We start from the raw sequence: 144,179 nt of genomic DNA on the forward strand, positions 1-144,179 counted from the left end.
GATGACTGCAGAAGGACGGGAAAGGAGAGGTCATCGGGGCTGGCATGGGGTGCAAGGACGTGCGTCTCGCGTGAGTAATGTGGTTAATGTAATGGAGCAGGGCAGTGTCAACTTTGCGGGCCTCGGGACGAGCGATAGTGGCCTAGCGCGCCACCATCGTTCAAGTATCTACAAACAAATAAAACAAAACAAGTATATTCACATTTACTTGTTTTCAATTCTTGGGTGGGGGCCTAAAACATAAGCATTAAAATGTCTTATTTAGGCAACACATTTAACTTCTTCCCAAAAACCTAGCCATTTCCGAGTGTATGCTCTTAAAAAGACAAATCAAATATTTTCAATTCAACGTCTATCAACATATGAAAGGGCGCTTGGATCATCCAATCACCTCAAGATTTGCGCGAGATCATTGTTAGGGCCCGAAAAGCAGCTTCTGCAATGGAACGTAACACTTGAGTTTCGACCTTTAGGCTCCCTACCATCTGTTTACCCTATTTGTCTATACTCTAACATCTTCTTCCACAACCAACCTCTTAACTTTTACCAAACAAAAAGAAATCTCTGTCGTTTAGTCCAGCCGAGAGAATATACCATAAAATTTTAAAACACTGGCAGTGTCGTGGTGTCGCTGAAATTGACCACCAACCAGTTTTTTCTTTAATGATGACCACCACCCGTAGACACAACCTTTCACTCACATCTTATGTCACAAAAGCGCAGAAGGCCTCTGCTTCTCCTCATTAAAGGAGTTTAAAAACCTTGCTGATATTTTTTCTGTCTTTGCTGACTTTCAATGCTCGTGAAGCGTAAGTGGTTATTGCAGTACCTCCACTCCAAAACTCTTCCGTGACCTCAAAGTAACGCTATAGCATGGGTGATCTGAACAAGGTCCTATGCAACACTTTGTTCATATAGCAGCGTACTCATGCCTTCGCAGCATTAGCGGCTGTTGTGGGGCTAGTTCGCACAAAAGTGGCACATTTTGCTACAATAATGCGGCCACAGATTGCCAAAACGGCGCAATTACGTTTTTTTGGCGACACTGGTCAAGGTATTGTGATAATGAATCATTGGCCTCATACACCACGTCAGATTTAAGCATTTAGGCCACTATACGCACTACTCACTCCTACGTTTTAATAGGGGAACTGCTGGCGCCTTCTTCTGTCCCTGCAGATCTGGTGAGAAGGCAACGAGCCCACCTGCTGGTGTTGCGAGTGCGCGCCTCAAGAAAAAAGTACGGTGCGGAAGATCCGGGGAATGGAACCCGGGACCTTCACGCCGTCACACCCACAACCTATTCACTGTACCATTCTTGGGTCCCTAGGGGTACGGGAATAGTACCTGGAGAGAGTAATAACGTGTGCAGCCAATTAGAAATAAAAAAACAGATCTCGTGGTCGTAATCGAACCCGGGTTCCTCGTGTTATAAAAGTTGCGTCGTTAACATTGCGCTACTATGCCATACGGGTCGCGCCGCATTTCCTTTGCGTCCATAGCACGGGCGTTGGCTTTCAACCTTGACTAATTTTAAGTGGACATTGGCTTCAGAATTTTGATATTTGTTCTTTACACTTCAGAATGTTACAACATGGACGGATTTAAAATGAGTTTGCATGAAGACACCATAGATTATTAACTATATTTCGGTTAAGAAAGGGGCGAAACAGAGAAAAGGCAAGTTAAAGCTGGTGCAGACCATAAGCTCTGCTAATTTCTCAATCTTTGCACTTCAATTACGAAAGTGTCATACTTTTTTAAAAGCCATCGTAAATTTCGGAGCATTTTGTTTTGCGGCCTTTCCTATAATCGAATATCACTCCATCACAGGTTAGCTTGAATTGCAACTCCTCTATGCAAGGTTTCAATATGCGAAAACACAGCGTAAGAACCTCTTACATAACGCAGCAGCCTTTGAGCAAAGCAATTTGGGTACTTAACAAATATAGAACGTTGGGTAACCTAATGCTTCGGAGTGGCGTTTTCCCATTTCTGAGAAATTGAACCTCTCCGTGGATTGTATACTTCCAAAACAAGTGACGTTGTGGTCACGGTTGTTCTCGCGAGTTTGGAATGTTGTCTCATTTTCGCTACAGTCGAGTAACCTAAACTGCGTAAACGAGTTATGGCAGTCATGCACGTCACCGTTTGTTTCAGTGGTGCAGCCGAAGGCACCAAAACTGCGCCGTTAGATTGTCTTTTGGTATCGACGATTGCTGGAAGAGCTCACGACTTCGCCATCACGCACCAGCAGGGGAGGCGCAGAAACATACGAAAAAGTGCAGGTCTGGTGCAGTCGATTATGCAGGATCGTCGAACCGGCTTTTCAGTTCTGTACACGGATCCAGGAGGAGCAGAGTGAATTGAACAGACAAGAATATTAAGCTGTTGTGTAAACATTTTGATTAGAAACGAGCATACAAATCACAAGCCCATTCGACAACCAAATACTCGTCACTTTGTCAGCTCTACGCAGCGCCGTTATGAATCTATGCCCTCTATTTCAAAGTGGAATTCTCTGGCAAAATGCCTTTTAGCAGCATAGATTTCTTCTTACCGCGAACGTGGCAACTGAAGCCCTCATTCACGCTGCCCCGAAATTGACAAAAAGCGGGTCTGAGATTTGTTACGACAATGATAAACTCGCTACATCTGTGTAGGAGTGGTGGGTAGGTTTGTGCGACCTGAACTGCGCGACCAGAACAGTGTGACCTGAGCGCTGTTTTTTTTTTTGGGGGGTGAGTAGGGGTGTAAAGGTCCGAGCGACGTGCTAATGTTCGAGCGGATGATCATAAAAGGGTGTTGAAGTTCGGTAACTAGCTGGTTTCGGGAATGGTACTCTTGTTACATCTGTGCTTGGGGAAGTGGAGGAGAAGTCATTTTGACCAGGCCTTAGTGTGACCAGCACATGTCTTCAACCCTTCAAACGTGCCTTAACCAGTGTATCATTGTTTCTTGCTCTGACTCATTCCGCAATATTGAATTGTTGCAACCTATTTGAAGCATCTCGAAAGAACCTCGTTTTAAATCTAAGCAGGAGGAGATACTCGCACTTGTCACTGAGATAAAATCTTCACAAGAAACTCTGCAAGTTGGTCAAGAGATTGTAAAGATAAAAATTGCGTTCATAGAGGCCGCTATTGCCGGAGATAAAGACTACCATGAGATGGTTGATAAGTGCAGTTATTGCTGAAGCAATAACTGCACTTCGTTGTGATGTCAAGGAGATGAATAAAAAGCGGCCACTTTGCGAATCGCAGTAGTCAGAACAATGTATTTGTGTAAGGCGTACACGAAACGCAGGATGAAGATCATGGCGCTCTTATGGAAAATGTCGCGAGCAACATCTTCGGGTGCCTGCTAGTGATAAATGTTACGTCGGTCGAGCGGATACGCCGCATTGGCAAAAAATGCCACGCGAAAAAGTGCCTGTTGCACTTTATTTTATGACTCCAAAAAACAATGCTAGGGCGAGATAATTGTTTCAATGTGGAGCCATACACTAGCACAGGCTCCAACCTAAATGTGAAATAAACGTTTTCATGGCTGATATCCCTAACAGCTCTCCATTTCATCTCTGCAATTCCATTGGCCCTTTGTCTTCATATTAGATAATGTAAATTCGGGAAGCACTCGTCAACGAATTGGTGATGATGATGTTCGAATGTTAATAGCGCAAGGCCAACTAGGGCAAGGAGTGTCAAGAAGGTATTTTGACAAATAGTGGCAGCTAAAATTACTTGGTTGGAGCATGAAAACAATCAAATAAAAACGGTGAAGATGGCTGGTGTACAGGGCCAGGATGAAGACCAAAGGGGTTAAAAGATAAATAGGGTGGCTTGCGTATAGGATCACGGGTAAAACTGTGTTGTTTGAGATCAGCTTTAAGAAGTGAAGCTCTGACATAAATTTAGAAGACGGGGCATAATCTCCTAAAAAGTATGAGCAAGGTGTCTGCGTCCGCCGACAATTTGCGTGAGGAGCGTAAAATATAGGCATACTTCCGTACAAGGCGTCAAAGTTTCAACAAAAGCCCGAAAAGCTTCGTGGTCTTTCAGCTTATCTTGATTTGAGGACTCCTCTACAGCCCTTTTAACGTGATCCACGAAGGTTTGCTTCGAAATAACGCCGGTCTAAACAATGACTTCCCGAGAAGCGAACGGGCACTTGTTCAGTCTCAGTACAGATGAGGCGGTAATCAAAGATGACAATATTATTAGCAGTCGTATGAGCATAGTCGAAAAATTTGTTGCAATAACACTGGGGTCTTCCATACAGCAAATACCTGTTTCCATTTCATGTCATGCAATACATTGTTCATTAAATGTTCGAACGTTGCGGGCGCATTCAATAGTGAAGAGGGAATGACATTGAACTGGTCAAGGCAGTGGGCTGTTTAAAAAGCCGTTTCGTTACAATCAACGTCTGCCCTGCGCACAGACTTCAAGATAATGATGAGAAGCATTCGGCAAATTCCAAGCTGTCAAGAACGTTGTCAACTGTTAGTGGGTATACGTGATTTGCGGTTATTACAATGGGGTGACCTATTATATTGAGGCACGTATAAACAATGTAATACGTATTGAATTCATGATTTGTCCAAACAAGATTCATAGAAGAAGCCCGAGTACATTTGGTTGGTCGAATAACGTAGCACAAACATGCCTTCCGCTTTTTCCTCATTAACACTGGGCCCGGTGTAAGCAATGGTCCGCGGCTGTAAGTGTCAATTTTTACGAAGTGGTGGGCTTGCGGCCAGGGAGATTTTTATATTGCGCGAATAATGCGCTGAAGTATATTAGAACAGTCGGGGGTAATACCACTGCATCGAGGTAAGGTTTTCACCAGGAACGAAGTTTTTCCGAGGTTGCATTAGAGACGGCACAGCCACGAGGAGAAGGTTGGGTGGCAACTGTCAAGCTCTCAGCGGAGTAGGCTGGTGCCACCTGGGCTTGACCAAAGCTTGTCTAGGGTTCCCTTGCATCAAATTGGGAAAAGTACCAGCAGCAGCTGCGGATGGTGGCAGAGTCCTTATACGTCATCTGGCGTTCCGGATGCAATAGTGATTGGACGGTTGTGTGATGGGCACCACGGGTTCAAAGACAGGACTGCTATTCTGACGAACGAGATTGCTATGGCGGTGCAGAGTGTTTGTTGAACGGGGTGGTCGGTAGATGTGCTCTTATGGTAGGCTGGTACAATTTCGCTGGAGGATGATATTCAGGCGGTGCTTCACTGCCGCAGGCTTCGTAAAAGAGAGAATAAAATGTTCACGCCGACTTGTTCTTGAGTGAACGAGTATGGTCGGTTGAATGTCCGAGGACAACCGTCAGGCACCTGAAAGTAAAGAAAGTTTAAGTGCAAGTCAACAGACAAGAAGCCATTTTATGCTGACAACAGAGAAGGGCTTATGTGGATTGATATCGACTCCTCAAAAGCATTTACGCGGCTAGTCTATATCTTGTAGAGGCCGCTGCCGGGTAAGCAATGATTTCCAGAAGTCTTCATAACTCTTGCACAGCCGAATACGTCGCTGACAGAATGGGGATTTTCCTAGCAACCAAAGACAAGCACATTATTCAGTACCATTCTTCATGTGCTGTATTTTTTGTTGTTTTAGTAATAAAACGGCGTGTTTACAAAGTTCGACTACGCTTTATATATAACTAGAAATATTCTTGGAAGGATATAATACACGTTTCCGTAAAGGTCATTGCGGTCGAATTTACCAGAGTGGGAAAGCCAAACATATCTGGAAAACAAATCCCGAAAGCACGCCATCTCTGGACATTTCTTTATTCTTTCAAAACCACAGATTCGCAACTCTTAAATGTATATTATACAAAAACGCCTAAAAATTCACAACGAAAACGTCAATAAAACTTACAAAAAAAACGTTGCAAGGGTACAGACAATCAGTGTCTGTCAGCTAAGAAACAAATAAATAAAGTTAGTTGGCCGGGATAAACGATAAGAAATGATAGACATGAACTCCGAAAGCAAAAACAATCAACAGCCGTGTAATCTACAGAAAAAAAATCCCAAAACGACAAAAAAAGAAAGGTAGGAAAAAAAGGAACGAAACTTAACGCTGTTGGGGCGAGCGCGGCCAAAGAATGGCAACTATGCAAACCATATTAACACATAGTATTATTAAAAGCACGTAAAAAACAGAGTAACAGGCTTGTGTGCTGATTATAGTTGTTCCGTTAAAAGGAACTGACTTACAGATCTTTTGAACGAAGACAAGTGCGTAGCTGATTTGGCAGTTGGTGGTAAAGAATTTTATAATGAAACTGCAGCGAAGTGTGACGTTTGCTTTCCGTAATTAGAGTTACAAGGGGTAACAGGAAATTTTTCTTAAAGGCAAACCTGGGGAAGTTGGGGTTAAGCAGAAAGTGTGAATCAATTAACCAATAGGAAAATCGGCATATAATTATTTTATGTTCTCCGCTAATATGGCTAATGGCACCCCATACCATTTGTTAAGGCGATATGTTGTCTTAGTTTAATAAAATTGTAGTATTGAACTTGGCAACTATCCAAATTACGCAAATTTTACTGTACGTAACGCTGCGTACACAGGTTCAAAACATGAAAGAATATAGCGTAAAATAGGTCCTAAGTATTGGCCAAATACAGCGGTGCTCTCATCGGCAAACATAGGGCGTATATAAGTGAAGCCTTTTTTTCCACCAGCCTAATTTCTGCCTTAGGAAGTATCATGTTTAAATTACTCTTTTGGTTGTCAGTATACACATGTTACTCATATTCTAAAGTCAGTGCCAATGAGTTTTTAGATTCGCTGGTTTGTACTGCAAGGCTCTCGTTTCTAATATTGCCAATATTCTACATGTTAACGCGATTTCTTGCAGCTGGATTTCATTTTTATTGGTATTTGCTCTCTCGGGTAAGTGTTACCATTCTCTATACCAATCACGGTGCCTTTTTTCTTGTGTCGTCATCCGCCGGCACGTGTATGCACCGTATGGTGGATACATTTCATAAATTTCACATATAAAGAAACTCAAGCCTGCCAACCAAAAAGAGTTATGGTGAAGTGATTAGAAACGGCGGTTCTTTTTTACGATGTGACCACATATACCTTTAAAAGCCTGAGCCATGTGCTGAATGTTGAGCAGTAATTAAAATCAGAAGAGTGTGTTTGTTCAATGACTGTGTTCTGCCACCGGGCATTTTCTTGATCTTAGAGGTAATTCAACTGCGCTCGTATAATATTTGTCGAGGTCAGAAAAGGTAAACGGTATATATTTTTGTTTTTGATGTAACGGGAGCAAGTTCTATCAAACATTTTATCCGCACCATTTGCGGCTACAAAATACGTAGGCGCCATCACTTGTATTTTTGGTTCAATAAATGACGGAAAGGTCTTGAAAAAATAAATTACATCACTGCCTTAATACACGTTCTAGAGAGAACAAAAGCTTAGCGCCTCACACACCAATCCACTGTGAGAATGCAAAATCATGACTGGGAATGTGAGTAGAATTTATTTCTGCGTACTTTACCGCAAGCATACAAAACGAGCACCGTTGGCGCACATTTTCACCTTAGTTTCTTATGTAGCAGAGCTGGGTTCTCTGCTTTAACATTGCTCAGTGCTACGTTCTCTCGCATCTGCTAATACAAAATATTGCAGATACTACAAAAAAAGGGGAAGTAAACGCCTGGACGTCAAACGCTTTGTATTTGAACATTAGGCCAACATACCAATAACGAAAATCATCAAAAGGATATCGCGCACATTGCTATACGCAATTTGTAATGGTAAATTGGAAGAAATGTTTTTCTCGATGCAGGAATTTTGGAAATATATGGTGTGGTTGCTGCATTTGGTTGGAGTTGTTGAATGTATCACCTGCAAAAAAAAGCAAGCTTTCTGTTTAGACAAATTCCAAGCCTAGGCTTCCGTAGCTGGGAGAACAATTGTAACAAACTTAAAGACAACCGGCCTTCCATTTTTATTTCCTTGTTTTATCAGTTATACCCTGAGCGTCATCATGAAAACGTTTTTTTAATGTGCACTGCACGAAGGGGAAGTTTCCAACAGACTGCATGTTTCTTTTACAGAGTCCGTAAGAGATTTATTTGTCGTCCTCAATTTTTTTTGTCTGAAAAACATTATATTTGTAAGGAAATACCTTGTAATTTGTTCTTGTTATCTACCAGAAAAAGCGCCATTTCCGTCTTCTATTATAATTTTTTGACAATTTTTACTCCTTACTGGTAACAGGGCTAACATTTATTTTTGGCTTGCTTACCTTGCAAAACATTTTCGTTAGAATACGTCGTCAGCCTAAGTTCCTAACCGAGAGTGAATGTAGTGTTTCATATTTTGTGACTGAAGCGTTATTTTTTATATTTGCCACTTCTCACTGCTTTAATGTCAGTCGTGTTTTCAACATACCAAACAGGATTGCATGTCCAGCTTCCGGGTCATGGCTAGTAGTGCGAGCTTTGGTCACAAGGTACTACATGCAGTTTAGTGTTTGAAATTCCCGGCTTCCGCTTCCGCGTTTTCTATCAGTGTAGAAAGAAAACAGCGGACTTTATTGGGGAATATTGACTGGCCGGCCTTTATTTGTCAACAGAGAATAAGAAGGGAGAATAAGGCAGGGCACGAATGGAACACAGCAGCGGTCACGCTGCATTTTGATAGCGAGATGTGTGTAGAGCTCTATTGTTGTCGGCATGAAGAACGCTGCTTTGGTCCTTGTTTTTTTGCCATTTATTTTTACAATACTTATTTTATGCTATCAACTTTTATGTTTCGTACCTGCGTACGCACTGTTATATACAGTGACATTTGCATACGTTGGCTAGTTGGGAAGATCAATACTACGATTTCTTGACGCTAAGCCAACATATAGCCTTAAAAACCGTTGTGGTGCTTTTAGGCCATACAAAGAGAGAACATAAGCGAAATTTACGATAAGTACAATGAAGCTAGTTTATGTGGTTTCAGCACATGTCGGGCTGACATTCACACTCATGCCGCAGCCTAACCGATTGTTCAAGCCACACCAGAGCGCCATGAAGAACCCACAGTACTAGCGTGTGCGCTCCGCATCTGTAGGCTGATGGTTCAGCATTCAGAAACCTGCAAATTGTGCTCATAAATATTTAGACAACCCGGTGGCGAAAACGCTACCTTCAGAGTTGACTAAGAAGACGGGTTTATTGGCCGATGTTTCTTCGTACATAGCGCTGCTAGGAGTGCAAAAAATGTCCGCTGAACTATCAAGCCTCAAAAGTCAGAACATTTACCCGACTTAAATTATTCGTCACCGCAAGGAGATATTACAGCTTATGGCAAGCTTTATGCAAGGCTAATGTTGGAATATATTTTTTTTCCGAGCAGTGCAAGGTTATTATATTCTCTAAGCACGGCTGAGGAATAATACAAAGAACATAAAAAGTTTTTTGGCACAGAGCACTTCTATATAAAGGGTTGTCTAGAGGAAAAGTGCTTTATGAAAAATATTTCCTTCTCCTTCCAACGTGTATCTACGTATATAACTGCTCTCTTATAGGTCTGTGTGCAATGCTACAAAGAAACAGAAAAAAAGTTTTTGCGGTAATTATTGCTTTGCAAGTTGGTAATTAGTGCTTTGAAAGAAACAGGTAAGGATGTTTTTTCTTTTGTAGTGAGCAAGCTAGGTTCTTCTCTTTTCTAACACTAATGCTTAGGCATTTTCGTTGATAACCACCATATATAGTGTTCAAAAACAAAAACACAGGTAAGCCTACCAACGCTAGGTATTCCAGTTAAAGCTTGAGTATTTTTAGATTAAGCAGAGAACTCCAATGTCTGGTTTATTCGGGTCAGAACAGTGCTCTCACTTTTTTCATTTATGAAAAGATTCCAACTTGGTATTTTTTCCGAGATTCGTAAAAACAATAATTTACAAATTGGTATTTTCTCCTGGTAGGAGAAGTTAATATTCAGAACAAAGGCAGCAGGTTGAATACAATTTTGTGTATTTTTTTTGAAACACCACCACTAAAGGTCTATAAGACATTTCCCCAACTCACAAATTCCGTGCAGGTCACCCGGTTTTAGTTATCCTACTTTTGACCAAATAAACACTGTGGCTGATATTCTAATTTATTGGCGGAACATTGTTACGCATCGTAATAAAATTCAAAAATATTGTCTTCTATAAAAATATTTTGAACATCCCTACCATGTTATAAGGTGCGTGTTCTAGGGTGCAGTTCTGTTCCCTTTGAAATACTTATGTTACAAAACGCTCCTCTTTATTCTTTAGAATGCACGGGGATATGTCCGCGAGGCTAACCAAAAAATGATGTCATTGCTAATCTAGACCCCATGTGGCGAGCAGCCAAGATATGTGTACAGAACTGAAGAATACCTAGCTCACCACTCCATTTCCCTAGCACCTAATGTATAGGCAATCGAGCATGCTTTAAACTAAGAAACATGACAATGATAATATAGAGTTTTATATTTAAAAAAAATCAGGAGCTACACGTTTGGGGCTCATGTTTCGCTTTAATGCAACACTCAGAAAGCTTGCGTTCTGCCATAACTTTAGGGTTGTTTTTATTGCAACTCAATTACGGGGACTTATTGTATCGACGAATTGAATTAAAACCGATTTTATTTTGTTAGATGTTAAAAACGGTCCATATCTAAACTTCCGATGCTCTGATTCATGTGCTATAAATACCCTTTTTCTTTGACTGTGTCATCCAAGAACGATGCGAGCAGTAGCAAACAAGTAGATTTGCTATTTCTTAACGGCCTCTGCCCACACAAGGATTAGCTTGGAACAGGATCAGTGCGGGGCTGTGTTGCCGATTCACAAACATCACAGAAGTAATTGCAAGCAAAGACGTGGTATAACCGGAGGTAGCACGTAACACCTGAACGCGTTGGAACGCCAGTAGAGCAGGTGCAACACAGCCGCCCAGAATCCTAACTACATGGATGCCTTGACGTGTCGCAGAAAGCGTGCTGACGCAAATCTCGTATCAGGACGGAGCAATGAAACCGAAATAGTCGAGTATACTGGGTATGTTAAAAAGGTGGTTAAATCGTTTCCTGGCAAAATAAAAAGAAACGAAAGGAAAGAAAGAGTACAAAATACGATGTACTTGCAAAAAGTGGGTATTACGTATTGCCAGGCTTTTTTCTGCAAGCACTTAGCAGATTTGGGTCCAATGAGAAAAGTTTTAGGTGCTATTTTAGTAGTATTTTGCGAATCTTTTTGTAGCATACTTTACATTTTTGTGTGTGGTCCTAGTCAGCGTTAGCATGCATTTTCGAATAGTCAAATTACGCTAGGAAGTATTTACCCGTAACGTTTCTGTGAACTATTGTATTTAAAACATAAAATGGTATGTTAAGAGACGAAAAGAGATAAAACAAAATTATTATGATCGATTTTGATTTATACAATGCTATTGTTTTCCCAAACCCACATGTCAAAAATTAAAAAAAATGTTTCCGAGATTTTCCGTTTATTGCGGTTTTCGATGTTTTGCTAGGGAACTTACTTCTATAACCTCAACGTAAAGAGTAATAGGCTTCTATTTTCCCGTGTTGCCGTGCGTAGTTTGGAGAGCTAAGGCTTTGACATGCATGCGAGTATTGCGGGTTATGTGTGTGAGCTGTTAAATAATATTATCTTTGTCATTTTTTTTGTGCGTTTGCACACATAATAAAACAGTAATCATTGTATTTGAATCCTCTATTTTTATGAGACTGACACAAATTTTGCTTCCCTTATACTTCTGGATATTTTTTTAAACATTATGTATTTGTTTGTGTAAAGAACTGAAGCTCTAACATCAAAACGCCTTTGGTTTAAGTAATTTCCAAGGGACAGCGATTTAGGTGTAAAACATAGGATTCAAAAAGTTGTTACAGTGTGATACCGTGAGGCCACCAAATAAGAGATACCGCAAGAGAATAGTTGTATATTATGAGCGTTCGGAAATAAATTATTTTGTCATGCACGCAAAAGCAACTTGAACAGCCGATTTGTTATTTGAAGAAATATTTGTAGACAATTCTGAGAATTGTGTTTTCTTAGTAGCAAAACCAGGGAGGACCACAGAATCGCCCTACTAGTTCTTCACCGTAAACCATAGTAACCTGAGTAGTGAAAGAAAGAAGAGCCTCTCACCGTTTAACTTATTCAAGCCCCAAAACAACTAGCGGAATACCACTGTGAGGGAAGGATTAGGCACCATGCTCTGCTTCTATACTACCTCATCTGTGTACGATATCACACAATCTTGACACTAATTTTCCTCCCGAACAGCGGTTTCTCATTGTATACATGACAAACGCCATAGTGCAAGGGAGAACTCGATACACAGCCGAGATGTATAGTGACAGTTACGGCCGCTTTTTCTCTAATTCAAGAAGTGGTATAAATATTTTCACTGTTACTTCGCGCAGGTGATTTTTATGTCTTCCTCAAATGTAAGCACTGGCCTAATAAACATGATGATATGGTTCATTTTTCGCTATAAATGCGACTGGAGTACCAGGGTGGTTTTTCCACCAGTTAGAATATTTTTTTAAAGCACTCGTGAGTTTTTCGATAAAAGTGGCAAACACATAGCACTTGTTAACGCGAAACACCTCGGCAACTTGTTTAATTGTCCATCGTGAGAAGAAAAAAAAAATACGCGAGCGCAGACCTAGAATCGGTATTATATGTAGTTACATATGCCCAATTTTAGGTTACCCTTCTGCTTATTACAAATTAACCTGTACACTCCAGGTTCTTTTACGATACAGACACGCGTCTATCTATCAAATATTTGTGGTATTTTTGACATTAAAGGAGGCAACAAAATAAGGATAGAAATAAACTACAATAAAAACAAACATCCTAAGGATCTCTCTGAAAGCCACATGTTAATGCAATTATAGTACCGGTCCTGTTTCAATAAATGCATCGTTTCAAAAGTTATCTAATTGCGTTTTTTTCGAAATTATTCAACCTGTTTTCGAAGATATTGGTTTACTAAACCGAAAATTGTATGTTGGGTTGAAGGAAAATACTAACATTCACGGGTACTTACACACTTTTGAGCCAGTGGCCTCAAACTATTTTGTCAAACAATATTGTGTGTAACTTCATATTATTGTCAGGTCTTCAACGTTTGACTGCTGATGCTGATGTGGGCACTTTAGAATACATCCCCGCTTTAGAAAAATCTGTTGCTTGGTTTGCACTATGTTCGTTTTATGAGCTGTATTTGCGACGTAGTTTCACGTATTCACTGTCCTGCATGTTTTATCCAACTCTTACGCTCATCATCATTTCCAATTTTTTGCGTTTTATTATTTACGGTTGTAAAAATTGAAGAATTCTCCACCGTATTCTCCAACTAATGACTACCTCTGTAACTACGGTATGAAAAGTTCTACTTTGCAGCAGGGCATATGCCTGTGCAACAACTTTTTGGGTAGGCGCCCACAGCCAATATTTTACATTACCTTTAATGAGTTGGAACCATCAAGATCTTGTGGTCCAAAAGTACTAAGCGCGCTTCACACTCACGTTGACTATGCTGCGAATCTCACCAATTTTGAAAATTGACCGTTATAATTTACCTCAATTTATTCTGTGTTTTTAACCAGAATTTGATTTCTGTTACTTTTACCACAAATTTGATAAAAGGGTAGTATTTGATCACATGCTTTATATGAAAGCGTTAGGTTGTTGATCCTGCAAAACAGACGTTTTTTTTCTTTCTGTCACGGTTAGAAATTGCGTCGCGGAGTAAGCCACAAATGAAGCACCTTTACGTTTTTATGCCACAGACATGATCTGCAAATACGAAGCTGAGATTGTTACCTCGTTGAACCTTATTTGATGTAGCGCATGCGGTGCGACACCCGATTGTGTTAGCACGTAAGAAAAAAGAAGATCCCCTAAGTCATGCACAACACAGATCCAGATCAAACTGTGGCGTGAGCCCTCTGTGCGCTTGAAGAAGTAATTCGCGTCCATAGGCGAAATAGGAGACGAAAAAGCATAAACTCTACATTGAACCACTAGAACCTTGCGAAGTAAGGCACGCCAAACACGAAAAAAAAAACAGCAAAGATATGAAAGTACGGGCTGGTAGTTAGGAAGTCTCTTATAGAAATGATTATGCTCTCGCCCTCTAACCACGAAAGGAGGTGGAATTGCCTCAAGGAGCTTTTTTCTGATCAGTCGATCAATTTTTGCACCACCCAAATTGTCGGGGTGCTAGAAATACAGGTACGGCCCACTGCCACTGACATCGTGGCACCAGAAGTCATCATGCCTGATGCATTTGTGGATATCAAGACAATATATCACAGTTATGATCAGCTGGAGGGGACAGTTTGTTAGTTTTGTACTACGCCCGTGTTCGTAAAGTCGGGGTTAGTAACATATCATTATTTTGCAAACTTTGGTGCTATAAAAAGATCAAAGAACCTTTTTTCAGACAAGGATCTATAAAATTTTCATCGTTCTCCTATACCACCTGAGCAACAACCAGTGACTGAAATCAAAAATGCTCCATTTGTGTCGGAAGGATGGTGCCGGATAGAGGTGGGTAGACCCAGGTGGCTAGACCCAGGTGGGTAGACCCAGGTGCGTAGACCAGAGGTGACAGAGCCAGTATTGAAACTGAGCAGGAGAAGCATTTTTCTTCAATCCCTTCATGGGCCATTGTGAAAGCCCAAATTGTAACAGGTTTTTCTGCAATGCTTTCTGGCAGTAGCACTTTACATTTTTGGGTTTGACTGCACTTTCAAAGCATTCAAGCCCAGTGTTTTAACCGTGTTTCATTCCAACCACTATCATTGTCATGATCCTCATCAGAGAGAGTTGGCTTTTGGCAGTCAGTTGTGGGGCACTGCTTACGAATAGAACGTTTCCCTCTACAATTAATGTGTACGTGTGTGCAATTTTCCGCCTATCTTTTTAAAAGTGCGATATTATCCCCTTGTGCATGTACAATCTATGCAACAGACTTTCATAATTGATAGGGTGAATATTTTCGAGGCAAAATGTGAGGCACATTGTTACTTAGCTCCATGCGATGAGGGCTTCTTTTATGAAAAATCTTTATTTAGCAAGATGTGTTTCTTAGATGGGCTGAAGAAATACGCATATGGAGAACAAGCAGTCAAGAGAATGACGTGAACCTACCATCATCGGCTAAACAATAGCAGCGGCGTTTTCTGTGTGAACATTCATCTCTCAGCTTTTGTATTCGCAGAACTGTCAAGTTATATCGATAAAACTGGTCATCAAAGGAGAACATGCCAGTCAAGTCGATACAGGGCAAAACATTCTACCTATAAAAATATTCTTCGGGGTATACAAACACAAAAGAAGAAAACAGGCACAAGCGCCGAGCACAGATGAGACACACGGGCTCGGGAAAACGCTGAAGAAATACAAAAAATAAAGGCATCGTTAGAGGCAATGTAGGTGACCGAGAGAAAAATTATGGACTACAGCTTGTATATGCTAACAGTTTTTCACAAAGAGATATTTCAGAGAGAATATTACCTTGTCATTGTGTGCAATTTTGATCACCTATAATATAAAGTACAAGGATCTTATTCGGCTCTCTAATATGATAAAAGTTATTCTTCGATACGTGCATGACATATTGGGGATAAATCCTGAAGAACATTCTTTTTCACAAGTAACAAAATGTTCGCGTACGTACTGCCTTAAAGAGAAACCCAAGGTTTTGGCCAAGCTTTTGTCCTCTAGTTTTTAGTATTTTGACGCCCTGTAATAATTTCCTTCAATAGAGAAAATTGAAGGCCTGATATTATGCGCTAGTATGTATGAGTAAACACTCAGTGTTAAGGAGCACAAATAATCATCGTCATAAACACCGGTGTAAAAAAGATATACTGCGTAGCTTCTAAGATCAGTAATAAAGTGAAACTCAAACGCGTCTGACGTTGAGCAATATATGTGTCTACGGGTGTGTAACACCACCGCGCAAACACAGACGCAAAATTGTCCGCATTAGGTCTCTGACAATTCCGCCTTTTGATAAAAGCAAGAAGCGTGCAATGGTTTACCTTGATGTGCACAGAGCAAAGCGAATTGCCTACTTTGTAGAAAATAACTCTGAATTTCCCCAAAATGGGTAGTCTGAATTTCGTTCGGAACATTGAATTTTCTGTTATTTGTCCCAAGAATTCTGACGCCTCTAGAATATTCCAAACTACGGTAGCAAGCAGAGTCCTAAAATCTAAGGAACATGCCCCATGTACATCAATAATGTTGTTCGGTCCCCATAAAATGGGTGATAACTTCATAAATGGGTATGTATATATATATATATATATATATATATATATATATATATATATATATATATATATATATATATATATATATATATATATATATATATATATATATATATATATATATATATATATATATATATATATATATATATATATATATATATATATATATATATATATATATATATATATATATATAGGGTTTGGAAATGAGGGGCTCGTGAAATACAGAAAGAAATGCCGGCAGTCTACAACGCCAAAGAAGGCATAGGGGAATGATTAGACTATTTTTTTTTCCCGTTAGTGTCATTACATTTTTTTGTTATTAATTACATGAAAAAGAAAGAAAGAAAAACACGCGCCCAGAGTGGGGACCGAACCCACGCCTTTCGATTAGATCTCGAATGCCTTACCAACTCGGCTATCTGGGCGACTGTGTTCTCCGTCGCTTTCTGGGGTATTTATATTTACTACAACTATATCTGACGCTTGAGGGTGGTAGCCAGCGCCACTCAGACTACACGGGGAGAAGGGGACCTTCTTTTCAACCCCCGGGGCGTGACGCGAACTTCTACAGCCTGTCATAAGCGGGTAACTGGCGGGAAATCCTCTTATGCTACCTTGGCATCAAGGCTGCCATAACCGAGGCCCTTGCTAAGCTTTCGCACGATAATAGGGTTTGGAAATGAGGGGCTCGTTAGGAAATACAGAAAGAAATGCCGCCAGTCTACAACGCCAAAGAAGGCATAGGGGAATGTTTAGACTATTTTTTTTCCCGTTAGTGTCATTACATTTTTTTTTGTTATTAATTACATGAGAAAGAAAGAAAGAAAAACACGCGCCCAGAGTGGGGACCGAACCCACGCCTTTCGATTACATGTCGAATGCCTTACCAATTCGGCTATCTGGGCGACTGTGTTCTCCTTCACTTTCTGGGCTATTTATATTTACTAGAAGTGTATCTGACGCTTGAGGGTGGTAGCCAGCGCCACTCTGACTACACGGGGAGAAGGGGACCTTCTTTTCAACCCCCGGGGCGTGACTCGAGCGTCTACAGCCTGTCATGAGCGGGTAATATATAAATATATATATATATATATATATATATATATAAATATATATATATGTCAATAAACGTCAGCACAATATAATATATATATATATATATATTTATATATATATATATATATATATAGATAGATATCTATATGGCACATGGCATATATATATATATATATATATATATATATATGCCATGTGCCATATAGATATCTATATATATATATTATATTGTGCTGACGTTTATTGACTCCCGCCAACGGTCACGTCGTCAACTCAGGCAGAGTCCGAGCGGACGTAGCAAACTGGGGCCGAGGTTCGAGCTTTGCGCTGTGCGAGCACACACTTCGTCTCCTTCCCAAAGCACTGCATGGCACATAACCTTATCGGAAGATGGTCCACCAATTGCTGTGTTATGACAGGACACAGCCACTGGAAAATTGTCCATCTGCTAATGTTCAGGTTCTTCGCTACAGTATGCAAATATATATATATATATATATATATATATATATATATATATATATATATATATATATATATATATATATATATTTATATAACTTTACACACCGTAAGATGGATTTATTGCCGAATAAAATGTAAAAGCAAGTGGGACGTACGGCTGACTCTCACGCACTCTTCTGGCGATCTACCCTTAAGATGATCCCTGTGCGGCTCACTGGTTATTTGTTTTCCTTTGTTATGTATCGTACGATGGCGAAAGTGTTGACCACTGTAATCACAAACGATGCTATGGACGGATGGCTGGTCTGGCGGCTTTGGCATTTGTCCAGGAGTCTTTGGGTCCTAGCAGCGTCTTCGGCTAACTGGACGGCCCAAACTTCATTCGACGGGTCTGAGCTGAGCAGTACGGTCTCCCACTGCTCATTAGTGCTAATTTTGCGGCCCTGTGGAGTCGCCTAAAGACATGCCCTTAATATATGTGCAAGATGTGCCCATTCCTTGCATCTCCGACATTTATCTGAACACTGTCCCGGATAACAATGACTATACGCGATGGGGTTCGGATACGAGTCCGTCTGAAGAAGCCGCTAAACCACAGATTGCCTTTTACTGACGGATGGATAAAGGGGGGGTAGCGGGCTTGTTCAAGCCGGTAATGAGTAGTCAGCTCACTGTAAGGTACACGCCTGTCTCTGCCCGTCCAGCGAAGCGAGTGAGCGTCTGGGTCAGAAGTGTCGACGCCAGCTCGGTTGGTAAACCTCGAGCCGCATCGTGCGCACACTCGTTTCCGGCCAGGCCCGAGTGGGCCGGTGCCCATATAAATTATATCTTCTCGTTCCGCTCGTCATGGGATCGAGAGTTTAGGATTGGCACGCCTCGGGTGAAATTCGCCCTCTGGAATAATTTAAAATAGCCGACTTAGAGTTGCTAACAATGAATTTAATTTTTGGTGAAGCTATCATCGCCAGGGCGATGGTCGCCTCTTCACCCACCTCTGTGTCCGCCGTGCGGACCAAGCATGAGGCAATTGAATCTCCACGGAAAATGACCACTGCGAGTGCCATGGCGTCGCGAGCAATGTAATCATCGGCGTCTACGTATACCACGTCCTCTGGTTTTTCACATCTTTTGTGTGGGGCTTTGGCCCTGGCCTGTCGCCGCTCTTGGTTATGTACGGGGTGCATTTTTTTTGGTAGCGGTGGTATGTACATGCGATCGCCTATTTCTGCTGGTAGGTCTATTTTGGGTCGGGGTATCCCTGCGGGAAAAATGCCAAGCTATTTGAGGATCTGTCTGCCTGTTAGACTGTGGATAAGTCGCTCCCGCTGTGACAGGCTTTGAGCTTCGATAATCTCGCTGAGGGTATTGTGAAGCCCGAGTGCCTCGAATCATTCGGTTTGGGCAGTTAACGGGATCCCTATGACCTGTTTATAAGCCCGCCTTATCATGGCATCTAGCTTGGCTTCTTCATCGCGTTTCATGTGCAGGAATGGGGTGACATATGTTACTCTACTAATAACGAAGGCTTGTACCAATCTCACGAGGTTGTGTTATTTCATCCCGTGGTGTCGATTAGCTATTCGTGAGATCAGGGGAGTTTTTTGGTGTACGCTCTTTTCGAGAGCGAGTATGGTCTCTGAATTGCGTTCGTTCGCCAGGATGCGGAGGTACAAGACTCGGATACTTGAAACTGTCAAGATGCGTTGGCCTCCGCATGTAAAGAGCTGAATGCCTGGAGGTACTGTGTCTGTCTGGCGTCCCCTGCTAGTCGGGCGATATTGTAGGAGCTCTGATTTCTCTGGAGAGCAGTTCAGGCCACGGGGATCATGTAAGTTTCTATTACCTCTATTGCCCTTTGTAGTGTGTCTTGTATCTGTCCGTCACTGCGACCCGGAGCCCACAGCGTGACGGCATCTGCATACATGCTGTATTGCAAGGCGTGAATAATATCCAGGAGTTCGGGGAGGCCAATCATGGCTACGTTGAACAGGAGCGGAGAGAGGGCAAAGCCTTGCCGCGTCCCCTAGCTCTCCAGTTCCAGCGTGTCCGATTGAATACCCCCTACGCTGAGCGTAGCCGTGGGGTCCGAAAGAAAGTTGCTAACGTAATCGTACGTCCTGCGGCCTAGACCCAGTTTGGTTAGGGTTTCGTGGATGGTCGTGTGTCTTACGTGCTCAACTGCTTTTGTGAGATAAATTCCCAGTATAGCCCTGGTGTCTAGTGTTGAGCAATGCACTCCGTCTATGATGTCATGTTTAAGTCGAAGCATCACGTCTTTTGTTAAGAGTTTCGGCCGAAAACCGAACATTGTGTGTGGAAATAGACCGTTTTCTCTCCATGTATTTGTTGACTTTGTTGAGGATCAGGTGATTCATAGGTTTCGCGGCACATGAAGTAAGAAATATAGGTCTTAAGATTTCTATCTGGAGCTCGTTGCCTGATTTGGGCATCATCACTACCTTCGCGGTTTTCCAATGGCCCGGGATTTGACCCCGTTCCCAGCTCACGTTCATGTACTGGGTTAAGCCCTCGCGAGAATTGTTCCGTAGCATTTTATTTGTAATGCTTTCGGGAACCGGGGCGGAGCGGATTCGCAGGTTGTGAATGGCACCTCGTACTTCGTGCGCCGTGAGAGGGCAGTCCATGGTTTCGTTCCCGGTCCGTGAATATGGCGGGAGAACTTCTGCGGAGCAGTCCCCTATGTACTTCTGTCGAATTGTTTCAATTACCTCTTTGTTGGAACCTTCAAATCCGTGAAGCAGAATACACAAGTTGTGTCTTTGCATGGTCTTGCTTCTTTAACGGGTCAATGAGGCAGCGGAGAAGATTCCAAGTTTTCGCAAAACCAATCTAGGATTCCATGCTTTCGCATGTACTGTACCAGTTTTCCCGCATCAGTTGATTGGCATAGTTTTCAATGTCCCTATTTAGGGCGGCAAGACGTCGTCGTAAGTTACGATTTATTTTTTTTCGGAGTCTTTTTAGTAAGCCTTGTTTGGCCTCCCACATGTGTAGGAGTTTAGCATCAGCCTTGTAAAGATCCGCCACTACCGGGATATCCTTGGTGGCTTGCTTAGTATCCCTGTGCAGTTGCTCTGCCCTTTCTTGAATATCGTCTATGTCGGTTGTAAGAGGGACATCGTTTATATCATAGACACGCTCGGCGGCTCTGACCTTGCGAAAGGTATCCCAGTCAACAGTCCTAAGTTGATTCCCATTGTGCTTGGCGATCCTAGTCTTCACTGTGATAGTGATAATATAGTGGTCACGACCTAAATTTTCGTGTGTGTTTAGCCACGTGGCTTCTTTGCGTGTGTTTTTAGTGAACGTAAGGTCCGGAGTCGCATCATCGCTAACACTATTTCACATTCGTGGTTGGTGCGCCGAGTCTGTTACCATGGAAAAGCCCTTCTTCTGCGCGTCGAGCCATAGCTTCATACTCTTAGTCGTTGCGCGCTTGCATCCCCACTCCGTGTGATGGGCGTTGAAATCTCCTGCTAGAATTATTGTGCTCCCTCTTGCTAAGTCAACACTTTACGAAAAAGGTTTGCGAATCTCTGGTTGCTTCGTGGAGAGCTGTAAATGTTTAGTACAAAAATGCTGCTTCTCCTGTGTTTTATATCTGTGAATAATTTCACAAGAACGTGGTTCGCAGACGTCGTGTTCTCTCCGATGTCGCGACGCACGGCTGGAAGGTTCCGCCTCACAAGAGTGGCTACTATTGGTTTATTTTTTTGACATTCACCCGACGCGCCCTCTTCCAAATCGCAAAATGATTTATAGTTTGACAGTTTTGTTTGGACGCCAGTTTCCTGGAGACATATGACGTCTGGCGCTTCATCCGAACCTGTAGTTGTAATAAATTGTTCTAAGTTACCTCGTTTTTTTGGAACCCCCGACAGTTCCACTGTCACAAGACCAGCGCGTTACTCTTTCTCTGCTGCATAATCTATGGGCGATGCATACTACAGAGGAGTTATTGTGCCTTCCACTATTGTGGGTCGGGAATATGGTTTGTTGGCTTTAATGGGACCCGCGCACCCTTCCCGCCCAGCTTCGAGGCGTGGGATGGCGGCTTCTAGAGCTGTTACTCTGGCGTTCAGCGCTGTGATTTGACTTCCAAGACTCGCGGCAAGGGCGTCTAATTTGGCGGCAGGCGTGGCGCTAATTTATTCGGTAAGCTTTTCACCAAATCGGAGGAGCGTTCCTTCATTAACGTATTTATTTCCACCCGACGGGGCGTGGCGTTGATCTGAAGCTAATTCCTTCGCTCTGCGTTTTGATGGAGGGGAATCTGATTTCGATTCTTCAATCTCATCACCAGACGAATTATGGATGATCGGAATTTTTTTTATTTATTTCATATTACCCCTAAAGGCCCTCCATGAGGGTATTACAAAGGGGGGGAGGGGCATACACGCACTGAACACACATGTTCAAGCAGTATCAGACAAAATAGAAGAAAGTAGAAAAGAACAAGAAAACCTGGGTTCAAAAAAAAACGATAGAAATGAACGAGAAAAAAAGAAAAGAAAAAAAGAAAAGAAAAAGCAAATTTATTACAAAATATGGCAGGAATACAATGTGTTAAAAATAATTTGAACGAATACACGGATTGCGCTTGCGCAAGACGGTGACAAGGAAATTGCTCTACGGAATTTGTTAAGTACAGTTAAATACAGAAAAACGATGAAGGGCAAGAAAGAGAACAGTGGTGGGTGCACAATAATACATTTAAAAAAACAGTACAATTCAAACCATCACGGTTGGCGAAGCAGTTCTTGAAATTTAGTAATGTCAGTTTGAGTTGCTATATGTGAGGGTAAATCGTTCCAGTCTGATATGGTGTGGGGCAGGAATGAGTGTGAATACAAGGACGAGTGACACAGTGGGCGCTTAACTTTGTTGGGATGATCCCTGCGTGAAAAAATGGCTGATGAAGGCTGAAAGAAATCGCTGTGAAGTGTTGGGTGGAAGTAGATTTTATGGGAAAGGGACAGAAGAGCATGAGCGCGACGAACGCATAACTTATCAAGTTCAGCTCGCTGTTTTAATGTTGTGACGCTTCAAAATGTAGAATAATCAGAAAAGATGAAGCGAGCAGCACGGTTCTGGAATTTTTGGTGGTACTGTTGCCCCCAATGGCTTCTTGGGGGGCCGAGGTTTGCCTGCTACATTCCCAGAGTTGCAAGAGGGAGCGACTGATTTGGACTAGGATGGTGTCGTGCCATCGCCGGCGCCTTTGAGCTTAGATAACTCTGATTTAAGCAATTTGTTTTCTGCAAGAACGAGTTCCAGCATCTGTTTGATTTTTACAATTTTGGATTCCTGTTCTGCCCTCCCTGGGCTAATTCTGTGGTCCGTTTCTTTGTTATTCGGCAGAGCTTTGCTGTTGGAGACCGCAATAGCCCAGCTCACCTTATTTTGTTGATCGCTGCCTTGTGAATGCCATTTATTTGATAAAAATTACGCTTTAATTTTATAAAAAAAAGTTTCCCCTCATGTCCTACACCAATATAACTCAACCAAACACCGTCCATGAATCATGCATTGATTTTACCTTTGCAATACCATTTTTTACGTAATAAATGGTGTGGTTAGGGGCTGTTTTCTTCTCTGTGGTTTTACTGTTTCTAGAGTGATGTGAGGCAATTTAACTAACGTCGCACGGGTAATTGTTGCGGATGCCTTTCAGAGCTCTGCTTTCCAAGCACATTCACCCGGTGCATTGGCTCCATTTTTTGGTTGTTAGTGTTTGTTCCCTCATCACCTACTCGCCCTTCAATCGCCGCACCCATACCTCCCCCTATTGATGTCAGTGGCTATAGGCCCTTAACTCCGTTTCATCCGAAGCTTCACTACCAGTTAAATTTACCTTGGGGTTCACGCGCCGGCAGACATCTCCCACATCCTCAGTGTACCTTGTAAAGGCATCACCGGCCTGTTGAGTCCGCTCTCTTTTGCGCTGCTCTGCGCGTAGCTTGCGCACAGCTGGACGGCGAAATACGCCAGAAATGTTCGCTTTAAACGCGGTCAAGGTTGACCTATCAGCTGCATGGTTCTCGTACCTTTGTTCGGCCAACCCCGTCAAGGAGAAACCCGCGTTGCTCAGCTTCGTGTCGTCGTCCCACCGACTGTACGCGCTTACTTGCTCAAAAGAAGAAAGCCGGTCCTCGACGTCCTGGTCCTCCGGGCCTTATGAACAGCGGCTAGTCATGCTGGTGGAAATATGCGGAATAGATGACAGCCGGCGGAGAAGGTTGCGCGTTGTGTTGGGCATCACAGTCATGGCTCACTCATTGGGAGAAGGTGGGTGCGACTCCGGCGCTCCAGGCTCGAGGGTAGATGGGTAAGCTGCGGCGGAGAAGCCGAACCTTCACCAAACTCTAAGATGAAAATATTGCCGACGAATATGCAGCAGGATACTCAGCGAAGGCACTCTAAAGCCAGCGAGAGACACGGCGGGCTCTCACCTGCTGTTCTCGGGATAGACGCTGATGATGATCAATTTGTTGTTTTCTTTTTTGGTTCTTTGTTTTCCTTTGTCGTTATGATACGATGAGTTAACTTCCTGAAAGGGTAGGATATAGAAAAAAAGAGCTGTTGACCGCTGTTTTCACGAACGTAACAATGGGCGGATGGCCAGTGTGGCGGCTTCGCTCTAGTCGTATTTCTTCCGCACTATATTATATATATATATATATACTGATTTTTTACTCCTGTTGCGCCTGACCTACGTTTATACACTATCATAAAACGCTTGGCTACAACGCAATGAGTGGCAATTTTAGACGTATATTCCGCAGATATATTTTTGTATTTTAAATCAGTGGGCTCTAAGCTCCGACATGCAGCCATTCTTTGGGCCAATGGTGCTGTAGGGGTTTTTGTCTTGACCTTTTAGTGTTTCCAAACCGATATATTGTTGCACGCAATATTTTGGTTGTAAAAACGCAAGGACTTTACTCAAAATTCTTCAAAACACTAATAGTTCCTGTGAAGAAAAATGATTGCATTGTGTTTCATTTCTGTGGTTTCAGCAAACACGTAGGTATTCAGCCAAGGCACAACTATTATGTTGAGTGCCCTCCACAGCCTGTGAGTGCGGTTTCCATGGAGTTCTTTTGAATTTTTAAACTAATGATTGCAAACTGTATATGCTGACAGACACTCTAATTACGCATGCCTGTTCAAACCTGTTCTATCAATGGTTGTAGACGTTTTCTGATACCAGCTATATTTACTCTAGGGACGGCAGGTTGCCTAAGCACGCTGGTGGTTTCACAAAATGTTATTTCCAAGTCATTTCTACCCCAAGGAAATAAAATTTAGCCGCAGGACGGGACAATAAACGTTTCATGAAGACATATCACGCGGCTACCTCAGCAGTGTTGCCATCGGGAGCTGAGAAAATTTCGCAAAATTAAAAATAAGCACACACCATGGTAACGCGTATTTGTACTTGGTTGAAAATGGCAGCACAAGCCACATAATTTTCACCCTATTGCATCAAGCCCAACCCATTTTTTTATGATAGTCACCCTAGAAAAAATAGTTAACAAAGGCATATCCGGTAATGAAAAACCCTGATCTTTGGCGGTTTTTTCCCATTTGTGTAGTGTTCTTTTCTGGGTCGCCCGCACGAGGCACCTTCAGTAATCTTGGTTACGGTACTGGAGATACCGCGGACCCCTAGCCCTCATACTCACGCTGTATTCTACCGTCGCTAGGAGTTGTAAGGTGAAGGGCAGAAACCAGAAACGGTGGCCATCAGAGGCCAGTTGAAACTCCGACGGATGGGCTCCCTGTCGGTTTACCAGGCAGAGAGCTCCGGTACCTCCTCAGCTATCAGCGTTAGGCTACGGAAGAAAGTACCCCCGTTCCCTGCTTTATACTATAGCTTATGATATTGTCAAAACCCTTTCCCAAACGTGATCGGTCAGTGAAAACGGGCCGCACCGGAGTATCTTAGCCACCTCTATCAGCCACCATGTTTGCAATGAACCTGAACAACTATTCTCGTTTTCTTGTAATTGGGTCAACTGACATAGCAAGATCTGTCACTTCATTGTCCGTTTTCTTATTAAAGAAGTTACTGGAAAGTGTAATTGGTGAGGCGTACGAAGCCAAGAAACAAAGAACAGGGCAATTTCTGGTGGAAGTCCCCACGCAGCAGCAGGCAGAAAAACTTTTAATGCTGACTCAAATAACTGATCTTGAAATTCTGGTCTCGCCCCGCCGCAGCTTAAACACCTCCCATGGCGTGATCTCCGTCTCAAAAATTATATGGTAAATACAAAAGACAGAGATGGATGCACGCACTCCTCAGGCGGTATGGCTATTGTCGCTCCAAAACGCATTCCATGTAAGAGCATCTTCTTAAACAATCTCCTTGAAGCTCTTGCGATTCGTTCATTATTATTTAGAAGATTGATAACGGTATGCTCCTTTTACGTTCCTCCTGACTCCCAGCTCTCTAGCTCTGATGTCGAGGAGCTGGTATATCAGTTGCCAGAACCTTACATGTTGACAGGCGACTTGAATGCATATAATTTTTTTGGGGACTCTTCCCGCACCGATGCTCGAGGTCACCTCATTGAGAAATTCTTAACATCGTCGGGAGCATGCCTCTTGAGCAAGAAACAGCCAACATAATATAATATAGGACACAACACTTTCTCACACCTTGACCTGACTATAGGATCGGCAGTACTTTTTGCCTCTCTTGAGTGGGACGTGGACACGAATGAATACGGTAGTGACCACTTCCCTACATCACTAACATACATATACTAAGACCCTACCAGTTCACCTTCGCATAGTAGGTTCAATAAAGCAAGAGTGATCTGGAGTACATTTACAGAAACATCTAAACTACGCCAAACATCAATTACACACCTACACATTGAAGAAGCTACCCAACTACTCACGGCACACATCCTCTACACCGCCGAAAATTCCATTTCACAAGTCTCCGCTGCTCCGCGCAACCACAGGAGGCCATGGTGGAATGACGACTTCAGGTGAGCGCGACAGGACCGCAACAAGGCGTGGGGTGTACTTCTCAGGCACCCCATGTCGGCTAACTTAATTTCTTTTAAAAGAGCAAAGGCCTTGAAAAAGCGTGTGCGCTGTGAGGCAGAACGAGATAGTCGGGGCTCCTTGATAACATCCATAAATTCGTACACAGACACACACAAGGTATGGACACGAATACGTAAACTTCGACGAAAAACGTACACATAGCCTGCCCATGGTCAGCATGACAGGGGACACACTCGAAGATCAGGCTAACACACTTCCACAACACTTTCAACACGTGTCCAGCTCGGCCCACCACACGAATATTTCCTGAAACATAAAGCCTTTTGAGAAAAGAAGTCCTTACGCGACAACAAATCACAGATTTCTTACAACTCCCGGTTTTCACGGCATGAGCTGAGGGCTGCCTGAGCACGTGTAAACCCTAATCTCCAGGCCCGGACAACATTACATAAACAATTATACAACACATACATACAGACTCACTTCAAAGACTCCTGCAACTCTACAACAGAATATGGCTTTAAGGCACATCCAAACTTTTGGAGGGAGGCTATGGTTGTAGCTTTCCTGAAAGAGGGGAAGGACCTTTCCGCTCCCTCTAGCTATCAACCAATCAATCTCACAAGCTCCCTGCGCAAGCTTCTCGAGAAGATGATTGGCAGGAGACTCCTGTACTTTTTTAGAGTACAACGGTCTCCTCGATCGCCCGATCTGGCGTGATCTATGAACGATGAACTTGTCGCTCTTGAATCATATATCAAGGATGCCTTCGTGCATAAACAATTTTGTCTTACGGTGTTTTTTGATCTTGAAAGGGCTTGCGACACAACGTGGCGATACGGCAACCTTAGCGACCTCAAGTCCTTTACTGTGTCAGGTAACAAGCGGAACAGCATTTCTAGGTACTTGTTCCCGAGGACATTTCGTGTTAAGTTTGGGTAATCCCTTTATCGGATACATGTGCAGAAAAATGGTGTGCCGCAAGGAGGGGTTTTAAGCTGCACGTCATTTATAGTTAGCATGAACTCCCGAAAGCCACTGCCGCATCCATTTTCAGTTCTATGTATGCAGACGATGTACAAATATCTTTTAAATCATGTGACCTGTCAATTAGCGGATGTTAAGTACAGCTGGGTGTTAAGAACCTTGCTTGCTGGGTGGACCTTAACGGTTTTAAACTCAACCCGGGCAAAAGTATGTGCTGTGTTCTCCCGCAAGCGCGGGATTAATGAGAACAACGAGATTACCTTAATCGTGCATCTATTTCTGTAAAATGGCAGCACAAGTTTTTGGGTGTCGTTTTTGATGAAAACTTACGTTCGTCCAACACATTAAATGCCTCAAAACACTAAACATGCTGAAGGTCCTCTCTCACCAATCCTAAGGCGCAGACAAAGAGCTACTTCTTCGGGTATTTACCGCCTTAGTCTGGTTGTGGTTACACTACGGCGGTGTCGTGTTTGGGTCGGCATCAAAAACAACACTAAAGAGTCTTGATCCCGTGCTCCACTTGGGCCTTCGCCTCGCATCTGGTGCGTTCCGCACTTTCCCGGCCAAAAGTCTGTGCATTGTATGTAACAAATGGGGCCTGGAACATCAACGAATGTGCATACATTTATTATATGATTTTAAGGTTTCATCATTGAATAAACACCCTTTTAAACCTGTCTTAGCGATACATCCACAACCCAGCTCTTCTCAAATCGTCGATTTGTTTCTTTTCCGTTTTCACTTAGGGTGAGAGAGGAAGCTTCAGGACTTTCCGTTAGGTTTCTAGATGTATACAGATCATCATTTACTCACATTTTGCCACCATTGCAACTTTAGCCTGTATTACGGGATGTTTATTTTATAAAAATGGATAAAAAAGGTTTCCAAGAACAGCGATTTTGCCGCACTTTTTGTCCCTGCAGGATAAATATAAATGTGCCCCATTTATTAGAGATGTCTCAAAAACTTCAACTACGGTGTGGTGCACCGCTAATGATCCTAATTAAAATTATTGCAGAAACATCAGTGTACACGCCACAATATTCACCCCAGAAGCATATGGCATTTTACTCATCGTTCAGCACATTCTTAAAAAACAAACTCCTACGTCCGTCATCTTTACAGTGTCTTTGAGCATTTTGCGAGCATTTTCTTTACACATACCTATAAAAAACAACATTTTCAATATTTTGCTTAATGCTATATACGCTAAACATTTTCAACTAATCCTGTGCAGGGTCCCAGGCCAAGCTGAAATCGCGGGAATGAGATCGCGGATCAAATGGCCACCGCCGCTGATCTTGCAAACACAGTGGACCTAACAACAATACCCTACAACGAAATCAAGCCACATATAAGACAACACCTTCCCAAAACATGGCAAGCCGACTGGAGTACACAGACAGAGAAGTTACAGATAATAAAACCACAGTTAGGACGATACACTAGTGACTCTCACAACAAATTCATCGGAGTTGCCCTAACTATATTACGCATAGGCCACACACACGCGGAACTTTCCCATCTGCTCACTGGATCTCAAAGAGCCCTGCGTCGCAGGTGTGGGGAGGGCCTATCCGTACTTCACATCCTCATTACATGCAAAGCACTTCATGAAACAAGATGCAAGCACTTCCCTCAACTCTACAGACAACACATTCCACTACACCCAGCACTCTTTCCAGCTGATGATCCCATGATTCCTCTACAACGTACCTTTAGGTTTCTGGCAGAAATCAAATTTTTATACCTCATTTCCTATCACGCGTAGTTTTTTTGGCTAATTTCATCCCAGGTACAATCCCAACCTTGCCTTCTACATCAGCCATCCTTATTGTCTTTTGCTTATTTTATTTGGTTTTTTGAAAGATTTTAGAGCTTACATCTACATCCTTCATAAATAACCATTGTTTTGGCACTATTAGCCTAGTTGGCCTTAAGCCATAAACATCTAACCATCATCATCATCATCATCATCTCAACCATCATACCTTTTCTAGGTCACTCGGGCAAGTTACGTGATTTAGCCATTCGTGACCGCCTACAGAAACACCTATTGCCATTTCGTCACCTAACAAATTGTGTTTGGATTTGTGTCTTTAGAAAGTTTGGAATTCTTTTTGTTCCACTGCTTTCTATGTCGCAATTCGTCCATAATGCTTGTCGTAATCATCTATGTCTCTCATACGGGTAGAAGGCAACATTTTTATCTATGTTATGTGCGTTAAATTTTAGCAACTGAATATGCCAGCGTACCATAAATTTTAACTAAATTAAATCAGTAAATCTTCTTAAAACGCTTACAATTTGTGGTTGATTTCGCGCATAAGAAAACATATACAGTGTATTTCATTCTCCAGCAAGGCCGTTGTGCGGAGGAGAGGTCCTGGATGCTCCTAATGGTTTTCCCCATAAACATGCAACATTACAGTTAAAACTAAAATTGCACAAAACCAACTACACGCCGCGCAAACACTGTGTGTTGATTTGTTGTGATACTGGGTTATTTTTTTGCACAAGTAATGCAGAATGCTTACATAGTTCCACAAACTGTTGTAACGGCATATTTTAGTAGAGAAAGCAGGCGAAGTGCAGTTTAGTGGCACAACTTGATTATTCTGTCCACCCTAAATCAATCTGTGCTAATAGGGAAGTCTGGTAAGCGCAGATCTTCTTGACTCAAGTGTCAGCATTACCCATGCGCAATCAAAACTGTGCTCAAGTAACGACAACTCCGGTCAAGCACCCCAGCAATCGAGGCACTACCACAAATCAATGTCTCGCATTTCCTGTACACCAATATGATTACTAAACTTAAAACGGGGCCGGGGTAACTGGTAGTGGGTGCATTATTTACTGTACATTACATGAATTTGAGATGAGCTCTCTTTCTTCAAAAATATATTGTGTTGCGTGATTGTTCCGCACATTAAAATTTAGGGACTCGCATCCGCGAATAAAGGCAAATATGCAAGTGAATGTGCCCCGAATGCTGCCCATGAAAATCACGTATTCACGATTGATCCTGCAAACAATACGACAAGTATGCTTTGCATGAAGAAAGTCATTCCTTCACAACCTCAAGGTTAAGTTATCTTGTCTACCCCCTAAAACGCCTCCATTATTATTGGTTAGATGTACCAGTGCAGCAGCGTACCACCACTACAAGTGCTAAGTGGTATGTTACCTTTTGCCACGCACACGGCAAGCCGCGTTCACCACCCCCAGCTTTCGTGTGATCTTTAGAGTGCGGCCGGTTGACCCTTCTATCTTCATTGGAAATATTGTCCAGGGTGTTGAACTCTCGTGTTGATTGTGCGACCCACTGAGCAATTAAAACAGACTAGATGATGGTATCAAGCTGAATGACGTATTTTCAATTTCACCAACGTTGCAAATAGGTTGTGTTGAAATCACTAAAGCAATATCCGCAGCTGGTTTGCTTTAGAAACTGATTTTACAGATATGATGGACTTCCCCGCAGTTGTTCTTTCGCCCGGAGTGACGATTAGGCAAGCGCCTAGGGCCACTTTCCAAGAGCTTTTTTAAATATATCTAAGGCGTCGTCGACCTTTGTATACACGCAAACTGCTTCATGCATATAACAAAAAATAGAGCATGTTATGAAAGGTATTGCAGACTATGCTTATCTTATGCTCCTAGGAAAACCCCGCACTGTCAATCACGTAGACACTTCGTGCAAAAGTTCTGACGTTATCTGAAAACAACGGCTTACCCGACAGCGGGCTTCCCAAGATATAAACCTGCCTTGTAAATAATTTTCAATATTAGATGTCTATTCAGATCTGTTCTGAGGAGGTGCTCCTTACAGCTCAAAGAAGCGAAGAAGACGACGTGCGTGCTGACGCCGAAGAGGTGCGCGTGAGATACAGGGGAAGAAAAAGGGAGGCGGAACTGAGGTGACATGTGAAGGCAGGACGAACATGGCTCTCGGCGAGTCCTCTGCTTGATGCGAACGTCCAGGATTCTGAGCGAGCCACATTTGCCTCCTGGCCTTGTAGACTGTCAACGCTGTCCCTGTGGTGTTCTCGCAACAGCCTTCGTTTGTAACCAGCGAGCATAGAGGCAACAGCGTCGCGTCATCCCACGGCACCTCTCACGACACGGCATCTCTCGGCCACAACTGTGCCAACGACCATCGCACCAAGCCAGCGCACAGAAGACATCGTACTTCAACTTGATCCCTAGCTGTTTTGTGCACACGAGTGTTAATGAATGAGAATACCTTCTTCATTAGGTTGCATAGCTTTTTGTGAATTTGGTCCTCTAATTTGTCCCGTAAATACACGTTGTCTTGACTAGCGCCTACAGCCTCGTCCTTCTCCACCGGGTCGGAATAACACCTCTCAGTTTGAAAAAACAACCTGTTTCAAAAATAGGCATCAGCGCAGGATATTCTGCAAAATTTACAGAGTTGTGGAGGTACTATGTTGTCCGGAGTAGCGAGTATTTGGAGCCGACATAGAATAAAAATATCTGGTAGAGATCGAAAGAGGGCTAGGGCTAACACGCGCTGAGGTCAGGGAATGGTTGGAGAGAGAGACAATGGCTCCTCGCAGAACAAGAGTGCTCGTGAGAGACCCTGAAGTCCGAAGGCTTTACCTCGAACTTGGTGCTTTAAACCACAAGATAGAGCTCGTGAAGAATTCATTCCAGCGTTCGATTGCAGAGATAGACTGTGAAATTTTAGAGAAAGGCTGTTACCTGGAGGGGAAAGAATGCGGAAAAGAAGTCATCCAAATTTAGGAACGTGAGGGAGAAGTAACGCTGGTCGCAGTCTCCTATCAGGCCACGCAGAAAAAAGAGGATAAAGAAAAGGATTTTGAAGGGCCAGCCACCAAGGTGTAAGCCGTGTTCCAGGCACGCAAGTTGCACGTGTTGAGTGGGCCACGCAGGCAGACAATCTTCGTGCTGGCACGACTACTCGGAATGCGCCAGGTGAGGTCAGAGGTGCACAGATGCGTGACGTGCGATCCGAGCAGTTTGGCACGCGCTCTTAGTCAGAAGCTTCGCTGTTGGACGCGAGGCGAGAATGAATGAATCGGGCAGGGATGTCCTGCAAAAGCGCATGCTCCCGGGCAACAAGCGGTTGCTAGACGAGAGTGACCAAGATTGCACAAATTGCTTCCAGCAGAAGCGAGCACGTTCTGGCAAAGACGTTCCCGCACGCAACGGGATTACAGTTACGACACACTCAGTGAGAGCTTGAGTAACTGGGCCGTGTAGCGCGCGCATCCGCACAACAACGGGTGCCTGTCTTTCAAGATACTGTTGCGGGGGTCATCATGCGGCACCCTCGCGAAGAAAACATTGATAATTCTTTGGAGAAGGCTAACCGACCACCTAGCCAAAGGAGTCCAATAGATGCGTCGGAAGAAGGTGAAGATGAAGTTACATGTGTATAAAACCGGTGTGATGAGGAACTGCTCACCGGACAGGGGTCAGCAGGTCGAAGCGAACAAGACGAGGTGTGTGCTGACGCGGAAGAAGGGGCGTGAGCGAAAAACAAAGAAGGAAACCGGACGGTCGTGGCACAAGAGCTGAAGGAACGAGGTTCCAAGAGCGACCTGCCGGACGAGAACGTTCGGGGAACCCCCGTTACGAGGCCGAGAATTGTCGGGGAACCTTCTTTGCAAGCCGCAACTTCCACAGTTCGCAAGGAGGCAGATCAGGCGAGACTGGCACGGAGCACCCGGGCCTAATCGCTCATCATTTGCAGCACCGGCATCGACAAGGCGCAAGGCGGCAACTCCCCGGGCCTAGCGCATGGGACCCGACTTTGCGGCGGCCAACGGCAGCGTCAAGGGGACTGTGCCTGCAGCCACCACACCAATCAATTGTACCGCCACAGCTCCCTGCCGCCGAGTACAGCCAGACGTGAGCGGGAACTCTTTTGAGTTAAGAACAGTGTTTTGTCAGACATCTAGTAATTCGATTAGATGGGTTTATAGTTTCTGGGCCTTTTTGTTTTGTCTGTGAATGGAGTCTGTCCTTGTCTGACGTCACGTGCCTCACTTTTTCTCCATCAGTTAAACTGGACCTCCTTATCCCTAAAACAACCCGCATCACAACCGAATTGAAGACACGGATTCAACTGGGTTAGAAATGAGATGCCTTGGGGAAAGGAACTCATTTGAAAATAGCTATTTTGAGAAAAAAAAAACTTGTACAATGATGTATGTTAGGTTCAAAGGATGTACTCTGCTGATTGTGTGCAGGCTATTGAGCCACCTTTAACGAAGGCCACTCGTACACAGTGCAGCGTAGCTCTGCGGAGTGCAGTTTTTTTTATTGTCGTGTATTGTTTAAAACATGTGCTATTCCCCGGTTTGGTCGGAATAATTATGGTTCGTTTAGTTTGTGCTTCTTTTGGAGGGTTCGTTTGTCTGAGACGTGATTGAGAGATATAGATGGCTGCATTTTAAGATGTTGTGCTTCAGCTTTGTTTCTGTGCTTTTTAGATTCATTGCTATGCAGTGATTTTTAGGTGTTACTATATGGCGTGAAAGTGTTCTGGTGGTAGTGTTGGTACGTGGTGCCGGGCGTGTAAACTGACTGGACATTGATCTGTGGTCAGCGAAGGACTTTTTACTGGAAGTGGTTCTTCCCGAAAACACTTCTTTTGATAAAGGCACATGTCAAGAGGCGCTTTTTACGGCTCAAAGAAGCCAAGAAGACGACGCGCGTGCTGACGCACAAGAAGAGCACGTGAGACAAAGGGGAAGAAGAAGGGATACGAAACGGAGGTGACAATGAAGGCCGAAGGAACGCGGCTCTCGGCGAGTCCTCTGCTGGACGCGAACACCTAGGACACTCAGAGCCGAGCCACCTTTGCCGCTTTGTCAACACCGTCTCTGTGGGGTTCTCACAAGAGCCACGAGCGAATGTTGATGCAGAGCGTCGCGTTATCGCAAGGCACCTCTCACGACACGGCATCTCTCGGCCACGACAGCGCCAATGACCATCGCACTGAGCCACAGCAGCAAAGACACCGTACTTGAACGTGAGCCCTAACTGTTTTCTGTGCAGGACAGTTACTAGTGGACAGTAGCCTCTAGAATGGTTTTCACATGTGTTGGTGATATTTGTCTTCTCAGTTTGCCACGTAAATACACGTTGTGATTCTCCGAAGCCTAAAGCCTCGTCCTTCTCCACTGGGTCAGATTGATACTGAATTGATACTGAATTGATACTTAAAGAATTGATACTGAGCGGGTTTGAACACAAAAATCTGAAGTTAAGCATTTTTATTAATTTGTCAAAAGCATTCGAAAGTATAAATCGTGAAACTTTACTTTTGTAGCGGCGCGTGTCCACCGCGCCGAGGCGACGACGACGACGAAGGCGGAACCACGAGGCGAACGCTCACGTGCGCTCGTGCTGGAGGAATAAAAATCAGTTCGAGCCCAAACGCTGTCGTGGCTGGTTGTCACTGCGCCGGTCGCGACATGATTTGGTAACGTGGACCGAACTCGCCTCTTCTGACCGCGCCATGTCGGACCCTTCGGCTTCGCCGGATTCTGCGGGCCAACTACAACCCGGCGCAGCTACGCCCGCCCACGAAGCAGCTCCGCCTGCTCACGCTACAGCCGCGGCTGCGCACAGCGCTACTCTACCCCCGTTTTGGACTCGGAACCCGCGGACATGGTTCAGGCAAGTCGAAGCGCGCTTCCGTCTGCATCGCATCACCAGCCAGGAGACGAAATATAACAGCGTCGTGAACTCCTTGCCAGGCAGCATCGCGGACGAGCTAGCCGACATCATCGACGCCCCACATCCTGAAGCTCCGTACGACCACCTAAAGAAAGCGATCATCCAACGCAAGTCGGAGTCGGAGCGCAGCAGGCTGCAGCAGCTTCTGAACCCCGAGGAGCTCGGCGACAGGCGACCCTCGCAGTTGCTACATCGCATGCGGTAGGTATTGGGCGATCATGGCCAGGACCTCAACAATCCACTTCTTCGGGAGCTCTTCCTTCAACGCCTCCCCCAGAACATGGTATTGGTACTTACGGCAGCCGCTGACATGCCACTCGACCAACTCGCGGAACTGGCTGACCGCATCGCGGACTATTCCCGGTCCCCAAGCATCGCCGCAGTCGTCGATACGCCCTCCACCTCAAGGGACGACTTCAGGCTTGGTCGACTTGAGAGCCGCATTGATGAACTCAGCCATCAGCTGTCATCCCTCGCACCCCTCTTGCACCGACGCCGACGTGCATCCCGCGACCGACGGTACTCCCCATCCCCGTCCCGTTCTCAACATGGCTCCTCCGCAACGCGCGGTGAGCGTGGCCCTTCGGGCGTCTGTTGGTATTCTCGTACCTTCGGCACTGCCGCCCGCAAGTACAGCCAGCCTTGCTCATGGACGGGAAACTAGGAGACCGGACACTGGCGGCAGCAAGTTGCAGTAAGCCGCCTCTTCTACGTCACCGACAAGGTTGCCGGCCACCGCTTCTTGGTCGATACGGGAGCAGAGATCAGCGTCATACCGGCCTTTTCGCTAGACCGACGCCTCCGAGAAATGACCTCCCCGTTAATCGCCATTACAACTCGCCGATCAACACCTACGGCCAGCGGTCGCTCACAGTTAATTTTGGCCTACGTCGCACCTTCCGGTGGCTTTTCACAATTGCTGACATCAAGCAGCCCATTCTCGGTGCTGATTTCCTGGCTTGCTACAACCTGGCCGTATACGTGCACTCTCGACGCCTCGTGGACATGACGACGAGCCTTTCAGTACATGGCATTCTCTCCTCTGCCACGGCGACCGGACTTCGAGCCTTTGTGCCATCTTCCGTGTACGATAAGATACTTGCAGATTTTCCCGCGATCACAAGACGCCACACGGGAGAGTCCCCGGTGAAGCACACCATCACTCACCACATCGTCACGGAGGGACCCCCGGTCTTCGCTCGAGCGCGTCGTCTCGCCGGATCACGTTATGCCTTTGCTCGCCGGGAGTTCGAGCACATGCTGGAACTGGGAATTGTCCGTCCATCCTCGAGCAACTACGCGTCAGCCCTGCATATAGTACCCAAAAAGGACCCCGGTGACTGGAGGCCATGAGGTGACTACCGTGCCCTCAATGCGATCACCGTGCCGGACCGGTACCCGCTCCCTCATTTGCAGGACTTCACCGCGAATCTGGCAGGCTGCAAGATATTCAGCAAGGTGGACTTAGTCAAAGCTTATCACCAGATACCTGTGGAGCCAGCAGACATACCGAAGTCTGCCATCATTACACCATTTGGTCTCTTCGAATATGTCCGCATGCCCTTCGGCCTGCGTAACGCCGCCCAGACCTTTCAACGTGCCATCGACGAGGTGACCCGCGGTTTAGACTTTGTCTTTGCCTACCTCGACGACCTCTTGATCGCAAGCTCATCACCATCCGAGCACGAAGTGCACTTGCGAGCCCTTTTCACTCGGCTTGACGAATATGGTTTCGTCATCAACCCCAAAAAGTGTGTCTTCGGTGTGCAGACCATCGAGGTTCTGGGCCACTTGGTCACTCCACAGGGCATCAGACCTCTCGACACCAAGGTGAAGGCCATCCAGGACTTTCCACAGCCCACCTCAATTAAGAAGCTTACAGAGTTCTTGGGCCTGCTGAACTTCTATCAGCGGTTCATTCCCAACTGTGCCGAACTAGTCCAGCCCCTCACTGATCTGCTGGCCACCAAGACAGGCCCTGCAGAACACTTCGAGTGGAGCGAGCAAGCAGCGTCCGCCTTTTCTGCTGCGAAGAAGGCCCTCTCCGACGCTGCCATGCTTATAGTACACCCCGTTCCTGATGCTCAACTTCGTCTAATAACCGACGCCTCCAGCGTGGCTGTCGGTGCTGTGGTTGAGCAGTTCGTCTCCGGTTGGAAGCCACTTGGTTTGTACTCCCAGAGGCTGAAACCTGCCGAGACGAGGTACAGCACCTCGAACGCGAGCTACTGGCTGTCTACCTTGCCATGAAACATTTTCGGCATTTCCTGGAAGACAGGGACTTCTACGTCCTTACGGATCACAAGCCCCTGACGTTCGCTTTCCAGCGCAACCACAGCTCGTACTCGTCGCGTGAGATCCGTCACCTCTCCTTCGTCTCGGAGTTTACTGTCGATCTCCGCCATGTCAGCGGCCCGATCAACACTGCTGCTGACGCGCTGTCTCGCGTCGAAGCACTTTCGTCTACACCCCAACCAATTTCCATGGAAGAGCTTGCTTCTGCACAGCGACAAGACCCTGAGCTCCAGCAACGCCGCTCTGACACCTCCACGCTGAATTTCACGGATGTGCCGTTGCCGTTTACCGAAGGCACAATCACATGTGAGAGGTCAGCTGGCGTCTCCCGACCTTATGTTCCACCGGCGTTTAGTCGAGCCGTTTTCGACACCCTGCATGGCAAGAGTCATCCCGGCATCGGAGCAACTCAACACCTCGTCACAGCTCGGTGGTTCTGGCCCTCGATGAATGCAGATGTCCGCCGGTGGGCACGCACCTGCCTCCAGTGCCAACGCGTCAAAGTAACCAGGCACACTGTCACTCCTGCCTCGCCATTCCATCCACCGGACAGCCGTTTCGCACACGTGCACATTGACCCGGTCGGGCCCCTACCACCGTAGCGATGCGCCACCTACTTGTTGGCGTGCGTCGGCCGCTTCACGCGCTGGCCAGAGGCAATCCCGATACCTGATATTACGGCGGAAACAGTCGCCAAAGCATTTGTTGGTGGTTGGGTGTCCCGTTTCGGCTGCCCCGCAGTTGTCACCACTGACCGCGGGCGTCAATTCCAATCAGCCGTGTTCAACGCTCTCGCTGGCATCTTGAGAGTACGCCACATACACACCACCTCCTACCATCCGTCTGCCAACGGGATGGTGGAGCGTTTACACCGCCAACTCAAGGCAGCTCTCACCACCTACGAGCCAAGGGAACACTGGGCCGACCACTTTCCCCTCGTCTTGCTCGGACTACGCTCGGCTTTTAAGGCAGACCTGCATTGCACATGTGCCGAGCTGGTGTATGGCTGCCCTCTTCGTCTCCCGGGTGACCTCCTCACACCTCCGCCTGCCGATGGTCCTTCGGACCCCGCCGGTTACGTGGCGGAACTTCATCGCCTTTTCGAGCAAATCCGGCCTGTTCTTCCTCGACAACAAAGCGACCACTCCGTCTTCGTGAGCCAGGACCTTTCTTCCTGCACTCACGTGTTCGTGCGCCACGACGCTACCCGTCGACCCCTCACTCCCGCTTTCGATGGCCCGACACGCGTCATCGAGCGGCACCCCAAGACTTTCACCCTCGACATCAACGGCCGCCAAGACGTCGTCGCCGCTGACCGCGTAAAGCCTGCATACCTCGCCTCTCTTCGACCCAACCAGACCTTCCCCGTCTCAACAACCATGCCCAGAACTTTGCACCATCAACCGTGGTGACCTCGGTGATGTGGTCGACTCGTTGGTGTCGTAGGTAGTTGAAGGTTGTGGCAAGGAGTGTAACTCTTGTGGCTCGAATGTGCCTGAATTATTTGTTTCATTTCCATTTTCTTGAAGGTCTACGATAGGGAAAGGATATCGTTCCTCGAAGAGGTGCGGGACTGCTTACATGCGTGTCCTGGTTAAATTGAACGCGTTCCAACGAGTTCCGTCTTCCATTTCGTACGTGTTCTCAGCGACTTTACGGCGAATGCACCTGGGTAATGAGTACCAGGAGTTTGTTTTGTAGGCAATCGGAAGTCTTATGCGTACCATATCCTGAAGTTGGAACACTTTGTCCGAAGCGGCATGTCGACGATCATAGTCTCTTTTTATACGAGCATGTTGGAGCTCAACATTTCGACGCAGTTCTGACCATTCCTTATATGGATTTTCATGAAAGCGCTGTGCATGGAACCCTACAATCGACAACCTTGTTCGGAGAATACGACCTCTAAGGAGGAAAAAAGGAGACTGCTTGGTGGTTGTGTGGGGTGTAGTTCTATATATGAAAATGTATTCATTGACTGTTGTTTGGAGAGGTTTCTTTTCGGCAATGGCACACTGAAAGAAGCCCTTAAGCACTCTATTGAACCTTTCTACCTGACCGTTAGCCTGTGGGTAGTTAAGGGACGACTTGATATGTTTGATGCCTTTAAGGCGCAAGTACGCTTCAAATTCGGAAGAAGTGAATTGGGTTCCGTTATCAGATACCAGCTCGTCTGGAAGACCTTCTCGGGCGAAAACGTCGGCCAAAAATTTTAGGATGGTGGAAGAGGAAATGGGTGTTGTGAAACATATTTCTGGCCACTTGGAGAAATAATCGACGAGCACTATAATGTAGCGGCAGTTTGCTGGCGCTGTCACGAAAGGACCTATGATGTCAATCCCTAGCTTTGACCAAGGTTTATCAGGATATTGAACAGGTTGTATTGGACCTTGTTGTATTTTTGCCGACTTGTCAACGGAGTGACATGTAGTACACTGGGTAACTACCTGCTCGACATCCTGGCGAAGGCCGGGCCACCAGTATTCCGTCTTAAGGGATGCTTGCATCCGAGTAATGCCTGGGTGTTCTTGGTGGGCGAGCGTCAAGACGCGTTTGCGCAGACTACATGGGGGCACGACTTGTTCACCCCGACAGATGATATTCTCCACTAAGGAGAGCTCATGCCTGACTTCGAAGTACGGGCGAACACTTTGCGAAAGTTGCCTTTTGGGGGGCCACTGGTGAGTCAAATACGCTGTAACCTCTGATAATACTGAATCTTGGGCTGTACCCTCTTGGACTTCTTCTTCAGAGATAAACGAATCGACTGTCGCTATGACCTGTTCTTCGAAAGATGTTTCTTCTATCTGAGTAGTTTGGGGATTTCGCGAGAGCGCATCGGCAACCTTATTGTTGTCTCCTTTCCGGTACTGGACATCAAATGTATAGTTTAAGAGCCTCGCTGACCAACGCCCGATACGTAACGGGCGGCGTCCTGACCCTTTGGATGACAAGAGTGTGACGAGAGCCTGGTGATCGGTAGTTAATGTGAACCGTCGACCCCAGAAATACGAGTGCCATTTTTCGCAGGCCCACAGACATGCAAGCGCTTCTTTTTCGCCAGCTGAATATTTGCGTTGAGCTGGCGTAAGTGTTCGAGAGGCATATTGAATTGTACGGGTAATATGTCCATCTTGTTGTTGAAGGACAGCTCCAATGCCATAATCAGATGCATCAGTAGTTACTATAACTGGAAGGTTCGGGTCGAAAAGAAACAAAACTGGTGCCGTATGGAGGAGTGCTTTGACCGTCTGAAAACTATCCTCTATTTCCTTATCCCACACAAATGGATGATTTTTTCTGAGAAGTTTCCGCATGGGTTCAACAATTTCTGCTAAGTGAGGTATGAACTTGGAGTAATACTCGACGAGTCCCAGGAACGAGCGGAGCTGAGAGACATTGGACGGTTGTACGAATGAGTCAATCTGCTTGAGTTTTTTGCTAATAGGCTGGATGCCGTTTGCAGATACTACATGACCAAGAAATGAAAGTTCATGAACATCAAAAAGACACTTGTCATTAAGCTTCATGCCTGCTTGTGAAATGCGCTGCAGCACTTGACGCAGATTGTGATCATGCTTTTCCTGAGAGCGGCCATATACTATGATATCATCAATATAACATTGCAAGCCGGTGCAACCTTGAAGGATGCTATGCATCATTTGTTGAAAGGCCGCTGGTGCGGACGCTAAGCCAAAACAAACTCGTTTAAAACGAAATAAAGCTTCATGGGTTATGAACGCTGTGAGATCTCGACTGTCGACATGTAAAAGAACTTGATGATAGGCGGATGCTAAATCCAGTTTAGAGAAGTGTGTGGCTCCCTGCAGCGACTGCAGAATTTCTTCTATGTGCGTTAAAGGAAAACTGTCAATGACAACTGCTTGGTTTGGTTCTCGCAAATCGATGCACATCCTGATTGAACCATCCGGCTTTCGAACGACTACTATGGGGGATACCCACTCTGAATCAGAAATGCGCTCAATAACGTCATCTTGAAGAAGTTTGTCAATTTCTTTGGACACTGGTTCTCGTAACGCTAGTGGTAAACGACGCAACTTGAGTTGCTTGAGCTTAATAGAAGAGCGTACCTTGACTTTATGTATATAGTTCTTAACGTGGCCCAGTCCTGGTGTGAACAGCTGTTGAAATTCTTTGAAGCGGTTTGGAAGATTACATGAAGGTGGGGGTATCGCGTTACTCAGAGGAGTTGCATTGGTTCGCCAGCATCCGAGCTGATCCCCTGCGAGAATTAAACGAAGCGCATAAGTGGCGTCTATGCCTAGTAAAGACCTACCTCTTGGAACAACATAAAATAATAGAGGTTGCTGAATATTTTTGAACTGAGCAGTCGCTGTGAAACATCCTGACACAGGTATGATACCGCCTGAATAATTTTAGGAATTTGAGGTGGAGTTTCGAGTGCTATTTGCGATGCAAAATGACGTTGAAAAATTTCCTCTGATAAAATAGAGACAGCTGAGCCCGTGTCTACGAGCAGAGAAAGTAAGGTGCCATTCACCTTGATATCGGCGTAAAACCCTTGACGTGTTGGAGTCGCGTGTTGCCCTAGCTGGTTGACGACTACTATATCCTCCTCGTCGTCGGGTGGGGCCTGGATGTTTCGTACTGGTGGACGGGAGAGGCGTGTGGCACGAGTTGACGGCGGATTGGTAGGTGCAGGATGTGAGGTGCGGCAGACATTTCCGAAGTGGCCGCTTTTGCCGCACCGGAAACACATTTTTCCCAGAGCGGGACACTGTCGAAGGGGATGCCAAGTCCTACCACAGCGGCCGCACGTTGGAGGAGGAGAGCGTCCATCACTGGTCCGGGCGAAAGCAAGCCCCGAACGGGACGGTGATGAACTTCGGTTTCTGACGATTGTGGGGCGGAACTCCCGACGTGGGAACCGGGTGGGGCGCTGTTGCATCCCATCGGTGACTTGAACGACGTCTGCCTTGGTTTCCCGATATTGTTGGAGTAGGTCTTGAACTTCTGCTATGCTTTGTATAATTTGAATGGCTTTATCAAACGTCAGAGCCGGGCCTTCTACTAGCAAACGTTCCCTGGTGCGTTCGGACGCCAGTCCGACGATGACTTGGTCGACTAATGAGGATGTCTCGTCTACGCCGAAATTGCACTGCCGACCCACATATTGCACCCGGCGCGCGAAGTGGAGTGCTGATTCTGCTTCTGCTTGACGTATGTTTCGGAACTGTATATCGTTGGCTCGTTGCGAGGTAGAGCCGTCTAAATGAGCCGCGAGGCCCTGCACAAGGTACTTGTACTCGTCTTCATCGCTGGCGCCCACCGGCTTGGCTGACTCGATCATGTGGGCAATGCGGTCTGCTTCCGACCCCAAAAGGGTCTTTAAGAGTGCTGCCTTGCGTTTCGGCATGAATTCGTCGCAGCCTGCTGCGAGAAGATATGTCTCAAACGAGCGATGCCAGTCGCGCCATGGGATGGCCGGTCTCCCCGGGTCTGGCAGAAATGGAGGTGGCTTTGCGGCTATGTCAGCCATGTTGTCAAGATAGTGAACGAATTGGTACCGCTTTACTTCTCTTCTTGATGTTGATATAATCCTGGTGTAATAACTACCTCGTGCCCCTTGGCGATATCTTGAAATATAACCTGCTGCTTACATATTATTGGATGGATTTGCTGTGTAGCGCTTCATGAAGGTCAATTTCGAACCGATGCCGCCGGCCGCCGTCTTCTTCCCGATGCGGTCGACCGCGTAGGCCTAACGCTCTACCGGACTTGACTGAACATTTCAGCCGAAATAAGGACATGAAAAACTTGCGGCCAGTACGGCGGCTCATATATTACTCAAAAGATGTGGGGTGCTTACATTTTTGCAGGTTCAAGAGTCGGCTGCGCCATTGTAGTGTCGCGTCGGCGACGGCCCTGAAGGGCGAAGCAGGAGACAAACGCCCGGTGAAAGAGTCAAGCCAAAAGAAACCAGTTTACTTAGTCACGTGAAATATATACCCAGGGCACGGTGTAAGCCCCCTGGTGGTAGAATCGGTCGACGTCAAACCAAAACCGAAACTGAATACCCCGAATACTACATTTGTAGTGTCGCGTCGGCGACGGCCCCGAAGGGCGAAGCAGGAGACAAACGCCCGGTGAAAGAGTCAAGCCAAAAGAGACCAGTTTATTTAGTCACGTGAAATATATACCCAGGCCACGGTGTAAGCCCCCTGGTGGTAGAATCGGTCGACGTCAAACCAAAACCGAAACTGAAAACCCCGAATACTACATTTGTAGTGTCGCGTAGGCTACGGCCCCGAAGGGCGAAGCAGGATACAAACGCCCGGTGAAAGAGTCAAGCCAAAAGAGACCAGTTTATTTAGTCACGTGAAATATATACCCAGGGCACGGTGTAAGCCCCCTGGTGGTAGAATCTGTCGACGTCAAACCAAAACCGAAACTGAAAACCCCGAATACTACATTTTCCCTCCCTTAAGAGAAAAAAAAAGAAGAAACAAAGACCTTTACATAACATCCACATTCAGAACACACTACTACCAATGAATCTCTATGACCCCAGATACAGTGACGAAAGTAATGAGAAACCTGGGGACCCTGCGCATGGCAACGAACGTAGCAAGACAAGTGTCAGGGCAGATGCACACCTTTTCCCTCCCTTAAGAAAAAGAAAAAAGAAGAAACAAAGACACTTACATAACATCCACAATCACAACACTACTACCAATGAATCTCTATGACCCCAGATACCGTGAAGAAAGTAATGAGAAACCTGGGGACCCTGCGCATGGCAACGAACGTAGCAAGACAAGTGTCAGGGCAGATGCACACCTTTTCCCTCCCTTAAGAAAAAGAAAAAAGAAGAAACAAAGACACTTACATAACATCCACAATCACAACACTACTACCAATGAATCTCTATGACCCCAGATACCGTGAAGAAAGTAATGAGAAACCTGGGGACCCTGCGCATGGCAACGAACGTAGCAAGACAAGTGTCAGGGCAGATGCACACCGCAAAACGTCGACAAAACACAAGAAGCACTCGCATTGACCAAGTCACAGTCGCACAACTTCGCCCAGCAGCTCAGCAAACAATACAGCGTTGGCTGAAGGTAAGCTTACGCCCAAACGTACGCCCAGTAACTTACCCCCAAAGTGCCGTGAGGGCAGACATGTACACAGTCAGAGACAGGGTAAAGCGACATGGTACCCGACACATCTTCGGGGGGAAAATATGACTGTTTCGAGTAGCTTATGACCTCCCCAGATACAACCAGAAAACACTGAAGAAATGTGGCGATATGCCACTCTTACTCTAGTACCTTATACACGTAGACACCAAATGCACAAAATTGGTTCCAGTTCCACGAGTCACCCGGGATTCATCAACATCAAGGGTGTTGGGGAATAGCCATGTTGCGGGGTGACACTGTTACATTTAGAGCCAGCCACCGGAGTTCATCACCAACAACATGTGGCAGTTTTGACACATGGCATCCACTTACTGTTCGTGGAAGCTGTGCTGGGAACGAAGGAGAAGCAGTTGAATGTCTGCGTTTACCCATTTATGACGACCCTCTGTAAACATGATATTACGTGTATCTACGAATGTTGTGTCATGACATGTTTGTAAAATAGAACCACCTATACGGGAACCACAATGCACATATAATAAATACCTCTAAGCGCAGTGCAGTAACTTCACCCACGAATTCACGGAAAGTCGACATTGAGGGAGTGGTCCTGGAAGTAGTGTCACATTGCAAACGTCTTGTTCGCATTTGAGACCAGACGTACAGATGCCAGGTTGATGGCGATGTTCTACTAAGAGCTCACATGGAAAAAAAATTGTTTAACACCAAGGACATGTGTTCAGGGAAAGGAAGAGGGGAAAGAAAACAGCAACTTTCACTTTCACGCTCACGTGCGCTCGTGCTGGAGGAATAAAAATCAGTTCGAGCCCAAACGCTGTCGTGGCTGGTTGTCACTGCGCCGGTCGCAACAATAGTATACGCCTACGACACTACCCTTTTTTCAGTCAGGCAGTACTACCGAACTCGCGAATTCAGCCAACGCAGATTTACGTAAGCTTCTTTCGTGGAGCATGCAAAACTCGCTCCAAATTATTGCTAAGAAAACGAAGGCAATATTTTTTTCACTCTGCAAAAGGTAATCGATCGTAGCATCAAAATAAAATTTGGATCTGAGAAAATTGAACTTGCAAAGGAAGTCAGAACATTGGGGGTAATTTTTCATGAAAATTTAACTTGGGATGCACACTTTGAACAAGTTGCTGTAAACCTGGCTAGGGCTTGTGACCTACTTTCCTGGTTCAGGCAGCTATTGCCACCGAAAGTAAAGCTTTGCAGTTACAACGCAATTTTCCCTTCACATTTGAGTTATTGCAACCATGTTTGGGGGGATGCACCTCAAACACATATTCACAGGTTGTTTTTATTCCTGAAAAGAGCAATTCGACATATTGCGAACGTTGCATATCGGGACCACACGAAATAGCTGTTTGCCGCCTTCAATATTGTTCCTGTCACGCAAATGTAGAGATACCAGTTAATTGCAAAATATAACAAATACCTAAATATTAACAACAATTGCTTCTTCAACTTATGCAATCTCCAGACACCCGCACAAGTCCGTTATGATATGAGACAAAAAGAAAATTGGCTTGTACCCTTTTGCAGAAAAAACCACGGCAAGCACCGAAAAGAGTATGCTATGCCTAGTTTTTTTAAATACCCAGAAAACACGAACGTTAATACAAATACTCATTCTAAGCGTAAGTGGGAAGAATATTTTATCAACTTCCCATTGACTGTGTCCGAAATTCCCGACACTCGTACATTTATAATATGCCGACGTGTATGTACTGCTAATTTGCTCATTTTTGTCGCACATGTGTTTGTATGTATCCACCATTTCATTTTCCCTTGTATTCTTTTCTTGCATACCCGTACATCAAGTTTGTGTTTTAGGACAAACAAAAATGTATCATGTTTTAAATCTGTGTTAAGTGATTGTATGAAAGTGTATGATGAGTTTTCTCTCGTTATTTCCGATGACAATTGTGGGGCAGAAACACCGTCAAGCTACTTTCATGGCTTTTTGTTTATGTCCTGGCATTGCTTTTATGAATGTAAACATAATGCTGAATAAACTGAATTGAATTGAGATTAACACCTTCCTGTTTGAAAAACCGCCTGCTTTACAATAACTGTCTTTTCTGTTCCCGCATCAAGTGGTTTTGTGCCTGTCAACTTGCACGTCAACTTTTCTTACTGTCCTGTGCTTGACTGTAGTCCTCGCAGTTGCCACGCAATATAAGCTATGTTTTCTGAGGACAATCCGCGTGCTTCTTTTATGCACTCTAATACTAAACCTGGGGCTGTGAAACAGTACATGAAGATAATCCCACCAACGGAATTAAGCCTGCCTACCATAAGGCCACATCCCCAAACCCCCCTTTTCAACGAACGCTCTGCTCAGCTCGGGGCAATCTCAATCGTCACGATGGCGATCCAGTCTTCGCAATCGGCATTTTTCCTAGCTATCTAAAGCGTGCTGAACTATTCCTGTTTTAAAGAAGGAGAGAAGCACGTAATATCTAATTACCGGCTTATTTATATCATTTCTTCTCTTTATTTGTATATACTATATATATTGTATTTTATATATATTTGTAACTTTGTATTTATTTGTTTATTGTATATAGTTATTTGTAATCGCCAAAAAATTTCTCGAACCAAATTCAACAATCCCCTGGCCTTCTACTTTGTGCGTATATATATATATATATATATATATATATATGTGTATATATATATATATATATATATATATATATATATGTGTATATATATATATATATATATATATATATATATATATATATATATATACGCACAAAGTAAAAGTACGCTCTTCGGAGACTTTATTTCCAACGTTTCGACCTGAGGCAGGTCTTCCTCAGGAATTAAAGCTTTGGGAAAAATCGTGCAGACTCAAAGTGGCGGCGGCGCCCGAAACACAAGCCACATGGGAAAGAAACACATAAACGACCGCACATATCATACAGAGCTTATTCTGCCAAAGGCAAGTGAAATAGACCCTCATAAAAAAGACGAAAGAAAGAGGGGGCAACAAGGTGGCAAGAATGAGGCAAGAAAGAGGCAAGGAGAAACACACTGCATGAACGCGAGTGGTGGGGATAATAGGAAATGCGACGAGTTCATGGGTGGCGAAAGGCAGAAAAACATCCGGTGTCTCCGAGAGGGGAAAACTACAAAGCACACGCCGCCACGAGCAGTGAGTTTACATGCGCGCCACCGCTAACAAGAATTAACTGCCGACCATTTTCAGCGGCAAGGTCAAGAATACAAGCGGGGCTCGTTACTGTATATGAAGCACAGGCAGCCTGCGCGACTTTGCGGGGTCCCAAAAAAGCCAATGGGGGAGCCCATTTGAGGCGACGCCTTCCCCGCCTACGCCTCACTGCGTACACGGTGTCACGTCGTGTCGCGCCAGGTCAATGCACGGCCTGTTAACTGTTAGCACTCGGCCTGTCGCCGGCACGCATGGACCCCTGCGCCCAATCTACGAAAATATGGCGGAGCGCGGCAATATGTAAAAACACGAAAACAAGAAGAGAGAGGCGACTGTCGGTATGTGCCGTGCCTCCGGGTAAACCAAAAAATAGAAAAAAAGAAAGAAAAAGAGGGAAACAATGAAAAAGAGAAGCAAAGTAAAACATGAGCGAAAAGACAGGAAGGACGCGTGCCCTCCGTGAACACCAGCATTGGGGTTCACAATGTGAATAGAAGACACCCGAGGCATAAGCCACAACACACACCAAAATAAAATACTTCTTGCAGGCTCGGTTGGAATTAAAAGCTTCAACATTCCATTTCACAGTTCTCAAGGATAAAATGTGTATGACGTATGGGGACATAAACAGGCCGTGGTTACAATCTGGTTAATAATGAGGCGTGTTATGCTTGCTAAGCGTTGAGACAAGAAAATGAGAGAGAAAAAATAAAAATAAACAATAGCGGGGGTGGGAAGGGAAGCGTTTGTAGGGGGCCAGGAGCGGAGGAGATAATTATAGAGACCGCGGAACACAACGGTAGCTTGTAGGTGTTACAATGTACAACCTCACACCTGAAGCAACAGGCTGCTTGTAAACCTCAGACCGTGCAATGCCCTGCGCGGGAAATAGCGATGCACACGAAGGGCTTATGTGAGCATAGCAAAATGATAACAAAACTACAAGGTCTCGTATGTCTCGGGGTCACAATGCTTCAATGGTCATGCAGCGTACGAATTACAGTCATAGTTCCAGGACTCTCATTATGACCCCCCCTTCAGGGTATTAAATTTGTTGATTAAGTAAGACTCACAATGTTCTCACTCCCTACAGCTAGAAAAAATGCTCTGTAGAAGCGTGACATTATTGTCATCGAAAGAGTGATTTTGCATTGCTAGGTGTCTGGACAAGGGAAGGTGTGGGAGTGCCTTGGTGTGATAGCGGTGATTGTTAAGCCGCATTCGAAAAAGTTCATCCGTCTGTCCTATCCACTGCATATTACATCCGCCACACTCCAATAGGTAAATCAAATTGGACGAGTCACAATCAAATGACCCACGTATAGAATATCGGAAGTCCGAATGTGTGCTAATTGCCACCCTCGCGGTCTGCAAGTGCTAACACACCAAACATCTGTTTTTGCCACACGGTCGGCAGCCTAATTGCTGGGCGTCGCTGTCTTTGGCGTGGACAAGATAGTCCTCTATGCTTTTTTCGCGCCTGTATATTACATGCGGAGGATCACTGAAAATTTTGGAAAGTCGTTCGAATGCTGGAGAATGTTGAAGTGCTTTTTTGTTATTATTCACGTATGGCGGGCAACTAGTAAAAGTTAAGACTAAATTAGCGCGGGAATTATTCCCATCATTCACGTGCGACCCCTGTAGCAGTGTGGTACCATTTGAACTTGCCGCCCTAGAAATGGCATCGTCAACAAGGGCTGGCGGGTAACGCTGTTTGACGAGGACGCCGCGCATTCGGCTGGCGTTCGAACAAGTCTTCATCCCTTTAGCAAATTCGTTGAATCTATGTGCCTGGAAATAAGGGATAGCCGTTCTGCAATGGCGTCAGTGGCAGCTGTCGATGTGCAGGTACTGTTGGCGGTCTGTAGGTTTCCTGTACACACTCGTCTCCAGTGACCGCACCCATACATGAACCTGAACGTCCAAGAAACTAATTTCCGTGCGAGAGTACTCGTAGGTGAATGAGATATTAGGTTGAACTGTGTTGAATTCTTCTATAAAGGCATTAGCTGTTGCTCAGTGTCTGTCCAGATCATAAAAATGTCGTCAAGAAATTGCTTGTACAGTGCAGGTGACCTGTCTGAAGTAGAGAGGAATCTGGTTTCAATATTGTGCATGAATATGGCGGCATAATTGGGTGTCATTTTTGTTCCCATCGCAGTACCACTTGTTTGGAGAAAGTATTTGTTTTCAAAAAAAATCTGTTGAGTTTAATACGAGAAGCGGTAATACCTCAACAACTCTCGGCCTGGGAGAGTCTTCTTCGCGGTGTTCGTTGTACGACTGAATGAGGGCATTGATGCCATCGCTGTGCGGAATGTTGGTATAAAGGGAGGTCACGTCCAATGTTACGAAAAATGCACCATCCGGCAGATACATGCCCTCGATTTCTTGGAGAAAATGGGTTGTGACCCGTCAGTATGGTGGAAATTGAGGGGGTATATCGCGAATGAGGTAATCTATATAACTTGAAATTGGCTCTGTGATGGTGCCTATTCTCGATATAAATGGGCGGCCGGGATTTCAAATTTTGTGTAATTTTGGAAGCATGTGAAAGCGGCCAATCACTGGGTGGGCTGATGTTAGTGCCGTGGCACGTTTTCTATCTATTTCTCTGGCCCCACAAGTGGCTCCATCACGTTATTTACAATTTGGTGATGTTTCTTGGTAGGGTCTGATAGAATGGGCTTATAGAATTTCCGGTCGGCTAATTGCTGATCCCCTTCTTTGACGTAATCATTCCGGTCGAGGATAACAATCCCCCCTCACATATCAGCTGGTTTGATTACAATGTCTTGTCGGTTACTCAATGCATTGAGAGCATCCTGTTTGTTTTTAGTGATGTTGTGATGAAGGGTTTGGCGTGATTGGTATGCCTGGGAAACGTCTCTCTGGACGGCACGAATATACAAGTCGAGATTTTCCTCCCTTTGTGCACTGGGGGTCCAGTGGTGTTTGCTACGAAAGAAGGTTTGGCGTTTGACGAAAGAAGGTTTGATGCTTAGCAAGCATAACACGCCACATTAAGAAGGAGATTGTACCCTATGCCAGTTAATGTCACCATATATCATACCCATTTTATCCTTGAGAAAGTTGAAATGGAATGTTGAAGCTTTTATTTCCAACCGAGCGTGTAAAAAGTATTTTATTTTGGTGTGTGTTGTGGCTTATGTCTCGGGTGTCTTCTATTCACATTGTGATCCCCAATGCTGGTGTTCACGGAGGGCACGCGTCCTTCCTGTCTTTTCGCTCATGTTTTACTTCGCTTCTCTTTTTCATTCTTTCCCTCTTTTTCTTTTTTTTCAATTCTCTGGTTTGCCTGGAGGCACGGCACATACCGACGGTCGCCTCTCTCTTCTTGTTTTCAAGTTTTTACATATTGCCGCGCTCCGCCATATTTTCGTAGATTGGGCCCTGGGGGTCCACGCGTGCCGGCGACAGGCCGAGTGCTAACAGTTAACCGGCCGTGAATTGACCTGGCGCGGCACGACGCGACGCCGTGTACAAAGGGAGGCGTAGGGGGGGAGGGGACGCCGCAAATTGGCTCCCCCATTGGCTTTTGTGGGACCCCCCAAAGTCGCGGAGGCTGCCTGCGCTTCAGATACAGTAATGGACCCCGCTTGCATTCTTGACCTTGCCGCTGAAGGCGGTCGGTAGTTAATCCTTGTTACCGGTGACGCGCATGTAAACTCACTGCTCGTGGCCAGCGTGTGCTTTGTACTTTTCCTCTCTCGGAGACACCGGATGTTTTTTGGTCTTTCGCCTCCCTTGAACTCGTCGCATTTCCTGTTATCCTCGCGACTAGAGTTCATGCAGTGTGTTCCTCCTTGCCTCTTTCTTGCCTCCTCCTTGCCAGCTTGTTCCCTTCTCTTTCTTTCGTCTTTTTTTGAGGGTCTTTTTCGCTTGCCTTTGGCAGAATAATCTCTGCATGGTGTGTGTGGTCGTTTGTGTGTTTGTTTCCCATGTAGCTTATGTTTCGGGGCGCCGCCCCCCCTCTGAGTCCGTACGATTTGTCCCAAAGCTTTCATTCCTGAATAAGACCTGTCTCAGGTCGAAACGTTCAAAAATAGTCTAAGAAGAGGGTACTTCTACTTTGTGTGTATTCCTGCAGCAACTAATGTATCTACTTCACGAGTATATATATATATATATATATATATATATATATATAAAAGGGTTTTCTGTCCGTTATTTTCTGTTTCATTTCACGGAGCCCCTCATTTCCCATTTTCTGATTCGCTATATACATATATATATATATATATATATATATATATATATATATTGTGAGCTGAGTTTGTGTCTTGCTCCCCGCTAGGAGATATTTCTCCCCATTGGTATTAATCATCGTCACCAGTAGCTTGCGGCTACCGCAACATCTGCTCTACATACTCATCATCACTGGCACAACCTCGTCTTCGGCTAATCATCATCAGCAGGGACGCTGAGTCGCCATCTTGAATCGTCCCCACCTGACGCCTCGGAATAAAGGAGCTGCGAAAGCAACGGTCCCGTCACCTTCTAACGACGCCCTCACAAGCGGTGGATTTGCAACTCGATCCCGAGCTTTACCTCTCCTTCGACACCCCTGGAGCTCCGTTCAGGTCGCCGCTTGCCCTCAAGACCAATGTCCATGTCGCAAGACACTCCGAGTAGCGCAGCCTCTGCGCCTCTGCAATGTATCGTCACCACTTCCCAGCGTAACCCGCCCGAGTTCACTGGTCTTCGGGGCGAAGACGTGGAGGAGTGGCTGTACAGCTTCACACGCGTCAGCGAGTTCAATAGGTGGGATGATCGCCTCAAATTGTTCAACGTTGGCTTTTCTCTGAAGAAGATTGCCGAGACGTGGTTAGTAAACCACAAACATAAATTTACCGACTGGGCTGGCTTCACCACGGAGGTGCAAAAGATTTTTGGCTCCCCTAAAGCGCGGAGTGACACCGCGAGGAGGGAGCTGGAGGCCCGCGTGCAGCAACCTAATGAGACATACACCTCCTACATCGAGGATGTTATAGCGCTGTGTCGCCGCGTCGACAAAGATATGCCGGAGTGTGACCGTGTTCGTCACATTCTCAAAGGGATCAGCGAGTTCGCTTTCAACGCACTTGTCCTGCAGAACCTTTCCACCGCAGCAGACGTAAGTTCCTCCTGTCAGCGTACCGACGAAATTCAATCCATCCGCCTCGCACGGGACACGGCGTCTACCCCTCACCTTGGGAACGAAGACCTTCATGCGATGATTCGAGCTATACTTCGCGAAGAAGTGTACGGCAACACCTCTCATTTTCCGCACGGTGTTCGCCAAGCCGCTACGGCCCCTGGCCTTCGCGAGATGGTTAAAGAGGAGCTTGCGGCTATGCCTGTGCTAGTGCCGCCTGTCCATTCAGTTGCCCCATCAGCACCGTCCTACTCGGATGTCGCTGGCCGGACACCTCTGCCGTTGTCCCCGATCATGACCCACCCTTCGTCTGGCTATGTTGCGGCCATGCCCCACGCGCCGAGCTCAAAGCCCTACTTTCCACCAAGTCAGGATGCCTTCTCCAACCGGCCCGTGTGCTACTATTGCGGCATTCGAGGTCACATCTCCCGCTTTTGTCGACGCCCCCAACGGGATGAACGACGTGGCTATGCTCCCTGTGAGCGCGAGAGCGTACCCCCGAACTACTACGGCTTCCGGCGGCGTGCGTACCCGTCGCCTCCACGCCGCTCCCCGTGTCGGCCTCAGACTGACGACGTCCCTCGCAGCTCCCGTGCGCAACGACCCCGCTTGCCTTCACCAGGTCGCCGTTCAGTTTCCCCTCTTCGTCCTGCGTCTTACATCGCTAGCCACCGCCAGGAAAACTAGTCAATGCAGTTTTGGGAGGGAAAACTGCATCACCTGCGAAGCTTACAAGTCCTCCAGAGCGTCCGTCGAACTTTGTGTCTGTTTTGGTTGAATGTGTTTGCGTCGATGCCCTTATTGACACTGGTGCGAGCGTTTCAGTAATAAGTGCGGAATTGTGTGCTCGTCTACGCAAGGTACGAACACCCTACACGGGACCTTTTCTACATGGAGCGAATAGCAGTGTGATTAAGCCATTCGGACAATGCACAGTGCGGATTGTTGTTGGTTCTCTTCGGCATCATGTTCAGTGTGCGGTGTTGTCCCCCTGTGCTCATCATCTTATTTTGGGTTGGGATTTTCTCTCATCCGCATCCGCCGTCATTTCATGTGATCACTCTGAAATTCAACTCACGGATACAGAGCAGCTCAGCGGCATTTCTGAAGTACCACAGCTACACCTCACAGCGAGTGCAGATTGTGTTTTAAACCCCCGCTGCGAGACGCTGCTTTCTCTCTGCTCAAACCGAATCAGTGACGGAGACGTGCTTATAGTTCCCTCTCCACGTTTTCTGCCCAAAGGTGTCGTCATCACGACATGCCTCGTTCGCTTCGCACATGGATCAGCACAGCGTCTGGCTACAAGCGCCACTTCCGAATCCATATTGCTCCCCGCGGGTGCTACTATCGGTTCTGTCCTGCCTGACGATACGCTCTCATTAGTTCCCCTGTGCTCCGTCTCTTCCGTTCCGACGCCTGCAAAATCTGAGCAAAATATTTCCGCACTTAAGGCAACCATCAGCAAAGATCTCTCAGAAAGCGAAACAAACCAGCTACTTCAACTCCTGGATAAACACAGGGACACATTTGACTGCCTTTCTAGCAAGCTGGGGCAGACATCTGTGACAGCGCATCGGATCGAGACAGATGGGACCCACATCGTCCGCCGTCGCCCATACCGTGTGTCATCGTCCGAACGAAAAGTTATCAAAGAAAATGTAGCGGACATGCTGAAAGAAAACATCATTCGGCCATCTTCCAACCTATGGTCTTCCCCTGTGGTTTTAGTCCGCAAGAAGGATGGTTCCGTGCGGTTTTGCGTGGACTATCGAGCCTTGAATAAGATCACCAAGAAGGATGTTTATCCAATGCCGCGTATAGGTGACGCGCTCGACTGTCAACAGGGGGCGGAATTTTTCTCCAGCTTAGACCTGCGATCTGGTTATTGGCAGATACCCATGCACGAGCCCGACAAAGAAAAGACAGCGTTTGCTACTCCAGACGGCTTATACGAGTTTAACGTAATGCCGTTTGGTTTATGCAACGCCCCAGCCACGTTTGAGCGCATGATAGACACAGCACTTCGTGGCCTTAAATGGAAGACGTGCTTGTGTTACCTGGATGACATTGTTATTTTCTCGTCAAATTTTCCTGAACATCTCCGGCGTCTCAATGAAGTTCTGACTAATCTGGCCAAAGCCGGCCTGACTTTGAACACCAAGAAGTGCCACTTCGCCCGCAGATCCATCAAAGTTCTCGGTCACATTGTTAGCAAAGATGGTATACGGCCCGACCCAGACAAAATTTCCGCTGTGGCTAATTTCCCTCGACCTCAAGAACAAAAATCCCTTCGCAGTTTCCTTGGCTTGGCATCATATTTCCGTCGTTTCGCTCGCAATTTCGCCACCCTGGCCTCGCCCTTCAATCAGCTGCTGCATTCCGGTAACCCCTTTGTCTGGAGTGACGACTGCGAGAAGGCTTTTCAAAACCTAAAGCAAGCACTTACTTCCGGGCCTGTACTTCGCCACTTCGGTAAGACAAAGCCAGTCCTTCTTCATACTGACGCTAGCGGGCATGGAATTGGCGCCGTCTTGCTACAGCGCGATGCTCACTCGCGTGAACGAGTGGTTGCCTACGCAAGCCGCTCTCTGACGTCCGCAGAAAAAAATTACCCCATCACACAGCAAGAATGCCTGGCTGTTGTGTGGTCTGTTCAAAAGTTCCGTCCATACCTTTACGGCCGACGCTTCACAGTCGTTACAGATCACCATGCCCTGTGTTGGCTGTCTTTGAAAAATCTGTCAGGACGACTTGGGCGCTGGATTCTCCGCTTGCAAGAATATGACTTCACGGTGATCTATAAGTCTTGTCGCAAGCATCTCGACGCGGACGCGCTTTCCCGGTGTCCGCAGGTGAAGTCTTCAGACGACGTTGCCCGACATCCTAATGTGCCGCCTTTGCCCATTGCACCCATCGATATTCCTATAAACGATATCCCCGACTTGGTTGCCCTTCAACACGCCGACAGTTTTTGTCGGACAATAATCGATCGGCTCACCGGCTCCACACATCCACCGAATAGCCGCCTACGTCGTCAGCTGCACCAGTTCCAGCTTCTGGATGGCGCACTGTACTGCATCAACCACCACACCGATGGAGCTAGATGGGTTCCGGTTGCGCCCCGTTCCCTCCGTCCACGCATTTTGGAAGCGTTGCACGAAAACCCAACTACAGGCCACCTCGGATTCCAGAAGACCTACGACCGTGTCCGAGGGCGCTTCTTTTGGCCACGGATTTCTAAGAGTGTCGCCAAATACGTCGCCTCTTGTGCGCCTTGTCAGCACCGGAAACGCTCCACGGCACCCCCTGCCGGTCTACTCCAGCCCCTTCCGTGTCCAGCTAGCCCGTTTGAAGTGGTCGGTATTGACCTTTACGGTCCCTTGCCTCCGACAGCGGCCGGTCATCGCTGGATAGTTACGGCAGTAGACCACCTGACTCGCTACGCCGAAACCGCTCCACTTTCTTCAGCTAGCGCCACCGAGATCGCTCACTTCTTCTTAAACAACATTTTGCTACGCCATGGAGCGCCCCGCATTTTGCTAAGCGATCGAGGCAAGACATTTCTGTCTCAAATTCTCGCCGACTTGCTTCGAGCTTCCAACACCTGTCACAAGATGACGTCCAGCTATCATCCCCAAACAAACGGCCTCACAGAACGCTTCCATCGAACTCTCTCTGATATGATCTCTATGTATATTCAACCTGACCATCGCAACTGGGACGCCATCTTACCTCCTGTTACCTATGCTTACAATACCGCAATTCAGACCACCACCGGATACTCCCCGTACTACCTTGTACACGGCCGTCACCCTTCGCACACTCTGGATACCTGCTTTTTCGCCGCTCCCGTGTCACCTTCTGCGACGTCTCCTGAACAATTTGTTGCTCGCGTTGAACACTGCTGCCAACTTGCCCGCATGCGCACTGAAGCGAGCCAACAGGATCGAAAGCTACGCTACGACGCTGTGCATCGCTCTTCTCAATTCCGACCCGGTGATGAAGTCTTGGTGTGGACGCCTATTCGTGTTCCGGGCCTATGCGAGAAGTTCTTGCACCGTTTCCTTGGTCCGTACACGGTTCTCGAGGCGACCTCTCCTGTAAACTTTCGCGTCACACCGGTTTGCCCAAGTTCCGACCGCCGCCATCGTGGCACCGAGATAGTTAACGTTTCCGGCTCAAGGATTTTAACCGCCGCGACGAACTCTGAAACGCGGCCAGGCGGCCGCTTCTTTCAACGAGGGGGATAATAGTTTGACCTGAGTTTGTGTCTTGCTGCCTGCTAGGAGATATTTGTCCCCATTGGTATTAATCATCATCACCAGTAGCTTGATGCTACCGCATCTTCTGCTATACATACTCATCATCACCGGCACAACCTCGTCTTCGGCTAATCATCATCAGCAGGGACGCTGAGTCGCTAATCTTGGTTCGTCCCCGCCTGACCCCTCGGAATAAAGGAGCTGCGAAAGCAACGGTCCCGTCATCTTCTATCAACGGCCTCACAAGATATATATATATATACATATTTATATTTATATGTACATATATATATATATATATATCGCAGTTAATCAATAAGCGTAAGACAGCTGACATACGGAAGTATAATATAAAGAGGATTCAATACGCTGTAAAGAATGGAGGTAGCCTGAAAGCAGTGAAGAGACGTCTTGGCTTGGGGAAAACTCAGATGTATGCACTTAAAGATAAGCAAGGCAATGTCATCACAAATAGGTATAAAATAGTCACAGTGGCCGGGGACTTCTACAGGGATCTGTACAGTAGCCGGGACATCCAGGATAATGCCGAACCAAACAGTAGTTTAGAGGAGAAGACATCCCACCAGTAACGACCGAAGAAGTAAGGAAGGGTTTGAAAGAAATGACAGGGGGCAAAGCACTGGTGAGGATCAGATAACAGCAGACCTCTTGAAGGATGGCGAAGAAATTGTACTTGAAAAACTGGCAAACCTGTATACGCAATGCCTAATGACCGCAATGGTACCGTAATCTTGGAAGAACGCCTATATCATCGTAATCCATAAGAAAGGCGACATGAAGGACTTGAAAAATAAAGGCCGATCAGCTCATTGTCAGTCGTCTACAAGGTATTTAGCAAGGTAATCGCTAACCGAATCTCTGCGACCTTAGATTTCAGTCAACCTAAAGAACAAGCAGGGTTCCGTAAAGGTTATTCAACAATGGACCATATTCACACGATCAATCAGGTGATAGAGAAGGGCGCTGAGTATACTTAACCCCTATATATAGCCTTCATAGATTATGAGAAAGCATTTGACTCGGTTGAAACCTTAGCAGTCATTCAGGCATTACGAAACCAGGGGGTAGAGGAGCATTATGTTAGAATACTAGAGGATATCTACAATGGATCTACAGCTACCATCATCCTCCATAGGGACAGCAGTAACATACCTATAAGGAAGGGTGTACGACAAGGAGACACAATCTCTCCAACGTTATTCACAGCATGCTTACAGGAAGTATTCAGAACGTTGGATTGAGAACAGGTGGGAGTAGGGGTTAATGAAGAATACCTCAGTAACCTCAGATTTTCTGACGACGTTGCCTTGCTAAGTAACTCGGGGGACGAATTGCAAAGCATGCTTTCCGCACTGGGCGAACAGAGTAGAACCGTGGGCCTAAAAATTAATATGCAGAAAACTAAAGTAAAGATCAATAACCTCGGGACAGCACAGCAGTTTGAGATAGGTGGCGAGGCAGTGGAAGTGGTAAGCGAATATATCTACTTAGGCCAAGTTGTGACCCCAGATCCCAACCATGAGGCAGAGATAATTAGAAGGATCAGAATGGGGTGGGGTGCATATAGCAGACATTCTCAGATAATGAATAGCAGCCTACCATTGTCGCTGAAGAAGAAAGTGTATGACAGCTGTATCTTACCGGTACTCACCTACGGGGCAGAAACTTGGAGCCTCACTGTGAGGGTTCAACTTAAATTGAGAACAACTCAGCGGGCAATGGAGCGGAAAATGATAGGTGTAACATTAAGGGACAAGAAGAGAGCGGATTGGGTCAGGGAGCAAACTCGTGTTAAAGACATATTAGTAGAAATTAAGAAGAAGAAATGGACGTGGGCAGGGCATGTAATGCGAAGGAAAGACAACCGCTGGTCATTAAGGGTAACAGAGCGGATCCCTAGAGAAGGCAAGCGTTACAGGGGGCGGCAGAAAGTTAGATGGGCAGATGAGATCTAGAAGTTTGCGGGGGTAACTTTATATATATATATATATATATATTTACCGAGTCCCTCGTCCCGTATCTCTCTGTTCTGCTACATGCATTACGAGGCGCTGGCTCCAGCAGTTCGGATATGCCAATTGCTAACCCCGACCTCCGACCACGTTCTACGTGGCGACCGCTGGGAAAGAAGACGTTCTACGTCTCCCGCGGTAGTCGAGGGGCGGCGCTAGTTGACCGGCCTCAGAGCTCTTGTAAATATAAACCCCCGCTTTACAGTCGAGAGAGAAGCCGCTGTGGGGATAGCGTAATGGCGAACGCACCGCACCGGTTATGCGGAGATGTGGGTTCGAGTCCCGCTCCCGGAAAACGGCGGATTTTTTCTCGACTTATATTTTCGCTTATTTATCAATGAATCAAAGAAACGTGACAAGCACACGTCATTCGGCCCTATTATATATTTCGAAAAAAGCCGAATGGCACTGGCAATGACGACTGCAACCTTGATATGTATCTTTACCGAGTCCCTCGTCCCGTATCTCTCTGTTCTGCTACATGCATTACGAGGCACTGGCTCCAGCAGTTCGGATATGCCAATTGCTAACCCCGACCTCCGACCACGTTCTACGTGGCGGCCGCTGGGAAAGAAGACGTTCTACGTCTCCCGCGGTAGTCGAGGGGCGGCGCTAGTTGACCGGCCTCAGAGCTCTTGTAAATATAAACCCCCGCTTTAAAGTCGAGAGAGAAGCCGCTGTGGGGATAGCGTAATGGCGAACGCACCGCACCGGTTATGCGGAGATGTGGGTTCGAGTCCCGCTCCCGGAAAACGGCGGATGTTTTCTCGACTTATATTTTCGCTTATTTATCAATGAATCAAAGAAACGTGACAAGCACACGTCATTCGGCCCTATTATATATTTCGAAAAAAGCCGAATAGCACTGGCAATGACGACTGCAACCTTGATATGTATCTTTACCGAGTCCCTCGTCCCGTATCTCTCTGTTCTGCTACATGCATTACGAGGCACTGGCTCCAGCAGTTCGGATATGCCAATTGCTAACCCCGACCTCCGACCACGTTCTACGTGGCGGCCGCTGGGAAAGAAGACGTTCTACGTCTCCCGCGGTAGTCGAGGGGCGGCGCTAGTTGACCGGCCTCAGAGCTCTTGTAAATATAAACCCCCGCTTTAAAGTCGAGAGAGAAGCCGCTGTGGGGATAGCGTAATGGCGAACGCACCGCACCGGTTATGCGGAGATGTGGGTTCGAGTCCCGCTCCCGGAAAACGGCGGATTTTTTCTCGACTTATATTTTCGCTTATTTATCAATGAATCAAAGAAACGTGACAAGCACACGTCATTCGGCCCTATTATATATTTCGAAAAAAGCCGAATAGCACTGGCAATGACGACTGCAACCTTGATATGTATCTTTACCGAGTCCCTCGTCCCGTATCTCTCTGTTCTGCTACATGCATTACGAGGCACTGGCTCCAGCAGTTCGGATATGCCAATTGCTAACCCCGACCTCCGACCACGTTCTACGTGGCGGCCGCTGGGAAAGAAGACGTTCTACGTCTCCCGCGGTAGTCGAGGGGCGGCGCTAGTTGACCGGCCTCAGAGCTCTTGTAAATATAAACCCCCGCTTTAAAGTCGAGAGAGAAGCCGCTGTGGGGATAGCGTAATGGCGAACGCACCGCACCGGTTATGCGGAGATGTGGGTTCGAGTCCCGCTCCCGGAAAACGGCGGATGTTTTCTCGACTTATATTTTCGCTTATTTATCAATGAATCAAAGAAACGTGACAAGCACACGTCATTCGGCCCTATTATATATTTCGAAAAAAGCCGAATAGCACTGGCAATGACGACTGCAACCTTGATATGTATCTTTACCGAGTCCCTCGTCCCGTATCTCTCTGTTCTGCTACATGCATTACGAGGCACTGGCTCCAGCAGTTCGGATATGCCAATTGCTAACCCCGACCTCTGACCACGTTCTACGTGGCGGCCGCTGGGAAAGAAGACGTTCTACGTCTCCCGCGGTAGTCGAGGGGCGGCGCTAGTTGACCGGCCTCAGAGCTCTTGTAAATATAAACCCCCGCTTTAAAGTCGAGAGAGAAGCCGCTGTGGGGATAGCGTAATGGCGAACGCACCGCACCGGTTATGCGGAGATGTGGGTTCGAGTCCCGCTCCCGGAAAACGGCGGATTTTTTCTCGACTTATATTTTCGCTTATTTATCAATGAATCAAAGAAACGTGACAAGCACACGTCATTCGGCCCTATTATATATTTCGAAAAAAGCCGAATGGCACTGGCAATGACGACTGCAACCTTGATATGTATATATATATTTATATATATGTATATATATATATATATATATATATATATATATATATATATATATATATATATATATATATATATATATATATATATATATATATATATATATATATATATATATATATATATATATACGTTTCGCACGGGGGCCGTAGTTATCAAGAGTACAATTAAAAGAATGGAAGCCGTTTACATACAGCGGTTGATCAGTATACTAACCGCTTCCATTCTGTAAAATATTACTCTTGGTAAAGGACGGTCCCGTTCCGAAACGTCGATGTAAAGGTATGTTTTCGAAGTAAACTTGTTATGTTTTGTACTGCGACCCTTTTTACTTTTTAACCTTTACAAGCCTAACTGTTTATTCTATATATGTATATATATATATATATATATTGTAGAACAGAGACGTACGGGACGAGGGATTCCGTAAGGATACATATCAAAGTTGCAGTCCTTGTTGCCAGTGCTGTTTGGCGTTTCAACAGTGTTTTATAGTGCCAAATGAGGTATGATTGCATTTTTTTTTGCAGGGATAAATAGTTGAAAATTGGAGTCGAGAAAAAATGCGCCGTTTTTTCCGGAAGCGGGAATCGAACCCACAACCTCCGCATAACGCGTGCGGTGCTCTTCCTTTGAGCTAGTTCCGCGGCGACTCCCTTCTCGACTATACGGCGGGTTTTTGTATTTACGACTGCTCAGAGCCCGGTCAACTAGCGCCGCCCCTCGACCATCGCGGGAAGACGTAGAACGTCATTTTCCCAGCGGCCGCACGTAAGACGTGGTCGGAAGTCGGGGATAGCCAAAAGCATTTCAGACTGCTGAAGTCAGAACCCTCGTAATGCATTTTGTAGAACAGAGACATACGGGACGAGGGATTCCGTAAGGATACATATCAAAGTTGCAGTCCTTGTTGCCAGTGCTGTTTGGCGTTTCAACAGTGTTTTATAGTGCCAAATGAGGTATGATTGCATTTTTTTTTTTGCAGGGATAAATAGTTGAAAATTGGAGTCGAGAAAAAATGCGCCGTTTTTTCCGGAAGCGGGAATCGAACCCACAACCTCCGCATAACGCGTGCGGTGCTCTACCTTTGAGCTAGTTCCGCGGCGACTCCCTTCTCGACTATACGGCGGGTTTTTGTATTTACGACTGCTCAGAGCCCGGTCAACTAGCGCCGCCCCTCGACCATCGCGGGAAGACGTAGAACGTCTTTTTCCAAGCGGCCGCACGTAAGACGTGGTCGGAAGTCGGGGATAGCCAAAGGCATTTCAGACTGCTGAAGCCAGAACCCTCGTAATGCATTTTGTAGAACAGAGACGTACGGGACGAGGGATTCCGTAAGGATACATATCATAGTTGCAGTCCTTGTTGCCAGTGCTGTTTGGCGTTTCAACAGTGTTTTATAGTGCCAAATGAGGTATGATTGCATTTTTTTTTTGCAGGGATAAATAGTTGAAAATTGGAGTCGAGAAAAAATGCGCCGTTTTTTCCGGAAGCGGGAATCGAACCCACAACCTCCGCATAACGCGTGCGGTGCTCTACCTTTGAGCTAGTTCCGCGGCGACTCCCTTCTCGACTATACGGCGGGTTTTTGTATTTACGACTGCTCAGAGCCCGGTCAACTAGCGCCGCACCTCGACCATCGCGGGAAGACGTAGAACGTCTTTTTCCCAGCGGCCGCACGTAAGACGTGGTCGGAAGTCGGGGATAGCCAAAGGCATTTCAGACTGCTGAAGCCAGAACCCTCGTAATGCATTTTGTAGAACAGAGACGTACGGGACGAGGGATTCCGTAAGGATACATATCAAAGTTGCAGTCCTTGTTGCCAGTGCTGTTTGGCGTTTCAACAGTGTTTTATAGTGCCAAATGAGGTATGATTGCATTTTTTTTTTTTGCAGGGATAAATAGTTGAAAATTGGAGTCGAGAAAAAATGCGCCGTTTTTTCCGGAAGCGGGAATCGAACCCACAACCTCCGCATAACGCGTGCGGTGCTCTACCTTTGAGCTAGTTCCGCGGCGACTCCCTTCTCGACTATACGGCGGGTTTTTGTATGTACGACTGCTCAGAGCCCGGTCAACTAGCGCCGCCCCTCGACCATCGCGGGAAGACGTAGAACGTCTTTTTCCCAGCGGCCGCACGTAAGACGTGGTCGGAAGTCGGGGATAGCCAAAGGCATTTCAGACTGCTGAAGCCAGAACCCTCGTAATGCATTTTGTAGAACAGAGACGTACGGGACGAGGGATTCCGTAAGGATACATATCAAAGTTGCAGTCCTTGTTGCCAGTGCTGTTTGGCGTTTCAACAGTGTTTTATAGTGCCAAATGAGGTATGATTGCATTTTTTTTTTTGCAGGGATAAATAGTTGAAAATTGGAGTCGAGAAAAAATGCGCCGTTTTTTCCGGAAGCGGGAATCGAACCCACAACCTCCGCATAACGCGTGCGGTGCTCTACCTTTGAGCTAGTTCCGCGGCGACTCCCTTCTCGACTATACGGCGGGTTTTTGTATTTACGACTGCTCAGAGCCCGGTCAACTAGCGCCGCCCCTCGACCATCGCGGGAAGACGTAGAACGTCTTTTTCCCAGCGGCCGCACGTAAGACGTGGTCGGAAGTCGGGGATAGCCAAAGGCATTTCAGACTGCTGAAGCCAGAACCCTCGTAATGCATTTTGTAGAACAGAGACGTACGGGACGAGGGATTCCGTAAGGATACATATCAAAGTTGCAGTCCTTGTTGCCAGTGCTGTTTGGCGTTTCAACAGTGTTTTATAGTGCCAAATGAGGTATGATTGCATTTTTTTTTGCAGGGATAAATAGTTGAAAATTGGAGTCGAGAAAAAATGCGCCGTTTTTTCCGGAAGCGGGAATCGAACCCACAACCTCCGCATAACGCGTGCGGTGCTCTACCTTTGAGCTAGTTCCGCGGCGACTCCCTTCTCGACTATAAGGTGGGTTTTTGTATTTACGACTGCTCAGAGCCCGGTCAACTAGCGCCGCCCCTCGACCATCGCGGGAAGACGTAGAACGTCTTTTTCCCAGCGGCCGCACGTAAGACGTGGTCGGAAGTCGGGGATAGCCAAAGGCATTTCAGACTGCTGAAGCCAGAACCCTCGTAATGCATTTTGTAGAACAGAGACGTACGGGACGAGGGATTCCGTAAGGATACATATCAAAGTTGCAGTCCTTGTTGCCAGTGCTGTTTGGCGTTTCAACAGTGTTTTATAGTGCCAAATGAGGTATGATTGCATTTTTTTTTTTGCAGGGATAAATAGTTGAAAATTGGAGTCGAGAAAAAATGCGCCGTTTTTTCCGGAAGCGGGAATCGAACCCACAACCTCCGCATAACGCGTGCGGTGCTCTACCTTTGAGCTAGTTCCGCGGCGACTCCCTTCTCGACTATACGGCGGGTTTTTGTATTTACGACTGCTCAGAGCCCGGTCAACTAGCGCCGCCCCTCGACCATCGCGGGAAGACGTAGAACGTCTTTTTCCCAGCGGCCGCACGTAAGACGTGGTCGGAAGTCGGGGATAGCCAAAGGCATTTCAGACTGCTGAAGCCAGAACCCTCGTAATGCATTTTGTAGAACAGAGACGTACGGGACGAGGGATTCCGTAAGGATACATATCAAAGTTGCAGTCCTTGTTGCCAGTGCTGTTTGGCGTTTCAACAGTGTTTTATAGTGCCAAATGAGGTATGATTGCATTTTTTTTTTTTGCAGGGATAAATAGTTGAAAATTGGAGTCGAGAAAAAATGCGCCGTTTTTTCCGGAAGCGGGAATCGAACCCACAACCTCCGCATAACGCGTGCGGTGCTCTACCTTTGAGCTAGTTCCGCGGCGACTCCCTTCTCGACTATACGGCGGGTTTTTGTATTTACGACTGCTCAGAGCCCGGTCAACTAGCGCCGCCCCTCGACCATCGCGGGAAGACGTAGAACGTCTTTTTCCCAGCGGCCGCACGTAAGACGTGGTCGGAAGTCGGGGATAGCCAAAGGCATTTCAGACTGCTGAAGCCAGAACCCTCGTAATGCATTTTGTAGAACAGAGACGTACGGGACGAGGGATTCCGTAAGGATACATATCAAAGTTGCAGTCCTTGTTGCCAGTGCTGTTTGGCGTTTCAACAGTGTTTTATAGTGCCAAATGAGGTATGATTGCATTTTTTTTTGCAGGGATAAATAGTTGAAAATTGGAGTCGAGAACAAATGCGCCGTTTTTTCCGGAAGCGGGAATCGAACCCACAACCTCCGCATAACGCGTGCGGTGCTCTACCTTTGAGCTAGTTCCGCGGCGACTCCCTTCTCGACTATACGGCGGGTTTTTGTATTTACGACTGCTCAGAGCCCGGTCAACTAGCGCCGCCCCTCGACCATCGCGGGAAGACGTAGAACGTCTTTTTCCCAGCGGCCGCACGTAAGACGTGGTCGGAAGTCGGGGATAGCCAAAGGCATTTCAGACTGCTGAAGCCAGAACCCTCGTAATGCATTTTGTAGAACAGAGACGTACGGGACGAGGGATTCCGTAAGGATACATATCAAAGTTGCAGTCCTTGTTGCCAGTGCTGTTTGGCGTTTCAACAGTGTTTTATAGTGCCAAATGAGGTATGATTGCATTTTTTTTTTGCAGGGATAAATAGTTGAAAATTGGTGTCGAGAAAAAATGCGCCGTTTTTTCCGGAAGCGGGAATCGAACCCACAACCTCCGCATAACGCGTGCGGTGCTCTACCTTTGAGCTAGTTCCGCGGCGACTCCCTTCTCGACTATACGGCGGGTTTTTGTATTTACGACTGCTCAGAGCCCGGTCAACTAGCGCCGCCCCTCGACCATCGCGGGAAGACGTAGAACGTCTTTTTCCCAGCGGCCGCACGTAAGACGTGGTCGGAAGTCGGGGATAGCCAAAGGCATTTCAGACTGCTGAAGCCAGAACCCTCGTAATGCATTTTGTAGAACAGAGACGTACGGGACGAGGGATTCCGTAAGGATACATATCAAAGTTGCAGTCCTTGTTGCCAGTGCTGTTTGGCGTTTCAACAGTGTTTTATAGTGCCAAATGAGGTATGATTGCATTTTTTTTTTGCAGGGATAAATAGTTGAAAATTGGAGTCGAGAAAAAATGCGCCGTTTTTTCCGGAAGCGGGAATCGAACCCACAACCTCCGCATAACGCGTGCGGTGCTCTACCTTTGAGCTAGTTCCGCGGCGACTCCCTTCTCGACTATACGGCGGGTTTTTGTATTTACGACTGCTCAGAGCCCGGTCAACTAGCGCCGCCCCTCGACCATCGCGGGAAGACGTAGAACGTCTTTTTCCCAGCGGCCGCACGTAAGACGTGGTCGGAAGTCGGGGATAGCCAAAGGCATTTCAGACTGCTGAAGCCAGAACCCTCGTAATGCATTTTGTAGAACAGAGACGTACGGGACGAGGGATTCCGTAAGGATACATATCAAAGTTGCAGTCCTTGTTGCCAGTGCTGTTTGGCGTTTCAACAGTGTTTTATAGTGCCAAATGAGGTATGATTGCATTTTTTTTTTGCAGGGATAAATAGTTGAAAATTGGAGTCGAGAAAAAATGCGCCGTTTTTTCCGGAAGCGGGAATCGAACCCACAACCTCCGCATAACGCGTGCGGTGCTCTACCTTTGAGCTAGTTCCGCGGCGACTCCCTTCTCGACTATACGGCGGGTTTTTGTATTTACGACTGCTCAGAGCCCGGTCAACTAGCGCCGCCCCTCGACCATCGCGGGAAGACGTAGAACGTCTTTTTCCCAGCGGCCGCACGTAAGACGTGGTCGGAAGTCGGGGATAGCCAAAGGCATTTCAGACTGCTGAAGCCAGAACCCTCGTAATGCATTTTGTAGAACAGAGACGTACGGGACGAGGGATTCCGTAAGGATACATATCAAAGTTGCAGTCCTTGTTGCCAGTGCTGTTTGGCGTTTCAACAGTGTTTTATAGTGCCAAATGAGGTATGATTGCATTTTTTTTTGCAGGGATAAATAGTTGAAAATTGGAGTCGAGAACAAATGCGCCGTTTTTTCCGGAAGCGGGAATCGAACCCACAACCTCCGCATAACGCGTGCGGTGCTCTACCTTTGAGCTAGTTCCGCGGCGACTCCCTTCTCGACTATAAGGTGGGTTTTTGTATTTACGACTGCTCAGAGCCCGGTCAACTAGCGCCGCCCCTCGACCATCGCGGGAAGACGTAGAACGTCTTTTTCCCAGCGGCCGCACGTAAGACGTGGTCGGAAGTCGGGGATAGCCAAAGGCATTTCAGACTGCTGAAGCCAGAACCCTCGTAATGCATTTTGTAGAACAGAGACGTACGGGACGAGGGATTCCGTAAGGATACATATCAAAGTTGCAGTCCTTGTTGCCAGTGCTGTTTGGCGTTTCAACAGTGTTTTATAGTGCCAAATGAGGTATGATTGCATTTTTTTTTGCAGGGATAAATAGTTGAAAATTGGAGTCGAGAAAAAATGCGCCGTTTTTTCCGGAAGCGGGAATCGAACCCACAACCTCCGCATAACGCGTGCGGTGCTCTACCTTTGAGCTAGTTCCGCGGCGACTCCCTTCTCGACTATACGGCGGGTTTTTGTATTTACGACTGCTCAGAGCCCGGTCAACTAGCGCCGCCCCTCGACCATCGCGGGAAGACGTAGAACGTCTTTTTCCCAGCGGCCGCACGTAAGACGTGGTCGGAAGTCGGGGATAGCCAAAGGCATTTCAGACTGCTGAAGCCAGAACCCTCGTAATGCATTTTGTAGAACAGAGACGTACGGGACGAGGGATTCCGTAAGGATACATATCAAAGTTGCAGTCCTTGTTGCCAGTGCTGTTTGGCGTTTCAACAGTGTTTTATAGTGCCAAATGAGGTATGATTGCATTTTTTTTTTTTTGCAGGGATAAATAGTTGAAAATTGGAGTCGAGAAAAAATGCGCCGTTTTTTCCGGAAGCGGGAATCGAACCCACAACCTCCGCATAACGCGTGCGGTGCTCTACCTTTGAGCTAGTTCCGCGGCGACTCCCTTCTCGACTATACGGCGGGTTTTTGTATTTACGACTGCTCAGAGCCCGGTCAACTAGCGCCGCCCCTCGACCATCGCGGGAAGACGTAGAACGTCTTTTTCCCAGCGGCCGCACGTAAGACGTGGTCGGAAGTCGGGGATAGCCAAAGGCATTTCAGACTGCTGAAGCCAGAACCCTCGTAATGCATTTTGTAGAACAGAGACGTACGGGACGAGGGATTCCGTAAGGATACATATCAAAGTTGCAGTCCTTGTTGCCAGTGCTGTTTGGCGTTTCAACAGCGTTTTATAGTGCCAAATGAGGTATGATTGCATTTTTTTTTGCAGGGATAAATAGTTGAAAATTGGAGTCGAGAACAAATGCGCCGTTTTTTCCGGAAGCGGGAATCGAACCCACAACCTCCGCATAACGCGTGCGGTGCTCTACCTTTGAGCTAGTTCCGCGGCGACTCCCTTCTCGACTATACGGCGGGTTTTTGTATTTACGACTGCTCAGAGCCCGGTCAACTAGCGCCGCCCCTCGACCATCGCGGGAAGACGTAGAACGTCTTTTTCCCAGCGGCCGCACGTAAGACGTGGTCGGAAGTCGGGGATAGCCAAAGGCATTTCAGACTGCTGAAGCCAGAACCCTCGTAATGCATTTTGTAGAACAGAGACGTACGGGACGAGGGATTCCGTAAGGATACATATCAAAGTTGCAGTCCTTGTTGCCAGTGCTGTTTGGCGTTTCAACAGTGTTTTATAGTGCCAAATGAGGTATGATTGCATTTTTTTTTTGCAGGGATAAATAGTTGAAAATTGGTGTCGAGAAAAAATGCGCCGTTTTTTCCGGAAGCGGGAATCGAACCCACAACCTCCGCATAACGCGTGCGGTGCTCTACCTTTGAGCTAGTTCCGCGGCGACTCCCTTCTCGACTATACGGCGGGTTTTTGTATTTACGACTGCTCAGAGCCCGGTCAACTAGCGCCGCCCCTCGACCATCGCGGGAAGACGTAGAACGTCTTTTTCCCAGCGGCCGCACGTAAGACGTGGTCGGAAGTCGGGGATAGCCAAAGGCATTTCAGACTGCTGAAGCCAGAACCCTCGTAATGCATTTTGTAGAACAGAGACGTACGGGACGAGGGATTCCGTAAGGATACATATCAAAGTTGCAGTCCTTGTTGCCAGTGCTGTTTGGCGTTTCAACAGTGTTTTATAGTGCCAAATGAGGTATGATTGCATTTTTTTTTTGCAGGGATAAATAGTTGAAAATTGGAGTCGAGAAAAAATGCGCCGTTTTTTCCGGAAGCGGGAATCGAACCCACAACCTCCGCATAACGCGTGCGGTGCTCTACCTTTGAGCTAGTTCCGCGGCGACTCCCTTCTCGACTATACGGCGGGTTTTTGTATTTACGACTGCTCAGAGCCCGGTCAACTAGCGCCGCCCCTCGACCATCGCGGGAAGACGTAGAACGTCTTTTTCCCAGCGGCCGCACGTAAGACGTGGTCGGAAGTCGGGGATAGCCAAAGGCATTTCAGACTGCTGAAGCCAGAACCCTCGTAATGCATTTTGTAGAACAGAGACGTACGGGACGAGGGATTCCGTAAGGATACATATCAAAGTTGCAGTCCTTGTTGCCAGTGCTGTTTGGCGTTTCAACAGTGTTTTATAGTGCCAAATGAGGTATGATTGCATTTTTTTTTTTGCAGGGATAAATAGTTGAAAATTGGAGTCGAGAAAAAATGCGCCGTTTTTTCCGGAAGCGGGAATCGAACCCACAACCTCCGCATAACGCGTGCGGTGCTCTACCTTTGAGCTAGTTCCGCGGCGACTCCCTTCTCGACTATACGGCGGGTTTTTGTATTTACGACTGCTCAGAGCCCGGTCAACTAGCGCCGCCCCTCGACCATCGCGGGAAGACGTAGAACGTCTTTTTCCCAGCGGCCGCACGTAAGACGTGGTCGGAAGTCGGGGATAGCCAAAGGCATTTCAGACTGCTGAAGCCAGAACCCTCGTAATGCATTTTGTAGAACAGAGACGTACGGGACGAGGGATTCCGTAAGGATACATATCAAAGTTGCAGTCCTTGTTGCCAGTGCTGTTTGGCGTTTCAACAGTGTTTTATTGTGCCAAATGAGGTATGATTGCATTTTTTTTTTTGCAGGGATAAATAGTTGAAAATTGGAGTCGAGAAAAAATGCGCCGTTTTTTCCGGAAGCGGGAATCGAACCCACAACCTCCGCATAACGCGTCGCCGCGGAGTCGCCGCGGAACTAGCTCAAAGGTAGAGCACCGCACGCGTTATGCGGAGGTTGTGGGTTCGATTCCCGCTTCCGGAAAAAACGGCGCATTTTTTCTCGACTCCAATTTTCAACTATTTATCCCTGCAAAAAAATGCAATCATACCTCATTTGGCACTATAAAACACTGTTGAAACGCCAAACAGCACTGGCAACAAGGACTGCAACTTTGATATGTATCCTTACGGAATCCCTCGTCCCGTACGTCTCTGTTCTACAAAATGCATTACGAGGGTTCTGGCTTCAGCAGTCTGAAATGCCTTTGGCTATCCCCGACTTCCGACCACGTCTTACGTGCGGCCGCTGGGAAAAAGACGTTCTACGTCTTCCCGCGATGGTCGAGGGGCGGCGCTAGTTGACCGCGCTCTGAGCAGTCGTAAATACAAAAACCCGCCGTATAGTCGAGAAGGGAGTCGCCGCGGAACTAGCTCAAAGGTAGAGCACCGCACGCGTTATGCGGAGGTTGTGGGTTCGATTCCCGCTTCCGGAAAAAACGGCGCATTTTTCCTCGACTCCAATTTTCAACTATTTATCCCTGCAAAAAAAAAATGCAATCATACCTCATTTGGCACTATAAAACACTGTTGAAACGCCAAACAGCACTGGCAACAAGGACTGCAACTTTGATATGTATCCTTACGGAATCCCTCGTCCCGTACGTCTCTGTTCTACAAAATGCATTACGAGGGTTCTGGCTTCAGCAGTCTGAAATGCCTTTGGCTATCCCCGACTTCCGACCACGTCTTACGTGCGGCCGCTGGGAAAAAGACGTTCTACGTCTTCCCGCGATGGTCGAGGGGCGGCGCTAGTTGACCGGGCTCTGAGCAGTCGTAAATACAAAAACCCGCCTTATAGTCGAGAAGGGAGTCGCCGCGGAACTAGCTCAAAGGTAGAGCACCGCACGCGTTATGCGGAGGTTGTGGGTTCGATTCCCGCTTCCGGAAAAAACGGCGCATTTTTTCTCGACTCCAATTTTCAACTATTTATCCCTGCAAAAAAAAAATGCAATCATACCTCATTTGGCACTATAAAACACTGTTGAAACGCCAAACAGCACTGGCAACAAGGACTGCAACTTTGATAAGTATCCTTACGGAATCCCTCGTCCCGTACGTCTCTGTTCTACAAAATGCATTACGAGGGTTCTGGCTTCAGCAGTCTGAAATGCCTTTGGCTATCCCCGACTTCCGACCACGTCTTACGTGCGGCCGCTGGGAAAAAGACGTTCTACGTCTTCCCGCGATGGTCGAGGGGCGGCGCTAGTTGACCGGGCTCTGAGCAGTCGTAAATACAAATACCCGCCGTATAGTCGAGAAGGGAGTCGCCGCGGAACTAGCTCAAAGGTAGAGCACCGCACGCGTTATGCGGAGGTTGTGGGTTCGATTCCCGCTTCCGGAAAAAACGGCGCATTTTTTCTCGACTCCAATTTTCAACTATTTATCCCTGCAAAAAAAAAAAAATGCAATCATACCTCATTTGGCACTATAAAACACTGTTGAAACGCCAAACAGCACTGGCAACAAGGACTGCAACTTTGATATGTATCCTTACGGAATCCCTCGTCCCGTACGTCTCTGTTCTACAAAATGCATTACGAGGGTTCTGGCTTCAGCAGTCTGAAATGCCTTTGGCTATCCCCGACTTCCGACCACGTCTTACGTGCGGCCGCTGGGAAAAAGACGTTCTACGTCTTCCCGCGATGGTCGAGGGGCGGCGCTAGTTGACCGGGCTCTGAGCAGTCGTAAATACAAAAACCCGCCGTATAGTCGAGAAGGGAGTCGCCGCGGAACTAGCTCAAAGGTAGAGCACCGCACGCGTTATGCGGAGGTTGTGGGTTCGATTCCCGCTTCCGGAAAAAACGGCGCATTTTTTCTCGACTCCAAATTTCAACTATTTATCCCTGCAAAAAAAAAAAATGCAATCATACCTCATTTGGCACTATAAAACACTGTTGAAACGCCAAACAGCACTGGCAACAAGGACTGCAACTTTGATATGTATCCTTACGGAATCCCTCGTCCCGTACGTCTCTGTTCTACAAAATGCATTACGAGGGTTCTGGCTTCAGCAGTCTGAAATGCCTTTGGCTATCCCCGACTTCCGACCACGTCTTACGTGCGGCCGCTGGGAAAAAGACGTTCTACGTCTTCCCGCGATGGTCGAGGGGCGGCGCTAGTTGACCGGGCTCTGAGCAGTCGTAAATATAAAAACCCGCCGTATAGTCGAGAAGGGAGTCGCCGCGGAACTAGCTCAAAGGTAGAGCACCGCACGCGTTATGCGGAGGTTGTGGGTTCGATTCCCGCTTCCGGAAAAAACGGCGCATTTTTTCTCGACTCCAATTTTCAACTATTTATCCCTGCAAAAAAAAATGCAATCATACCTCATTTGGCACTATAAAACACTGTTGAAACGCCAAACAGCACTGGCAACAAGGACTGCAACTTTGATATGTATCCTTACGGAATCCCTCGTCCCGTACGTCTCTGTTCTACAAAATGCATTACGAGGGTTCTGGCTTCAGCAGTCTGAAATGCCTTTGGCTATCCCCGACTTCCGACCACGTCTTACGTGCGGCCGCTGGGAAAAAGACGTTCTACGTCTTCCCGCGATGGTCGAGGGGCGGCGCTAGTTGACCGGGCTCTGAGCAGTCGTAAATACAAAAACCCGCCGTATAGTCGAGAAGGGAGTCGCCGCGGAACTAGCTCAAAGGTAGAGCACCGCACGCGTTATGCGGAGGTTGTGGGTTCGATTCCCGCTTCCGGAAAAAACGGCGCATTTTTTCTCGACTCCAATTTTCAACTATTTATCCCTGCAAAAAAAAAAAAAATGCAATCATACCTCATTTGGCACTATAAAACACTGTTGAAACGCCAAACAGCACTGGCAACAAGGACTGCAACTTTGATATGTATCCTTAAGGAATCCCTCGTCCCGTACGTCTCTGTTCTACAAAATGCATTACGAGGGTTCTGGCTTCAGCAGTCTGAAATGCCTTTGGCTATCCCCGACTTCCGACCACGTCTTACGTGCGGCCGCTGGGAAAAAGACGTTCTACGTCTTCCCGCGATGGTCGAGGGGCGGCGCTAGTTGACCGGGCTCTGAGCAGTCGTAAATACAAAAACCCGCCGTATAGTCGAGAAGGGAGTCGCCGCGGAACTAGCTCAAAGGTAGAGCACCGCACGCGTTATGCGAAGGTTGTGGGTTCGATTCCCGCTTCCGGAAAAAACGGCGCATTTTTTCTCGACTCCAATTTTCAACTATTTATCCCTGCAAAAAAAAATGCAATCATACCTCATTTGGCACTATAAAACACTGTTGAAACGCCAAACAGCACTGGCAACAAGGACTGCAACTTTGATATATATATATATATATATATATATATATTTTTATATATATGTAGTCGTGAAGTAGAGTCCTTAGTTGTACAGCGGTGTTGTAGGCGTAGGTGACAAAAGGTAAAATGGTATCCCAGTTGGTGTCGTCCGGTCGAATGTTCAAAAAATCCTGTCGGAAAGAGTACGGTGGAAGCGCTCAGTGATGCCGTTTGTTTGCGGGGGTGGTAACTGGAGTAGTCTGGTTAATGGTTTCAGCGGCACGAAGAACTTCGGAAAGGAGAGTAGAAGGGAACGTCCTTCCGCGGTCACTAAGCAGAACGCGTGGCAGACCATGGCGCAGGAAAATTGCTCCAATGAAGAATTTCACAACCTCCGAGGCGCAGCCCATTCGAATAGCAGCTGTTTCGGCACAGAGGGTCAGGTGGTAAACCGCGGTGACCACCCACCGATTACCGGCTGTGGTGGCTGGAAAGGGTCTGTACAGAACGATCACTACAACTTCGTATGGAGTCGAGGGACATGGAAGGGGTTGTAGCGTCCTAGCTGGAATTGGAGGTCGGTTGTTTACGGCGTTGACACGGTTCACAGAATGTAGCGTATTTGGCGACACTTGTTGAAAGTCCGGGCCAAATGAAGCGGCTTTTTATGCGATCGTATGTCTTAATGTAGGCAAGATGACCAGCTGTAGCATCGTTGTGAAAAGTTTGTAATATCTTCTGCCGAAGGGAACGCCGAACCACAGTGACCCATTTGTTGCCAGTAGGATGATAGTTGACGTGTAAAGGAAGCCGCCATTCATGAGTTTAAATTAGTTGAGTTGTCGACGCGAACGGCGGTTGAGAGGTTGGGTTGAAACGTCTAAGAGGTCGAGAAATTTGCGGCAGCACGTGTCAGCTCATTGTAATGAGAGAGGATTTGAAGGTAACGCCGGGCTCACGTGCTCGGTGGAGGCAATAGTAATAGCTGGCTCTGCCGGAGGTGGCGCTTGACAACTTTCCTCTGTCGACAACAGCGGACAGCGTGAAAGGGCATCGGCATACGAGTGCTTTTTGCCGAATTTCTACATCACCTCGAAATCGTACTTTTGCAGCTTAAATATCCAGCAGCCAAGGCGTCCGGTTACATTCTTGAGGCAGCATAGCCAGCAGAGTGCATGGTTATCCGTTACAACGGTGAAGTGACGACCATACAGGTATGGTCGAAACTTTTGAACGGACCAAACTACAGCCAGGCACTCCTCCTCGGTTATTGCGTAGTTACGCTCTGCTGGCGTCAACGTCCGGCTGGCGTAGCCAACCACGTGCTCCAAAAATGATGCATTGCGTTGCAGGAGCACACCACCTATACCATGCCCATTGGCGTCGGTGTGGAGTATAGTCGGAGCGTTGTCATTAAAATGGCTAAGTATGGGTGTAGAAGTAAGACCCTTTTTGAGTTCCGGAAACGCCGTTTCGCATTCCTTAGACCAGGTAAACGGTGTCCAGGAAGCTAAGAGCTTGTTTTAGGGTTAAGCTATTGCCGAAAAGTTCCGAATGAATCGACGGAGGTATGAAGCCAATCCAAGAAAACTGCATAGTTTTTTCTGACGAAGAGGTCCGGGAAAATTTATCACGGCTCTCGTTTTATCCGGATCGGGGCGAATGCCATCCTTGCTCACAACGTGCCCCAATACTTGATGAACGTGGTTGCAAAGTGGCATTTTTTTGCATTGAGTAGGAGACCGGCCTCGCTGAGGCAAGTTAATACATGGTCCAGGCATTGAAGGTGCTCGGCAAATGAGGAAGAAAAGATAACAATGTCGTCCAGGTAACAGAGACACGTTTTCTATTTAAGGCTACGAAGGATATTGTCTATCATTCTTTCAAATGTAGCGGGAGCATTGCAGACCCGAATGGCATTACATTCAACTGGTAGAGGCCATCGGGTGTTGCAAAAGCTGTCTTCTCTTTCTCGGCTTCGTGCATGGGGATCTGCCACTATCCCGATCGAAGATCGAGACTACAAAAGAATTTTGCCCCTTGCAAGGTGTCGAGTGCGTCGTCGATGCGCGGCATCAGATAAACATCCTTGCGAGTGACCTTGTTGAGGGCCCTGTGATCCACACAAAATCTCATGGAACCGTCTTTCTTCTGAACTAGCACCACATGTGATGACCAGAAGCCAGCCGAAGGACGAATAATATTTCCCCTTAACAGATTGTCAACGTTTTCTTGAATAATTTGACGTTCTTTAAGTGAAACGTGGTGCGGGCGCCGACGGACGACACAGGAACATTCCGTTTCGATACGATTGGTGGCCATAGAAGTCTGCCCTATAGAAGAAGAGTTAGTGCCAAATAAAGCTTTGTACTTTTCCAGTAGGGCCAATAGAGTGTCCGTTTGCTCCGTGGAAAGGTCGGGATTGATATTCGCACCAATAGGGGCAGCCGGCGGTTTAAGATGACCAGAATTGTCCACTGTCGCAAAAGAGTCAAGAAAAAGAACGTCAACGGCATCATCGTGGGGCACAGAAGCAATAGCGGCGTGCTGGGGTACCAAGACAATCTCCGACGTCGAATTTTTAGCGGGGAGATAGGCAGATCTACGAGAAAAATGGACAAGGCACGGCGGTATTAACAGTCGTTGAACAAAGAATTTTCCGGTTGGTGCAATCAACACGTCGCCGTCAACAATTTCGTCTGATAACACTGAAAGAACAGCTTCTTGTCCAGGGGAAAGTGTACGCTCGGCAGTCGTCACCAAACGTAGATCTAAAGTGCTATCGACACTTGCGAGCTCTGTTCTTTCGATATCAATCATTAGTTGACCACACGAGATGATAGCAGATGCCGAATGTAAAGAGTCCCAACCCAGAATTACTTGATAGTCGCACAAAGAGAGTACTGAAAATTGAACGTGATGGCGACTGCCATTGATGAGTATGCACTCAGTACAATATCCTGAAGGCCGAATCATATCCCCGTTCGCACTACGCAGAGCTGGACCCGAATAAGGAGTCCTCACCTTTCTTAGTCGAGAGCACAGACGTTCATGAATGATAGATATGCTGGCACCCATGCCAGCATATATGCCAGCATATGGAGGTCGTGGGTTCGGATCCCACCTGGCGGGCATTTTTTCTTCACTTTCTGTCTTTCTTTCCAAATTCGTATACTGTTTCAATGATCCACCACATCCTCCACTTTGCTTTCCGAGGTTTTCTCGACTTCCACCCTTATTTCTGTGTATATATATATATATATATATATATATATATATATATATATATATATATATATATATATATATATATATATATATATATATATATATATATATATATATATATATATATATATATATATATATATATATATATATATATATATATATATATATATATATATATTTATATATAAATACACATATATATATGTAATATATATATATAGTAAAAAATGGGTATACCTTCTAACAAAACTGTTCATTGGTCGACGTTTCGATCGGATGCCGATCTTTGTGAAGACAACATTTCGTATTTTTGTGCACGTATTTATAAGCTCGTCGTCCAACGACGCAAAAAAAAGAGAAAGGGGGAATTTGGGGTGAAAGGTAGCAACAAACACGCTCTCGGCGAGGTGAGGTGAAGGTTTGCAAAAAAGAGAAAGAGAGAAAAAAAAGGAAAAGAAAGAAAACGCTAAACAAAAACAAACCTAAACATGCAGAAAAGAGAGAGGAGTACACAACTCTTTCAAAAACACTGTCCTCCATCGTTCGTCAGCTTGTAGAACCAGTGACAGGTAGCGCCCGCTTTAGAGGAGGGCCGCTCTGCTTAAGAAACGAAAGCGCAAAGCAGTAACAGGGACGCTCTCACATCATCACTGGCAGGCAAAGAATTCTAATGGTCACTGACCTTACGGGAAGAGTTTACAGGAAGCGGTCGCAGCCGCACACATATCTCAGTTGCGCCAACCCTACATAACAAACAGGCAGGCTCGTTAAAACTGTAGGTACGATCTCCGCACCATTGCTCAAAGCATGCACAATTCCGCCTACCGGCAGGACGGGCGAGCGCCATTCATTATTCTTAGCTCTATTCTTCTGCCCTGCCCGGGCAGCCGCCAGGGTCGTTACTGACCATGAACCAGGGAGAAGGAGCCTAACTAATCCTCTAACCACACGCGGTAGTCGCGCGGGTACTTTGTTGGAGTAAACGGCGGCGGGCGCCTCGATGTTGTTTGTGGCTATGCCGCCTGTGCGGACACCCCAGGAAGGGAATAAATAAAATAAGAATAGCTTGATTACTTGTTTAAACAACACAGAGGCTTACAATTTAGATAGGGGATTATTCTGCAGCTAGATTATCAACAGCATGTATAGACGACATAATGCCCGGGCTAACATTCATTCCTGCCTTTACGGTGTTGAATTTGTAAATAATGTAACATTCACGTTGTTCGCGTTCTCTTGTAGTAGAAAATCCAATCTGTAAAAGTGTGACCCTGATGGAGTCGAACGGGTGGTTTTCGGAGTTAATATGTCGTGATAAGGGTAGATCCGGAAGTGAACGAACATATGCGCGATGGTTGTTGAAGCGCATGCGGAATGCCGTGTCCGTCTGGCCAATGTATTTGATGCCACAAACACCGCACTCCAGAAGGTACACCACATTAGAAGAGTCGCAGTGGAGTGTCGCGTGAATTAAATGCTTGAATTTTGAGTTGGTGCTTTCTGCCACCATGGTTGTCTGCATGTGTTTACATACGCGGCACCGTGCCTTTCCGCATGGTCGACACCCACCCTTTGGTGCCCTCTCAGTTTTGGCGTGTACAAGGTAATCTAATATTTTTGGGGCGCCTGTGTACGACCCCAGGAGGGGTGGGGAAGATTTTCGAAAGCCGGTCACTCTGTTGTAGCATGTTGAAGTGCTTTTTCAAGATTTTGTTTATGTTTGGGGAGTTGCCCCCGAATGTCAAAACTAGGTTGCCTCTCCCCTTCTGGTTTAGTTCCTTTTCATGGTGCAGCAACTCTTGGCGATCACGGTTGACCGCTTTGCAAATAGCGTCGTTGACTATGGGTGATGGGTATTGTTGCTTCGCGAGTACATTGCGCAAGTTATCTGCGTTTGCCTCGAAGTCCTCGGTGCGAGAAAAATTCTCCTAAATCGGTGGGCCTGCGAGTATGCGATACTCGTTTTGCAGTGGCGCGGATGACAAGTGTCGAAGTGCAGATACTGCTGCCTATCGGTAGGTTTTTTGTACACGGCAGTGATCAGTTCTCCTTTGTCTGTATTTATATGCACATCAAGGAAATTGATTTTCGTGGTTGAATAGGTATAAGTGAATGCGATGCTTGGATGGGCCTTGTTGAAACACTCGATGAAGTCGATTAGATCATCCTCCGTACCGGTCCAAATAAGGAATACATTGTCCAAAAAGCATTTGTAAAAGAATGGCTTAATTTCACGGGTTGATAGAAATTTTGTTTCGAGATCGTTCATAAATATATTAGCGTGGTTGGGTGTCATTCGAGTACCCATCGCAGTGCCGTTTATTTGTAGGTAATACTGATTGTGGAATTCAAAGCTATTTAATTCCAGCACTAGCTTGGTCAATGTTTCAATGACTTGTGGGCTTGGCGACTCATGGTCCCGAAGTATGCTATAGGATTCAACCAGGGCTTCAATCCCATCTCGGTGAGGTATATAGCCGTTGATTTTTGGTGTTGATTTTCCGAGAAATCAACACCGACAACGATTGCGCAATTGTTCAGTCTGATCTTACTAGTATCGCTAACTGGTGTCATGAATGGCGAATGGAGCTCAACACTAAGAAATGTAAAGTCCTACGTGTATCTCGTACAAACACCACTCCGTCTCTTTATTTTCTTAATAATACCGCTCTAGAATTGGTTGTCTCTTATAAGTACCTTGGCGTTCACATCACATCAAACTTGTCCTGGGCCCTTCACGTCGAATACGTTATTAACAATGCTAACCGTATGCTGGGATATATAAGGCGAAACTTTTTTAACGCCCCGTCCGAACTTAAACTGTTGCTTTTTACAACACTAGTACGTTCAAAATTAAAGTCCGCCGCGCCGATATGGGATACTACTCACGAAATGCTAACTGCACTTGAACTTGTACAGAACAGTGCAATTCGCTTCATTCTCTCCAATTATAACCGAGGTGCAAGCATTACAGCAATGAGAAATACACTTGGCCTACCTACGTTGTCTTCTCGTCGAAAGCTTTTTCGTCTAACCCTGTTCCATAAATTGTATCACCACCCGGAACTCTGTAAATTAATTCCACCACCCCCGTACACTTCCAATCGCATTGATCACTCTCACAAAGTTGGTCTTGAATTATGCAACACAAAAACCTTCTGTCATTCATTTCTCCCCCGTACATCCCGCGAATGGAACCACCTTCCCCGTGACATTGTTAATATTAATGATAACCTGAATTTTCGCGAGAATCTAGCTAATATTGTATATTCAGGAACAATCTAATGTTTTTGTTGTTATACTCACTGCACTGTATTATTTTTTTTTTTGCTTGTAACCCACTCCCCCTCTGTAATGCCTTTGGCCCTGAGGGGTACAATAAATAAATAAATAAATAAATTTGTGTACAGAGAAGTTACATCTATAGTTACAAGGAAGGCGCCATCAGGAATTTTTATTTTGTCGATTTTCCGTAGGAAGTGGTTATTATCACGAAGATACGACGAATGGGTAGCGGGTATTTGCTAAATCAGGGAGTCTATGTAGCTTGATATTGGTTCGGTGAAAGTGCCTCTTCCCAAAATTATTGGCCTACGAGGGTTCCCTTCTTTATGAACTTTAGGAAGCATGTAAAACCTTCCTGGCGTTGCGTGTGCTGCGGTAAGTACTTTACAGAGCCGTGGCTCTATTTCCCCAATTTTGGCAAGATTATTTAGTGTTGTTACTATTTCCTGATGTTCAACAGTTGTATCCGCGTCAAGTGTTTGGTAGAAAAATTCGTTATTTAACTGACGGCGGCCTCTTGAATGTAGTCTGGTTTACTAAGTATTACAATACCTCCACCTTTATCGGCCGGTTTTAAGACAATGTCTGTTCGATCACCCAGGGCCCTAAGTGCCTCGCGCTCCTCTTTAAAAAGGTTCTGGGCCCCTGGTTTGCGAGCGTTATAAGCCCGGAGGACGTCTCTTTGAACGGCCTCAATGTACGAGTCCAAGTGTTTTTCCTGCTCTGATTTCGGTGTCCACTGCCGCCCTACATTGACGGAGGGTTGGGCAGTGCGCTTTTTGTCCGGCTTATCGAAAAAATGTTCTTCTAGGCGAAAATTTTGTGAAAAATTGTCCAGATCTTTCAGCAAGCCTAACTCATTGTATCGACCGGTACTTGGGCAAAATGTCAGCCCGCGCGAGATTACTGACCGCTCATAAATAGTAAGCTGTACCCCGGAGAGGTTAATTATGTTTTCATCTATGTTCTTTTGAGTTTTTGACATTTCTTTCCCCTTGCAGGGTGGAATTGGGGGTGTAATTTTGGAATTTCCAATGTCTGTGTGGTGCGGAGCTGAATTGATTTGAGAAAACTCGTTTGAGTATAAAACAGAAAACTCGTTTGAGTATAGGACTTTATCCCTTGACAATTTTTTATTTTGATTCTTATTATTTCATCTGTCTTCTTTTTCTCAAAAAGTTCCAGTTCGCTTGCCTCCAGCGCAGAAAGGACAATATTATTCCTAGCACGAAGCTCCTCCGCCCTCAGAGACGCGAGTGTATTATCACAATGATCCACTACGATTTTAGTTAGCTGAAGTGATGCGGATTTAAGAGTTTCGTTCCAATTTTGTGTTTCACGTTTGTTAAACGTAAGCATCGATGGTGTTAATGATAGAAGAAGGCCCGGGGGGCGGTCCCAGCCTTTAGGTATATTTTGAGTGTACGCACATGTAGATCATGGCGCAAACGCTTGTCAATTGTTTTCCTTATCTTTAAAAAATTAGGCGTCAGCAGCTGATCACGGGTGTCATCTGAGGGAGAGGATGTCAGAACATTTGCGCGGCCAGGATGTCAATTCATGCAAATGCGACGTGCAGAGCCACAGTGTTTTCGGAGATTGTACCTTTTTACGGCGGGGGTGGCAGGGCTTATCTCGTTTTTTGGACTGGATTCCAGAATCTCGCAGTCTCTCGCGCTCGGCTGGGGGTCAGAAGGTTGTAGACTCGTTGAAGTCCGTGGGTTGAGTTCTGATTTACCAAGCTTGGGCTCGATCGTCTGCAGGTTTTCCGACGGAGATGCGCTTGTGGCTGAGAGCCCTGGGTCCGGGCCTTGGGGTTGTTCAGGTGGTGCGCTGTTTGATCTGGCGATGGGTTTGGCTGGTTGCGGTGGTTTACGAGGCTTTTGGGGTTTTTTGTTGATAGCCCAAGAAAGAACGCTGCAAGGTGTTTCGCTGGGTTTCGCAGGGTGTTTCGCTGGAAACCCAGTGAAACACCTTGCAGCGTTCTTTCTGGGGCTCTGTAAAGCCACGCCTCTGTAAAGCACACACAGCAGCACACGCAACGCCAGGAAGGTTTTACATGCTTCCTAAAGTTCATAAAGAAGGGAACCCTCGTAGGCCAATAATTTTGGGAAGAGGCACTTTCACCGAACCAATATCAAGCTACATAGACTCCCTTATTTAGCAAATACCCGCTACCCATTCGTCGTATCTTCGTGATAATAACCACTTCCTACGGGAAATCGACCACATAAAAATTCCTGATGACGCCTTCCTTGTAACTATAGATGTAACTTCTCTGTACACAAATGTACCTCACCGAGATGGGATTGAAGCCCTGGTTGAATCCTATAGCATACATCGGGACCATGAGTCGCCAAGCCCACAAGTCATTGAAACATTGACCAAGCTAGTGCTGGAATTAAATAGCTTTGAATTCCACAATCAGTATTACCAACAAATAAACGGCACTGCGATGGGTACTCGAATGACACCCAACTACGCTAATATATTTATGAACGATCTCGAAACAAAATTTCTATCAACCCGTGAAATTAAGCCATTCTTTTACAAATGCTTTCTGGACAATGTATTCCTTATTTGGACCGGTACGGAGGATGATCTAATCGACTTCATCGAGTGTTTCAACAAGGCCCATCCAAGCATCGCATTCACTTATACCTATTCAACCACGAAAATCAATTTCCTTGATGTGCATATAAATACAGACAAAGGAGAACTGATCACTGCCGTGTACAAAAAACCTACCGATAGGCAGCAGTATCTGCACTTCGACAGTTGTCATCCGCGCCACTGCAAAACGAGTATCCCATACTTGCAGGCCCACGGATTTAGGAGAATTTGTTCCCGCACCGAGGACTTCGAGGCAAACGCAGAAAACTTGCGCAATGTACTCGCGAAGCAACAATACCCATCACCCATAGTCAACGACGCTATTTGCAAAGCGGTCAACCTTGATCGCCAAGAGTTGCTGCACCATGAAAAGGAACTAAACCAGAAGGGGAGAGGCAACCTAGTTTTGATGTTCGGGGTCAACTCCCCAAACATAAACAAATTCTTGAAAAAGCACTTTAACATGCTCCAACAGAGTGAACGGCTTTCGAAACTCTTCCCCACCCCTCCTGGGGTCGTATACAGGCGCCCCAAAAATATTAAAGATTACCTTGTACACGCCAAACCTGAGAGGGCACCCAAGGGTGGGTGTCGACCATGCGGAAAGGCACGGTGCCGCGTATGTAAACACATGCAGACAACCACAGTGGCAGAAAGCACCAACTCACATGTCAAGCATCTAATTCACGCGACACTCGACTGCGACTCTTCTAATGTGGTGTACCTTCTGGAGTGTGGCGTTTGTGGGATCCAATACATTGGCCAGACGGACACGGCATTCCGCATGCGCTTCAACAACCATCGCGCACATGTTCGTTCACTCCCGGATCTACCCTTATCACGACATATTAACTCCGAATACCACCCGTTTGACTCCATCAGGGTCACAGTTTTACATTGTGGATTTTCTACTACAAGAGAGCGCGAACAACGTGAATCTTACATTATTTACAAATTCAACACCGTAAAGGCAGGAATGAATGTTAGCCCGGGCATTATATCGTCTATACATGCTGTTGATAATCTGGCTGCAGAATAATCCCCTATCTAAATTGTAAGCCTCTGTGTTGTTTAAACAAGTAATCAAGCTATTCTTATTTTATTTATTCCCTTCCTGGGGTGTTCGCACAGGCGGCATAAGCCACAAACAACATCGAGGCGCCCGCCGCCGTTTACTCCAACAAAGGACCCGCGCGACTACCGCGTGCGGTTAGAGGATTAGTTAAGCTTCTTCTCCCTGGTTCATGGTCAGGGACGACCCTGTCGGCTGCCCGGGCAGGGCAGAAGAATACAGCTAAGAATGATAAATGGCACTCGCCCGTCCTGCCGGTAGGCGGAATCGTGCATGCTTTGAGCCACAGGGCGGAGATCGTACCTACACTTTTAACAAGCCTGCCTGTTTGTTTTGTAGGGTTGGCGTCACTGAGATATGTGTGCGGCTGCGACCGCTTCCTGTAAACTCTTCCCGTAAGATCAGTGACCATTAGAATTCTGTGCCTCCCATTGATGGTGTGAGAGCGTCTCTGTTAATGCTTTGCGCTTTCGTTTCTTAAGCAGAGCGCCCCCCCTCTGAACCGGGCGGGCGCTACCTGTCACTCGTTCTACAAGCTGACGAACGATGGAGGACAGTGTTTTTGAAAGAGTTGTGTACTCCTCTCTCTTTTCTGCATGTTTAGGTTTGTTTTGGTTTTGCGTTTTCTTTCTTTTCGTTTTTTTCTCTCTCTCTCTCTTTTTTGCAAACCTTCACCTCACCTCGCCGAGAGCGTGTTTGTTCCTACCTTCCTCCCCAAATCCTCCCTCTCTATTTTTTCGGCGTCGTTGGACGCCGAATACGTGCACAGAAATACGAAATGTTGTCTTCAGAAAGATCGGCATCCGATCAAAACGTCGACCAATAAACAGTTTTGTTAGAAGCTATACTTATTTGTTACTATTTGCTACGGCAACCAAACCAAATAAATATATATATATATATATATATATATATATATATATATATATATATATACGCACAAAGTAGAAGTACGCTCTTCGGAGACTTTATTTCCAACGTTTCGACTGAGACAGGTCTTCCTCAGGAAGACCTGAGGAAGACCTGTCTCAGGTCGAAACGGTGGAAATAAAGTCTCCGAAGGGCGTACTTCTACTTTGTGCGTATTCCTGCAGCAACTAAGGACTCCACTTCACGACTATATATATATATATATATATATATATATATATATATATATTAAAAGCGCGAATGTTAAATGTACCGTGATCAGGCCATAGCTCAGTATTATGACTGGCCAATTCCGCCTTCGTATTTTGTCGTCGTCGCTGCATTGTGTGCGTCCATCATATATCTCATCGCTCGTCGTCTTTCTGGGACGCACCATCATCGCCATCGTAATAGATGCTGTTCTTGCCAGGCTAGCGCTCGCCGAATAAATGTCGTCCGCCAGTCTCCTGGCGCCGCCTCTCAAGTGGTGGAGCGTGCGCTTTGATCCCTTGCCCTCCATCTGTGAGTGCACCCCTGGAGCTCCGTTCAGGTCGTCGCTAACCGCAAGACACTATGCCTATTACAGTGGAACCTTCCAGCGGAACCGGCACCAGAACCGGCTGTGTGGGTTCGGCTGCCTTCCCACCTTACTTCGTAACCAGCCACCAGCGGGTCCGCCGATACTCACTGGCCTTCCGGGTGAGGACGTCGAGGAGTGGCTTGATACCTTCGCGCGCTTCAGCGCTTTTAAAAGGTGGGACGATCAGGCGAAGCTTTAAAACATCTCGTGGTCCCTGCACAAAGCAGCCAAACATGGTTTTTAATCAATGAGCGCCTTATCAGTGACTGGCCGGCCTTCATCACGCAACTGCGCCAGATTTTGGGCTCTTCCGCTGCTCGCTCTGAAGCCGCAAAAAAGCTAGAAAGCCGTGTCCAGCAGGCTCACGAGACTTGCACCTCGTACATTCAGGATGTTCTTGCGTTGTGCCGCCGCGTTAACAGTGACATGTCGGAGGGAGACCGCGTTCGTCACATCATGAAGGGCATCAATCATTTTGCGTTCACGGCTCTCGCTCTTCAAAACCCGCCAACTGTCGCTGATATAACCACGACCTCCCAAGGGCTGGACGAACTGCAGTCTATCCGTCTGCAGCAGGAGGTCATCACGCCGAAGTACCCCCATAGATGACAACCTGCGGGCGCTGACCTGGGCTATCATCCGTGAAGAGCTCCGTGATTACCGTTCTCCTTGTGCTCCTGGTACCTATGTTCAGCCTTCTGCTACTGGCTTAGGGAAATCATAAAAGAGGAGCTTGCCGCTTTCCGAGACCTCACTCCTCCCGACCCTCGGACTCCTCTGACGGTTCCATCCTACTCAGAGGTTGCTCGGCGACCATCCATGCCGCTGACCCCGATCGTGGCTCAACCTGCGACCAACTATGTGGCGGCCATTCTTACGGCTATGGGTCCCCGTTCTCCCTAACAGGCATGGCGACCACCCCGACAGGACATAAGTGTGGGCCGACCGGTTTGTTATTGCTGCGGTATACGTGGCCACATCTCGCGGTTTTGCCACCGGCGTCAACAGGACGAGCGACGTGGCTACGACAACTACGAGCGCGACGACATGCGTTTTAGCTACGGGTACCGCCAACAGCATTACACGTCGCCGCAAAGTCGTTCTCCCTCTCCACCTGACTCCGCTGACTTTCCTGGCAACTGCCCAAACGAACGTCGCCGTTCACCATCACCACACCGTTGGGCTGTGTCGCCTCTGCGACCAGTCTTGAATGATACCAGCCACAAGGCGGTGAACTAGGTCCTGCAGTTTTTGGGGGCGAAACTGCAACACAAAGTAAAAATATAAGACCCCCGGGCCGGCATTGGAACACTTTGACTGTCATCGCTGAGGGAATTCCTGTTGACGCATTGGTAGGCATGGGTGCCAGCATATCAATCATTCATGAAGGTTTGTGCTCTCGACTAAGAAAGGTGAGGACTCCTTACTCGGGCTTAGCTCTGCGTAGTGTGAATGGGGATGTGATTCGGCCTTCAGGATATTGTACTGTGCGCATACTCATCAATGACAGTCGCCATCACGTTCAGTTTTCAGTACTCTCTTCGTGCGTCTATCAAGTAATTCTGGTTTGGGACTTTTTATATTTGGCACCTGCTGTCATCTCCTGTGGTCAACTAATGATTGATATCGCAAGAACAGAGCTCGCAATGTCGATAGCATGTCAGATCTACGTTTGGTGACGACTTCCGAGTGTACACGTTTCCCTGGACAAGAAGCTGTTCTTTTAGTGTCATCAGACCAAATTGTTGACGGCGAAGTGTTGATTGCACCAACCGGAAAATTCTTTGTTCAACGACTGTTAATACCGCCGTGCCTTCTCCGTTTTTCTCGTGGATCTGCCCATCTCCCCGCTAAACATTCGACGTCGGAGATCGTCTTCGTACCCCAGCACGCCGCTATTGCTTCTGTGCCTCACGATTATGCCGTTGACGTTCTTTCTCTTGACTCTTTTGCGACAGTGGACAATTCTGCTGATCCTAAACCGCCGGCTGCATCTATTGGTGCGAATATCAATTCCGACATTTCCACGAAACACCCTATTGACCCTACTCGAAAAGCACACAGCTTTAGTTGACACTAACTCTTCTGTTCTGGGGCAGACTTCTATGGCCACCCATCGTATCGAAACGGAACGTTCCTGTGTCGTCCATCGGCGCCCGCACCGCGTTTCACTTAAAGAACGTCAAATTATTCAAGAAAACGTTGACCACCTTTTGAAGCGAAGTATTATTCGTCCTTCGGCTGGCTCCTGGTCATCACCTGTTGTGCTAGTTCAGAAGAAAGACGGTTCCGTGGGGTTTTGTGTGGATCACCGGGCCCTCAACAATGTCACTCGCAAGGATGTTTATCCGATGCCGCGCATCGACGACGCACTCGACAACTTGCAAGGGGCAGAATTTTTTTCTAGTCTCGATCTTCGATCGGGATAGTGGCAGATCCCCATGCACGAAGCCGAAGAAGAGAAGACAGATTTCCCAACACCCGATGGCCTCTACGAATTTAATGTAATGCCATTGGGGCTTAGCAATGCTCCCGCTACATTTAAAAGAATGATAGACAATATCCTTCGTGGCTTTAAATGAAAAACGTGTCTGTGTTACCTGGACGATATTGTTATCTTTTCCTCCTCATTTGCCGAGAACCTTCATTGCCTCGACCAAGTATTAACTTGCCTCAGCGAGGCTGGTCTCAACTCAATGCAAAAAAATGCCACTTTGCAACCACGTCCATCAAAGTATTGCGGCACGTTGTGAGCAAGGATGGCATTCGCCCCGATCCGGATAAAACGAGAGCCGTGATAAATTTTCCCGGACCTCTTCGTCAGAAAAACTATGCAGTTTTCTTGGATTGGCTTCTAACCTCCGTCGATTCATACGGAACTTTTGGGCAATAGCTTAACCCTAAAACAAGCTCTTAGCTTCCTGGACACCGTTTACCTGGTCTAAAGAATGCGAAACAGCGTTTCCGGAATTCAAACAGGGTCTTGCTTCTACACCCATACTTAGCCATTTTAATGACAACGCTCCGACTATACTCCACACCGACGCCAATGGGCATGGTATAGGTGGTGTGCTCCTGCAACGCAATGCATCATCTTACAAAATCTTACAATGCATCATCTTACATCATCTTACACTGTACAAAATTCACTCAAGTCGGCGTGCTGTCACATTTATGGTAAAACAACGTTTTTTTTTCAGTGCGCCAAAAGATACAATTTCTTCTGTGGAAAATATTGCGAATGCAAAGGAGACCAGTGCGTACCGAACAAGATGTATAAATACTACGGCTGACACACAAGATGTTTCGTGGTGCAAGATGGAGTGGTCTTTAATAATTATGTTGCGACAGTCCAACACAAGCCGAAGCTCTCTAAAGCGAATGGTTGAACACTGGGATAAGAAAGGACATTTATCCTAATAAAATAATTAAAAAGCCGAGTGTCACTCTTTGAACAGTATTGCCACACAAGGCCAAGATCTGTAGCGCACAAGGCTGAATACTGGGACGAAAACGGAAATTCATCCCAATACAATCAGTTCAAATTCTGAGTGTCACTTGATTCACCCATTTTTAAAAGACATGTGTTGAAGCCAGTTGATGTTTCTAAAAGTGCAGTTTTTTTAAAGTACTTAATTAACGACACACCACAGAGAGCACACATTTTTGTGTGTCTTGGGAACTTCATTCACGTAAGATGCGTTTTGCAACCCTTCCGAGTCAATGTGGCTCAGTGCTGTAAAAGGTGTTATACTGCAGGTATGTGGCAAACTATGCTTTCCTGTCAACTGCTTTGCATACATGAAACTTTAATCGTATTCGGTGGTGACATTTTATTAGGTCAGCTGCTGGTATGAACGCCCTTTGGTACAATGCAGTACCGGAGCAAGTGTTTTAGCGTTCATATGAAAGTGGAGAAGTGTTCGTTGCCGACTAACCAAGCAGCAACAATGTAACTCGAGGAAGTCCCAAAAAAGGCATATTTTAAAAGTTACCACGCCTTTTTTTTACTTTTATGACTGCCATCAGTTACCTAAAAAATAATAAAATCAATTGAACTTCCGCGCCGACGGGATTTCAGCGGCTCTGTTTCACACCCATAGCAGAGGGCAAGCAGCCCTATGACCTCTGCTACAACAAATAAGGGGCACTAACGTGACACTCTTACCTCTTGCCTAGTATAATCACCTTGACAGACATCCACTGCACAGGTTGCGGTGAGAGATAAACTGAAGGCTGCAACACTACTTAACACTATGATTACGTAGCAGAGTTGCGACAGCTTCTTTCTAGTAAGACAGAACATCGAAGACAAAAAATGAAGTAAAGAAAGATTTAGAGGCGACTCAACATATCAAATATTGGGACGCTGGGATGATCGCTTTACCTATTTCGCTACGTTAGTGAGTAAGGAAAACACAGCGAGTAAGGTGAGCTGTGCAGATTGGCCTACCTTTTCCCCGCACGCACAACACATTCAACAAATTGACGAGTTGCAGGCCCTCCAAAAAGACAACAATAGTCTTAAAGCACGCTTAGCCGCCCAGAAGGCACGCACTGAGGAACTCACAAAGAAGAACACTCAGATGCACGGTATGATTGAGACCAACCCGAACTCTTAACCCCTGCAAGCGCAGCCGCAGCATCATGGGCAAGTGCGACCACAGCCCTACCTTCTCTGGGAGACATCTACCAGCAACTCATGCAAGAGTTTAGAGCCTTCTGAGACGAAACACAAGTCCAGCTCTAGAAGTCACAGCAAAAATTCACAGGATTAGGAAAACAAATTGCAATAAACCGAAGATACAACCAAGCGGATATCACCATGACACAAAGAGAAATTCATGAAAACAAATAAATACGCAAGAAGCCAATATCTATGCCAGAAGACTGGTAATCTGATAGAGACTCTATATGCCACAGCCCCCTAAGTTAAGCGTATGGCAGTGGAAGTGCCGGGCTACGGGCATAAACAATCTGCCCTCAGCCTCTTTTTCTCTCGACAAGGCAGACCCCAGCCGCCATTCTCCTAGAAGAACTATATGTGACGCCTATCAAGTTAAAGGATTACGCAACGTACTAACAAGATTAGTACACGGCCACACTAGTGCACAACCATTACACGGCCATTTTACAAGACCCATTGGACATGGACATGTCACATTGTCATGTGACCACCCTCCCCAACAGTACAGGTGCAACCAGAATACACATCCTTAACGTGTACAGCACTCCTAAAGACCGTTTTCAGATACTGGCTGAACTCAGCAGAGGCTTCTTGGGGCAAGCTAAGAGGGAATCGGTCATTATTGAGCCCGACTTGTACGCCCCGCACCCCTCATGAGGATACCTTAGTACTAACCCTAAAGGGAGGAAATTACAAGAGGAGATCAACCAGGAGGGCCTGGCTCTCTTGACAGACATTGAATTTCCAACCAAAATGGGCAATAGTGTAAGTGGAGATACATTCCCAGAACTTACAGTGGTAAGAAACGTCAGAAGCCCAAACGGAAAAAATCTAAACCAACATCTGGGCAACAATGACCTACATCTTCATGAGTGAATTCGGTATATTAGTAGGACTGTTTCAGGTGCTTGTATGTTTGGGGATGACTTGACGATGACTTGAAGCAGGAATAAAACTCGTTTTTTCGCAAACGTTCCAGGACCGTTCATATTTTTCCTCAGAAAGTTTTCCGTAAAGTACTAGGCGCGAGGATGTTCTCAATGCAAATGGGAAAGGATGGCCGGGGAACATTCTATATGTGGCAACCTTCGTCACGGGAACACAAAGTTTGAACCTGTTCATTATGGTACTGAGCTCTGTGTTTGTCCTGACCATCATTGTATCATGGCAGTACGCCTGGAACTTTCTCCCCATAGAATTACCCTCTTTTCACGTTGTGATGTTCAGTAAAACGCGTTGGTATTTGGTAATGTGTTCTCCAGTCTCGCTTCGCTCTCTGAAAAAGTAAACGTAACCACTCCTTATTACACCTTTCTCTACTGTCACAAGGCGCAACATTTTGACTTATTCATTGTTTCTTTTCATACAATTTTCTGATAAGAAAAGAACAAGGAAAAGAAAACAATTCAGAAGCTGCAAATTGGATACTGTGGCTTTTTATTGCGAGAATATATGTATCGTACCCTCCTTCCTGGAACAGTCAAATTATATCAAGAACAGGAACAGTGTTATACTCAGGTGATGACTGAGGGAAACAATCTCACAATCAAATAACAAAGGTTGTATGCAAAGGAAAAAGAGGGGAATAAGTGAAGGGAACTGCAACATAGCTGATGTAGTTGGAAGCGGTGAAACATTGGCAAAAAACACAGAGCAGTAAACATAACAAAAGGAGTTGTTCGCAGCATTATACCACTATAAACATTCGTGAACACGATGCTAAAATATAATGCTAGTCCAACCAAAAAATTCTATGACCTGAATTCGTAAGGTTTATAGGGCAATCACGTGGACGGCTTTGGGTGGCGTGCGTCATCGTGATGAGCAGGAGTCGCTCTCAGAGACGACCTCCTAAGTAAGTTTGCCGAAGCATCGCTGAAGTCTGCATCGTCATAAGTAGCGGAGACGTTCATAAACAGCGTGTCGGTGATATTCATCTTCAGGCGTTCTGCTATTCCGTGTGGGCTGACATACCGTCGTTCTTAAGTAATTGCTGTTGCCATAGCGTAAGACTTCTTGCGCGAGCTTAGTAGTAAAGTCCTCTCCGCGATCCCTGATCCGTACTTCAGGGCCTCCACGTCACCGCCGAACTTGGTAGTTCAAGACCTTTGTGACGTTTTGTGCAGTTCTCGTCGGAAACGCGCCGGTCTGTGCTGAGCGACAATTTACATTTTCTCGTCTTGTTACGTAAGGCGTAGGTCCAGAGTGTTTATTTAAATTGGCATAAGTGTAAAAATGAACAGCGATCGGCTGCACAAGTCCGGATTGTCTCGTCTACAGCGTTTTCTGCGCTAGCAGCCATGGAAGCTCCCGACATAGATTTTGGAATATGGTGTAAGCCGGAGCCAGTTCTCAATCGCTTTGTATTTTACAACTGTGCGTTCAATGCCGAGGACCCTTGGTTATGGTTCGTCGTGGCAGGCTTCAATGATTTCTTCCCCAATGCAGGCGGGATCGGGAGATGATAGATGGCGAGGGGGCCGTAAGGGGGCCGAATGAGTCTGACAGGCGATGTACAGGATCCAGTTTTTTTACGCCGGGAAACAGGAACAATCCACCACACAACGGTCAAGAACACCTGCTAGTTAATATTTTCTCCGAGCGGCATCTGGTGATACCGGAGAATACCTCGTGAGTGACTTTTTTCCAAATTTCGCGGACTTCGTATTTTCGACGTGACCGCGGCTCCACTAGGCCTGACAAGGAGTACGGCTGTGCGATAGTTACACCGCCAGCCGAACGAGGCTGTACTCGTGCGGGGTCCTGGCGTGGACGATTGTGCTACCCTCTCCGGTTTATCCACGTACCTAAAGGTGTGAATGTGTGCCTGTGTTTATTGTGGACATCGGACTGGTATTGTAGCCGGTACGACTGCAGGCCGCAGGAAAATAGCGTCGTTTCCGCCTGCCCGTGCTGTGTGACGGCTGACGGCCCTCATCGGAGTCTTCACTGTTGACGCATGCAGTGATTATCCCATCCGTTCCACTCCGGCCGGCCTGAGCACAGTGGGTAGCGGGGGACTTCGTGGCTTTGCGGCGGCGGATAAGCATTGCCGCGCGTTCCTGCAACTTTCTGTACCTTTCTGCACCCCGCATGGCTGCTCGGGCATTCGCGAGTGCGTCGTGACAGACTTTCTGTGAATTTCTGAGGGGTGTCACTGCTCTCCAGCGCATCGGTGCGGATCACGTAACGAGGAATGAAGATCAAATGGAATACCCGTGTGGCAGATGCTAAAGCAGTCTGCGCATTTGGCAACCATAGCTGAAGCCCCTGGCCCGCGCTCCTCCGTGAACCCAGAAAAAGTGCTTTTTTTAATAGTTTTCACAAGTGTGTCCCCTAAATTAATCACATACCTGCCTCAGCAACACCTGGAGGCCACTCGAGTGAAATATCATTGACTACAAGCCCGCACGAACCCATCAACACAACCAAAACGGACTGTACCGGGCAACACTTTCGCCTATGTTTGCGTCACAAAAACACTCAGAACTGCCTGTATGCCAGTGACCCGTGAAAATCTTCAATTGACCGAGGACCACTGTCACCCATGGCAGCTCCAGTGAGTAAAATCTCCCGCTGAAAACGACACTTTTTGTCAGCTGGCCGAAACCTGCTAAAGTACCCCAGTCTCTCAACGCAAAGTCATCCCGTGAAAATTCAAAGTAATAGACATACAGTAGGTGACTCCACCTCAAAACCCATTCATGTAGCTCGAAAACGTTCTACCCAATACCTAGGCAACTGCTGTTCCGGCCCTGCTCGTAGAAACTGCACATCGAACGAAAAAAACCGTGCAAACCACGTCAGAACGGGGCCCGTATATGTAGGCAGTCGTTTTATAAGGACAGCAGCCCAGTAATTATAGACCGAAAAAAACCAAATCACCAAATTAAGCGGATTTGACCAAAAACGTTTCAAAACGTGATATAAATTTCCATGACCAAAAACAGTAGCTAAACCAATGTTAACACCAAGGTTCCCAACAAAATGAACCGCCCATTTCGGCTGCAAACTTGGAACCTGCTAACGATCAGAAGCCCGATGAACGATGACACGAACGAACGAAAAATGCAAAAACGCGTATCAAACAAGGAGCAAACTTCACAGAAAGAAAAGCGAAGGCACAATGAGCGAAGAATCGTCAGATCCTGCCTCGGACTCTGCAGAGGTTTCTAAATAAGTGCTTCTTTCGGAGACTAAGCAGAAAACCTGGAACAAGTGCAGGGATACAAAGAAGAAAGGACACTTCCCTTCACAAACGCAATCGCAGCAGATGGCTCTGCATCAAAATGCGGCTTCCCAGTACAACAGTCGACAATGAGTGAAAGCACTGAAGACTGTGAAGACGATTTCCCTAGCCTCACTCACAAATTATCCAGGCACTCACAAATTATCCAGGCAAGGATGATCCTCTTCTGGCCAAGCTGGCAAAGAGCGACCGCAGATTCTTTAAGTGTTTGATGCCGATTTCAAACAAGTACCAAGTACAAGAAATCCACGAAGAGTTGGACTTTCTACTTACAGAATACACCAGAGTAAAGACGATTGCGCTTGAAGCAAAGCAAGAACCTAAAGTTGCACAAGGGGAGGTCGAGGGTCTCAGAGAGGCGCATGCCATTATCCCAGGAGCTGCCATATAGCCCAAAAAAGAATTCTCAATGTCTGAGCCAGACAAATCTGCAACAAGGGAAAAAACAAAAACTGCCCTTGTAGTGCAGTCAAACCTTCCTTTCGTAAAGGTAATTGAGGAAATTAAGAAGACCATTGACCCCGCGGACATAGTGCTTAGGAATGTTAATATCAGGACGTCAAGAGAAGGGATAGTCATCTCTTCCAGTTGTAAAACCGGAACAGACACACTTGACGAATTTATCAAGACACATGACAGCTTGAAAAAACACTTCACGACAAAAGTCCCGACTGCAAAGCTGCCAGAAATCAAAGTATACGGCATACAAGAGGACATCCAGACACACTCCACCCCACAACGTCTCATCAAGTAAAACCATTCGTCGACTGCTCGGAGGAGGATCTAAAGGTCAAGTTATTGCATGGTAGGGGTGCACTCCAATGGCGAGATACAATCAATGGGTGAGCAATATTTAGAGAAGTAGACGGGCACACTTGCAAATATGTTGCCGAATCGAGGGAGATTTCAGGCCGAATGCTGAACAGGCAACTGTATCCGGACTATTTTTTACTGTAACTGCATTACGGTCACTACATCCGTACACGAAGAAAAGCCCCAGTTACAGCCAGCGTTTCTGGTGAAATAGAAAATACTTTTCTAAGCTTGCTTCTGTAAGTTTCGGCACAAATATTGGCAATGACTCAACGCACGCCTTTGAATGATCATGCACCCCAACTTAGCAGTAGAGAAGTGAAAGCACCATTCCTCAACTTGGCATGATGTTTGAGGAAATCTATGCATGAGCTTTCACGGAAAGATCAGAGTCCACAGCCCGTGGAGGACAATATCGGAGAGAATCAATTTAATGACACAGCCAAAAGTAAAGATCCTGCATAGTGGTTGCTTAATTTGGTAAACATCAACTTGGCCAACGTTCCGTACGCACCTCATTAGACCGGCAGCCAACCAACTACTACTTTGGCCAACATCCTCCAGACTGCGAAAGAAGAAGCATTAGCGGAGAGGTTAGATTGCCGTTCTAAGAAAAATTACTATCGAGCTTCTTCACGGGTGAAAGTAAAAACTCGCTTGTGGGTGAGCTAAGAAAACGTATTTTCGATACTCCCACAGGCGGCTGGTTCAGCTGGTTCAGGCCTCCGATTTATTGTTGTGTGGCGGTGACATTTTGTCAAGTTTTATGTCGACTCAGCAACAAGAGAGACAGACCCATCATATTGACCTGTCTTCGTAAGGTGTTTCCTTTTGCTAAAGCCTTTACCGTCATCGCTTTGAATATCGTCTTTTATTCAGTGTAATGAACCTTCAAAACATTATCCGCCATAAATTCTTCAGAGACTTCCTCTTTAAGGGCGTAGCTGGCTGCCGGGGCCATGTCTGCTTTGCGCTCGTCGAAAGCGATGGTGACATCGGCAGCTCATCAGGAGGATATTTGTATCGATTGTTCTCACCCGTATTTTATGTGGTCTGCGTCGCGTTCTACAAGAGAAGCCGCTCGTGGCGCTGTTACGAGGCAGCTCATTGCCGATAGTCTTATCTGTCATGGATACACTTTCTAGTTACTATGCTGCGTCCGCTTTTTGAAGTTTTTGTGAATTTCTGCTTCTGAGTGCCAGGTGGTTTCTTCTTTGCTGGAAGTAAAGAATTTGTAGCAGAGTCTGTGGCCACGGACTTGTCGGGCCAACACTGCCACGGCGCTAGCCCATGTCCTTCCATTTCTTCATGAATTGCGCCTGCTACAGAGAAACGTTTGGACCACACTGGCTTTTCAGTGGGCAACAACACAGTGGGAAAGAAAACAGTCAAGAACACATTTTGCATACTAATAATAAACCACTAGGCTTAGGTACAGGTGTAAAATAGGTAGAAAGCCCAGTTGAGAAGGCACAAAAATAAAACAAAAGTGACAAAACAGAAAACGCTAAACTTGTTAGTTTTGCCCGAGGCAATCGAATCTGGTCTACCATGATAGCAATATTACATTTGTACATCTTGTAAATTACTTTCACAAGTTTCCTGAACCCTAACATAATAACAGCCTTAAAAACGTTGACCAGCTTCAAATTCCTAAATATTTTAAAGAGTATAAAACGTGTAATGCTCATTATCTTATTTTACGCACCATTTATGCGCCTTGCAAAAAAGCTGCGGAAAAGGCAAGAACCAGAATTTGTAAAGCCGTAAGCACCGGCTGCCTTTTGAAGGGATAACGAACAATAAATTACCTTCAACCAACAATTAGCGTTAAATTATCGTGACGCAATATCCAAGGTCCATTTGCTTATGTTGTGTCTTAAGACAGTCTTGAATCATGACTGCTAGAAGAGCAAGCCGTAGAACGTCTCTTTTAGTTCGTATGCGCAAGCCTTTTACTTTTTTACCTTTTTAATAATAAACTTATCACCTACGGTAATAACGTGAAACAGATGGCGAGCACTTCTGGAAAATGTTGAAGCCAATCAAGAACACGTTTGCATCAGCAGACCGGGGACAGAGAAAGGGTAAATACGTCATTACCCAACTTTACGCGATGATATTGCCTGAACAAGTTCGTCGAAACACGACCTGTAGACCGTGTGTTTGGGGTGCTACACTGGAAGCCGTGGGATTGCACAAACCACCACGACCATCACCATCAACAATAACAACAGCCTCCTTGGGTCCACCGCAGAAATAAAGGTGCCTTCCATTGACCTCCAAACGGTTCTGTCTTGCTGTACTGTGGCCGATTTGTTGCCGTCTGTGTTCGACATTTTTTTCTCTGCCTTGAGAACATGACTAAATTAAAATCGACTTTGGGAATGAATGACAGCCCGAGGACGCCCCATTCAATGTCTCGAGTAGAAGTAGAAGAAGCGGAGGTATTTACGTGCCTCTAACAGGTTTGAAGCGATGGTGCTAATTTGGTGAAAGAAAGGAAACCGAATATGCCACATGAAAGCTTCATGTTTCTTCGGAAATTAACAGCTTTCATAAAAACTTTGCAGCAAAAAAATGAGCCCGAAAAACTGAGCATTTAGCAGATAGTTGTGCATTTTTGTGGGGAATATTGTTGTCATTATTATGTCCTTCAAACTTCTAACATGCTCAACATTTGCGCAAGTTTTGCAATTAAACAGCAGATGTCATACACGAACCATTCTCTGGAGGAAAGTAAGTACAAAAAAGACAATATGTTTACCTCACCCTTCTAAACGGGAACTTTTAACATGTAACAAAGGTACAGTAACTAGGCAAAATCATAACACTCATTTTATGCCAGAAAGAATACGGCTGAAGAGAACGCGACCTGTGTTTTCTCAAATTGTTTGTCAAGAAGTTGAAATCCGATACTGCACAATAGTAGGAATCTGTACTATCAATTTTACATCGTACTACAGTGTTTCTCTCTGATCCTTATTCTAGTCACAAGAATTACAACCGGTGCCCCACAGGTGACACATTGTGGACATATTCGGTTATTAACACGGCGAAAGGCCAACCCGCCCAAAATTGTGATTTTCCTATTATATTGCTAAAATATTCTAACATGTTCCAGAAGGTCTCCACGAAGTGGTATCCTCAGATGCGCACTAGGCGTCACTTAAAAATGGCGCCAAATGCGCCCACAAGTGGCTCACCCTAGTACTAACTGCAAATATCGTGTTACGTACAGTAGTGGTTTCATTATCTTTGCTTTAAAAAGCTTTTTTTTAAATTATTCGCAAATATTTTGCATAGTTGCTTGAATTCTTCTGTAATAGAGTACTTGCGGCAATGCCACTCTTTTCCGTCCTTCCTTTTGGTTGTTAATCGTGCTTGGTTTTTTGGGGCCTATTACACTGATCCTGCACGCATGAAATTCACTGTGATAGTAGCATCTGTGGAAGAATCTGTGAAAAAATCAGTGAAGAAGTGACAAAATTGAAAAAGAAATGAAATGAAAACTTTCAAGTGGTACTACACTAAACACCATTACAACCGAGAAAAGGAACATTTTCTTTTCAACTATTGGAGTTTTCAAATTCAGATTTTGAGGAGTTATAATCAGTTTAATAAACAGATTCTGTACCAGGATAAGCATGTTCCCACCAAACCTATTTTTTATTCGCACTTTTGCGGTGAAAATGAATAGTGTTTGTTGGTGATACGTAAATATTTTTTAGAAAAATCAAGTGCTGTTGTCACTTGTATTTTGTACTTTAGGAAGAAACCCTGAGGCATTTTACACATACAAAAAAGTTTCAGCCCTGTGCCTGTAAAAACAATTCTGAAAATGTTCCCCAAAACATAATAAAACCTGATAAATTTTTCTTTTAAACTTTTAACTTTTCTGTATGCAATATGGCAGGAGGTTGGCATGCAATTCGGCATGCTCTGCATGCGATTTTACGTTGAATAATACGTTTTTACGATACGTTTACGATTTTACGTTGAAAATTTTACGTTGAATAATCAAAAAGCTGCGAAGCTAGCCGCAGAGATTGTTGGACACGTAGGTCCATTCTCCATTCCCCCTAAATATAATTTTATGGCGAAACACTTTTGAAAGTAGGGTAATGACCAGACCTTACAGAGTAAATACGCGTTAATTCAAACTCCTTGTAGGCGTACCTCAGTTCGAAGTGCTGCAACTACGAACTAACAAAAGTGAGGCACAAAAGTCGTACAATGCGGTTCTGGAGCAGTAAAACGTGGCAGCAATTGAATGCTTGAAATGGGAAACTATTGAAACATTGTTTGTCTGCTTGGAGGCAAAAGCTGAAACATTTTGTCGAACTAGCGAGTCTAGAGGAAGGCCTCCTTTTGCGTATTCCCAAACTGAAGAAGAGAAGCGTAGTATTCCAAGCAATCATAACTCCCGTGCAATGTCCTCCTTGGTGCTTCGTGCGCCACATCCTCGAATTCCCCGGCAGTGGCTGGTTCCCGGTTTCTGACCAAAGAACGGATGCCTTCTGTCAGCACGCCTCATACTTTGAACCCTTGATAACATATACGTAGGGGGTAAAGACACTTCTTCCAAAACGGCCGATATGATTGTTCTAGGTTGTTCTTTCCCGATTTAACTTCTCTTTATCCGTTACCTTCTTTCCGAAGGCAACGGAGCTTCGTATGTAGGCAGTGGGGCCATTTCTCTGGGAGTGCAACCGGCACCAATCCGCCGGTGCCGTGACGCGTAGTTAGAAGTATCCGTGGGTGAAGACCTTCACGTTCAAAGCAATGGGCTTTTCGATGCTTACACTTCTATAGATTCTTGACCGGAGCAAACTGTATGTTAGAAAAATCTAATATTTCGAGATAATGAAGTTCGAATTATGAGCTTACACTTCACTAAGAAAATACACACGCCAAGGTTTTTTTTTACATAATTAACATAGTCTTCTTTAGGTTAAATATTGGTAGCAATTACTTTCGAATATTATGCCAATGCACTTACCAAACGCGTAACTCGTCGCGGTCACCTACTAAAAATAAACAACATTTAGTGATGACTTTAAGCACGTTCTTACCTGGACCGCGAATGAACTGAACCGAAAATAGGCCTGCTAAGGAATTGATTTCAGGGACCTATATTTTGATGTTATCTGACGAGTTGTTTACACATCCGGTTTTTTTGTATGTGTGCATGGGCTTCTCCGCTTTGTAACTTAGTGCTTTGATGCTTCAATTAGTGTGTATCACTGCGCTAAAGTAGTTTCGGAGTAATAACGTTTGCGTGCACAATTGTGTTGTCATGCATAATAGTAAAAGTAACTTGCCGGAGCCAATTAAAACGCAGCCTATTTTCTTTTTCAGGAAGCGTCGCCTACTACCCCGCGGTGGCAAACAGCGACTACGTACGTGTTTCCTTTGTCGAGGCTAAGAACAACAGCCGCGTGGTATACGCCAGGATAGGCTCAACGTTTCGCTTACAAGGCTTTGAAGTGTCAGCAATACACAGGGCTTTCTTCTAGGTGTTTTTTCTATTGTTCACCAGTTGTCTTAATTATACCAAATTGAATGTCTTATAATGAATGAATTTTCCTTTATACCCGTTTGAAGAAAAAACTTGTGAATTTAGTTCTATTAAATCTGAAGCAACTCAAACTCATTAAATGTCCAATCAGCGGGTACCAGTGTAGGAATTTCTTTAAAAAAGCGCGACTTTTGGTCCAAGGTTGTGTTTTGATACGCACGCGTCTGTCCGTCGTTTTGTTTCTGGTCAATTTCGGCGCAACTAAAGAAACCGCTTTACAATATATGAAACTTTCCTAACAATTTAGTAAAATCGACCGCAAAACACAGTCTTCACCCTTTTCCCACGACACGCTAATAGTGCTGTGCTGTAAAAAAAGAGTCTGTGGTTTGTCCTCTGAAAGACTGATTGCCATGGCGAACATTTAGTTCTGCCGCCGACGATGAGTGACTTCTTAAAACTAGGTCTTGCCTCAATAGTTCCCTTGTATGAGGATGAAAGAACGGAATCATTTGACACAGAATCTTGTAAGTGCTAAGAACGAAGATGGCCGCTCGAGTCAGCGGCTGACAATAATTCTACCACATTCATTGTGCTGGGAACGTATTTCCGCCGCACACACATACACGGCTTTCGGTGGCAAAAATAACATTACCTAATTTAGAAGCCTACTTGCTCAGGTAGGCAACTGCCCGCGGACAAAGAGTTGCAGCTGCAACATTTTCGACAAGCTTTTGTCTATGAAGAATGAAGCAATTGTTTGGTGAACAGCCTTCATGAAGCCCTAGATTTTTTAGAACGGTAGCATCTGTAGCGTATGCAAGCACTAGCAACTGTAAAATCTTCATACCCGCATGGTACAGCCCTGTGTATGCACACGCAAGTGTGTCATAACTCGTCCGTGTTCAAACTGTGAGGAACTGTAGACTTTGGTAGCTTTCCTGGACATTAAGTAGAAGATGCATATAAGGACATTGAGAGTAGGGGACTTGATTTTAAAATACTCAGGGTATTTTCATCGGCTGTGTGGTTGCTCTGAAAAAACGTTTTCCATAGTCTCAAGTAACGCATGGTGGTCATTGTGTTCTTACCCTCAGAGAACAAGAAATGTGTGTTTTTGCTTTGAATGCTCACAACGTATTTCCACCCTTCACGAGGTTAAAGAAAATAGTTTTTTGTAAGATCAGTTTTCAAACTTTAGCCGCGGACCTAGGAATAGTTTTCTATCCATCATTAGCGTAAACACTGCAGTATTTAGTAATCTGAAAGGGAAAGTTTATAGCAACACATTGGCTGATTTCTGAAACTCAATTTTGCCATTACGTGCAGACCGTTTGTTTCTACCGTTTGGTATATATTTGTAACAGCGAGTTGTAAAAAAGACCTAACTGTAAAAGAAAAGACTGCTATGTGTACGCAAGAACAGCGCTGATTTAAAATAAAATAATATAAAAACACATATATTGCTCACGTGTGTACCCTAGGTAGTACAACAGTCGGCCTTACGGTAAACAATTTATACGACAAAAAAGTGTTGACCGGGGAGGTTACACTACCACCAGCAACAGCTGTAATCATTGTAGTTAGTTCATGTGTTTCTTAACTAGGGTGATTTAAGTATCCCCACTATTTTACAATCAAAGTCTCCCACTGAAACTATTCCAGCTGAAAGATGAATTCGGGGCTCCTTATTTGCTTTCTTTCAGTATTCAAGACTAAAATGAAGACAGCTCCAGTAAAATTATTGTCATCCTAGCTGTCTTTCTGGTTATAGCAGTTGTAGACAGCGAGTAAGTTTCATAATTGCCGCTTTACGCTCTCAGCAAGAAACTTGGACATGTATTTTACTATATTTGAAAGCTACGTATGTTACCACGGGCTCTGTTCTTAACATGCTGTTTTTTAATGTTGAAAACATATGTCCTATAACAGCACTGTTGAATTTCTTTTAGCTGTAGATGGACATTCTTCTACATTTTCTTTGTGATGTCTGTGTCCCATTTTCGCGGACTAAATATAGCAAACAGTGCATGTTTTGTTTCCATTGACACGTACATTTTTGGGTATTGCTGCAATTTATTTTTATACAAAAAACAGCACTTTTTAGAACAAAAAGCCTTTGGAAACTTTCCGGCAACCTAATTGAAATCTGAGTGCAACACGTACGCAACAGAACGAGCTATTTTCAGTGGCGTGTGTTTGTAAAAGTGTTTGAATGTAATATTGAATTTGTCAGGCCTTGTCGGAAATTATTCTGGTATTGCGCAATTTATTCCTAGAATGTTCTCTTGACAAACACCTTTAAACTGCTATTCCAAAGTGTGTAATAACAGATATATCAATATTTTCTGTGTGGGACTACCACCCTCGGTTTATTTATGAAAAGAGTGTAGGAATATAGACTTTATATCTGTTGAGCTGGAAATATTTCTCTTGCAGGTTTACCTACATATTCGCATATTTATGTCTCAGTACATTATTGGATGAAATTTTGTGTTGGTATGATTCAAAATCAATGCCAAACAGAAAGAAAATATGCACATCAAAGTTAGAACACTGTTATAGACCACTTTTAAAGGGATCACACCGCTGCAGAAGCGATTGCAAAAGTTATAACATAGCAATAAAGCATTGGAAGTATAGAAGAGGAAGAAGTGCAATATTTCACGTGCTTTTCTTCCGCAGAAGTAAACGAGTACGCGAGAAACAAAATTTACACACAGGCTCACAAATTCACACATCCAACTGTTTTCGCATAGCAAGTACAAAGCCCGAACTGTGGACTGGCTGCAAAACACAGTTGAATGAAAAAAAGGTTCTATGGGTACTGGTAACGTTCGAAAAGTGGACTTCATGAAAGTGTAAAAAAACCGGACGACCCATGCGGCTTATGATCGCCAAAGTATTAGCAGTGCATTTAACAGGCTTGTATATCAAAACAAAAAATATAACAGAAAATTCTAAACTGCAATATTTTTAACTGGCTGTTACCCTCGCAGCATCGCATTTGCTTCGTTAACTACACGCATCACTTATTTCTTTAAAAAATCTGTAGTAACCATGTACGACACTATGCACCTGTTATTGCCGTTCGTTAAACACAGTATTTTTTAGCATAGTCTACCACAATTTTGAGAAGCTGTACAGGCGTAATGGAAAACAAAACTTCTATATTACTAAGGTGGAACTGCTCTTCAAGCACAGTTTTCTAGTAGCTGCAAAGGACGAAGTCTAAATTTCTCCGCAAAATAAGCGCACATGCAATATCTACCCTGTTTTTGTGCAAGTCGGCGCGAATTCATTTTTGATATCCTTAATTATGAATTTTCAGTTGATTTCTGACCAGGCTTTTGAATTTGTATGTGTTCTGTTCTCTAGCAGCCCTAATTTGAGGAGCTCGTTGTATGGCTGTGTATAGAAAATTATTAGTGGCTTTGGTCTAGGTAGCATAACCACGCTCTTTTGAAAATCGCCCATCGTCACATTTTCGGCATGCTGAAGTCAGCATACATGAGTCTGCTTTTGTTTGTTTACGTTGCCTGTTCATGAGCGTGTGCATCTTGCACGTATGAATTTACGTTTTAAGAAAAGCTAGGTCAAAATTCGAGCAGGCAATTTGGGCAAAATTTATTCGTAAAATATGCAAAATATTTGCCTGGGAATTTGCAATACAATTTAAAGATTTGAAATATACAAAGCTTCTGCGTTTCGACTTGTTTACGTGTTTTGTAGATTTGGTTATTACTTGGCATTTACTATACATATCGTTCACATGAAACTGTTATGGGATCGTCAAGAAACTATCATAATGGGGACGATGATGAAATATTATAAAATGATACTGCACCTATAGGTACCAAGGCGTCCCAATCGTTACACCCTATTAAAAGTGGTGAAAGTTTATTCTGTTACAAATCAGCGTAAAATTGTCCTAGCAGAACGTGGAAGTAGTGCCGAACAGAATGAGAAAAGTGCTTATATACGCAAGCCGCGCAGCGTACTATCCTTACGACCCCTAAAGCTAGTGGCGTGCGGTATAATGATGGGGCGTCCATCGGTCTGCGTGAACACAGGTAACTGACGGCTAGGGTAGACTTTACCAACACACTCAATTCACTCAATTGCTGTTCCCCAAATCCCGGCCAAATAGGGCAAAAAGCAAGACCAATTGAAAAACACAATTACGGGTTAGAATCTTAAGGCGTACTTATCTACTCGAAAAGCTGAACGTCTTTAGCAATATATACTGCTAGATGTTTTAGCTATTGCCTATGTACTCGTAATATTCAGCTTAACAATACCGCTAAGCTTAAGCCTTCCCTGTCTTCCAAGAATTTTAAGCATATGTTGATTTGAAAGATGAGACAGGGAAAAAAGTGTTGGTTTGGGTATGACAGGTTAAACAAAAGATAAAACTTGGCTTGAGTTCTGTTCTAATAAATAAAGACTGTTTCTAAATTTGTGGTCCGTTCCCTTTATTAAAAAATTAAAACAAAAAACGATCAATGCTCTCATTTGTCTTCTAGGCTTGTGCTATCTGGCTATAATTGTGGCTAGTATTGAAGCGAGACGCTGTCGAAGTAGGCATCACTTTGGAGAGACCGCCACAAATGTGCCCCTGAGCGCCATATTTGATTTGAAATAGTACTGAATATTAAAAACCCATCCCCAGTTTACCATTCCTTTGGCCTAGTTACAGGTGCCAACCATAAGACTGAAATATTTTACACTTTTCTGTACGAAAAGCAATGATTACTGAAAAAAATCATAGTAGGCACCTAAGAATTCACATAGTCGTCTTTTCTACAAAAATTCCCCGCATTTCCCCGAGGGGAAGAATGTGAAAGTGCGAATACACGAGTTGAATTTGCGCGGTTCGGTAATGTTCGCGAAAGAGAGATCACACACACACACAACTACAAAGAAACAAATATGCATTTATTCACAGACACCTATTTGTGTTGTCGTTGTACTTGATTGCTAGAGCGGATCTCAGCTTTGAAATTTCGTGTCAGTACTCCTTTAAGCAGGTGAATTAGCCCTTCTCACGCCCGATTCTTGGCCAATCTCCCACGTGGGTATGTGCCATGTCAGCGGCCAAGCATCGCGCGCCCATCTCCCCCCGTTGCCAAGGAAGACGAGGAGATTCCTGGCCAATCCCCCACGTGGGTATGTGCTATGTCAGCGGACACGCTGCGCGCGCCCACCTCCACGTGCGCGGACATCGCCGGTGGACGCAGGTTCATGGTCGCTTAAGAAGTGCATTCCACTTAAAAATTAAAGGAAGAAAAGATTCGCGAAATGCCCCATATAAAGTGCAGTTAGGAGTGTTACCAAATGTTGCATTTCAGTAAAAAACAAAATAATACGCCTAACTACTTCTGTGTAACAAATTCTTGACTATAGATAACTCAGAATGGGAAGCTGTATTTTACAGAAAGGTTACCAGATTACGTAGATGCAGTGCGCTTGCGAATGTATTGTCAAATACAATTTGTACACCCCGCTCACAGTGTACTACTGCCATGCTAGTAGTGATGCGCCTAGTTAGGCACGTCTTGATTGAGCGCAGTGGTGAGTGGGGGGGGGGGGAGGACGGTATGTGACGTTGTTCGATTAGTAACTTTCTGATCCTTTTGAGCCACTAAAAACATAGCTGAAAGAAATCTGATTGTAGCGCATTTGTCGAACTAGTTTTTAAGAGCCAATGTTTATTTTTTACCAAGAGGCCTCTCCTGTTTCTACATATTTAAAACAGAATAGTTCGCTAATGCCTCAAATTCTGATGAAGATTTTATATTTCCTCGAATGAATGGTGTGTAGACCCATAAGAACAATTTTAGGCGTGCACGAGGTCGCGGGTTCGATTCCCGGCAGCGGCGGCCGCTTTTCTGATGGAGGCGAAAAGCAAAAACGCCCTTGTGTGCGAGATTTCGGCGCACGATAAACATCCCCAGGTGGTCAAAATTAATCCGGAGCCCTCCACTACGGCGCGCCTCATCGCCTGCGTTGCGTCGGCGCGTTAAACCCTACAATCAATCAATCAATTTTAGGCGTGCCGTTCTAAAAGATACTGTGGGTTTTCTGAAATTTTCTTCGTATAACGAACCTGCGCTGTTCTCTTTGAGGAGTTATTTTGTTGGCATAAAAATATTTCTGTGGATTTTTTAAGGATAGAGGCTTTCCACGGTTAATGAAGGATTTACACCACCTTTTCGTTCATTTAGGCACTGACCAATAAGAACCAGGATGGGTATTTTTTTTTCAGCAATTCTACAACTATGTCTATTTTTGCAAAACAACGAGGTCTTGGGAACTGCTTTAAAAATTATAATCAACACTACCATTCTTCGATGCAACAATGTATGGTACATGGTCTCTATTTATCTATCGATGTATTTTTCCAGCTATACAACAATTCTTCGTGATGCCGTTTTAAATCGCTCATACCCAGGTTGCATATCTTCAAATTTAAAGGGTTGTAGCACGCCAACGCCAAAGTATGTTCATCTCTAACACAGCCTTTTGTTCAAATTGAACCGGGCAGGGAAAGTGGTTCAATGTTGGTAAATAGAACAATTGATAGTTACCGTATTTTTTCTATTCTAACCACCCTCCCTTATTTTCAGAAAACAATTTTAGAAAAAGAGTGTGCGTGCGAATTTTAGCACCCCCTTTTGAAAGAAAGCGTCGTAAAGTGGATTTACGACGCCCCTTATCGGCTACAAGTTGATGTTACGACAATGCCACTATTGAGTATTCAATAACAAACAAATTCGGCGGAACACAAGACGTCTAGCTGCGGGATACAGAAAGCGTTGGCTTAAACTTTGTAACGAACTTGCGTGGTAGTTAAGGTAACTGAGTATCGGACGTAATCAGTGTGTGCATTGCCTGTACAGACTTTTGTCTTGATTGTTTGTGAAAATAAACATTACTCCTTTGGCTCTTCTCGTCGAGATACCGCAGAAAAAAAGTCAATCTGTGTGTGGGCAGTTGAAGTATGGTTTTCCGTTCTAAAAACTCGCCCCCATCACATCGGGCATCGCGGTCGTGGAAAAGACGGAGTTCTGAGAATGGAGTAAATAGCGTATATAATAATAAATACTTTCTTCAGTGCTAGGTATCCTTGGGGACGGCGTTATGCAAGGTACTGCTACCATTCACGTGTAAGTAATCTGTTCTTGGAAAGTGTTTGTATTCATTTAAACCAAAATAGTTTACATGCATTCCATCATGTCAGAAAAGTCGTTGTACTCCCAATGGTAATCAAGCTGTAAAATATTTTTCGTTTTCCTCGTAACTGTGCGCAAAGTTTTTTTTAGCACTGCCATATTTCATTCTCTTGTGTATGTTGCTCAAGATATACCGGAGTTTCTGGAAAGGTAGGATGGCTGGTACGTGATCGAAGTAATGAACACAGCGCAACAAACGAAACACAACAAAGGGGTGATCGACACTTGCCAACGACCGCATAGGCCCAAGTGTCTGTCCCTTGTACCTCGTGTTTAGTTCGTTGGGCTGAAATCCTCCATGTTATCGACGTATACATTGCCTATGTAAAATATCTTCTGCGTTTCAAGTCCCAAAAGGGGTATGTAAATCAGCATAATTATCTGTGAAAAGGTTTGCCCCAAAAACAGTGAAGACACACAATCAACAGAAACGCGCGGAACGCAATTGCAATAATATTGACACTGTTGAAAATCAGTGCAAATAATTAGTAACATTATTTTTGTTAATAAAGCACCTCGTGCTCTCGCAATGTTAGACTATATCGATTCTTGAAATTTTGATTGGGAAGCGTTTTGAACTTTACTTAGAAGAAAAGTGCTAGTCTATTTTAGCCGGGGAAAAGATTACGCGGTCAGAGTGAGCTTAATCGGACGGATATTTTTCGTGTTTTCTACAGTATTCCTTATGGGGAAGCAGCATGCAAGAAAAACATTTCATTTTAGGATAGGAAGGATACTTAAGGTCACCAAACAATCTAATGCTAATCGCATATACCCGGATTGAGTGAACACCTGATGGACTGATTCTACCAGATATTTAAACTACATCTCCCAGTTTGGGACATATTCACTTCCAAAATAAACTAGAAAGCGGTATCAATAGTAAAAATTGTTCCAAGGCAAATGCGCAGAAGTTTTAATGAAATCATAGGTGCTAGTCGCTTAATTAACCGGGACGCAGGGCCGAAGGCTTGGGTGGCGGAATGGCGTCGCCACCACGGCGCACGTTTCTGAAGTCGGCTACGCCATATCACCTTCCCCTCACACTTTAGAAATACCTTCTTCCTCCGCTTTCCTGCTCGCTGTATTTTCTATGTCCTTTTTCATTATCACGATTGCAACGAGACGGACCGCGAGAAAAGACACAAAACCACGGAAGGGGGTGTCTAAGCACTGAGTTCTTAAAGATATTATCTTAATGCAACGTTTTCGGCCTAACGGTTTTTTCGATTAGCGGCGCAGGGGTGTTAAAATGCGCAACTAAAGATTTTTCACGGCGCCATTTCAGAGAACAGGAATGCACTCTAAAAAGTGTCTCTACTCTCAAAGGGGCGGAGGGCTATTGCTAGCGCAGAGCTCTAAAAACCTGTAGCTCGTCGATGCTGCGTGTATAGGAGGCTGTGTGCCCATGGCTGGTGCTCTTTTGTATCAACCAAAGAGGGTACTTGCCAAATTTGAATCGTTTTGCCAGTACAACAGTGGTATTGGGTTTGGAGTTCCATTAGCACAAAATTTTATTTTGAAGTAGTTATTGTTTCCTGAGCCCACATTTCTTTTCGGCTGAGACTGCATTCTTTATTTGAAGCTTGAATACGCCGAATATTCTTTACCTCTTCTCGGCAAGGTTGCAACAGTTGACCATACAGGCTGCGTTCTTTGTAGTGAACGGTGCCTGATGGCAAAAAGAAACTATTTTAATATAATTGAGCACTTTCTCTCAAAATTATAGTAACTGCGCAAACATAGCCATACCTATCATCTTTTCGCCCGTGAACTGCCTTTCACACAGTAGCCCGTACTAGCAAAAGTTAAGCGCATGTCACAAGAGCCTTGCCGGGCCACCATACGGAAGAGTGGGTTAACCTTACCTCGGTTGGACGAGCAGCGGCTAGACTTGAAAGACCTCATCTTTAAAATTCAACCGGTATCAAGGAACGGCTGCTGTGTACTGTCACAGGAAATCTAAGTCATACTTTACAATCCGATTTAATGATCATTTCTGCGGTCGACGCCATATTCTCAGTCTGTAAAACTTGCCCAGTGAAGAGGTGTCACCAGTGCATGTATATTTAGAGTGTACTTAGTGTGTTCAGCTTTTTCTTCAATGTTACTGGAATACGAAATGTACCTTTGCTGCTAGTGGTAGCAACGTAAGGTACAAGGCTTCAGCAATTCATAGCTTTTAAGAGGAAAGGTATTAGAAAAAACAAAAATAAATCCTTGAAGCCTATTTTACATCAGGGAATTCTCTAAAATAGGAGAAACAAGGTGAGAAACTTGAACTAGGAAATTTTATGACGGAACTTGCACGAGCCGATTGGACAATGAAGACCGAAATGAGATCTAACTAGAATACACTTCTATATAAGAAAAAAATAAAAATTTACAATGAAAGCGGCATTGAAGATGCAAAATTAAAAAAAAGCGACTGTGTTTAAAGGTAGATTCAAACACTGTATATGATGTTCTGGTACAAGGCAAACAAAAGAAATCAGCGCAGTTTTGTCTCAAGTGGCTTTATGCTCCGTTTTAGAAGAACCATTTGAGTGGTATACCATGTTAAAACAAGCTTCCAAGCATACTAGAAATGGCACAAGAATTGCCGTTACTGATAACTGCACCCCCCAGTCTTTCCAAGCAAGGATGAAGAGCACCGCGAAGGAAACAATATTCACCTTTTTTGGGTTATAATTCGCTTGCGAGAATTCTAAAAAGGAGACAGCACAATCAAGTAAACAGCGCACTTATTGCAGTGTTTGAGCGCACTGACAAGATGAGCAACTGTATCCAGTACTTCATCAGAATTAGGCGTAGCGTTTTTCAAGGAAGGCTGTTCCTCGAGGAAACACTGCCTCTTCAGGTAAGTTGCAGCCTGTCTAAAAAGGGTGTTCAGGACTATAGTTTGGATACTTTGGAGCACATACAGGTTAGAAATTAGTGAGAAACTTTAAATTTGTGGACGCATCTTGCCGCTTACTAAGCGTACGCATGACTTGCAGGACATGCACAAGTCGCTTGACATCAACAACTCATTTGCAGTAATGCATCCCCTAGATTTTGAAAAAAAAAGATATGCAGGACAACGTTGTCATTTTTAGGTGATAAAATGCGGAGGAAAGTATATTATATTCGCATTGAGGAAATTGTTGTTTCCGCTGTTAAATTGCGGGCAGAGAAACGAACATATGCGAAGTGCTTGGTAATATTATACATTTTAAAGTAATTACACTAAGCTACTTTTCTAACTGAGAACTTGTAAACAGCAAGTGCGCAGTGCTCCTGTTTATGTTTAGTGGCGAAACCTCCAGTCTTGCCAAATACGTCAAACAGGCCCGATGTTTTGCAATGGTGCTTTGGACAAACCAGTCGCAGCCACAAGGAATTAAAAACAGTGCACTTCTTGAAAGGGAAAGGGTGGTGAAAGAATCTTTGTTCGGTACGCTGAAAGAAAGTAGGCGAGAAAGCTGACTCAAGCAAGATTTATAAAGATCACACCATTTGTTACAAAATGCAAAACATGTCAATAGCGACAAAATAAAAAAAGCAAAGACCACGCGAAAGGGACGGAATAAAATATTTATGCTCAATAAACGAACAGGGATATGAAGCGGAAGGAGTAGTTTGCAATCTCTGGGTGACGTGTTCCTCCTACAGAGGACAAAAAAGGTTTTTCAATCGAAAAAGGGTTTTTTTCAACAAAAAACCTTCTTTTACCATAACCTGTTGTTCTCCTGTAATTTCCTAACAAGCTTTTTTGCTATCGTATTGGGCCCGCTGGTTGTTTTGTTCTCTACATTCTTTTCAGAAATCGATATCTGAAAGTTTTTTTATAACTTCACAAACATATTTTTATGTTTTGTATTTCAGTGCAACCCTAAGTTTGCTTTATCATGCCGCCAGGGTGCTACTGCAGAGGAACAAGTTGTGCCTCTTTGCGGCGACCACCAAACTTTCCGGCGGGTGGTTGGGGACCCAAACCAAAAGAAAATTTTTACGATGACTGGTAACATAATAGGCATGTGGGTGAACTTGTAACACCAAATAAGGCTCTCTACATTAAAAAAAATGGCAGCTGTTTTGAAATAAAAAGATATTGTTTCAGAGGTTTTTTTAATAACACGTAAGAACTCCTGTTTTATTACCCATCAAAAATGTTTATATGTGTAAAACAAGTTTACGATTACAGTAGTTCGGTAGCAGCGTTATACACGCTCATGAAATGCGTTATTTTCCAACCAAGCATCAACTTCCGTAACGAGAGCGTCTGCATGATGAAATGTCAGGCGCGCCTCAATATATGTTTATATTGTGGTGCTATCATCGATTCAGAAAAGAAGCTACCTTTAAGTAAAAATATAAAAATGCTTCGGATAACGAGTGTAGATGTACAAGGAAAAATTTTTCCGGTTTCAACATTGAGCAAATTGAATGTCGTGCAGTTGACCCAACGCCTGTTTTGTCATAGCGTCATGGTTCCAGAAGTTACAAAATCTGACTGCGTACATTGGGCAGCAAATTGCAATGTTTTGTATCGTGACACAGACCGTATCTTTTCACCGGATCTTATCCGGATGCTCGGTTAAGCATGTTTCTGTTCTAATATCCCGACATACTGACACATGCATCTTAGTGAAATTGTTTTTACATTCCGAAGTTGTCTGAAGATTTTGCTCTGTATGTTAAGCAATGGATTTTAGAGAATGCGAAATTATAAGACTCCCACATGATATTGCTGCATTAACGACCCGGCCTGCAAATCCTCTGTTGACTCCGGTTTCAAGACCCAATTTGATAGATGTCCACGTTGACGGGGTTCGTGTTAGTGCTTTAGTCGACACAGGTGCCAATATTTCAGTCATGAGTTCGAACCTTCGCCGAACTCTTCGGAAAGTTATGACGCCCGCGATATGCCGTGCCGTACGAGTCGCCAACGGAGGAACGACCACCGTAGCCGGAATGTGTACTGCCCGCGTCGTAATTGCCGGACACGACATCCCTGTCTTGTTCACCGTCTTGGACACATGTCCTTACGACACAATATTCGGACTGGACTTTCTGACAGAACACGTCGCCCTCATTGACTGCGCTGCCGGGGTTTTACGTCTTGAGCTGCCCACAACACCCCTTGATGACATCACGCCCACTTACGGGCTTTGCGGCGCCGAACATGCTCGATCAGCTCCAGAGGCCATGACCTACGTGCGTTTATCGTCGTGCCCGCCAGTTCCAGATGGTGACTACCTTTTCTCGCCCGTCACCGATATACTCCTTGAACGCAACGTGACCCTTCCTTATACAGTCGTGACTGTCGCGAAGAACGAAATTGTCCTCCCATTTTTGAACTTCGGTTTCTCCACCCAAGTCCTTCCGCGTGGAATGTCGCTTGCTACACTGATTCCCTTGGCTGAATGCGAAGTTTCCGTGGTGACAACTGATGACTCTGAATCCTATACGGATAGCCAACGGGACATTTCACGAACTACCACTGATTTTATGGACATGATAGCGTCGTACCTTCCACTTCCGGAAGCCCATCAGCTAAGTTGTCTCCTAGTGTCATATCGGGACATTTTCGACTTGGACAACCGTCCGTTGGGCCAGACTTCCCATGTGGCACATCGCATAAACACTGGTGATGCGACCCCTATCCGCCGACGTCCATATCGTGTCTCTCATGCCGAACGTACCGTCATTCAGCAGGAAGTCGACAAGATGTTGCGGAAAGATGTTATTGAGCCGTCTTCGAGTCCATGGGCGTTTCCAGTCGTGCTGGTAAAAAAAAAGACGGCTCATGGCGATTCTGTGTTGATTACACACATTTAAACAAAATAACCAAGAAGGAGGTCTATCCACTTCCTCGAATTGACGACGCCCTCGACTGCTTGCATGGCACGTCGTATTTTTTGTCCATTGACCTGAGATCAGGGTACTGGCAAATTGCAGTCGACACCATGGACCGCGAAAAGACCGCTTTTGTAACACCAGACGGACTGTACCAATTTAAGGTCGTGCCGTTCGGGCTATGCAATGCGCCAGCCACATTCGAAAGGATGATGGACATTATTCTCTATGGATTTAAATGAACGACATGCTTATGCTACCTGGATGACGGTATTGTATTTTCTCCCACGTTTGAGACACACTTAAATCGCCTTTCCGTCATCCTGGAAGTTTTTCGCAGAGCTGAACTTCAGCTAAATTCGTCAAAGTGCCACTTCGGTTGTCTCCAAATAAAGATCTATGGGCACCTCGACGACGCTACCGGAGTCCAACCTGATCCAGACAAAATACGAGCCGTAAAAGACTTCCCTGCTCCCCGATCGGTGAAAGAAGTTCGAAGCTTTGTGGGGCTCTGCTCCTACTTTCGGCGCTTCGTCAAGAACTTCGCTGAAATTGCCAGGCCCCTCACGGTTCTGCTTAGGCACGATAACCCGTTTTTCTGGGGCCCAGAGCCAGCTTCCACTTTTTCAACACTCGTCAATCATCTCACTAATCCACCTATTCTGGCGCACTTTGACCCTTCCGCTCCGACCGAAGTCCACACGGACGCGACTGGACATGGCATAGGTGCTGTACTGGTTCAGAAACACGCCGTTCTCGAACGAGTGATAGCGTATGCCAGTCGCCTTTTCTCACCTTCCGAGAGGAACTACTCGATCACCGAGCGCGAATGCCTGGCTCTTGTATGGGCCGTGAACAAATTCCGCCCATATTTATACGGAAGGCCTTTTCCGCGGTAACTGACCCCCATGCCCTATGCTGGCTTGCTTCCTTGAAAGATCCCACTGGTCGTCTTGGTCGCTGGGCTTTACGCCTTCAGGAGTTTGACTACTCCGTGGCCTACAAGTCTGGTAGGCTCCACAGCGACGCCGACTACCTGTCGCGTCAACCGGTCGACCAACCTGATATAGCTGACAACGACCTTGATTCTTGTGTCCTTGCAGCACTAACTGACTTTCTCAACATCGCCGACCACCAGCGTCGTGACCAATCGTTGCAGTCGATCATTGCACGTCTCACCACCATGCAGTCAGACCCTGCATTGAATGCGTTTTTGCTCCGCGATGGCGTGCTTTTCCGCCGGAACTTTCGCCTAGACGGCCCTCACGAGCTTCTCGTTGTTCCTGAACACCTCCGATCTGACGTCCTCGATCAGCTGCACCACGAGCCAACGGCTGCCCACCTTGGCGTCGCACGAACTTACGACCGTGTACGTAAGCGATTTTACTGGACCGGACTTTACCAATCAGTCCGCCGCTACGTAACGGCATGTGACCTGTGCCAGCGCCGGAAAACCCCTTCCTCGGGCCCAGCCGGACTGCTCCAACCGATAGAGATTCCTTCCGAACCTTTCTTTTGGGTCGGTTTGGACCTGCTGGGCCCTTTTCCTCTCTCTCGTTCGGGAAATCGCTGGATCGCTGTTGTGCCCGATTACGCGACCCGCTACGCTATTACGCGTGCTCTCCCCACCAGTTGTGCCACCGACGTTGCTGATTTCTTGCTTCACAACGTCATCCTACAACAGGGTGCTCCCCGTCAGCTCCTTACCGACCGTGGCCGGTACTTCCTGTCTCGGGTTGTTGACGACCTCCTCCGCTCTTGCCACACGAAGCACAAGCTGGCCACCGCCTATCATCCCCAGACTAATGGCTTGACAGAAAGGCTTAACAAGATCATCACCGACATGCTCGCCATGTACGTTTCCGCGGACCATCTGGATTGGGACGTCACTTTGCCGTATGTTACATTCGCATACAACTCCTCCCGCCATGACAACGCCGGGTATTCACCGTTCTTTCTTCTCTACGGCCGTGAACCCACTCTTCCCTTAGATACCCTACTTCCTGATGCGACACCTCTGGCTACCGAATATGCCCGCGATGCTGTCGCTCACGCTGATGTCGCCCGCCACGTTGCCCGTGCCAAGCTCGCGGCTTCCCAGTCCTCTCAGAAACACCGCTATGACGAGCAACACCGCACCGCCCACTTTACGCCCGGCTCCTTGGTTCTTGTCAGCACCCCTTGCCGCCGCATTGGACTCTCAGAGAAACTGCTGCCTCGCTTCAAAGGCTACTATCGGATTAAGCGTATGGTCACACCTGTGACGTACGACATTGTTCCCGCCGCTCCTTCCTCACCGTCACTGGACCCATCAGTTTAACTCGTCCACGTCGGCCGCCTCAAGGCGTATTACTCAGCGGCCCCACCTGTTCCCTGACCCTCGATTTCAATAAGCACCCAGACGGCGCTTCTCCGCCGGAGGGGGGTCATGTCACGGCCCTCTTGACATTTCACATGACAATGCACTGGATCACCTGGTGGTCAATCCATCGTACATTTCATCTATGGCTACGTGCCGCATCAGTGGGTCACGCAAGGCAAGCCGAAGCGAAGACGAAGAGGTCGCGCAGAGAATCCGGTATCGGAATATTTTACCTTTCCCTTAACTGGTCCTTTTCGGTTCGTCTGCGTGATTTTATACCCATATTCTTTGCGGAATTCCTGGCAATTGTCCTGGCGCTACGAAAGCTGGGTTTGTCATGTACATCTCCAATGATAATTTCCGATTATGTTTCTCTATGCCTAGCCCTTTCTTCCCCTAAAGACACTCCCCTTCTGCGGACGGTTCGGTCACTCCTGCCACCTCACTTCAATGAAATTCACCTTCTTTGGGTTCCGGGTCATGCAGGGATCACATTCAATGAGACTGCCGACTCTCTAGCAAGGGTAGCACTTTCTGGGCCTGTAGTAGACGTCGTAGAGCCGACACCTTTAATAACAGCAGCTAGGTACCGTAGGATGCTGAAACTCCAAGTACAGCAAGAATCGGTTTTAGTATCATTAAGGGATTTTAATTATCTTAAATTCTCATGGAAACCTGAATGGTGCCCTTCACGCTACTTAGAGGTGGTTATCACAGCCTTACGTTGTCGAGTACCCAAGTTAAATAGGTATTTGCACAGGTCTCGTCTGGCACCAACAGCTCTGTGCAGCTATTGCAACGAAGACGAGTCTGTCGATCACTACCTTTTGACATGCCGACGTTTTTCCCGACTGAAACGTCAGTCCCTGGAGGTGCCGCTTTACAGTTTGGGGATATCCCTAACAGTGCCGGCTATTCTATCGTTCGGGGCATCCGAAACGGGGTTCTGCCACCGGGATGTATGCTCTGCCCTCCTGCGCTACATTGAAAATTCAAAATGATTCTTTTTATGATTGCGATTGGTCACCCTCGCTTTGACTTTTCAGGTTTTCTTTTTTTTCTGAAACATTTTTCCAACCGCTCTAAATTATCTTTCCTAAACGTCTCGTGATTATATAAGAATTCCATTCATTTTAACCATCCTCTGTTGATTGGCCGATCCTCTGACTGGGCATGTGCCATACCTAAAGGCGCAACAACAACAACAGACTGGCTAGAGCTACGCTGGCATCCTCGGGTTCGGACATAGAGTTTCATACTAATATATACTAGAGAGAAATCTGGCGCTGCATTCGCGGGCCGCCGTGGGCGGCGCCATTGCAGCTAGCGACGTTCCTCGCCTCCTTGGCTTGGTTAGCCACATGACTTCTTTTTTGTCTTGAAGCCAAAAGGGGTAACATTCTTTTTTTTGTTCATCTTGCATGAAGCTTCTAAATAATCCCTGACAAATAAATCTTTCTGGAGCTTTAATTTTATAATAACAAAGCAAATTCGGTTAATCTTCTGCAGTAATATTGTTGCAGTTTTGCAGCCAAAGCCAACTTTTCAGCCTGTTCGTGAGCCATGTCAAGGACAAGTGGAACGTGCCTGCCCGGTACATGACGGCACGCTCGCTGAAGTGCGGCTCCCCTAGACAGTGGCGCCAGATTTCCCTCTAGTGTATATTAGTATGAAACTCTATGGGTTCGGACTATACGCCTCATTCTTTGAAAATAGATCGCTTTAAGCACAGCGTGTAAATAGTCCGCAGCTGCCTCGTAAGAATATCATCATTCACAGGACCAGCAAAACAATCGAATAGCCTATTAACACGTTTGATGATGGCATTCAAATATTCAAATACCCGGTTAACCTTCTATTCAAACCCATATAGTGAATATTCGTCGTTTAAAATCGGGATATCCGGACGCCTGGTTTTCGAAACTGGGGTCTCTTCGAGCCGCTTTAAGTGAATAACAAGTTTGAGAAAAGTACAAAGTTTATGGCATTATTTTGTCAGTGATCATGTTGGAAGTATATGAGTGTAGTGTTTTTGTTCTTACAGGGTGCTTTACTTTTTTTGTACTATTTCTTGGAGAATATTTTCCTTGACACAATAGCACGCATACAGTTACCAAAATTAGAACGTTTAATTATTTTATCCATGCTTACAGTTGTGTCTGTTAGAAAATTTTATTCGGGTATAAATTCTGCTTTTCCAACAAGACGATTGTCTAATTGAACCGATTTGGGGGAAATTACCACGGTGGAGTTTCTGCGAAGAAATGTTTGACATCCACCTCAATGCAGCCATAGGGCTACAAGGGAAAGCTTGTAAATGCGTTGGTCACGGGTTTGAGTCCGGGTGGTCTCGGGTTTCAAGGCGGGAGAAGGGAAAATGTATCTTCGACTGCCAAGTTACTGGAAAGCTGTATAGCTTTCCTTTGTAGCCGTATGACAGCATTGTTTGGTTGTCAAACTTTTCTTCGCAAGAGGATTGTCTAAAAAGTGTGAAACATTACGTATTTACTGGGTGCTGCATCTTTGCACCTGATGCATTTTTTATATCTGTCAAATCAAGATAAATGGGGCTTTGTTTAGCCATGCAAATGTCACGAGCAAAAAATCATAATACACTGATATCGAATCTGGACATAAGGAAGCTTTCCTGCACTTGACGACTGGGAACGTTGTCTGGGCCGCTACTACGATCCGCTTCTTCGGCATCAGTGATGCTTCTCGCAGCCCGCTCATTCTATACGCGCACACTACATATAATGTAACAGTTTTTATCGCACACCAAACAAAAGAGCTACACCTTCAAATATACACAGTTTGTAGAAAGCCATGTAGCACCTATTATGAGACAGAAAATTTCTTTTCATTCACCGCCACCTGCCAAAAACCCTTAGCCTACCTTCCACAATATTTAACCTCCTTTGCTCAGTGAAACACGCGCATCAGATTAACATGCATAAAAGGGGCAAACAAATATATGTCACGTATTGCTATATAGAAAGATCGTTACTTCACCCACAAGTCAATGTCAAGTCTTAGACGACAAAAGAATTGCCGACTCAAAGTATATCCTGAGACCTATAGAAAACCCTTTTTCTATAAGGTACAATCCTTATGCCGCCTGTACAAGTGAGATCTATAGAGCCACGATTGGCTGTAAGTAATAAAGGCGTTACGGTACATTGTTTTTTAAAGTTTTGTTTGCTTTATTTTTGAGAATGGTGTATATGTATGCCAAGGTAGTAATTAGTTCCTTACTTCGACAATGATGTATTTTCATGCAGATGCAAGGAGTAGAGCAGTTTTTGTATATTTCCGCTACATTTGGTATACATTTTGAGCATTCTTTTGCGTGATTTCGAGATTATTTTTTTTATTTTGAGTAAATGTGCTGGATGCATATTTATAGTTTCGCTGTTTTCTGGTGTAAAGTTTTATAATCTTTTTGTTTCTTATTTATTTTTGTACGATTTTGTTCTACCAATTATTGCCACTAGCCCTCTTATAAGTATTACAACTGTTACTTCCGCTGATTATGCATTTTTGTGGAAATGCAAGACATTACACGATTCACTGTATTTTGCTAAAACTTTTTGCTTACTTCCAACGTTCTTTTACTGGGTTCTCTTTTTAGGTTTGGGAAGATATGTACGAGATCAAGAGTTATTTTGCCGGTTTGCCTTTGTAAAATTTCTTTTTCGCATTTTTGGCACTTTTTGGTGTTTGAAAATTTTATTCGACAAGCTATTTCCATTTCTGCTATTACAGTGATGAAATGTAGTTTTCTGGAAGTTATGCCTGTTTGTGGTAGTGCTGGCCGTTACAAAATTTGCACAATTTCGCTTGTTTTTGATTGTAATGTTGAACGTTGTTGTCCAAATGTTTTTTTATTATGGGGCGTTTAAAATGTTTCGTAGATGTGAATATTTCGCCAATGGTCACAAGTTCACAAAATGTTCACTATTTAGGTATGTCGAAGACCTCGTGCTCAACTCTCTTTAGGATGTTGTTTAGCGATGAATATTAATGATAATATTGCAAATGAAAACAAAGCATTTTCGCCCCCGCAACGATTACCTTTAGGTTTGTCCACACCCTCGCACCGCGCGAGCGTGGCTGCCCGTGGTGCTTTGCTCTCAGTGACGTCTCAAAGAGCATTCGATTGTTGCCGTCTTCCGCTAATGGGATATTTTGCGGCTTAGCATCGCTCTGGGGCGGCGCCGTCAGACTTTGGGCGTTCCATTTGGATGGTTATTTCATCATTTACCTTACGAATCCTACACTCCGCTCATGGCTGAATGATGTGATGGAAGGAAAAAGTTGGGCTATTATCGTTTCTGTAATACGCCGAAACATCACGTGAAAAGTAAACGACCCGGTCGCCGCGTGTTCGCGGTGACGCCATGTATTGAAAGATATGGGAGTTTAAAATATATGCGGGGGGACGAAAGGGCACAACAACATTTGCTGGAGGGAGTACGTCATTCATTGTGAACCGACATCTGTTTAAATAGTGAATAATTGGCGACTCATTCGCCGAATGTCGACCTTGGTCATGTTGTGATGACGCCATGCACGGGCCTACGAAGGGAGTTGTATTCAATTCTGTAATTCCCATTGTTTAGAAATGTTTACACTTGTAACAAAACAGCTGGCGACCGCTTGCAGCGTACAGCTGGACTCAATTTACCCCTTCCCCATATTTTCCTAAAAATTTCAACAAGGCCCCGTTTTTTATCAACTAATAGGCAAGTAGACTGAAATGCATATTGAGAGCGGTATTAGAGAGAGCGGTATTAGAGGAGAGCAATTAAACTCACCGGATAACAGAAAGAAAAAGGAACAAATAAACGGCCATTTGAAGTGCGAACCAATAGTGCACCAATGAACGAACGCCACGCCGACAGCCATAGGAATTATGGTCAAATATCAAGAACAGGGGGGTTAAACGCTGAGCGCACACTGAGAAGGGGACAGGCCAGAAATCCGGAGGCGGTAGGAGCACGTGTGCTTCAAGGAAAGAGCCAGGGGGACGCGGCCAGGCCACCAACGATGCCTACCAAGCATGGGCGAGAGCGAGGTGAATTCGTATCGAATGCGCCATCCCAGGCGCACCTCAAACCTGCGTCTTCGGGGCCTCCACGGCGGTTGTCGGGCACCTGCGGTGAACGTCAAAGTTGTCTCACGCAGTCTCCCTCTCATTGCTTCGAATGCTCACTATGAGACGCATTGCGAGATGTATTATTAGCTTGCAAGTCTTGGATAACCCATTTGTTTGCGCCCACTTGCTCCTTCACGGTACCACTGTTGGATTCGTTTTTTCGCTTGATTGGGTCGACTGCAAAGCAATCGGTCTCAGGGCGCTGTACTAGGAAGTTATAAAATTCGTTACTTGGCTGTGCACCTTTGCCTCCTGTGATGGCCTCGAATTCCGAAGTGTCTGCCTTAATACCTTGGACACTTGCCCAGGCTTTTTCAGTGACAGGTGTATTCTCCTTACACCGGCATTTTTGAAGGACAACCATTATGGCCTTCAGTCCTGATGCCATTACCAGCGATTGGTGTAGCATACACCCCTGTCACACTTCCTAACCTTTCGAAGGCCGGAAACTTTTCGGAGGCCGGAAGTCAGTTGTGTTCTAGGGAGCACCAAGCTGTCTTCGCCTGGCGTGTTCTCAGTGCGCTCATTTCCAAGCGCCTGGTCTTAGGTTAAATTACGCCGAGGCAGTTCACTGCCTCGCATTTCGAACGCGGCTCCACCCTGGGCGATTTTTTTTTTGCGAGAACCTTCTAACTTAAATTTGATTTTTTATTGTATTTATCATATACTGCGAAACATTTAAGGTCCAAGCAGGACAGGTACGGCAAGTTCGAATCTAAAAGAAAGGAACAAAGTTACAACGAAATTGTTACTAGGATTCATCAAATATAAGAAAAACATGGTAATCGCCACCATATTTTACTCGTGTACATAGGGATGAGTACACCCACTGCAACACAATTCATAAGCAAAGCACCACACTCTTTCGCACAACACATCTAAATCAAAGAATTATGGTGAAGTCAGGAAAGAATGAGCATTTTATGGTGGAATGTGCGCCTTAATGAGCGCCAAGCGCGTTCTTTCAACAGCACATGCTTCTTCACCGGGTTTATTCTCAAAGCACTGGCCTCTATGCGTCTGCTCTGCCACCGTGCCACACTCAATAAATTCAGGTGCTCGCGCACTGCACACTCCTTTGTGCTGAACGGGGTGTCCAAAGCAACAGTTCTTTTCTATGTGTTCCTGTATAATCGGAGCGTCATCACGATCTGCCACCTGCGTTTTCTGTTCTTTCAATTTCACGTGATTCATCACGGTCGGTGGTCCCCATGACGTCTGTGTAACGTGCGGCGCGTTTACCGTTTTGTTCTCATTCGTCATTACCGAGGAACCGCTTTAGTTCTGCATGCTTTCGTTCCAACTAAGCCTCTTTTAATGCGATTGCTCTCTTTTTCTCCTCAACTCTTTTATTCTCCTCAATGCTTCTTTTCGCAACCTCAAACTTTTTTTCTCTGCCAAAAACCTTCTGTCCTCTATTGTATTATTTACTGGTGTATGCGAGATTCGTGTTCCAACAATTAAAAAAACTGCTTCGTGTTCAAACCTCGCGTTTGAACCAGCGTAACCACTTTACGACTTCCATTCTCGCACCTGCCAAGACGCGTGATTGGGCTCGATATAAATATTCTGTATAGAGATAAATCAATCCTGACAGACTCGCCCATTGCTTTCATTGACACTTGAACGAATGATGGGGTTGCCTTGGCACACTCAGAGATGGAGGCCGAAAAGCCATTGATATGCTTAAGAATGATACAGTTAATGCACACTTGAAAAAACATCTCAATAAATTCGGACACAACTTGAGGTTTCTCTTAGTCATTAACAAATGCTATAAATAGGAAGTGCTAATATTCCGAAGTTTGAATACTAGGAGAATAGTGTGTGCTATTGAAATAAATCTGCGGGACAGAGTTTTTGAATGTTCCGAATTTAGGAACAATGGCAAGTAATATAGAAAAAAACGTGAAACGCGCCGTGAACTCCCTGCCGCAGTTATGACGCAACGTGGAGCGGCTATAACGCAACGTGGTGCGACTATGACGCAACACAATCCAACACAATCCACTTTAATCCAATCCAATCCAAATCCAAACAAATCCAAGCCAAGCCAAGCCAAGCCAAGCGAAGCCAAGCCAAGCCAATCCTAGCCAATCCAGTCGAATCCAATCCAATGCCCCTCGCGAGAGAGTTTTATAGCGCCGAAATCGCGCCACGACACAAACGCGTGATGTTGACGTCACGATCACGCCACAGATGTTAGCGACCGGAGCGCCCACGAACGACAAATTGGGCCCATCTCCCCGCGAGGGAGACTCGAGTAAATGCGTCGCATACTGGGTGGATGTATTGCGTTAACGTTTAGTGTTTGAGGAGTTGGTGGTAGTGAATGCGTTGTATCAGCAGCTTCTTAACGTAGTTTGAATGAGTCAAGGATATTTCGTCATTCTTGCGTGTTTCGCTTTGTTTACAAAGCAAGAAACGCAAATGCTTGCGGAGTTGTTAACTAACTAACTGACTGACAGACTGACTGACTGACTGACTGCAACGGCTTACTTGCACGAATGCTTTTCTCTGTGGACAGCCAATGCACTCGCCATTTGTACAAGTGTGGCACGCACACACACAGCTGGCTGGCGCCACATTTTTTCAAAGTGCTACGAGTTGTGCCGCGCCTCCACAAGATGGCGCCACGGGTCCCGCGACCGAGAGAAGAGGCAGTGAAACAGCCCCTAGCGAGGGGCACGATCAAGTGCAGAGCATTTCCGGGGGCACTCGACGTTAAGTAGTTTGCGTTACGTTAATGTTGTTGCACTTGTGCCAACTGCTGACAAGAGAGCGCTCGTCAGCAGTAATTTGAATGAGTCAACGATATAAGACGTGTTCGTAGCATTCCATTCTGTGTCGGCTTTGTGGCGCACTGGGTAGAGCACCATGCACATTGCGTTTAGCCCGCAGGGTCGAAGGATCGGAACCGGGTGCCGGATAGTATTTTTTTATATATAAGGGACAATTACGGTGCATACTACGGACGTCAACGCGGGTGACATCGTGAGTTACTGAAATGCTCTTCATTTAAAACCGTTACGCTAACACTCCAGAAATCATTTGATTTCAACAAATTATCTTTCAAACCCCTAATATAAATCCCAAAATACAATTCAAATCATAACTTTAAATTCTCAACAGCAACGTTCTACACAATTAGTCAAAATGCACTGATTACAACAAGTCCCGCTTAATTCCTTTCGCATCACAACTCCCCAGTCGTTTACAACGACTGCGTCTCTAAAGGACTGGCCTACGCGGTCATCGGAGCTGACGTGTGGCACCCGTTGCGCGGCGGCAACTCGGTATTAGCCGTCCTAGTCTCGCTTCGGTGCCGGCGTTTGATATGAGCTTTCGCTCCTTGGACGGCACGGGCTCCGCGCGCCTGGCGTGTTTCCTTGGTGGCTACCCCCTGGTAGCCACTGCCGCTAGAGGTCCTTGGTTGGTCTCGGCACGGACGTAGCCTTTCGGGCCGTTCAGGCGAAGGTCGACGGAGCGTAAACGTTGCGCGCAGGTGCCCGACCGCCGCCGCTGGGGCCCTGAAGACGCATGTTCGTGGTGCGCCTAGGATGACGCATCCGATGCGAAGTCGGCCCGCTTTCGCCACGCTTGGTAGGCATCGTCGGTGGCCTGGCCGCGTCCCCCTTGCTCTTTTCTTGAAGCTCACGGGCTCCTACCGCCTCCTGGGTTCAGGCCACTCCCCTTCTCCTTGTGCGCTCCGCTTTTAACCACTGTGGGCTTGATCGCAGCGCGCTCTCACTGGCTCCTTGCCCTTTTGTGCCCATAATTGGTCATCACGCCACTTGCCTCCTGGACGACGTTCTCTGATTGACTGAATAGTGCGCTGCCATATTTGACCATAATACCTCGGGTTTTGGGCATGGCGTTCGTTCATTGGTGCGCTCGTGGAACGCACTTCAAATGACCATTTCTTTGTTCCTTTTTCTTTCCTTTTTTCGGGAGATTTTGATGCCTCTCCTCTTCGGGGTGCCCTTGACACATGACACTTATTATTACTCAAAATAAACATTCAACCTGCGCGATTTTTCCAAATCGAATGGATGATTTTTCTCTGTATAAAGGCTTTTTATTTTTACCTGCTCAATGAGGCCGATTGTTATTGGGGGGGGGAGGAGTATGATTGCCAGCCACGGCCTTTTATTCCCCTCCTTCTACCCCTGCCCTCAAGCCTAACTTGTGTCTTGTTTACGTATTTCGGAGGAAATTATGTTTGCTGCGTAACGACACACCAATTTCCCAATATACACACATCATTGTTTGGTCCAGCGAAAGTAAAATTGACATTTTTTATACAAACACTATTTAAGAACTTGACAAACCCTGCCTATACCCTAGAAAATGCCTTAACAGCTGAATATGGCGCTTTCACAGTTTTGTTTTCGATCAGATCCCTGTGTTTTTTTTTTTTTTTTTGTTTTCGATTGGTGAAAACGATTTGTAAACCACTTCCCTTAGAGGCAGAAAAAAAGAAAACGCAGCAGTCTGCTGAGATTTGAACCCGCAACATTGATTTAGAGGGCGCGAGTCGTTAGTCCACTGCGCAACAAAAACACTGCGAGTGAAGCGGAAATAACCGGTATATTTCATTTACCCGACCCTATCTGCCACATTAATGTTTGCTTCCTTATTTCAAGACTTACGGGTTGGTTAACGGAACATTTGCTGAATAACGGTGGCACAGTAATGTTACATAAAGCCCCTACGATAACTCGTTTGCTGCAGACCCACTGTTTAGGGGGCGTCTGCAGTTTGGTGCCACGGAAATAGTGCTCTCTGTGCCTTTGTTTTCGGCTTTCCGCTACAAACGTAACTTGATATTCAATGGTTATTACCAAATAAACCTTCCGTAACTCCTCTTCTGCTCTACAGAGCGCTTAAATCTTCCACAAGCGTTTCTAATCCACACCAGCATGCAGTTTGCAACACCGGCAAGCAAATTACCGCTAAAGCGAGCGCGCGACGCGTAGTAAGCCTAAATGCGGATCGTTTTCGCGCTAGTGTTTTGTCGTATGGACTTCATGGACCCTACTACATGTTTATTCCACTCTCGGAACTAACAGAAGAGAGCAGCATTCATTCCGGCGCATATATTGTCGAGGCGCAATTTTCGCTGCTCAATCGACTCCAGACGACTGTAGGGCGGATCCGTATGGTCCGCGTCTTCGATCAGCAAGCGAGTCCCACCACGCGGACTTTCGTTCGGTCGAAGTGTTCGTGTCGCCACCGACGTCGCAAAACAACGCGTTCTGGCGAATCGCAAGACGTCGTCGTCGTTGTGTCGTCGTCGTTGTGTCGTCGTCGTTGTGTCGTCGTCATATTGGCCTAGCGAACGCGCCTTTTTATTTTCGTCCCACAAAGTTAAACCTTGATGGGACGAAGCTCTATGTAACGGCTTCCTGGATTTAGCGAAGTCTTTGAATTCCCTATTGCCAGCCCTATTCAAACCCATGTATTTGCGGCCTCTATGAAACGAAGGCATTGCGACGGTTCACCTGGATGTAACTAATTCGCTATGCTAACGAGGCCTTGTTTTTTTGGCACTTTATCTGAAAATTTGGCAGGAGAAACGAACTAATTTAGCGAACTTCTCCCACACCGCAATCTACCCTGCGTTTCTAGTGACAGAGCGGTGTCGATTAAGCCAGCCTGTCAGCGTCTAGTCGCTAGTCTTCCCTGCTATCTGTGGTGTCGGTCCGTCGGTGATGCATTTTGCCGCCAGAAAACGAGAAGCTTTGTCTTTTCAAGACGAGCTCCAATAGTAATGCCGTCTCTGAGTCGATAACGAAGAACGTCGCCGCCCTGGTATAGAGTATCCCAGCTAGCACTCTCTCAGCAATTCTGGTTCGCAAAGTTGCACCCTTCCTTCAACTACCTCCATTTTTCTTCATAATGACTGCATAGCCGCATTCAAATCAGCTGTATTTCTGGAAATTATAATAGACCCCCATTTGAAATTCAATCTGCATGTTAAATCCCTCACTAAGAAGTTATGCTTTGGTGTCCGTGTCTTGTTTCCATCACATTTTAATTTCCCTGTTCACATATTTCGTTTGCTTTACTTTGCCTTCGTTCACAGCCACCTTTCATATTGCATTACATCATGGGGAAACACTTACCAAGCGCATCTATCTGGGATTGAGCACTTACAAAACCAAGCAATTCGCATAATCAGCTTCAGCACTTACAGGGCACCTACATTTTTCATCTACAACAGTTTGAAAATCCTTCCGCTCAGATGCTTAGTGCTAATAAAGTTAGGACTACTGATCTTTCGCCTTCGCTCTCATGTCATCGTAATTGACGGCTTTCCCCACGATCACCTCCCGAACTCTAACTTTACGAGATTTTCTGAAGACCCTAACCTCCTCCTTCCAAAAGCACGCACCAATTATGGCAAACAAACAGGTCTGTTTTCAGGCATTGCATTCTGGAACACAATACCACTTGAAATTAATTATCTCGTTTCCTATGTTCTTTTCACTGTAGATTCAAAACTTTTTCTTTGAGAGCTATTCGGATCTCGGCACTTAACGCATCAGTGTGTTGTGCGCCGCCTGAACAACTCGCACAACCAATCCGGTACCATGCCTTTTCCTTCTGTGCCATGTTTTCGATTTCTATTGTATAATTTTTATGGGACTACAGCAATCGAATGCTGCTACTCCTTTTGGAATTTGGCACCATATAACGTTGTTACAGGAGGTCCCCCCGACAGTGTTTCACTCTGGGACCTCCTTCTGTATGTATCCATTTATGTATTTCAAAGTAACAACTATATTTTTCAATAAACCTTCAACCGTTCAGCATACGACCTTAAAACAGGTTAAGGCACCGAAAAGTTTCAAAAGGCATAAGGAATACCTAAGTGACGTTTGTGAATGCGGGATAAAGTAAACGTTCTTCCTTGCATGCCGCCCAGTGATTAAGGTTTGCAGGAAAGCAGCTGGAACAAAGTACACAGTTTTTCACAGTGAACTAAATCCTTAAAAGTGAGTTCGCCATCTCTGATGGCTAACATTTCGGTTTTGTTTCTGCTTCTAATACGCAAGCCTTAACTCGAAAACTTCATGAAACAAAAATCCGGATGTAACAAAAATTGCATACTTTCGTCAACTTCGTTATATCCAGGTTTAACTGTAGAGCAAACTCGGTAAATATCAACGAACACGACACCATTAGGCGTGCTGCAAAAAGCGCTAATTAACCAAAGGTGCCGCCACGACTCGTCGACTTTGAGAAAACGACGCTTCTCTTTGGCGGACGTGAGAGAAAAAGCCGTCCGTTTGCAAGATTTGTGCTTTATGACGCACATGGAAAAATGGTTACGTACATACGGAGACATGGCGGAGCACCAACGCACGTGAAAAACTGTGGGAACCGGGCAAGAAACTTTGCAGAATATTAAAGATTTCACTGCAAGCAAAAGTGTTTGACTTGGCGCAGATGGCATTGACCACCCAGCCTAACGATTGCGCTGGTTCAATTACCCCTCATGAAAATGGACGTTAAGTTTTAATAAACCCCTATTGTGTTTTTAAAGAGTCAATAAAAAGTCAATTAAAAGTCATCGTTTATAGACTGTGCTCGTTAAAAAGTCAACAAACTTTGTATTGCAAAACCTCAACCAACATTTTATTGCCTTCTAGACATTGAGTTTTAAAACACTTCATATTGCGTTTCTATAGAGTGAACCAAATCTCCCATCTTAAAAACTGCAGCCAATATAAAATCAATGAACTTTTTATTGCAAAAATGCACCAGGAATTTTATTGCTTTCACTATATTGAGTTTTAACAAAGTTTGTATTACCTTTCTATAAAGTCGTTTGAACTCCAAATGTGTGGACTGTGGTCATTAGACAGGCAATAAACTTTTTATAACGAACACGCAACAAGAATCTTATTACCTTCATTATGTTGAGTTTAAATAGACTCTGTATTGCGTTTCTATGGCCCACCCACGGAGGTCTGGTGGCTTATCGGTGCATATATGTGGGGTGCTATAGCGCCGCCTGCCCCGCCTCATCAACCGAGACTGCGCGATGGACATCCCATCACTTCTTGGGAGCACTTGGGAACGATGGCGCCTGGGATGGCACACATCACCGCCAGAGAATTCGAGTCCCTGCAAAGCTCCTTTGTTAAAACTTGCCAGAAAACCTGACTCACAGGCAACCGGATATTACGACTATACTGAATAAAAATTTTATAGAAAGGCAATAGAGATAAATTTAATAAAAACTCATCAGTCATTCTGTTCAGACCTAGCTCATATGCAACAGGTTGTGATGACTGGGCACAATAAGAATTTTGCAGAAATCTGAGATAAATTTAATAGAAACCCGTCAGAAACTGTATTCAAAGCTGACTCAAACGCAACAGGTTGATACGACCATACTCAATATTATTTTAAGAAAGCTAATCCAGGCCAATTTAATAAAAACTCATCAAACATTCTATTCAAACTTTATTTACACGCAACACGATGTTACGACTATACTCAATAAAAAATTTATAAAAAATTAATTGCCATAAATTTAATAAAAATCCGTCAGAAACTGTCTTCAAACCTGAATTCCACGCAACAGGCTGTTGCGACTGTGTTCAGTAAGAATTTCATAGAAAACTTGTTGAATATATTTTATAAGAACCCCATAAGAAACTCATAAGAAACTACACTCAGACTCGATAAGGCCTACTGACTTGGGTCTAGAGAGTTTTAATTGAAACGCGGTGGCCAATGTGTAATGAAAACTCAATAGAAATATTCTATAGAATGTTGACAAAATGTTTATAGGATTCTTTTGAGCAATATCTATAACAAGTTTATTAAATCTCGGTAAAGATTTTATGAGGGACTGCACTCAGAAGGCCTTTCAGGAGCCCTTGAACCATTGGTTTTAAGCAAATGTATCCGATGAATATTTTAGATTTCGTTAGTTGAAAGAGTAACTATAAAAAGAATTACTTTTTTTTAATTTTTTTCATAGAAACATATGCATTGTCCCGTATTAGGCCGTTAGTACGGTTCCCTATTTTATTACCGCACAAGTTTCTAGTCTAACTCCACCATATTGACTTTTGGAACGGATATAAAAGCTATGCTTTGAAAATGGAAGCCTACTTCAAGCACAGTAACTTTTTGTCCCACTTGTGTGACCTGAAAAAGCGTCGTAGAGCGCGCTTGTTGGTACATAATTGACAGACAATAACAGGGCTTAAACGAGACAGCGCCTTGTCTTGTCGATCGTTCTTGCGTCCCGTTTTAGCGCTGTTATTGTCTGTTAACTTGCGGGACCACTTAGTTGTTTCTCGACGTGAGAACAATCAGAAAAATTATGTATATTACATGAAGTGATTCGCAAGAACTATCCACGAACAAGACACAGTATTTTCAAAGAAAAGGCCTTTGTGAACTGAAACGTTATTTTCAGGGAAACAAACTTTTGCTCTTGTGGGCGCTAAAAACGAGTTCCCATGTTTATTATAGGAAAACCATATCTAGTATTTGTAAATACTTTTCAGTTATTTCTTTTGGGTGTGTTATTAAAACGTGTAAAATTTTGTGGATTATCAATGAACTGGGCATATTTTGCTACACTTGCGAAACTGTGATTGCGTACAGAGATAGTCATTGGGCTATAGCACTGGGTGAGCGCGCGAGGGCACCTTGCTGGATGCAAATCCCGTTACATTTTTGCCCCGTGTTGATGTCACCGAAAGCTGTACACGTCACAAGCCCGACGTAATTTATGTTAAACTAGATCCCAAAGAACGCGTCGTACGTGTCACGTGTAAAGCCTTGATTTACGGGAAATATGAGGCCTGTAACCATAGAGTTCCCAATGTAGTCATGCAGAGGAGTGAACGACGGACCCCTAGTCCCGCTGGCAATTATATTTAACAAAATTTAACAATAAATATCGGCTTTGAGGATAATCGTTTCTCAATTTCTGATTGCAATCAGACGCCTCACTGAAATAATAATTAGGTGCTTCAATGATGCTAGTTTATAGCAGTTTATTTTGTTCACTAAAGCGCTGCGTAAGGGCAGAGAAAAACAAAACATGTCTACAATACAGCTCAAACTATCAGCAGGGCTTCTGCACTGGACATGTACAAGTTATGATAAAAACCTGCTTTTCTTCCCCAATTATATCTAAAAATAAATACCTTGTCCAAAATATTTACCACCTGTTATTTAAACGAAACTAAAAATTTCTGCAAGTAATATTCCCCGACAACCGCTCAAACCCGATATCTTTACATTCAGCCACCACCTCGCCCTTTTCAGGTAATAAAAGTACTTCTGCATTCACAGCATCTCTCATGGCTTTTTACCCAAGAGGATCTCAGCAACTTCCCTAATGGCAATGAATATGTCAGATAATACATCGAAAGTAATAAAGTCATAGAGGAGGGAGCTACATGTCTCTTCAACAGTCTGAAGTTATCTACAGCAGCTGGTGTAGATATTAGAAGTTCCAAAATATAAAAATGTCATATCTTGTCTAGCATATGTTTTTGCATAATATTCAAGCAGTATTTATCGTCTGGACAGCTGCATAGTGACTGGAAAATAGGGAACATTGTCCTGGTATTCAAATCTGCAAACAAAAATAGCCCGTGCAACAATCACCCCAACTAGTTTACTTGCAGTTGCTAAAAGCTTATCGAACATATATTAGCTTGCCATGTATACAAAAACCTACATTCGGATCATTTTTCTTTTTTCATTATTGACATTGTTTATGGAAAGGCTTGTAGTGCGAAACACAGGTACTTGAATTCATAAGTGACCAGTTGTTATTTTACACAAACAATAACCTTCAGCCCGGTTGCATTTTTCTGGACTTCTCTAAACCTTTTCATCGGGTTGTCTTTCATCGTCTCATTACACAAGTAACCACTCTGTGAATTGAATTCTTCACACTAATATCTATTCAAAATTTTCTTTGCGATCCCCAACAATTGACAGCCATTAACAATATTGGTTTATCTTCAACATTTGTTACATCACGTGTTCCAAAAGGGAGCGTTCTATAGCCTTTGCTCTTTCTGATATACATCTACGGATATCTGCTGAAAAGTTCCTGTCCCGTGCGCATCTTTCCGGACTACTTCCTTAGGACAGATCAAATAACACTATTGACGACCAACAACCGCTACAAAATGAGATCTGCCCATTGGTCATCAGTGTAACAGTTGGTAAAAGGCTTTATAAGTATAACATTTCGGCAAATTTGTTCACCCGTAAGCGCGTAAACTCACACTTTTTATTCAACGCCAATAATCAAGAATTGTTGCATAACCTACGATACAAATATGTGGATGTCCACTTAACTGAAAACCTTCCATTGTCATCTCATCTCACAGCCGCCTGCGCAAAAGCATCGTCGACATAAAGATATTTACGGGGTAATCTTTGTGCTTCCCTTTCAGGTACTGGAGCAGTTTTTTATATTCGAGTAACACCCTATCAGAGATTTCTACGTCCACAACTCGAGCACACATCATCTACTGCGTCCCCGAATCCCATCTATCTCATTTACATAGTTGAATCGGTCCCATGGAGAGCTGCCTCAGAGCTGCCCTGAAGCCATTCGCTTGTGAAATAGCCTTCTCGATAGCATTGCTTCAGAAGAAATTCGGAAAAAAAATTGTCACCTCCTCCCCGAGCATTTTCAGAATATCACATATAATTTAGGGCGTCGTCTTGCTTCTTTTGTAGGCAACCAGTTTTTATAATGTTTGCGATGCTTTCCATTCACGCGCTGCTTTATTTCTCGTTCTCAGTTTCTTTTCTATGTGTCAACTGTTCAGTGCTTACCCAAATATGTTAATTCTTATTCATTTATTTGTATCACCTCAGATTTAACTGCCAGGTTCGTAGCCTTTCATTTATTTGATTTATGTGTACTTCACAATTTGCTTTTTTTTGTTATTTTCTACAATGTGCCTGTGAGGATGATGTAACAGCGGAGTTGTTGTTAGTGGCCGTAAGTTCGGTGAGGCAGAAAACTACCCGAGATGACCGCTATCGCGCACGTGTTGCGCATCTGTCGCAATAACAGGTTAGACAACAGAGAGCGTTCGTAGAAAGAGCCATGCCGCAATCGTCACATCTTCTGATCAAACCATAACCTACGTCATAAATTGCACCTCTCGGTTAGTTCGTGTAAGAGACAGTCTTCGGGTGGTTGTGCGCACGCGCTCAGTATCGCAGTATCGCAGTATCGCTCAGTATGGCAATATCGCGCGGTACCATAAACGCATTGACTTTGCACCAACCAAAAGTGAAGACGAGTTCTTCGACGCATACGACGACCACGACAAGGACGATGACTAACATTACAGAATAAGCAAATAAATGTAATTGTCTTTCCCTCAAAGCTCAACAACAGCTACACCAATAAAGTATTACGCGTGGGTGCAAGCTTCCTTGATTCTTCTTTTTTTCACTTTGGGTGTATTGATTTTCTGAGTCCTTTATATATCTGTAACGTCTTGTGACGGCTGCTTGCTAATTTTATGCTTTTCATGTAAACCTCCTTACTGAATCCGCTTGGGTATAAAAGGTATTTCTTAAAAATAGCAAATAAATTGCATCAGGTTGTAGCAACAAAAAATAATTATGTTACTAACAACGCAGATCGCAAATGTCATTGCGCCCGGCGATTCTTGAAATAGGCCGCAATTCAGTCACGTTTCTGTATTGTCAGGGTGCACGAAAATTGATGGCGCGTGATATTATTATGCCCACATGCATTTGCCTTTCCCCTCACGTGGTGCGTTTTTGCAATTAACGAACAAATAAATGAAAGCTACCACCTATCGTTATATGATTCTGAACAGGCGCGTAGGCTGAAATTTTATCGTTTTGGGAGGACATGATTTCATATAAGTCACCTCTATATTATTTTGGAAGAAATTAAAAATATGCATAGTCGAGACATAGCTACTAAGTAATGGTATACATAAAAATCAACTGAACACAAATCCTTTAAATAAAAATACACAAATATTATTGTCCACTTCCCAGTACTATTTATAATTTCACAGTAATATCTTCACAGTAACCTGCATCCCAAAGTTCGGCCTGTGCGGCGGCAAGCACCTCACAGCCGACGGAGCCTGCAAGGCACGCTTGAAGACAGCGTACGTCGTATGACACAGGCGCCTGGAGCGTCGCAGGGCGGACGACGGAGAGAACCCAAGAAACAGAGGTCTCTCAGGGTGACTCCAATGTAGCACCTCTTAGCGGAGCCTATTGAGAACACCAGCCCGCAAGGGCGAAAAGCGGAGCCATCAGCGCTCCCGTTCTAAGGGCGGCCTTAAGCGGACTAGCCGGACGCGTGGCCTCTGCTGGGAGGCCGCTGCTGTGGCGAGAGGCGGCAGCCGGAGTAGGAGCGGGCCAGTGTGAAGAACAAGAAACAGAATGTATTTCATAAAAAAAATATTTGCGTGTTCCTAAAATTGTTGCAGAATAGCAATCATTGCTTGATATTTTCTGTTTTTTTTTGTACATAGGAAGAAATAGCACTTACAAAAATGGGAAAATGTAGAACAAATATGAACATATATGCCTACCAAAAATGGAAGCAAGAATTATTGAAATAAACCAATAATACTTTTAAATTAACAAAGCACACCACGGACACTAAAAACGGAAACAGCGCGGAACAACTTGTGAGGGGACGCTGGTTTCATTGCCACTTTCTTATTCAAGAATATCTGTTGTTCTTCTTCTTCTTCTCTTTCTTACGAGCTTGCTGATAACTTGCTTAGAGGCATATTCTTTTCGAAAACAAGTTACCACTCTACTGCACGTATTGTTATGGGGTGGTGAGGCCAAGCGTGCAGGAGCCTAAAACCGAAGATGCGTCTACTTTGAAGTTGAAGTTGAAGTTTATTCATAAAAAGTAAACGGTTACAAAGGAAGTTTACAGACGAGGGTCCCGAAGTCAGAGAGGGTCCCGTTTCCAGACTGAGTTTATAGAGACAATCTTGAGAGAAGGAAAAAGTAGTAGTAGTAGAAAACTTTATTATAAAGTCAGGCTATCTAGCTCTAAGAATTGGTAGCGGTGCTACAGGCATCCATCGGAACGCAAGAGTACTTTTCGGAGGGGGAGGCGTGCTAGAGTCGTGTTCTTTTCCTATAGTTCACTCAGTGCGCACAACACACACACACACACACACACACACACACACACACATACACACACACACACACACACACACACACACACACACACACACACACACACACACACACACACACACACACACACACACACACACTCTCTCTCTCTCTCTCTCTTTCTCTCTCTCTCTCTCTCCTCGCAGGTCACAGCACAGATATAACACTCGTGCGCCGACGTCCTCGGGGCAACAGATGCTCTTCGAATGGGCCTCCCCGCACCACGGAGGCCGTATCGAAGGCGCCCATGGCGCTAGTCCTATGTGTCGGGTGACGGGACCCAGGCGCTGTACGTGAACCATTGGGTGCAGACAAGCTATCTAAACTTCGTCTGCGTGTGCCGCCGACGCTTCTTCTGTCTCGTCTCTTGCGTTGGCTGCAGCACCTTACAATAAAATACAACAATATTGTCACGGAAAGCAGAAGAGAGCAATCTCCAATCTCCAGAGAAGAAGACGAAGACCCAGCTGGGCGGGCTCTCTCATGGCCGACATCGTGTAGTATAGTGTAAATACATCGCTTGCATCTCCATGGTTCATTTCCTGCGTCCTGCCGTCACGTCACATGTTTTGGTGGAGGTTGCAGAGTTGATCCTCAACCTGGCCCCAGCTTCGCTTCGTCTCGGCTGCTTGAACATCGCTGAAAGGCTCTTGGAATGCGTCGGCCCGCCCCAGCCCCTGTGAGCCATGGACGCACCATTCCCCATCCCCGTGTCCCCAGCCTGTGACTTGCCGAGCACAAACGACGTGACCAGCCACGACCTACATAGAAGACGACGCTGTTCCCCTGCCCAGAACTCCGGCGCATCTCCGAGGCCTTTGGACGTTGTTTCACTGCTGCCTCGGCGGGCATTGATGCACCGGGGCCAGTTCTCACCACGACCATCATCCTCATCCGTGGCGGCAAGGACTTTTCCACTTTTCCTCTCCTCATCCATTGTCACCGCATCTGTACATTTCCGACGGCCTCGACCGGGACGGTCGCTTTCGACGAGGGCGACGTGTCACGGAAAGAAGAAGAGAGCAATCTCCAATCTCCAGAGAAGAAGACGAAGACCCAGCTGGGCGGGCTCCCTCATGGCTGACATCGTGTAGTATAGTGTAAATACATCACTCGCATCTTCCATGGTTCATTTCCTCCGTCCTGCCGTCACGTAACAATATTTTATCTATTTTTCTCGCAAGCGACGGTTAGAGTAAAATCTTAACGCTGTTGTCTTTTATAGCAATATATTACGTAGGAGCAGCTATCAATGGTAGCGTACTGCGTGTAATTGCACTAAAATTATTAACGCAATAAATACCTTACATATCAGGTTGTGAAAGAAGGGATTACAATATTTTTATTATGGCAAAAAAAGTTTTCCTTGTGAAATATTTTGCACTTAAAGCAAAAGCCCCTTCTACATGGTGTGAATTTACCTGCAAAGTTACTACTGCCGCACCGCTCGTGCGCCCAAATGGCGTATTCTTGTAGATGTGGTAATAGAGAGTTTTGCCCCAGAAACGGCGCCGCAGAAGCAAATTCGTGGGTAAATATGCAACATGTAGAATGGGGGGGGGGGTTCATTTGGGGAGGGGTGAAGTCCGGAGTGGTTAGTGCACTGCTCTCTTGCGGCCGGCCTAGCTGCATGAAGGTACTGAAGCAGCCAGGCCTGGGGTTTTGCCCGCGAATCTCTCGTTCATTTTTTTAAGCAGCGCCTTTCCGTCGTGTTTGGGAGCGCGCGCTCGCAGAACGCACCCGTAGATGATTGCCTTACATAGGAGTTTGACATGCAAGGAGGGAAACAGGCCGCCAAGGGATAGTACGTGCGCTGTCCGGACAGCATCCTGGGGGCTCTACACAAAATCTTACAATATTTCTCGGCGCAGGCGGCTACTTTGCGGCCGGGCACGATAGCGCGACAAAATGTCGTCCGTGGGAGCGGAGGGTGGTGGGACAGGTGCGGGGCTCAAACCCCACAAGCACCACGTCTCTACGCCCCTGGTCACGGAGCAAAACGTTGCGCGGGAATGCCGAATATTTATTAACACCTTGTCGCCGATTGTTCAAACTAATTCATGGCCAACTTGAATAATTACCTTTGTAATTGCGGTGCTTTGCATAAATCAGCCAGGCCTCATATTCTTATAGATAAGTCGTTTTGTACATTTACTGCAGGTAATGTATTTGGCGCTTTCATTCGCTTCTTTTCGAAGTGAAGTACTGCTATGTTATTCTGTCTACTCGTTTTATCCAAAATCTACAGGAAGAAGAAAAATCTTGTAAAAAAATTTGTAGTGGCTTAGCTCTGTATGCCAGGTAATAGGTAGCGTGAGTTAAGGTTCAAGAATCAAGTCCAATCCAGTTCAGTCCCTTCTAATCCAATCCAGTCCAGTCCAGTCCAGTCCAATTTAGTCTCACCCAGTCTAGTCCTGTCCAGTCCAGTCCTGTCCAGTCACTGCTCCTCGCGCATGCTCAGCACGGCTCTTTACGAGCCACGCGAAACGGCTATGAAGCGGCTCCGGTGCAGCGTCAGACTTGGCTACTGCGCAATTAGGGCGCACACCAGGGAGCGCGCCGGCGCCAGTGCGTCTGCAGCGGCTATGACGCAACACAAGCCAAAACAATCCACGTTATTCTAATCCAATCCAAATCCTATCCGATCCAATCCAATCCAAGCCAAGCAAACCCAAGTCGATCGAATCCAATCCAATGCTCTCGCGCTTGCGCAGAACGACCCTTCACGACACACGCGAAACTGCTAAACCTTGGCCAGTGTAGCTTACACTACAATAATATTTTCCATGTCTATGTTGGTTCTACTTATAAAACGCTTGTCGTCGATTGTGACCAATATTGAGGACGTCCTGTTAGTCTGCATGGTTCAGGGTATTTTTAACCGAATAGGTAGTACCCTCCTTCAATGCGTGTTTTGGAGCATCGAATAAAAGTGTATGTCCCTTCTAAGCGTAAACATGAAACATCAAATAAGGATTTTTATGTTATCGGACTATTGTGGAAATGTTCTAGCTGTGGAATTAGTGACATTTTTGTGTAGGGGTGGCTGTGTTTTACGCAGCAAAAAAGAACACCAGTTATGTTACACAAAGAAACACCAGCGCAGCGCTTATGCTGTTAGATAAGTCGGTAAGTAGCTACAGAGCCCCACAACGTGTGGAAGGAAGACGGAGGCTTAGAATGAAACCCGGACAGGGCAAGTGCATTGTAAAATATCATCCGTCTCATTTCACCAGGTTTCGTGTACTCACATCCACGAAGGCTTACTCAAAATGTGTAGGAAAGACGCACAATAGGTGCCTTCGGTAAGTTTGGTGTGGAACATCAGCTTTCGTATTGTGACTGCTTCATAATAGCATGCACTGTGTATTCGGTTGTTAAGTTCAACTGTCCACTTTTCAGGTTGCCGTGCATAGATAACGAGAGTTGCTGTTTGAAAAAAAATGTATTTAGTTCTTAGGGAAATAAAGTTTTCGTTCAGTAAGAAAATTGGTGCACATAAATTTTGTACACTTCCAAGTTAACCGGATGGTGCAGCTTGGTACTTCCAAGGATCTTCAAAGTGTCCACAACCACTGCTGAGATCATTCGCTTGTGCTCTACGGCAATTCGGCGCGACGAAGGTAAACGATAGCGCGACCAGCAGAGGCAAAGAAGTGTGTTCCAGGCGTGACTTTCTTGGCGACCACCGTCTTGATTCTGCTCGCGCATGCTTGGGGCTGGTCAAATTCAAGCGACAGCTTTAGTGCTATGCACCAATATACGCCTTAGAAACGCATATAACTGATGGTGATGCAGGCAATGGTATTACGAGACATCAGTTCTCGATTTGCACACCAGCTCATGCAGGGGGACAAAGTGCATTTTCTATGAAACAGGACATGAAAAAATGGTAGCGACGGAGGGTTGTCTAGTGAAGCATCAAGCGTCTGCGCATAATTGGCGCTGACCTTTTATTGAACCACACAAAGCACAAAACACTTTACGGGCAGTCTTCCTAGAAAAGTGAAGAATAATGGCAAGCTTTATCTTGACGATGGCAACCTTGCTAAATTCAGTGACAAGCCTAAAGCACCTGCCTCTTCTAACCAATGAAAATAGTATTGTAAAATCAAAGCAAGTTACGTTGTACAGCAAGGTGTCTAAATTCTGACTAGAAGCGATGGTTCTGACCAGCGCTTGCGATGCCTAAAAGTTCCTTAGAAGTACAAAGCGGCCCCTTGCCGAAAAAAGTATTTACACTAAACGCCCATTTATTTAGTACCAATTCGTCAAAAGGTTCCAAAGATCTATAAACAATATTTTTTAAATGTCATCTGAAGGTTGCCAGTTTTTAGGGTTGCTTTTTGGCGCACTTGACATGGCGGAATTTTGAAAAGTTTGCTTTGTAGAGCTTTGAGCTGGGAACTAAGGGTGGTCCGTTTTTAGTTTTATTTTTAGGCGCACTTGACAAAGTATTATTTTTAAAATTTGCGTTGTAGAACAATGAACAGGGAACAGTGTTCAGCGGTCCTGGCAAACAATGATAAAAAAATCAAGAGGGCAGCCTCGGGTTTGTTTAGGTGCACTTTTGAATAGCATTCCTTTCCTTACTAAATTTAAGAAATACTTTCTCAAAAAACGTAACCTTGACGAAGTTAATTTTCAAATATAGCTTGAAAACATTTGCCAAAAAATGCTTAAGATTCGGAAACCTTTTTGCTTTCATTTACAGGACACAAAGTTGCCACACCAGAAAAGTGTAAAATACTGCTGCCCAATTGCGTCTGCTATACTTTTTTACTAACCAAACAATGGGGTTGGTCATTAAAAATGCCCCTTCTATGGTGATGATACAGTGTTCCACACAATATGAAAGTTTCTTCCAAAAATGGTAATGGCCCACTTTGGTTGTCTTTATCGGCCCACATCAGAAAGTTGCTGTAACTATACATTATTCTTCGAAATCTTTTGCTTCAACTTAATTTCCAATGTCCAAAATGCATCACATCTTCGCTTAAAGTTCTTATTAGGGAGAATAATATCGGCCATGTAATTTTTAATTTTTTTGGGCACACAGTGAAGTGTTCAAAAATTATAGCTATGACAGACTCTGTGACCACGGCCTGCGCGATCGGCTGCCGGCGGCGCGCCCGCCGCCTGCAGCCTATCGCGGAGGCTGTGCTGTGACAATAAACTCGTGTTTGCGGCCCTTAAGGCTACAAGAATAGGAGAAACGAAGAGCGATGTCATTTTTCTAGGGCTTCTGCAAAGAAAATGATACCAGAAATTTACGTATTTAAACGTAATTTCGGAAACTTGTGTGCTGATGACAATGTAAAGGTTATGTTATCTTGATTCAGATGTATATGTTGGCAAGGTTTCGACTGTGGGCCGCACGTGCTTAGGAGGAAACGAATAGCCAATTAGATGACTACATACATTACTCATACTAAAATAACACTGTAAAGCGATTAACACGGTTGTCCCAGGGATGGGCTTTGGACATCACCGCCTTACGTGCCGATTTGAAAAACAATCAAGAAATCGAAGTAATCATTTTGAGTTACATTAGAATATTATTTAAAGAAACCGCCCCAGAAATCGTGGCGATGCTTCAATAAAAGCCTGTCTGGTTCTTTATGACAACGTAATAGCAGCTGTTACGGCTGCAAAGAGACGATTGACGCATTCACTATGCATTTTGAGTCAGTATTAGCACAGAATGGTTATGATTCGACCCCTCATGCAGGAGAGGGTATGCTCCGCTATGAATATTCTTCCTGTCTGTCAGCATAGAATATTTAATCTACTACTCAGCCTTGATCCCAAAACAGCAAGCGGCCCTACCCATATACCCACAACGCTTCCTGTCTGTTGTGCGAAATAGATATCACAGTACGTCTGTGTTGCGATGCTGTTCCTTTTAGCCGAATTCGTAGATCTAATATTCGTGGATAATAATGGGAAAAATAAATTACTCGCGTTATTCTGAAATATGCTTACATAAAAATATAGACAATCTGGCGCAAAACGCTCAAAATATTTGTTATTTGATAAATTTGATAAACATAAACTCATTTCGCCTACATTGTACGTTTCTTCTCGCCTTGATCACGCTCACAAAGTCGATATAGCATCAACCCGAACGACCGCTTTTTCTCAGTCGTTCATTCCTCCTACGTCGTTAGAATGAACTCGCCTTCCCTCTCCCTCTCCTACAGCAACCATTGTAAATCAAACACTTTTCAAAAATGCCATAGTCAACATTGTGTAAGTCATGATTGTTGTGTGCAGTTATGCTTGCTTGCTGCGTTTCTTTTTTGTTTTGCCTTATTTTGTATAAGATGTTTGTTTCGATATGTATTTTTCTCGCTGTTTTTTTGTTATTCTTATGAGTGTAAACACTCCCCTCTAAAATGCCATTGGCCCTGAGGGTATTACCAGAGTCCTTCAATGCTTTACTGGTCACGAACGGGCTCCGTAACGCAATGAGAGAGCTTCATATGCTGCGTTTCGCCGCCGCGCGGTGCCACCACCATCTCAGTGAGGTCACTGCTCGGGCGGCATTGCGCTGGCTCGAACGGCGGAGACGCGGCGAGTTGTCTTTGTTTTGTGCGGGAAAATAATGTAACGTGCATCTCGCACTGTTGTGATGCGGCTTGAGTAGTGCAACGACGATGCCGAGCATTTGTTGTGTACCGGGATGTCGTTCCTTGCACAACGATACAACAGAAAATGTTTCCTTGTTCTGTTTACCGAGCGACAGGAAGCTGCGTGAGAAATGGAGGCGCGCCATTCCAAGGCAAGAAACGAGAGATTTCAGCTTCGACTATAAGTGAGTGACAGTGTGTGAGAATGTACTGTGCGTGAGAATGAAAACGCAATGTGCATCCTTTTGAGAGCATTCTGGACCTAAAATTGTACAATCAGTCAGGTAGCAGCGGTGCTTCATTACCGGTTTGCAAACTTGTATTACCTTGCGCTCAGGCTCGCATGTAAAAAAAGCTTTGGACGTCATTGTGATTTTCTTTTTCATATTTCCGCGAATTATCCCTTAGGGTTCGTTTTGTTTGGTTTCTAAAAGCGCCCAGCCGCTTCCGGTTTTCTTATCTGGAGTTTCAACCGGAGCGCCCGTTTCCTCTTTTCGTCGTAAGTCCCGTCGGGCAATATTGTTTGATAAGAAAAGGGTGTCACCTTGTCGCTAACTTGATTTTTTTGTTTATTCGACAATGTTCTCGATCCTATTTCCACGGATCTGGAATTAATAATGCCCCGAGAGTAATGCATGCATAGCAAACGCCGCGCAACTCACTCTATCGACGTTCATCTGTGTACGTCACACTGCAGACTGCTTCCTCGACGTTTGTGTTTCATTAAAGTCTTTTGTAGAGCAGGAGGTCGCTTTGATAAACTCCGTTCAGAAAAGATTTGCGTCGTTCTTGGCAACGTGGCAATATTCTGCTTTCTCCGTGTGCTGCATATCGCAGCGCAAAAAAATACATTTTTGTACGCTGGACCACGCTCTTCTGTCTCTTTTCGTAATACTGAAATTTTGGTTTTTGCGTGTGATAAAATTAATTTTATATTGTTCTTTTTTCGCTTCCTTTTTTTTGCAATGATTGCAAAGCGTGGAAGCGGAAAGACGCGCGGTGCCAAATATATCCGTGTTTTGATCCTTCGCGTTTCTGGAGCGTTTTTAGATGTTCTCAAGTATGTACCGACTCCTCGAAACGACAATACTATTGGGTATCTCGTTTAGCGTTCTGTGCATTCCAGAGCAATCAACGGATTTATTAATGGCGTAGTCTGAACGACGCGTACTTGGTTTC

At 45.4% G+C, this 144,179-nt stretch overlaps 1 long non-coding RNA gene and 1 other non-coding gene across 2 annotated transcripts; one reads left to right on the forward strand and one right to left on the reverse strand.

Moving 5' to 3' along the window:
* Positions 1-9,512: 9,512 nt before the first annotated feature.
* On the forward strand, positions 9,513-89,726 carry LOC144142140 (uncharacterized). The gene is made up of 3 exons (XR_013316856.1): positions 9,513-9,648; positions 24,898-24,955; positions 89,492-89,726. It is a non-coding gene; the product is annotated as an uncharacterized LOC144142140 (long non-coding RNA).
* Positions 16,690-16,761, reverse strand: Trnar-ucu (transfer RNA arginine (anticodon UCU)). The gene has a single exon. It is a non-coding gene; the product is annotated as a tRNA-Arg (tRNA).
* Positions 89,727-144,179: the final 54,453 nt, after the last annotated feature.

Source organism: Haemaphysalis longicornis, unplaced genomic scaffold, assembly GCF_048455015.1.
Source record: "Haemaphysalis longicornis isolate Haplotype H1 unplaced genomic scaffold, Haemaphysalis longicornis Haplotype H1 scaffold_6, whole genome shotgun sequence".
NCBI lineage: Eukaryota > Metazoa > Arthropoda > Arachnida > Ixodida > Ixodidae > Haemaphysalis > Haemaphysalis longicornis.